Source organism: Haliotis rufescens, unplaced genomic scaffold, assembly GCF_023055435.1.
Source record: "Haliotis rufescens isolate VD_foot unplaced genomic scaffold, xgHalRufe1.0.p SCAF_9, whole genome shotgun sequence".
Lineage (NCBI taxonomy): Eukaryota > Metazoa > Mollusca > Gastropoda > Lepetellida > Haliotidae > Haliotis > Haliotis rufescens.
Window position 1 is genome coordinate 21,559,256 of NW_025964383.1, and position 120,010 is coordinate 21,679,265.

At 40.5% G+C, this 120,010-nt stretch overlaps 3 protein-coding genes, 1 long non-coding RNA gene and 1 pseudogene across 4 annotated transcripts; 3 read left to right on the forward strand and 2 right to left on the reverse strand.

The window, feature by feature from the left end:
- The first annotated feature begins 3,211 nt into the window (after positions 1–3,211).
- Positions 3,212–20,640, forward strand: LOC124144755 (annotated as a pseudogene).
- A 933-nt stretch (positions 20,641–21,573) lies between these two features.
- LOC124144713 lies at positions 21,574–24,706 on the forward strand. Its single transcript, XR_007219758.1, has 2 exons — positions 21,574–21,669; positions 24,641–24,706. It is a non-coding gene; the product is annotated as an uncharacterized LOC124144713 (long non-coding RNA).
- An 8,768-nt stretch (positions 24,707–33,474) lies between these two features.
- LOC124144714 (protein O-mannosyl-transferase TMTC4-like) lies at positions 33,475–53,370 on the forward strand. The gene is made up of 17 exons (XM_048391540.1): positions 33,475–33,602; positions 33,942–34,285; positions 35,702–35,921; positions 36,420–36,507; positions 38,475–38,587; positions 39,929–40,045; positions 41,036–41,200; positions 41,789–41,991; positions 42,235–42,421; positions 43,788–43,844; positions 45,315–45,386; positions 47,709–47,785; positions 49,264–49,371; positions 49,838–49,979; positions 50,379–50,493; positions 51,552–51,734; positions 52,461–53,370. Exons 2-17 carry the CDS (start codon positions 33,957–33,959, stop codon positions 52,544–52,546), a joined length of 2,262 nt encoding a protein of 753 aa, XP_048247497.1. The 5' UTR covers positions 33,475–33,602; positions 33,942–33,956; the 3' UTR covers positions 52,547–53,370.
- A 1,767-nt stretch (positions 53,371–55,137) lies between these two features.
- On the reverse strand, positions 55,138–103,827 carry LOC125377580 (protein O-mannosyl-transferase TMTC4-like). Its single transcript, XM_048391539.1, has 17 exons — positions 103,767–103,827; positions 101,475–101,821; positions 100,367–100,586; positions 68,500–68,587; positions 67,370–67,482; positions 66,644–66,733; positions 65,953–66,117; positions 65,232–65,434; positions 64,398–64,578; positions 63,157–63,213; positions 62,809–62,880; positions 62,377–62,456; positions 61,052–61,159; positions 59,844–59,985; positions 58,443–58,557; positions 57,800–57,982; positions 55,138–56,014 (listed from the first exon to the last, which is right to left on the reverse strand). Exons 1-17 carry the CDS (start codon positions 103,770–103,772, stop codon positions 55,878–55,880), a joined length of 2,307 nt encoding a protein of 768 aa, XP_048247496.1. The 5' UTR covers positions 103,773–103,827; the 3' UTR covers positions 55,138–55,877.
- Positions 75,558–78,937, reverse strand: LOC125377581 (protein O-mannosyl-transferase TMTC4-like). The gene is made up of 5 exons (XM_048391541.1): positions 78,654–78,937; positions 77,736–77,877; positions 76,862–76,976; positions 76,419–76,598; positions 75,558–76,226 (listed from the first exon to the last, which is right to left on the reverse strand). Exons 1-5 carry the CDS (start codon positions 78,734–78,736, stop codon positions 76,090–76,092), a joined length of 657 nt encoding a protein of 218 aa, XP_048247498.1. The 5' UTR covers positions 78,737–78,937; the 3' UTR covers positions 75,558–76,089.
- Positions 103,828–120,010: the final 16,183 nt, after the last annotated feature.

Here is a 120,010-nt window from a genome sequence, read left to right on the forward strand (position 1 = left end):
TTTTGGAAACGAATCCTCACCGATGTTCTCATTTGGACACCCCAGATATTTCCTAGAGGCAGATGATATATCAAGTTAGTCTTCTACTTTCACGAAAGCTTTAACAACAATATTACGAGGCTTCTTCGCGTCCTTTTATCGGGTGAAAGTACAAGGAGCCTTGTGTAGAAATAACTGTACATTGTAATACAGCTGTAGTTTGAAAACAACATGTAGTATTCGCCATACAACTTTCTAGAAATGTAATACATTGTTATACAGCTGTAGTTTGAAATAGTATTATAGTTTAATATAGTATGGCATGTAGTTTGAAATATACATTCAATATTCGCCGTACAAATTTCTCGTAATGTACATTGTAATACAGCTGTAGTTTGGAATATACATGCAATATTCGCCATAAAACATTCTCCCAATTAACATTGTAATACAGCTGTAATTTGATATATACATGCAATATTCGCCATACAACATTCTCGCAATGTACATTGTAATACAGCTGTAGTTTGGAATATACATGCAATATTCGCCATACAACATTCTCCCAATTTACATTATAATACAGCTGTAGTTTGAAATATACATGCAATATTCGGAATACAACATTCTCGCAATGTACATTGTAATACAGCTGTAGTTTGGAATATACATGCAATATTCGCCATACAACATTCTCGCAATGTACATTGTAATACAGCTGTAGTTTGAAATATGCATTCAACATTCGCCATACAACATTCTCGCAATGTACATTGTAATACAGCTGTAGTTTGAAATATACATTAATATTCGCCAAACAAAATTCTCCCAATGTACATTGTAATGCAGCTTTAGTTTGATATATACATGCAATATTCGCCATACAACATTCTCGCAATGTACATTGTAATACAGCTGTAGTTTGAAATATGCATTCAACATTCGCCTTACAACATTCTCGCAATGTACATTGTAATACAGCTGTAGTTTGAAATTTACATTAATATTCGCCAAACAAAATTCTCGCAATGTACATTGTAATACAGCTTTAGTTTGATATATACATGCAATATTCGCCATACAACATTCTCGCAATGTACATTGTAATACAGCTGTAGTTTGAAATATGCATTCAACATTCGCCATACAACATTCTCGCAATGTACATTGTAATGCAGCTGTAGTTTGAAATATACATTCAATATTCGCCATACAACATTCTCGCAATGTACATTGTAATACAGCTGTAGTTTGAAATATACATTCAATATTCGCCATACAACATTCTCGCAATGTACATTGTAATACAGCTTTAGTTTGAAATATACATGCAATATTCGCCATAAAACATTCCGGCAATGTACATTGTGATACAGCTGTAGTTTGAAATATACATGCAATATTCGCCATACACCATCCTAGCAATAGTCATTTTAATACAGCGGTAGTTTGAAATAGTATGCAATATTCGGCATGAAAAATTCTCGCAGTACATTGACGTACTTGTGTCTTCGTCTTGGAGTATACAAAAAATACATAACATAGTAAACAAGAAAATATGCTCGAAAGTGTCAATAATGACTTCCTACCTGGACCTTAAAAGTTTAATAAACTCTGGCTCCAACTTCCAACCTGCCACAAAGCAGGTGATGCCCCGCTTGTAGAACGAAACCTGCATGTGCCATTCGTAGGGTTTGTGATCGTGACCTGTAATAAGACACACGACTTTACACGATAATCCCCGTGTACGCCCCCAGAGTGTTTGTTGTTCACAGGGTGTGTTAGGGTGACGGTGCATGTATTTGTCTTGTGTTTTCAGGCTGAGCACGTGTACAGTGCGACCTCGTTAATTCGTACTCCTACGGACCGCTCAACACGTGGTGAGTTATCCGTGGTTCGGGACACCCGGAGTGTCGATTTTAAACCATTGTGTGAACTATGTAATTAAGTTATTTCGTCTTAAACGTATCGAGTTCACCCGTACGTTTGTGAGTCTGGATCCGCGCCTAAATTAATGATTCATTGAGAGTTGGTTATCGACTACATGTTCAATTGAATCATATGTTTATATTTTATGTATTTTTAGGTCATATATTTTCCTTTACCTATTTGAAGAAGACAGAGACTGGGAATATGAACGTTTTTATGACATAGTGTCTTTAAATATTCACGTGATATCCTCAATGTCCAAACTGTGACTTGGATGTTATGGAAACCAAACTTTGCAATTCACCTAAATCCATAAAACACAAAACCAACATTTCGTAACAAGTCTAGTGTGTGTAAAATTGTAAGGTACCCATAGTCTTACTTTTAGCTATAAGTTTGTGTTGATTACTTATCTGATTCTTCTGGGGCGATTTGTATGTTTTGTGTATTACCTTATATTATGCAGATATAATCATGATTCCAGGTTTGTCAGCACAATCGCGCAATTGGGATACGATGAGATGCATCAACCAAGTCAGCGAGCCTGACCACCCGATCCCGTTAGTCGCCTCTTACGACAAGCAAAGTCGCCTTTTACGGCAAGCTTGTTCGCTGAAGACCTAGTCAGACGACTCTAGAGCCGAGGCTCAGATGACTCCCCTTAGGCCGAAACAAACCCCCCGGCGTAGGCTCAGATAACCCCCCAGGCTCAAATGACTACCCCATTTGTTTCGAAGAATACAAAGGTTTTGACACTAATTTGCAACAGTCTGTGAAAGTCGTTCACAAATAATATATATTTTCGATGATACAACACAGTATTTTCGATGATTGCACCCCATTGTTTTTACATATTGTGAAATTACCAGATTTTTTCGAAACAAGGGGGAGTCATTTTGGGTCCAGTAGGGGGTTAGCTGAGCCTAGAGGGGGTGTTTTGAGCCAGGCTAGAGGAGTGGTTTGAGCCTACTACACTGGGTCAGCTCTTTTAGGTCTGCTTCACGACGAGTATGGCAAACTGGGGACGTGTATTTCCCGGGAGTCCCCATAGGGTTGGTGTAATCATTACCAAGCCTGTAATTAGCCGAGTCATGAAGAGACACGTTTCATTACAACTCGGCGTAACAAACTCAGCGTTCTCATTTTGTTTTGACTATAGTGTAATTTATCAACACAGAATCGATTTGGACAGTCAATCATATGTTCACACAGCAATACTCGTACATCTGTGACCATGCTAATAATTTATCGATAAACCCGACAAGCAAGCGGTTCATAGAGTCATGGATACGTTCAGAGAACATGTAACATGTAACACATGGCACGGAAACCATTTGGATCGCAAGTAATTTGAACTTGAAGGTGTTTACGTGGATACAGTGACAACGTAGTTGTATAGACCTACATGTACGTACTTCTGAAGCCTTACATTGGGTAGCAAGGTAAGTTTATTTAAGGCAAGGGTGCTAGTATCATCCATGCAAGTATACACATAAGGCTTTTATCACAATCTGAGAGATTTAAAGGGCTGCGACCTTTGTGCCACCTTTGAGCGATCAAAAACTGACCAGGACGCTCAATGGTCGCCTGAACCCAGAAAATCATGTTTCTATGTACCTGCTCCAGCAGTTCTTCAGCAGTAACTGCTCGAGTTGTTCAGCGTCTACAACCACACTGAAACACTGCAGGTACAAGCCCTCTATTTACAGGCAGGCTGAGGAGGCACTACAGGTAGCTCAAAGGAAGCAGAAAAAGAAGCAGAAGCATTGCCATGGTGTCTCAAGGGTTGCCGCTGTCGCTGATGGAGGCACGGCGGTCGCCACAGTCATCGTTCATCGCACAAAGGTCGCCATCCTGTGTAAAGGCCCCATTATTGAGAATATTTAAGATGCCATGGTGTAGCGGGCAAACTTACATAGCACGGCAACAAACAAAACAAACTGGAAACTGTGTTATTGAGGCTTAAAGTGTTCAATCGAGTGGAATTTAATCTAATATTTTCAGATATTCCGTTGTTACATATATGATGAATAAAGATGTATGTTGTTCACAGAACATATCAACGATGAAGAGGGCGACAGGGTCTATATCGATATTCTCCAAGGCCAATGTTAATACCATCCACTCCCAATGGGATGACGTGCTGCCTGTACCCAAACTCAGCTTCTCTGTTGCATCTGTCTTCGTGTTCTGTCTGGCGGTACTGTCTTTCGCGAACAGTCGTGATGGGGAGTTTGTGTTTGACGATTACTTTGCCATCACAACCAACAAAGACGTGCTCCCCGAGGCCCCGCTGTCAAGCATTTTCGCTCATGACTTTTGGGGACATAAGTTGGACAACAGAAGTCACAAGCCCTACAGACCCCTCACAGTAATGACGTACAGGTGAGTGAGTGAGTGAGTATGGTTTTACGCCGCTTTTAGCAATATTCCAGCAATATCACGGCGGGGGACACCAGAAATGGGCTTTACACATTTTACCCATGTCGGGAATCGAACCGGGGTCTTCGGCGTGACGGGCGAACGCTTTAACCACTAGGCTACCCGACCGCCCCTACGTACAGGTGAGCTGAGGGCAGTGTCAATGTCGATTATTGATATAAATAGCGGGAACTTATCCTAGTCATGTGATGTGGGTGGAATGGGGCGTAACGTGACGTTAAAGAATACTGAACTTATATGTAGCGACGTCAAATGTGTGTCTGTTGTTGTTGTTTTGTTTTTGTTTTGTTTTAAAAACAAATTTTTATTTTTTATTTTTATATTTATTTATATTTATATTTTTATTATATATATATATCTATTTATTTTTGGAGGGGGGGGGGGGGGGGGGTGCATGGGGGAGGCTGCTTGTAGTATTCCGGGCTTATGCCGTTTTTATTATGCTAGTCCTCTGAGATACCATGCCACAGTTTAACATGGATACCTTTCTCCGAGCCACACACGTGTGCATTTACGTCGTTATATAAATTATTTGAAAGGCGTAACTTAGAAGTTGACGGATGACAAGGTAGACACAATTTATGGATAACAACTTCTTTAATACTGTCAAAATCGACGTTTCGGTATAGATCCTTATACCGTTGCCAAGCAAGACTGAATGAGGGACATAGTACAGAATACATATGTAGTATAAGGATCTTTACCAAAACGTCGATTTTTACAGTATTAAAGAAGTTGTTTTCCAGACAATTGTGTCTACCTTGTCGCTATGTATGTGCAGTAGTCTTGAACGTGACGTTAAACCTCACTTCACCATATCTGTTCATATGAGTGAGTGAGTGAGTGAGTGAGTGAGTGAGTGAGGTTTTACGCCGCTTTTAGCAATATTCCAGCAATATCACGGCGGGGGACACAAGAAATGGGCTTCACACATTGTACCAATGTCGGGAATCGAACCCGGGTCTTCGGCGTGACGAGCTAACGCTTTAACCACTAGGCTACCCGACCGCCCCCTGTTCATATGATGACTGACATACATATTTAGTTCTTTATCCCCAAATCCCAGGTCACCTCAATTTATTTTCTTTCTTCAGAATCTCGCTGTCTATTTTATCTATGCCATGTTTCATTATGGATTTTATCTTTCCTTTGGTAGGTAGAACTACGCATGGGCAGGGGGCCTTCATCCTCGGGGCTTCCACGTTGTCAACATCGTCCTGCACGGCTTGGTGTCGGTCATCTTCCTGGCAGTATTCTCTGTCCTCATGTCTGGTTACCAGGTGGACCAGGAATCTGCCAGGCCGGTGTTTGCCTCGCCCCGAGCTGCTCTCCTGTGTGCTGTGTTGTTTGCTGTGCATCCCATTCACACTGAGAGTGTAAGTTAATCATTCTAATGCATGTAAAGTTTACAATGTTCGACCGAATATTTCAAAATAGAATAAAATGACAACACGGCTCTTATATGTTGTTGGTTTGTTGTTTTACGCCGCACTGAGCAATATTCTAGCTATATGACGGCGGTCTGTAAATAATCGAGTCTGGACCAGACATTCCATTGATTGATATCATGAGCATCGCCTTTTACGGCAAGCATGGGTTGCTGAAGATCTATTCTACCCCGGATCTTCACGGGTCGGCTCTTGTATGACCTTGTTTGAATAATATACTTTATATGGTAAGATTTTGAAAGAAAATTGCTTCAGGAATGCCTATTTTAAAGTTTCCACAGTCATGCAATGGTTGAGAGCCAATACCTTGACCATTCCATCAAAACGTGTATTGGTGCTATTTTATTGAAACATATATTTATCTAATGTTATTGTTTGAGGTAATCAGACTCGACTAATGCCTTTGTCTATATCCATCCTATTCACACTGAAAGTGTGGGTTCAAACTGCTTCTAATGTCCAAGTTAATTAGTGCGGTACAAACGCTTCAAATCTGGTTCATTCACATTGTTTATTTGTTAGGTATGGTGTGCTAGCGACAGTTTGGGTTTGCCTACCAATATATTATGTAACCGAAAAGGTGCGGTTCGCTAAAAAACCGTTGATCTACGATTATATTATTTCAAACCTCTTCATTAAAAACTCTTCATGTAAAAAAATATAAAAATTAATTTGATGTTATTTTAATATATGCATAAACTACTTCAACAAGTGTCTTGATTGAGACCTGGTTATCATTGTGTTAATTTGATGTTATTTTAATATATGCATAAACTACTTCAACAAGTGTCTTGATTGAGACCTGGTTATCATTGTGTTAATTTGATGTTATTTTAATATATGCATAAACTACTTCAACAGGTGTCTTGTTTGAGACCTGGTTATCATTGTGTTATCACGATAGCTACAGGAACACTAAAGATGATAACACATGACTGTCTTTGTTTCAATTCTGAAGAAAAACTGAGTTTTTTCACCTTTTGCTTTATATTGCCTGGGTGAGAAATGACAAATACTTTGTCTCGAACAAAAGCATTAATACAATTGAAGAGATACAGATATTATAAATAAAACTGTAATCACATACAGTGTTAATATATTGTTTACTCCCTCTATACCGACTTGTTCCAGGTAGCAGGGGTCGTGGGTCGGGCTGATCTGCTGTGTGCCTTGACCTTCCTCCTTTCATTCCTGCTGTATGCCAAGGCCTGTCTCTCACGTAAGTTCTTGTAGCTACAGGATCTTATTCTGCTTACCTAAGAAACTCCTAGAGGTCTAGAATAAAACCATCTTCCCGAGGCAAGAGAGTTAACTGACTATAAAAGTCCAGTTTCCACGCTTGCCGAACTAGGCTCGTATTATTGAGTTACATTTTGGCTGGACTAACGAGTCTATGCATAGTCCAATCAAAATCGCGCACCGAAATCGAAATCCGGTTCGTAAACTGTCGTGCAGATTTCGGTCGATTGCAGGATTTGCAAAGCATGTGCACCGCTAACTCGTTGTCAACAGTTATTTTCCAAATCTTTTCATGTTTTCAATCAAGATGCTCACATGATTTGATGCATTTCGCGATGTAAGACCCGCTTTATCACAATATAGATCTTGATTATCGATCAGATCGTCCTGACTGGGCGCCACCATTTTGGGCGAAGCAAACGCAAATGCTACGAGGGCTGGAATCTCATTGGTCCACAGGAGAGGCTTAGAGGGGACATTAATGGTAATAGCCACTGGTGGCGCTACGATCGAGCCCAGTAATTCCAGCCTAGTTCGGCAAGGGTGGACACTGGACTTTTGAAGTCAGTGAACTCTCTTGCCTCGGGAAGATGGAATAAAACAGTCGTCTTGTTTTTTGTTTTACAGCTTTATGTCTTGTTAGCTACCGTCCCGAGTCCTTCTCCCTGGTGTCTCTACTGGCCAGTATGTGTCTGTGTGTGGCGTCCACCTTTTGTAAGGAGCAGGGCATCACTGTCATAGTAGGTGTAGTTAGTATTTCATCCCTGGTCAGTTACCGTCCTAAGTCCTTCTCCCTGGTGTCTGTACTGGCCAGTATGTGTCTGTGTGTCGTGTCCACCTTCTGTAAGGAACAGGGTATCACTGTCAGTAAGTGTAGTCAGTGTTTCATCCCTGGTCCATTACCTTCCCGAGTCCTTCTCCCTGGTGTCTGTACTGGCCAGTATGTGTCTGTGTGTCGTGTCCACCTTCTGTAAGGAGCAGGGCATCACTGTGATAGTAAGTGTATGTTCTGTTTGTTTTACGCAGTAGCCCAGCTATATGACAGTATGTAAATAATCACGACTGGACCAGACAATATAGTGATTGACATAAGCATCGATTTACGCAATTTAGAAACCATGACATGCACCAAGCTGGTCAGCGAGCCGTGATACAACTGGACACACTCATATGATCTTCAACCGAAAATCTCATGCTACAAGATTATAAGTGCAATACAGTATGTGTGCAGTCCGTGTTGTGTATTTACAGGGTGTCTGCAGCGTGTTTGACATCATCGTTGTGTGTAGGGTGGATCCTTTCAGATGGCTTGGGTTCAAGAAACAGGATTGTGAAGACAGGATTAGTAACGTGAACAAACAGGTACATTGAGGCTAACCTGAGCTTTGAGGAATTTTGGATTATCTGCCCCAAGTGAATTGGTGCAGTAAGTTCCAGCCCCGTGGAGCAACCTTCAACATTAAATTTATTTAATGGACGGATAATCCACAATTTCGATTTGTAAGTCGTTTTCTTTTTCCATTTTACTCTCAGTTGTACTATATTTGAGACAATACGTTGAAGTGACGTCACGTTGCTATGGTAAACAATGAACACAATGGAACAATTGGTGAACTAGCCAATCAGCAGGAAGCAAAATATAAATGCTCAGTGAGAGTTATTGAAAATGTTTTCATCTGGACTGTGCCCAAATGGGTGATAATGGTCAGTGATCATTATTGAAAACGTTTTCACATGTACTGTGCCCCAAAAGGTAATAATGGGCAGTGATCATTATTGAAAATGGTTTCACCTGTACTGTGCCCCAGTGGATAATAATTGGCAGTGATCATTATTGAAAATATTTTCACCTTTACCGTGTCCCAATTGGTAATTATAGGCAGTGATCATTATTGAAAATGTCTTCACTTGTACTGTGCTACAATAGGTAATAATGTGTAGATTATTATTGAAAATGTTTTCACCTGTACTGTGCCCCAATAGGTAATAAAGGGCAGTGATTATTATTGAAAATGTCGTCACTTGTACTGTGCCCCAATAGGCAATAATGGGCAGTCTCAACTATCATGGCTTGTTTCTCAAAGTCTGAATAAACCCCACGAAATATAGCCATCGTTACGTGAACCTCAACTATTTGTTTTGTCTTTGATGTCTAATATGAAATAGTGCTAGGCTAAAGTAGCAAGGTATGTACAATACTAATATATGTAAATAATATTTTGCAGTAAACTCACGTGGTGTTGCTCGAGATTGAATGACTGTATACTTCTGTATATGTTGTTTATCAATCGAGTAAAATATTTTATTCTAAATTGCGGAGAGCACTAGCTGACCAGGCGTTGCATAGTTACATCCCTTAGTTTACCAGGATCCGCTTAATTTGAGTTTTGATATCAGATTCGCCATGATTATGATCACAAGTTTGACAACCCCTGCATCTCTTTCGTCTTCCCTCCGACATCAATCAGGCTCTCCATATAACTCACTCACTCACTCTGACATGTTCCAGCATAACCCCTGGGTCAAAGGACTCATCATGCGTCAACTCATCTTGTTCCTGACTGGCATCTCTCTCCTCGTGTCACGACTGTGGATAACGGGATCATCCGCACCCATATTCTCAGTGCCGGAAAATCCCCATTCCTTTGTCAAGGGCACATTCTACAGAGTGAGTAGAGTATATTTGCCTTACAATTCTAACTGTTAGTTAGTTCAATAGATTTTTGTGGAATATCTGGATCGAGGGTATTCTGATTATTTATTAACTCACCAAACAATAACGCACAAGTCAAACAGTATGTTTTAAATATGGGTACGTAAGGGTTCCTAGTATCAACATAACAAGTTTCTTCATTTTACCACAAGAACACCAGACTCACAAAACCAACAGTCAAACATTCTGATAGCTGAAAATAACGTTCTTATTTTTGTAATTCTACCCCAAGAACACCAGACTCACCAAACAGTTACTTACAAGTCAGACATGGTACTATAAATACAGGACTATAACGGTTTCTTTATTACAGAGCTCCAGATAAGCTGCGTATCTGCGTAAAATACTCATCAGAAATGCAGAAATACGCAGTAAAATAAAATCCAAGCGTATCAAATACGCAACGAACATTACAGATACGCTACAAAAACAAAACTTGTGCGTATCATCAAAATATTGTGAAGTAACCCTGCGTATTCGATTAGCGAATCTGCAACTTATTTTGAAATTATAAACAGGCATTCCGTCAACCTTGCCAAACTCATGATCATGATCATTTGCCATCACACTTTCTTGTGGAGGTATCGTGGTATTTTTGAGTCCTATAAAGCTCTCGAACCCACACGACACCAGTTTTCAGGGGCTAGATGAATAGTATTTTTAAATATTTAACTTAAATACCCACATGTTTAAAAACTAGTGGGTAATGGAAATTTGAATACCCAGATAGAAATACTGATACCCAATGATTTTAAAATGCATGGGTAAAATACCACAGCACCAAAAGCTTATCTGGAGCTCTGTTATTACAAATCAATCTCACTAAACAATGGCAATTTATAACTATCGCGGGGGGACGGGTGGCCCAGTCGATTTAGGCGCCGCGAATCCCGGTTCGCCCCGATTATTGTTTCTAGGTTTGTCAGCACCATACCCGTGCTCGTGGGTTTCACCGAAGTGGTAAACGTCTGAGACCTGCATCACTTCGGGCTTTCCTCCCGTATTAAGCTGACACGCCGTGATATAACTGGAATACTGTTAAAAGCGGCGTTAAACCCAACTCACTCACTCACTATAATTATCGCATTAAATTAAAAGGGTAGGGGTTTGTTTCTTCATATTAACTAAAACATTCTAATCTATGTAAGGATTTAAAATGTTTTTAAGGCGTTTTTTTGTGAATCATGAAATACATTTTCAGATTTTGAACTACAACTACCTTTATGCAATGAACACTTGGCTGCTGTTGAATCCATGGTGGCTGTGCTGTGATTGGTCGATGGGCTGTATACCTGTCATCACCTCATTGGCTGATCCCAGGATACTGGCAGTCATAGCTCTCTGGGCTGGGTTTGGACTTTTAGCCTTCCGTTGTTACCATGGTCAACTTACAAATGATCGCAGGTGGGTTTATGACCGGATAGAAAGTGTTAATTAATGCAATTCAAAGCCATGTCGTCATTATAACGTTCAATGCTGTTTAGCTTCCTGCTACTCATAAACAGCATAAAACCTCACACGCAATGTACGCTCGAAGTGCCCAAGAAAGGTTTAACATCAGTCAATAGAGGCGAGCTTGAAAAGTGTCTTCAGTCGGCGCTGAAAGATCTGGAAAGTTGTAGAAAGTTCGAGTGGGAGACTGTTTCACAGTTGCAGTCGCAACCACAAAGGAGCAATGGAAACAGCTGAATCACGTAATTCATTTGTACAGTAGACAGCACTAGGTGGTTCGGTTTGAGGCAAAAGAATTAGTGCAAAGGACATGGTATCGTAAACGGCTCGATTTGAATTTCTGGGTGAGTGAGTTTGCTTTTACGTCGATTTTAGCAATATTCCCACAATATCACGGCGGGGGACACCAGGTTGTACCCATGTCGGGAATCGAACCCGGGGTTTCGACGTGACGAGCGATCACTTTAACCACTAGGCTACCCGACCGCCCCCGTGACCTACTGTATTTGACATACTGTATCTTCATGATTTAGGAAATGAGCAAAACAATTTATATCGTTATGAAATACACTTGCGTGTTTTCGGGAAAGTTATTTCTAATATTCAATCATGAGCAAGTCTATAACCCAATCTGTTTTCTTTGGAGACATCGATAAAGACGAAAACGTGTTTAAAACCTTCTGGGGACATCACTTGTTCATCACAGACCGTTTGCTCTGGAAATCTAAAAAATGCACTTTCACTTTCCTAGACATACGTACGTCTAGATCATGTCAGTGTTCAGTATGCAAATTTACAATAAGGCCACTGTGAGCAATTTGAACATGTTCCAAATTATTTCCGATTTTCATAATTTTACTCTTCCTGTGGGCCAACATCTGCCTGTATCATACCCCGCCCATCAGGTTCAGATCAGAGATTATTTTTAAAATGCTATTGTAACATTATGACCATGTTGTCTCTCTCCATGTTTATCTTTTTTGTTTAGAATTCTGATATCTTCCCTGGCAGTGTTGGGTATTCCCTTCCTGCCCGCCAGCAACCTGTTTTTCCGTGTGGGCTTCGTGATCGCCGAGAGGATCCTGTACCTGTCCTGTGCTGGCTTCTGTATGGTTGTGGTGCTCGGGGCAAGGCAGATCTGCCATCAACTTCATCCCACAACCAAAAAGGTAAGGTCCCAAAGTGCCCTGTCTTCAACTCCACAGTACTGCCAAACAGGTAACATCACATATATTGGCAGGGGAGGCTATAGGGCCCGTAAGTCTCGCGAAGCGCTACTTCCGGTAACAGCATTTCCGGTGACATACCAATACTCATGAACTAGTTCTGCTTTCGTAATGCGCGACCGCCAAAGCCAACTCTGTAGACGGGACCAAGCATACTACCACGCTTGGTTGTCACCGCTGTTGACGGTCGTTAAAGTTTACTTATTTCGGAATAATATGATCGATTATTTGTCATTTCTGCAAGGTTTATTGGTTCCTCACTGACAACTGACAACCATGGGACCGTTCGTAAAGGTATGTGTTCTTTTCTTTACCTTTAAAATAATTGACAACCAGTCAAAACTATCGTTCAGACGTGTATTTTAGTCTTAGTGGACAGTGTTTTATGATAACGGAGGATGTGTTACATGTTTCTGTAATGTTAGATTATTTTTGAAGATGTAACTACTAATAGGTAGGCCACATTACCCAACTTACCATGGTATTCTGGTATCTGCCAGCAAAAGCAGTGTCATGGAAGCCGTGCCTTTGACAGTTTGAATCGGCATTAAATTATTAGGCAAGATTTGGGGGATGAAATTTGGAAAATCTATGCTATGAACATATTCTTAAACGTGAAATTTTAGGATATTCTATTAATTTAAATGTTAAGTATTTATAGTACTTAATAAACCAGTCATATGTTTGAAACTTAAATTTAAAAATGCATTATATTTGGTCCTATTTACTCTGTCACACACCCTTAATAAAGTAAATTATTTTCCATTATGACATTTGTTAGTTTTGATGAGTGAGAACATTATTTGTTAAATATGTTTTTTATGAAGGAGGGTTTTATGCAATGTAAAAAAGCATGTGCATAAACTGTTGTGTAATTATCAAAATTAGTTTGTATATTAAATGTGAATAGATATAATAACATGCATAGTTATTATTACTTGCACTTTGGTAGGCTTGCACTAAAGTTTTACACTCATCAACATGTACAGAATGAAAGAAATTAAGGAAGACCCCCCCCCCACGCACACACACTCAAAAATGGTTTATTGAAATAATTAAAAGTTTAATTACTCAATTTTGGATGAATGACAGTCTCATTACTGCATGCCAAAAGGATTTTCCAAGCCCTGCCAGTAAATATATTAATCCCAAAAATAATTACCCTAATTAAATAAATGTCCTCTTAACATGCACCAAAACAGAATATATGTGAAACTTCTACCATAAACCTAAACAAAATTATAGTATCACTCAATAGTTAATCTAATAACCATAAAACCAAATCAATACATTATATCGATGACTATGATTTAGTATTTGAAATAAATATATCAAACATGTAAAACACACATATCCCTTGATTTCGAATTCCATTCGAATATACATTATTAAGGGCATAATGAAAGTATGTCAGTCAAAAGTATTTTTTTTTATTTTACTGGCATAATTCAGTTAAAGACCTCTTAGCCTTAGGTGGTTTCAGGTTTGTGCAACAACTAACTGATGTTAGTATTCTATGTGCAGAACATGAATGGGTTTTTTCTTTGTTATGCAGGAGTGTATTTCTGCTGTACAGCAACCAAAAGATGAAGCAGCATCCAGCATACAGCAACTTCAAGTTAGCAAATGCAAGACAATTGCACTGAATTATGCAGGCCATCACCATGACATGTCCTACATTAAGAAAGATACTTCCCAATAAATGAAGTGTAATATTATTCTGAAGGAGTGAGTGAGTATGGTTTTACGCCGCTTTTAGCAATATTCCAGCAATATCAAGGCGGGGGACACCAGAAATGGGCTTCACACATTGTACCCATGTGGGGAATCGAACCTGGGTCTTCGGCGTGACGTGCACACGCTTTAACCACTAGGCTACCCGACCGCCTCTGTTCTGAAGGAAGAAATAAAAAGTGTTACACTTCGTCAGCAATAAAATTGTTATAACATTGCAGACTGTGATTAATAGCATGGGAAAGATTAACTGTGATGAACAGTTGTGTTTTTTTAATAATATTTCTGGTTGTGAGGCTCAAACGATCCAAGTGAAAAAAATTGCCAGAAGTCCAAAACATTACAACATTCAACTTATCACTCAGTGAACACAGTTGAACACAATTTGGTACAACAACATTGACTTAAAAGATAGAAACAATTGTACCTATTTTTCAGATAGTTTTGTGTTTCAAATATTCTGCCAATAAAGCTAAATTAAACAAATAGGGTGACTGACATTTCACATTGTCCAGTATCTATATGGACCAATCTGTTTCACGTTTACTGGTCAAGAATAATGTGTATTGGCTATTGTCCAATGAATCAGTGTATTTGCATGCTGAACCCTGATACAGTCGATGCAAAATCAAGACATGTTGATATTTCAACAAAGAATTAATTTCCTAAAGCAACAACTGCTAATCCATTGGTTATGTGTAATTTTCATTGGTGAGCATCTGTTGTATTTTCTAGGAAGATTTTGACCCATAAGCTGAAAAACTATTACCATACATTGCTTTGTTATGATATTATATTCAATATCAATTCAGTATCATGGCTGATACCATAAATATTTAAAAAACTCTCTTTTGTATGGCACTTTCCACACAAAAAAACAATAAATAAGCTTTAGATTTATTCAGTAATTTTATTTCAAGGTCATGATTACTCACAAAATATTAAACACTCTTGGCAAATATTCCCAAAGGCCAAGCCTAAACAAATAACTGTGCCATTGTGAATTGGAATATTTTCAACAGCATGCACTGTCACTAGTGTCAGTATCTAGAATCACACTGGAGTCCCAAGATGTTCTGCAACACCATGTTGATGACAAGTAGGTCCTATTCCAGCAAGTGTCCAGTGTACATTGTGTATTCTGATGGTCACAGAAATCATTTACAGAACAAGTACATCAGATAGGACTTTAATATGTTTACAACTGTATACACAACAAGAGTTGTTCTTTCACAGGCTATGTATTGCTTGACCACAAAATATTCAAAGAAATCGGAAGATCTGTTACAGTCCGAGTTGCTTTCTCCCCTCAAACATGGAAAGCTGGTCTAACTGCAAAAGATAGATAACTCTTATGAGAACATATAACATATACTTCTAAAATACCAACAATTTCTTACAATGCCTACATCAAGATATAATAAATACATTAAGCATGTACATTGTATCTTCAACTGAATAAACAAATGCTAAATGGGGTTGTAATGATCAAGTCTATTCGCATCATACAGAATGCATTTAAGTGAGGTCACCTTTCAGATATCTTAAAAACAAACACTGCAAGGATTTAATCATCATTATTTACGAAATAGATTAATAGTTTGTTTGTGAAAAAAACGCAGATTTTTCAGTGAACATAACATTATCATCATGATATTGGTACATATCTTTTTTAATTAACACCAGAGACCATATCTATTTTATGGTCTCTGTTTACACAGGCACCCCTATAAGTCGGTTTGAAAAAAACATTATTACTCAGATATAGTTCAAGTATTGACAAAAAATCATAACAATTTATATTGCCAACATGCACATAATAGGCCTTCTTATGCCTATAGTTTGTGTCATCTTCCCAGGACCCATAAATATAATTCTGTGACGTTCCTTGTCAAATTTAATATTGGCAAAAGGCTCAGGATAGATATAATGGAAATTTTCAATAACATTGTATGGTGCATAAATTGGGAGCATATTGCAATTGAAAATATCGTCTTTCTTTTTTTACAATAAATAACAACAAATTCAATCAAACGAGACACAGCACGACTGTTTATGCTCATATTTCAACGCCATCATCACTGTTCGCGTGATGATTAACCGATCAGTATTGACTTATCAACACTGACAGTAACACCAGCCTATGAGAAGTGTGAGAAGAGTGAAACTTACCTCAATATTTATGAATGGGTAGCGGCTAGTTTGACATCGACCATAGGACGTCTAGACAACACTGCAACTGCTTTGACAAGCCAACACTTGCTATTCATGCCACCTAACTCAAATGTTTTAATGCCCGTGACAATATCATGTTTTTCGAAGCTACACCAGTGTGTTCCGAATATGATTAGCCGGGCCCTGTCCGACGTAACACTGCTGTCGCCATTGCCGCGAAACGTTGTTTGTCACCGGAAGTACTAAACAACGTAATGTCTCGCACAGTCCCGTGACCTACTTACACCCCCTATTGTTGAACAGGAGAATCTTACATGTTCATAAAGTGTTCAAGTCATGCATACATATAACGTTATCATACCTCAATGTGAGAATGATGAGATCTGATTCGTCCACATGATCTTGACAAAATACTATGTATCCCGCCTCGTACGGGAATAAATTTCTCAGCGGGCGAATAATCCCTTATACCCCTCCACGAGCAAATCAGGCTGCACGTGGATTTCTGCGAGGTAAAATAAGTCCCTTTTTTCAGGTGACATAGCTCAAGTTAACCTCAGCTGTTTTCTATCAATTTTGAATTTGTTTGAATTCTTTTACAGTGTCATATTAGAACATGTCGGTAAGATATATTCGTTGTAGCAGGATCACTCAGGGTACATTGGGTTTTATGCGTGCCGCGTTAGGTTTCACACCGCGGTTTAGAAGTGGCGAAGATAAGAGTTAGACACTGGAGCTCTTGCATTTGGAAGTTGTTAACATAAACGTTAGACACTGGAGATCTTTCATTTAGTAGTGGAGTACATAAGAATTAGACACTGGAGATCTTGCATTTAGTAGTGGTGTACATTTGGGTTAGACACTGCTCTTGCATTAAGAAGTGGTGTACATAAGAGTAAGACACTGGAGCTCTTGCATTAAGAAGTGGAGTGCATAAGAGTTAGACAGTGGAGCTCTTGCATTTAGTAGGGGTGTACATGTGAGTTAGACAGTGGAGCTCTTGCATTTAGTAGTGGTGTACGAAGAGTTAGACACTGGCCCTCTTGCATTTAGTAGTGGTGTACATGAGAGTTAGACACTGGAGCTCTTGCATTAAGAAGTGGAGTACATAAAAATTAAACACTGGAGCTCTTGCATTAAGAAGTGGAGTACATAAGAGTTAAACACTGGAACTCTTGCAATTAAGAAATGGAGTACATAAGGGTTAGACACTGGAGCTCTTGAATTAAGACATGTGGTACATAAGAGTTAGACACTGGAGCTCTTGCATTAAGAAGTGGAGTACATAAGAGTTAGACACTGGAGTTCTTGCATTATGAAGTGGAGTACATAAGAGTTAGAAACTGGAGCTCTTGCATTAAGAAGTGGTGTGAATAAGAGTTAGACACTGGAGCTCTTGCATGTAGTAGTAGTGTACATGCGAGTTAACGTCCAATCAGACAGGTGCACGGCAATATTATTGACCAATGCATACTTTATGTTTCAGCTTGTTGGCTATGGCTTCGCGATGTAAGTAACCGTATTTCTTCTTCGATCCATTAAGGTAAGCTTAACTAAGGTGAATTGATACACTTACATCAATTGCTGTCAGCTCGATGTTCATCAACTAGTAAATATACACGTCGGTTCCCTCCATTAACTGTCTACCGATAACCAGGGCGGTGGTATAGCCTAGTGGTTAAAGCGTTCGCTCGTCACGCCGAAGGCCATTAACCAACAACATTAACCAACACATCAATCTACTCGTACACATGCCTCCCTCATAAACTCCCCACGCCAACATTTGTTTCTCGGTCCACCAGTAACCGACTTATACCATACGAATGCATGTACACACATCTCCTAGTTTTTCTCCATTCATCACTGTGCAGAGTTGCGTCCCTTGGGCACGCCAGAAACCTATGATTGTGAGTTCGAATCCCGGTTCGCCCCGATTATGTTTCTAGGTTTGTCAGCACCATACCCATGCTCGTGGGTTTCACCGAAGTGGTAAACGTCTAAGACCTGCGTCACTTCGGGCTTTCCTCCAACATTAAGCTGACACGCCGTGATATAACTGGAATACTGTTAAAAGCGGCGTTAAACCCAACTCACTCACTCACTCACTCTCTCCATTCACATCTTACCCCTCAACAACTGAAATCAATGTAGTTCGACTCTTTCTTTCACAGACAAGTGAGCATTTTGAAGCAGTTACGGAAAAATATCCCGTTCTCTTACAAAACGTTCAAGGCCCACCCATGATATGAAATGATGTATCCTTTATACCAACCATGAACATCTACCCGTCTTACTGCCTGTGCGGCCCGCGAAGATCCGGGATGGAACAGGTCTTCAGCAACCCATGCTTGCCGTAAAAGGCGACTAACGGGATCGGGTGGTCAGGCTCGCTGACTTGGTTGATGCATGTCATCGATCCCAATTGTGTGGATCGATGCTCATGATATTAATCACTGGATTGTCTGGTCCAGACTCGATTATTTACAGACCGCCGTCATATAGCTGGAATATTGCTGAGTGCGGCGTAAAACAACAAACTAACCAACCAACCAACTTGTATCAAACCTGTGAATAAGATATGTATAACCCAACCATCCACACATCCGCCCCCAGAGTCACACTGTCCACTATCGATCCTCATCTACCACTCACTACAGGCTCATCTACCATCTGTACGATCCATACCGCCTACAACCCCCTACATCCCCTATCCACCCACCTACCGATTCACAGCATATAACTTTTTATACGTTACGATCTAACACTTGTATTTCAGAGAAGTAGTGAATGGAAGACTGACCTGGTATTGTTCACATCAGGTGTCGAGGTCTGTCCATTGAATGCCAAGGTAGGCACATGTCAGAAAGCATACGTTTCTTAAATTAAATAATGATATGGACGTGGCTTGATTTTCTTAATGAGACAGGAACGTAAACGTTGGTCACAAAGAATCTCACTGGTGTGTTTTTCTCTATGAAATATATCAACACGGGTCGATAAAAGTTTAAACCTCGAGGCTTGCCGACGAGTGTTGATATAGCGGACTCAAAAGAAACGAGAGTGCCACCTAAAATCACTCTACCAACTTTTTCATTTTGTAAACAGCTATGACCATAGTCTTGAGTACAACGTACAGCTTCAGGGACAGAGAGATTGGTGATGACTGTGACGTTATGGTAACCAATAACAGTTTATAAAGCATTGTGTTGCAAATTCATTGTAGTGCGACATCTAGGAGATATCACACAAGCGATATGAAATGAATAGTGTTTTCCTTTTCTATACTTGAGTTTTGTTTGGGGGCATCTTTCAAACTGTAATCCCCGTTTGATGTTAAGGTGCGTGATTATGATATCGTTATCGTAAATAGTTTTGTATGCAATGTGACTGCAGGGCTAAACCGGTGCCATGACTAGATGCACTGGTCCAGCACTAGCAGGATCAGTGACTGTGAGCTCCAACTAAAGATCCACCTTGATAATGATCATTGGTGTTTCAACGTCATGTTCGCCCGCAATCGGTTAATATGGATATGCATAGGGCATTCTTTTTCACTAAAATAAACTCTGTTTGAAATACAAGGAGATGTTGAGGACAAACAACTCACTCACTCTCTGTATGTCTTATGATGTTTTAGCTTCAAATCAGAATCTGGTCCAGCACTGACATGATCAGTGACTGTGAGCTCCAACTAAAGATCCACCTAGATAATGATCATTGGTGTTTCAACGTCATGTTCGCCCGCAATCGGTTAATATAGATATGTATGGGGCATTCATTTTTACTAAAATAAACTCTGTTTGAACTACAAGAAGATGTTGAAGACAAACAACTCACTCACTCTCTGTATGCCTTATGATGTTTTAGCTTCAAATCAGAATCGGCGAGCTACATCATGCCCTCAACAATAAAGACTATGCGGTCGAGAAATACAGACTGACAATGAAGTAGGTCCAAAGCTCCTTGGCGTTTTGAAAATGGTTATAAAGATTCTTTGGGGGTGTTATTTGTGTTATAGATGGCACCTACTACATGCATAAACTACATGGTGTTGCAAAAAGAGTTGAACTGAGAGATTGTGAGTAACGTGAATGTATTTGGAACAGATATGTGACAGTCCTGTATATTGCCGAGGAAGTTGAATTTCAGTTTCAATGCACACTGATGCACATTATGTTTGAACTTGCGAAGTGAAGTGTAAATTTGATAAGTCCCAGTTATAGGATCTTATTTTTGCCCACAGATTGAATCCCACACAGCAAATAGCAATGATCAATCTGGCCGCTATAATGAAAGATAGAGGAAACGTGAATGAAGCGGAACAGCTGCTGGAGAGGGCTGTCAATGTCAGGTATCGGCATCATCGTCATCATCATCATGAAAGATGACAAATCATCATTATTGTGAACTCCGTTGGAATTCCGCGTTAGAATAGGTCCCCAGCAATTTGTGATGGACATCGACGCGACCAAGTAGCTAGTTGATTGCTTGTCATCGTAACCCGATAATAATAATAATAATAATAATAATAGTAATAATAGTAATAAGTCCATTAACTCCATACCAGCTCGTGTGCACATGGCGCTTACATTATTACCCCAGTCAATGGATCAGTGAGCACTCGATTTTCATTCTCAGCTCCCTGGGGAGTATAACCCGATGGCGTGGGTCGATGCTGTTAATATCAATCTCTGGTCCAGGCAGCTGGAATATCGCTGCGTGTGGCGTTACACAAATCATAATTATTATCATTATTGCCCTCCTGGAGATCAAGTTAAAATAGGCCCCAAGCACCTCATCCTTGACCTTAGACCCCTTAAGACCCGTTTTGAACAGTATTTCAGTTGTATAACAGCGAGTTAGCTTCATTGTTGGAAGATGGGATGCAGGTCTTAGACGTTTACGGCTTTGGTGAATCCCACGGTGCCTACAAACATAATCAGGCCAAATCTTGGTATTGAACCCACGATCTATCGTTTCTGCATATCGCCCTGCAGCGCCTCAGACGAATAGGTCACCCGCTTCCCCAAATTGTCTGAGAAAATGGAGATGTTATTTGAAACGTCCTCATGTCATTGAAGTTCAAGATGACAGATCAGCGGGTCCAGATATATAGTGCCATCAGAGGCTAAAAAGAACAACGACTAACTTGTTATCTCACTAGCTACTATTGTATATTACAATGAATGTTATCTCATGTCTTTTCTTATAGCTCAATTGTGGAAGGAAGATCGTTGACAGACAAGGCCATGACTAACCTGGCCCTCGTGCGCCTAGACAAGGGAGACAATCTGGAGGCGGAAAGGTTGCTGGAAGGAGCTGTCAGTCTCAGGTATCGTTCCAGCTTACAATCAAGAAAATAGTCCGTCATAACATGACCATCACCATGGAGTATCCAATCAAGGACCTTGAATTCCACCCCACACATGTGTTTGATATCAAGATTGTGTAAGAAATTGAGATTCACACTGTAAGATATCGACTACCGAGTTTGCCGAGCAGTGCCGGAAATAAAGCCAATAAACAGAAAGTCCGTGACATGGGCAAAATGCATCCACGGTGACAAGTATCTAAAACTTAACCAAAGAACTAAGCACTCAGAGGCTATGTTAATGTGACTAAAATATAGTTCAAAGATGGCCTTTTTTATATATGTTGAACATTTTTCCAGGTGTCTATGTACACGGTATGTTTGTTGTTTAACGCTGCACTCGGCAATATTCCAGCGGTCTGTAAATAGTCGAGTCTGAGCCAGACAACAAGGGATTGATATCACGAGCAGCGATACACGCAATTGGGATACATATGACATGCATCAACCAATTCAGCGAGTCTGACCACCCGATCCCGTTAGTCACCTCTTACGACAAGCATGGTCGCCTTTTACGGCAAGCGTAGGTTGCTGAAGACCTATTCTACCCCGGATCTTCACGGGTCTACACGGTTTGTAAAAGAGCAAATCGTTTTCCTTTTAGGTCTATGGAATATATATCAAACGTCAACGCCAAAGAGTAACAAGTTCCGAAACCGATTCTATTAAGCATAAGATACAAAATAGCGGTGACAATCATATGAATGTACCATTGAAAATCCATCTTCCAAACGGAAGAGTGTTAACTGACTTTAAAAGACCAGTTTCAACCCTTGCCGAACTAGGCTGGAATTCCTGGGCTCGAATGTAGTGCCACCTGTGGCTACTAGGAGTTAAGTCCCTTCTAAGCCTCTCCTATGGACCAATCAGATTCCACCTCTCGTCTCACTTGCATTTGCTTCAAACCAAATGGCGGCGTCCAGTTAAGACGATCTAATCGATAACCAAGATCTATATTGTGATAAAACGGGTCTTACATCGCGAAGTGCATCAAATCACGATTTCGATTTCTTTGCGCGATTTTGATTGGACTATTTATAGACTCGTTAGTCCAGCCAAAATGTAACTCCATAAATCCAGCCTAGTTCGGCCAGGGGGGAAACTGAAGATCATACAATAGCAGTACTACATATGGGTAGAAAAGTGGCCATATACAATCGATTACTGATATATATATATATATATATATATATATATATATATATATATATATATATATATATATATATATATATATATATGGTGTATGTATGTATGTTTGTATGTGTATAAATATATATATATATTTATATATATTTATATATATATATATATATATATGACGACAATCTATTTACCCTATGGTTCCAAAAAACATTATTATAAATGAGCAATTTTACAAGATCCCTTTGCATAACTTTCCGTTTATTTGCAGATCGGACAACACAGAGGCGTGGATGAACCTCGGCGTCGTTCGAGCAGAGATGAAGAAGACTGAACTGGCTGAAGCAAGCTTTCTCCAATCCATCCAACATAACAAGACATGCTCAGACTGCTACTTTAACCTGGGTAATCTGGTAAGCATTCAACAAGTGATAGCGGTAAACATTATATGGAGTTCAGCAGATAAGTATTCACGTTTCATTTTTGTTATTATAGAAAAGGGGACGGTCGGGTAGCCTAGTGGTTAAAGCGTTCGCTCGTTACGCCGAAGACCCGGGTACGATTCCCGAAATGGGTACAATGTGTGAAGCCCATTTCCGGTGTCCCTCGCCGTAATATTGCTGGAATAAATTGACTTTACCTGATTGACGTTTTTGCTTATCTATCTATAATGAACCTGTGACTTAACATGCATGACAGATGGCATGTCGCGTGGGGGTCAATCAGCAATTCTTAATTACAAATGATTGACACCGTCAAAAAAGACGGACATACCAAGATATGAAACTTCTTTATCTAACAGTACTTTTAGTGTGTGACGTCAGTTCTATAAGGTTTTAATTTAATGATCTAATTTCTGATTTTATATTTCTTTTATGCTTATACATATGTAAATTATGTACATTTTGTAAACGTTTACATGTAAGAGTAGCTGTGTGACAGTATCATAAGCATTATTGTGTTTACGAATCAAATGATGATGCTACCAGGTGTTCGCAAAAAGTTGGGCGTAGCCTGCATCTGTGGGAAACACATGCAAAGCCTAGTAAATGATTTAAAACAATCTGTGATAAATTGTGTTCCACCGTGGGAATTAGGGTGTAGCATGGCTCCCCAGTAACATGCAATGCTTATAAGAGGCTGTGTTACAATGGATCAGATGGTCAGAATGGTGGTTATGTTTCGTCAGTCCTGATGGAGTCGGTGGAGTAGCCTTCGGTCGTCACGCCGAAGAACAAGGTTCCTTTTCCCACATGGGTACAATGTGTGATGCCCATTTCTGGTGTCCCCCGCCGTGATATTACTAAAATATTGCTATGCGAGGATTGCTGGTGATCCAGATTAAATTTATTAACGCCCCGTGACATTGCCAATTGCTGACTGTGGATTTAAGCAACATCCACTCAAACTGATAATATTCATATTTTCTAAAATGATCTGATGTTTTCATTTTAGTTGATAGGTCTTAACACCTGCTTGCCGTAAAAGGTGACTATGCTTGTCGTAAGAGGCAACTAACGGGATAGGGTGGTCAAGCTCCCTGACTTGGTCGATGCATGTCATCGTATCTAAATTGCGTAGATCGACCCTCATGACGTCAATCATAGGATTGTCTGGTCCAGACTGGATTATTTACAGACCGAAGTTATATAGCTGAGTGCGGCGTTAAACACCAAAAAACAAATACACATTTTAGTTGTCTTTTCTTTCACAAAATAAGTTAACGATTTGACGTGTGTGTCACGTATGTAAAATATTTCGTTTCGTTTATTTAACTATCTGTCAACAGTACCGAGACACAGGCCGCCATGAAGAGGCGATGAGGGCGTGGCAGAATGCAACCACATCCAACCCCCAAAACACCGGAGCCTGGAAAAACCATCTCTTGTTTCTTGGTGGACTCGGTAAGGGGGCGGTTGAGGAAAAACGCGATTAAATTGTCGTAGCTTACTATTAAATAACATACTCAAGGTTACACACAACCAAATGTTTTCCCATAGACTTCTATAGTAACGTTATATCTTTTTTTTAAATAACTAGGCATTCAACAGCCATTACATTTACATATATGCACATTCTGGCCTTAAAGCTGCAATAAAAACACACATTTTGGCTAGGTTAGCCAGCTTCTTTTCCGAGTACAGGAAGCTGAACACACCAACCCCAGTTCCGCACCAAATGTCACCTACTTGAAAATATCTGTGCTCACATACAGCACAAGTCATCTTGTTAAAAAAGTCAGCACCAAATATTGAAAAATATGGGCAGTTTTAATTGCTGGATGGATGTACATTTAAAAGACATAAAAATCGTACACAATATCATCCAATCACAGCCTGCAGATGTCTCTTGATCTGCACTGAAGGCTCCAGTTCTGATTTGGTGTAGTAGAACCTCAAAGCACACCAACCGTGGTTTATCTTCGTAAGAACATATTGTTATATTTAAAGGGAAAATATACCCGGTATAGTGCCTATGTACAGCTGAGGCCATGGCGGTGTGATGAGAGACTGACGCATTGCTTATTGTTTAACATCTGGATCGTGGTGGTGAACGACTTGAATCCTACTTGCTATAACTGCCAATATGACCGGGCATTGCCCCATTGTCTTATTACATGTCTTGTTGTTAGGTTTCAAAGCAATTGGCCCTATTTCGACGCAGATGGTCGAAATAACATGTTAACGTTCATCTTCCATGTTAACTCTGTATGTGTGTGTGTGATTCTGTGTGTGTGTGTGTGATTCTGTGTGTGTGTGTGTGTGTGTGTGTGTGTGTGTGTGTGTGTGTGTGTGTGTGTGTGTGTGTGTGTGTGTTTGTGTGTGTGTGTGTGTGTGTGTGTGTGTGTGTGTCTGTGTGTGTGTGTGTGTGTTTGTATGAAAATTATTTTTTTCCGAGTTTCAGTTTTGTTATGTTGGTTGATCTTGAAAACTATCGAACAATGAAAGGTTTTTCACTATAGTGTTGTTTTGCTACAATTGTGTATGACCTCTGTTTCATCTCCACTGCAGGAAGGTACGACCTTGCAATAGCAGTAGGTAAGGACGCGCTGAAGGCACTTCCTAGGAATACAGATCTGATGTTTCAGCTGGCCAATATTTACATCAAGGCAGATAAGTACAAGGAGAGTGAGCAACTCTTCCTGGCTTGTATACAGATAGACGAACACAGCGCCCGACTGCATCACAATCTAGGCAAGTAGTGCAATACTCGTAAAAGGGCAATGCCAATGCATATTTCACAGCTCTGTGGAGCTACGTTAGTCAGGGCCCTGTTAGACCGGACCCCCCCTGGTATTCCAGACTCGTTAATCAGGGTCCAGTTACACACCTGTCAGTCATGCATCCGTTACTCCTACAGGTGTCGAGCTGGTAGCACTACCTGCATCTGTTAATCCTACAGGTGTCGACCTGACAGCACTACCTGCATCTGTTAATCCTACAGGTGTCGACCTGGCAGCACTACCTGCATCTGTTAATCCTACAGGTGTCGACCTGGCAGCACTGCCTGCATCTGATAATCCTACAGGGGTCGACCTGGCAGCACTACATGCATCTGTTAATCCTACAGGTGTCGAGCTGGTAGCACTACCTGCATCTGTTAATCCTACAGGTGTCGACCTGGAAGCACTATCTACATCTGTTAATCCTACAGGTGTCGACCTGGCAGCACTACATGCATCTGTTAATCCTACAGGTGTCAACCTGGCAGCTCTAGCTGCATCTGTTAATCCTACAGGTGTCGACCTGGCAGCGCTACCTGCATCTGTTAATCCTACAGGTATCGAGCTGGCAGCAATACCTGCATCTGTTAAACCTACAGTTGTCGACCTAGCATTATTACATGCATCTGTTAATCCTACAGGTGTCGACCTGGCAGCATTACATGCATATGTAAAACCTACGGGTATCGAGCTGGCAGCACTGCCTGCATCTGCTAAACCTACGGGTGTCGACTCGCTCTAGCACTATCATTACCCTCAAATGGACATCTTGATTGTTTTGTTCTTATATGATTTACCCATGTCAGGCTTACCCAGTATGCGCCTCATGAGGGGACAAGAAATGGAAAACAATAAAGACAATGTTATCCCAAAATTTGAATTTCTTCTTCTTCCACATTGTAAATGCCTATGAAAGACTGAAAGATTGCTTAATCCGGAAATTTGTCAATTCGGATAATTCTCTGGGAATGGTTGTACCATCATTATTGAGCTAAGTGATTGTCTTAAAGCCTGAGTTATAGTGTTAGATAGATTCCCCACTTTAATGTTCTGACAATGTTAAATATATTTCTAGAGTGAGTGAGTATTGTTTTAGGCCGCTTTTAGCAATATTCCAGCAATATCACGGCGGGGGAAACCAGAAATGTGCTTCACACATTGTACCCATGTCGGGAATCGAACCCGGGGCTTCGGCGTGACGAGCGAACCCTTTGACCACAAGGCCGCCACTCAACACCAGAGAATAATACAGACATTGTAGATATTCTATAATTTCAATTTCCAGAAGTATATGATGTATCATGGAAAAAATTAACCTCTCCGGCCCGTTGCAAGCTGAAAGTGTCACTCGGCATGACTTTGTAAAACATATTGGGACAGTATGGTCATGTCGGTATATGCATTCATTCTTTGTATGTCAAGATGAAGCTTAATATTATTTAATGCTTTTTTTCTCAATTCCCAGGTGTATTATATCATCGATGGGGAAAAAATGAAAAAGCCGAGGCAGCCTTCACGAGGGCAGTAGAATTAAACCCCAATGATGCGACGTATGTTAAAAATCTTCAACTGCTGCAGAAACAAATGAGGAGAATTAGCTAAAGCGTACATTGCCGTATGCATATCTGGAAATAACAGGTCCAGTGAAATACAAACCACACTCAGTCAACCACCGACCGCCTCTTTCCCGCGTCCAGGGCAATGAGTCCCGATTTACAAAGATGATGAGAGGGCAAACGTGGACAGACATCATCAGCTTTTCAATCAATCCTATTAAAATCAGACCTTAGTTCTCTCTACCGCTAAACAAAGATCTGGAGACATCCCATTAGGGGTCACGTCAGACCGACCTTTCATCCGACCAATCAGTGCGTCGCTTACCAGATTATGAAAGTGACAGTGGGAATGTGGTTTCTAATCATACAACCTCGAAAACTTTAACATGGGGTATACCGAACGATTGTTACGGGTTTAACGACTGATTCCTTACAATCTAGACCATCTATTAGCCATTCCAGAATGTTTTTTGTTCAGGTTTCAAATTTTTAATCGGAATTTGTCAAAATATGTTTCGAAGCGAAGTCGCCAATTTGAAATTAGTGCCGTAAAGCACGAGAAAACTGTCTTCTGATTGGTCATTCCATTGGTCGGTCAAAGTTCGCGCAAGGTCGGTCTGACGTGACCCGTAATGAGATGTCCTCAGATCTTTGTTCAGCGGCAACGAGAACTAAGATCTGATTTTAATGAGATTGCTTGTCAGTCACCTTTACAAATGTCAATCTCAGTAATGTCTTTATTGAGAGAGATGCTGCGTGAGTGACTTTATAACACTGTATGCATGATCAGTAAAATGCAAGCTATATCAAGACGCTGCCAGTGATCAAGATCCGGGCGAATATGGCATTCGAAGCCACGATCAGTGATCGGATCATCGCACTGCCATTGTATTCGACTAAACAACTGTTGTATATATATTGTGTCGGACTCGTATTAAAAAGTATGCATTTTGCCTGTTGACGAATCTTGTTTTCTTTTTTGAAAATACTCTATATTGTTTAAGCCACGCAACATTTTTTATCATTATTTTTTTGCAGATTAATAGACACTATCGACATGTTAGCCACGCAACTATCTATCCACTCGCCCCAACTGTACAGTGGAAACTGCATTTTCCTGTCGCTATCTTCCAATATATACTTTGGATGAAACATATTTAAATAGTTAAAACAATGAATTTCTATTGAAGTGTTGAAGGAACGTTTGAACAGAAAGAACATCCGAATGATGACCCTTCAGCTGCTGATCATTTCGATGTACATATTTTTATGTGTTTTTTCAACCTTAGTTACTTTGAGTGATACACCCTACTCTACCTGAATACTTCTTCAAAGCGGCGTCAAACACAGTTCATCCACTTTCACCACTAGATTCTCCAGTGTAACACTAATAAAACACTCGCCCAAATGACATGTGCACTGACACGATTATTGCTATAGATTTCATTGTTATTGCGACAAGAGGGATGACTTCAACTTTCCAAGTGTCTACTTTCCCTTCATGTCGACCAATATTCCAGCAGCTCCAGCTTTTGGTGTTTACATTTCGACACTTTTGAGATACAATCGAGCATGCTCTCTCTTCCAAGATTTCAAAAAACGTCATACGATTCTCGCTCAGAAGTTGTTTGATCATGGTCACAACATTCAAGGCCTCGGTAAAGCTTTCAAAACGTTTTATGGTAGACATGTGGAGGACATTTCCAAATTTGACGCATCAGTGACAAAAATTATGTCCGATGCAATTCCCTATTTTGACTTTACCATATGTTCCTATGTTTTCAGATGAACAATTGACTTGCCTTTGCATGTGTTTGTGACGAATGCGACCGGTGGGCGGGATACGCTCACCTTTTCGCGAACACCTGGTATCATTACTATTTGATAGTGATTTAGTGACCTGCTCGTGATATAGTGGGAATTGTACAATCGACTCCCTTTTTGCAGGGCTTTCTATTGGACATGGAAAGAGTTTGTCGCTTTATTATCACTATTACAAAAATGATTGAATGTCATTGAATTGGCGAATGTTGCTTTAGCTCCACGGCATAAATGAACCCAATTTTCTTGGGCTGCCGAGTTGGCCTTGCATAGTCCTCCTTTAAGCATGTTGCTATCATATATGCACATGTCTTAGTTTCTTTCAGTCGGGGCATGAGTTGCAAATTTTTCTAAGACATCGGCCTTGCAGGGTTGAAACATCAGCTATATCTGGATCCAATCTAATATTAGTTGTTTTAATCATTGTTCTGTCATCACCATTACCGTTGTCTTGGGTTTCACGTTGCATTGTATACACTCATGACCTCCGACATTAAGGAAAGTGAGTTAAAATTTAACGTCGCATCGGCATTATTTCAGCCACATAGCGACCCACATTAAGGTGACGCCAGGATGTAACAGGAACACTGTTCAAAGAGGAGTTAAACCCAACTCACTCACCCCCCCCCCCCCCCCCCCACCCCCCCCATCATCCATCTGAAACACTGTTGTATAAATGAAATACAATTGAAAATGAAAAAACAGCGTATGTAGTCTACAAAATCCAAATACAGGTTAATGGCTCATAACCGACTTCGTTAATATAGAAAGGGAAATACGATTCAGTCGAGGAGAACCAGAGATTCCTCCTTCCATCACTTAATGTATGCACAACACACACGATGCCAACTAACACAAGACAAACAGTTCTACACTTCTAGTTGATCAGTTACCCGTGAAGATCCGGGGTAGAATAGGTCTTCAGCAACCCATGCTTGCTGTAAAAATCGACTATGCTTGTCGTAAGAGGCGACTAACGGGATCGGGTGGTCAGGCTCGCTGACTTGGTTGAAGCATGTCATCGTATCGCAATTGCGTGGATAGATGCTCATGATGTCAATCACTGGATTGTCTGGTCCAGACTCGACTATTTACAGACCGCCGTCATATAGCTGGAATATTGCTGAGTGCAGCGTTAAACAACAAATAAACAAACATTGATAGGCTTAAAAAACGTATGAAAAAGTGATCATTTATCAAATACACCTCGGACTGGGCGGAGACACTACACTGAAAAGGCTAAACCAGCAACAGTTCAGAACAGTAAAGTGTAAGGGCATGTGAGTGAATGAGTGAGTTGATTTGTTCGCTTTGAACATTACTTCAGTTAATATACCAAGGCTTGTCAGCTAAATGTATGAGTAAAGCTTGCAGTAACGCAGGTCAATCGTTCTCAATTCTGGGATAAGAACCAACAATTAGAGAATTCCCGCTCGTATGGGCTAACAACTAAGGACAGGGAACTGAACGCCATACCCCCGAGGGTTTGTGTGCCTCACATACACTGTATACCACGTAAACACACACAAACACCATTACATCCTCTCTGCGTAATAAATGTATAGGGGGCACGGGTGGCCCAGTCGTCTAAGGTGCCGCGATTCGCTGTGTAGAGTTGCGTCCCTTGGGCACGCCAGAAACCTATGATTGTGGGTTTGAATCCCGGTTCGCCCCGATCATGTTTCTTTTTTTGTTAGCACCATACGTGGGTTTCACCGAAGTGGTAAACGTCTGAGACCTGCATCACTTCGGGCTTTCCTCCAACATTAAGCTTACACGCCGCGATATAACTGTAATACTGTTAAAAGCAGCGTTAAACCGAACTCACTCACTCACACTATAAATTTATATATACGTGTACATCGGTAATTTTCGCACTGGACAATTTTTTAAACCATATCTTTATACCATTCATTTTATCCTTCTCTCTCTCTCTCTCTCTCTCTCTCTCTCTCTCTCTCTCTCTATATATATATATATATATAATTTATATATAAATGTATATATATATACACGTGTACATCGGTATTGGTCTCGCCTACCAGAATTTTCAGGACCACCTTTTATACCATACTTATTTTATCCTCTCTTGTGTTATAAATTTATGTGTACATGTACATCGATATTTGTCTCGCCTACCAGAATGTTCCAGATAATTTTTTATACCCTATTTATTTGTGCAAATCATAAACTATCGGCATGTATTATAGCCCTAACACTTACTCCATCTGTCGCCGGCAAGGACTGAGAGGACTGTTCTGTGTAACGTGAACGTTCACCGGCAAAGGAATCAATAGAGTCACTGTGACACTGAAGCGTGATTCCAGCTTGCTGTTGTGCTCTGCTGCAGTTGTCACTGTATCCACACGAAGATCACAAGCTTGTAGATCATAAATCAACATAGGGGGCGGTCTGGTAGCCTGGTGGTTAAAGCGTTCGCTCGTCACGCCGAAAACCCGGGTTCGATTCCCGACATGGGTACTATGTGTGAAGCCCATTTCTCGCTCTCTCTCTCTCTCTCTCTCTCTCTCTAAGTAGTAAGTAAGCATGCCATGCCTTTACAATCTTAGGAATGACTCTGTCATTGCATTTACACATTATATCTGTATTTTCATTGATTGAGAAAGGGCCACATACCTTTCTAAAATATACGGTAATGCCCTGAGACCCACCCTGTCGTACAGAGATCAAAAGAGGTAGTGCCCTGTGTGAAGAAGCCAATGGCCTCATAGGAGAAAAATATCTTCAGCCAATCAGCGAGAGCGTAACGCAAAGCTTGTTGTGAGCCAGCATTAGTTCTTAAAAACTCAAACTGAAATATTTTGTTTTTTCTATATTACATGTATGTAAAAAAACAATTATGGACCACAATTCGGGCAATTTATGTTTTATGGACCAAAGAAACTGATATTGACCTCAGTTATTAATTATTAAGTAGTTCTTAGTCACAACATACCAATCGTCTAAGGCGCCGCGATTCGCTGTGCAGAGTTCCGTCCCTTGGGCATGCCAGAAACCTATGATTGTGGGTTCGAATCCCGGTTCGCCCAAATTATGATTCTAGGTTTGTCAGCACCATACCCGTGCTCGTGGGTTTCACCGAAGTGATAAACGTCTGAGACCTGCATCACTTCGAGCTTTCCTCCAACATTAAGCTGACACGCCGCGATATAACTGGAATACTGTAAAAATCGGCGTTAAACCAAACTCACTCACTCACTCAAATTTTAGAGAACTGAACTTTATTACTCTCAGGCTGCAAACTGCAGCAGAAGAGTTACAGTATATATACAATATTAAAAGTGTACATGGTATATACAGTATAAGCTGTGATGTTGAAATTTGGTTTGTAACACACATTAAATAAAGAAAGAAGGAGAGAAAAGATGAGGAACAAGTTAAACAGTGAGGATTGTAAGCTACTAACATGAAATAAACATACTTGCTTTCTTAAGGCAGACATAATAATCTTACAGAAAATAGAGAGTATCCTTAATGTTCCTACTTTATGATCAATAAATAGAATATCCATTTTATATATGTTTGGTTTTATGTAAAAATGTTTACGAATAAGCTTTTTCTTATCAGTTTAAAAGTAGGGACAAACAAAGAGATAATGAAATTCATCACCGACATCTCTTTACATAAATTACACTTTCTTTCAATTAATGGGATTTATTTCCATCTACCTGTCTCAGTTGGAAGATAATGATTTGAGGCTCTAAATTTAAGCAAAATTCTCCAGTTATTCTCTTGCAGAATACTTGGGAACGATTCGAAATGAATATTTAGTTTTTTAACAATGTTCTAAGTAATTCCTTTGGAAGAGTTTTCTATTGTAGATACACATGTTTGCTGATACATATCATTCAATTTAGTTAGAATGATAATATTTAGCCGCTAAATAGTCACCAGAGCCACAACATGTAGCGATGGCGTTGAGTACAGATTTCACAACCAAATCGAATTTCGAGTCGATTTGACGCATGTGTTACCTCGTAAATCCATAGACAATTCATGCAGCGGCTACTGGTTGGATGGTCAATTGGCGTTGCAATCTGCTGTCCGAATCAAACATGTACTTCTGAGGAGTAACGGCAAAACGGGCTGTATGCATATGATCTGTGCAAGAATCGGACAGTATTGACACGGTAATCAGGACAAGTTCATCTGTATATTTCATCTACCTAATATAGATAGAAACATATACGCGTGTGTAAGTTCATGTATAAAGACTTACAAAATCAATTTCTCACGTGACAGTGATTGGCTGAATTCGAGAAACCCGATATGTCTATAGATCCCCGTAGCTGCTGGATAAGGTTACGCACTCGCATAACCCAGAATGAAAGCAATAGAACAATTCACAGACATATATTTATATGAATATATAGGCCCTTGTTATTTGTACTTTTAATATTTAGCCTTTACGTGTCATTTGATGGTTATGTGTGCTTAATTACATACAGATGATATGATTTTATCTGTAGAATAACAAACTTGTGATGGGGACCGACAGTAGATCGACCTTCGGATCCTCCAAGACCAACGGCCATGTAAGCAGCTACCAGCAGTCACAATGGGATGATGTGCTGCCTGTACCCAAACTCAGCTTCTCTGTGGCATCTGTCATCGTCTTCTGTCTGGCGGTACTGTGTTTCGCGAACAGCCTCGAAGGAGATTTTGTTTACGATGATATTTCGGCAATTACCTCCAACAAAGACTTGCGTCCAGAAAACCCACTCGCCACCCTCTTTGCTCATGACTTTTGGGGAAAGACGATGAACAACAAAAGCCACAAATCTTTCAGGCCCCTAACCGTGATGACGTACAGGTGAGAAAGTTGATCATTATTAATATTCTCGATTCCGATTGTAAGTAGTTTGAGTGCCAGGACCCGACACTCAATTCATCTGGGGCACAGGTGGCCCAGTCGTCTAGGGCGCCGCTGTGCAGAGTTGCGTCCCTTGGGCACGCCAGAAACCTATGATTGTGGGTTCGAATCCCGGTTAGCCCCGATTATGTTTCTAGGTTTGTCAGCACCATACCCGTGCTCGTGGGTTTCACCGAGTGATAAACGTCTGAGACCTGCATCACTTCGGGCTTACCTCTCACATTAAGCTGACACGCCGTGATATAACTGGAATACTGTTAAAAGCGGCGTTAAACCCAACTCACTCACTCAATGAATCTAAGCCATGTGCCCTAGCAATGAGTAATAATGGGTTCACGTTCATCAGTCCCTGTGCTGTTTTATATCATTGGACAGACTGTTCATGTTGTGACTTTGATTATTCAGTGACACTATTTAAGCTGCGGTGTCATAAAGTTTCATATTGTCATTTTGATCTTTGTAATACGTTCCATGATGTTGTTTTGATCACACAGCAATACGTTCCACGTCGTTGTTTTGATCAGACATTAATACGTTCCATGTCGTTGTTTTGATCGCCCAGCAACACATTCCATGATGTTATTTTGATCAGACATTAATACGTTCCATGTCGTTGTTTTGATCACCCAGCAACACGTTCCATGATGTTATTTTGATCACACAGTAATACGTTCCATGATGTTATTTTGATCACACTGTAATACGTCCCATGTTTTGCTTTGATCACACAGCAATGCGTTCCTATCGTTCTTTTGATCACACAGCAATACGTTCCATGATGTTGTTTTGATCAAACAGTACTACGTTCCATGTATTTGTTTTCATCACACAGCAATACGTCCCACGTTTTGCTTTGATCAGACAGCGATACGTCCCATGATTTTGCTTTGATCACACAGCAATACGTCCCATGATTTTGCTTTGATCAGACAGCGATACGTCCCATGATTTTGCTTTGATCACACAGCACTACGTCCCCTGATTTTGCTTTGATCACACAGCAATACGTCCCATGATATTGCTTTGATCAGACAGCAATACGTCCCATGATTTTGCTTTGATCAGACATCACTATGTTCCACTATGGATGTTATGAGAGTATATTTGTCCCTCTGACATCAATTTGTGAAGGGTGGTGAAGGGGGGGACCTTTTTCTGTTTGGATGGTGGTGGTGATACATTGTGCGTCTGAGTGAATTTGTTAACCGCACTTGGAGCAGTAATTCAGTCACATCTCAAGTGTAAGTTACTCTGGGAGGGACGCCCGAAGTATTGCAGATCTTAGACCATCTGTCGGACCCAAAGTGCAAGGGTTTGGTGCGGCATGGTAAGTTAACATCCATACTTACATTCCAGGTGGAACTATGCATGGGCAGGTGGCCTTCATCCTCAGGGCTTCCACGTTGTGAACATCGTCCTGCACGGCTTGGTGTCGGTCATCTTCATGGCAGTCTTCTCTGTCCTCATGTCTGGTTACCAGGTGGACCAGGAATCTGCCAGGCCGGTGTTTGCCTCGCCCCGAGCTGCTCTCCTGTGTGCTGTGTTGTTTGCTGTGCATCCCATTCACACTGAGAGTGTGAGTTCAAACTGTTTTTGTTTCTTTTATTTTTAGATTTCACAAGCATAATTACATCGATGTCTTCACTATAATATTATATATACCAGTTTATTTAAGAGGTGTGACTGAATTCTTGATACTTATTTGATGGAGCGTCACAACCTATTTGAAAAAACCATCCTGTCAACATTTCGATGGAATACTGGGTTTTGACTCATATTCAGACTTTTAACATTTGTGATTCTTTATGAGTAAGTTGTATAAAGCATGTTTGTTTATTAGTTCAAAACATTATATGAACCTCACAATGATTGCATGGTTATGCTTTATAGGACCCTTCATTCAGTGTTATAGAATTTCGAAATGTAAGTTATGTATTTGCGTTTTTAAGTTAAATATTTCCATAACGAGATTGCGTGTACATGAGTAACATAACATCAGTTTATCTCTGTATGCTTTATACCACGGGTGTGTTCCATGCATACGGTGTATGTGTGTTGTGATGTTGTGTTACAGGTAGCAGGTCTCGCGGGTCGAGCTGATCTGCTGTGTGCCTTGACCTTCCTCCTTTCGTTCTTGTTGTATGCCAGGGCCTGCCTCTCACGTAAGTCTTGTGTCGGAATGTGATTTCACGGTGAACCTTGACACCAACTTCAGTGTGTTGTATACGACATGGGTGCCTTGTAATATTAGTTTAACAGTGAGAGAGTGGGTTTTGGTTTTACGCCGCTTTTGGCAATATTTCAGGAATATCACGGCGGGGGACACTAGAAATGGGCTTCACACATTGTACCCATGTCGGGAATCGAACCCGGGTCTTCGGCGTGACGAGCTAACGCTTTACCTACTAGGCTACCCGTCCGCTCCATTAGTTAAACAGATAACTATAAGCGGGTAGGTGCGGTTATATAGACACCCACAGAATCTATGTGAACAGAGAACATCTACAAACCAGCCATACTTACAGTTTTAATATTTAGGGTGACACATACTTATCGTGATGTCTGATATCTACATTTACCTTGACCTTTTAACAGACATGACTTTGGATCTGGGCTGTTGCACATTAGCCTTCAATCTGCAAGGGCCATTTGTATACTAAAGACAAAATTGAACAGGATAAGATGTTCCAGTTGATTCTATTTACTAAGAAGCACGATGGGAGGTAAAGGATTTAGACGTTGTTCCAGACAGAAATTTATTTTCCCGATAATGAATAATAACAATAATTATTAATGGCAATCGTGATTGTTTGAATTCGGTGAGGTGAGGTGAAATTGGGTTTAACGTCGCGTCCAAGATTATTGCGCTTATATAGCGACGTGCATGCACGTATGTGTGTGTGTGTGTGTGTGTGTGTCTGTGTCTGTGTCTGTTAGTGTGTTAGTGTGTTAGTGTGTTAGTGTGTGTGTGTGTCTGTGTGTGTTAGTGTGTTAGTGTGTGTGTGTGTTTGTTAGTGTTAGTGTGTGTGTTAGTGTGTGTGTTAGTGTGTGTGTGTGTGTGTGTGTGTTAGTGTGTGTGTGTGTGCGTGTATGTGTGTGGCTGCTTGTACTAGTACGGACTGCTAGCACACTGAGCTATTATGCCGCAGTTTAACATGGATACCCCAATCAGACACAGTATACTGACTCCGAGCCGAGCGGTCCTTGTTTTTAGCCCTTTAATGCCGAGCGCCAGACAGGATAACAACAAGTACCATTTTTTAACGTCTTTTGGTATGACGCGGCCGGGGATTGAGCCCCGGACCTTCCGCACTCCGACCGGACGCTCTACCACAAGACCACGGTGGCGGTCTTGAATTCGGAATAGGTATGAGGTGGTATGAATTCTACAAACTATGTCCTGGGCATTTAGAATTCGTTCTTTTAGAAACACTATCACACACAAATGAGAAATAAATTGATGTGGCGTTTTACACGCGTGAAAGTTCTTTTACATAATGTCAACAATTGAATCAGTTTTAAACTCCATCATCCGATCCTTGGTTGTTAGGCTAGTAGTACACGGACAATGTAATTGTCTTAAATGACAACCAACAAAAATCCAGCGCCAGTGCCATATGGGCTGGAAAAGGAAAACAAACGATTCTTCTTTGGGGCAAAGGTCATTTAATAATGACAAATGTTTAGTCGAAACATAAAACCTCCAGGTAGGAGGGTGGGTACACAAACAGACTGAGAACATTCACCAAATTCCTGAAAAACATGTAGTTTACACGTTACGTTTGGTGCCTCTGACGTGTCCCTTGCAACAATAAAAAACAAATACCGCTTACAGCATAATCAACAATTGACAGTCTGGGTTATCTCCCCTTGACTGTTAAATTAATGGACACTAAAACAGATGCCATGGCATTGCCGTTTAAATTGAAATAAACTAGGATATATTTCTTACATAATTTCACTATTAATTTGTTATAATTTGTTAAACTGTTTAGTTGACGTGTTCTAGGGAATAGTTGCTATTAGTATGACATTAGCTGCTACGGAAGTTTATTTTGCTTTTAAGTTTTAATTAAATAATTTTATTGTATTTTACAATAATCACCATATATATATATGATGATTGCAGCCCAGTGCCTGGTCAGTTACCGGCCCGAGTCATTCTCCCTGGTGTCTCTGCTCGCCAGTATGTGTCTGTGTGTCGTGTCCACCTTCTGTAAGGAGCAGGGCATCACTGTCATAGTAAGTAGATTCAGAGTTTCATCCCTGGTCAGTTACCGTCCCGAGTCCTTCTCCCTAGTGTCTCTACTGGCCAGTATGTGTCTGTGTGTCGTGTCCACCTTCTGTAAGGAACAGGGCATCACTGTCATAGTAAGTGTAGTCAGTGTTTCATCCCTGGTCAGTTACCGTCCCGAGTCCTTCTCCCTGGTGTCTCTACTGGCCAGTATGTGTCTGTGTGTCGTGTCCACCTTCTGTAAGGAACAGGGCATCACTGTCATAGTAGGTGTATTCAGTGTTTCATCCCTGGTCAGTTACCGTCCCGAGTCCTTCTCCCTGGTGTCTCTACTGGCCAGTATGTGTCTGTGTGTCGTGTCCACCTTCTGTAAGGAGCAGGGCATCACTGTCATAGTAAGTGTATTCAGTGTTTCATCCCTGGTCAGTTACCGTCCCGAGTCCTTCTCCCTGGTGTCTCTACTGGCCAGTATGTGTCTGTGTGTGGTGTCCACCTTCTGTAAGGAACAGGGCATCACTGTCATAGTAAGTGTATTCAGTGTTTCATCCCTGGTCAGTTACCGTCCCGAGTCCTTCTCCCTGGTGTCTCTACTGGCCAGTATGTGTCTGTGTGTGGTGTCCACCTTCTGTAAGGAGCAGGGCATCACTGTCATAGTAAGTGTATTCAGTGTTTCATCCCTGGTCAGTTACCGCCCCGAGTCCTTCTCCCTGGTGTCTGTACTGGCCAGTATGTGTCTGTGTGTGGTGTCCACCTTCTGTAAGGAGCAGGGCATCACTGTCATAGTAAGTGTATTCAGTGTTTCATCCCTGGTCAGTTACCGTCCCGAGTCCTTCTCCCTGGTGTCTCTACTGGCCAGTATGTGTCTGTGTGTGGTGTCCACCTTCTGTAAGGAGCAGGGCATCACTGTCATAGTGTTTTGTTTGTTTGGTGTTTAACGCCACACTCAGCGATATTCCAGGTATGAGACGACGTTGTGTAAATAATCGAGTCTGGAACGGGACATCGTAAGTCAGTAGTGTTTGAATCATGATGGCTAAGTACAGACACTGCAATAGCTAAATGATTCATAAACACATGCTCACGATACACTTAGAACCGTAAATCTACTCTGCATTTAAAATCAAAATATATTTGCTAACCTTTTTCCTAAAGTAAACTCATCATACATTTGATAGATCTGATACAAGATTTTGTAAAAATAAAACAAATTTGAATTGGACGTGTCAGATACATTATTGATTTGGATGGGTTTTTTCTAAGTTTTGATTTCGATCTTAAAGAAATCGAGCTCCGTTTATTTAAAACTTATGGAAATGTCACACCAATAAATTATCTTCATTATTTTGTAGGGTATTTGCAGCGTCTTTGACATCGTCATTGTGTGTAGGCTTCATCCTCTACGGTGGCGTGGGTTCAAGAAACTAAAGAACAGTACAGAAAATGGTCATTGTAGATTAATCGATAAGGTAAGACACTTCATATATGTTCAAAAGAGTTGATAGATGCCCTCTTCAACAGGAAACAGAGAATGTCCGCATAAGTATGTTAGGTAATTCCAAGGTTTGATTACGTGTTATTTTTCCACGTTTAATATCGATAATAATAGACACTGCTGTATCTCCTGCAAGTCTTACAAGAAATAGAATGGAGGAGACGTGTTGGCCGATGTTGTGTCGACGATACATAATTTATGTTAATTCCGAATATGAAGTATCATCTATGTTTTAAGTTCTACATCTAAGTTCTCAAAATGTTAATCACAGCCCTAATTAATAAATAAACGACGACTGGGAGTTTCTTATTTACTTATATATAAGATATCAACATTTTGTACGGCCTCTTCAAGGAAGTTCAAGCTTTAAAAATGTTTACCCGTATTCTAATAATGATGACTCCTTCAATAGAATCCGATCTCGGCAATGTCGGACAAGTCCATTTTATGCACAGGTGGTATTCCCCGCATATTCTGGCAATCCTCATGTCGATTACCTGTACCTTTTCTCCCAATACCGATTGTCATATCTCTCCCGCTTTTGGATGCGATCGATCGGCCATCGCGTTTATCTGCCTTGCCCTGGTACATCTATGGGGGACACCTCACTAGACACCCCCCTCTCAAAAATATCATCGTCAAACATATGACGTCATCAAGTTACGAGCGCATGTTCGAATCTCAAATAACGACGTCATGATAGAAAAAATGTTTTCTCGTGATATAAACCACGCTTCGTTCTGGATTGTTCTTTGTGAGTTATCGCGTAGCTATCTCATATTTACACATAGAACATGTCTCATTTATAATTGTGTTACCAATTATAACATCTTGACCTCGTCTGGTAGTGAGCATCAGGTCCTGTAACTTAATCCCTCTAAGATGAGGTGTCAGTGTCAGTGGTAACTCCATCAAAGACAGAGGCATGCATATTGCCATCACTCCTTGTTGTTGTTTGTTGCAGCAAGAGATACCTCACTGGGCAAAAGGCCTCATCACCCGCCATCTCATCTTGTTTGTAACTGGTGCGTCTCTCCTCATCACACGCCTTTGGATAATGGGGTCCACACCCCCTTCATTTCGTCAACATGAAAATCCACATTCGTTTGTTAACAGTAGTTTTTATAGGGTGAGTTTCGTTTGTTAACAGTAGTTTTTATAGGGTGAGTTTCGTTTGTTACCAGTAGTTTTTATAGGGTGAGTTTCGTTTGTTAACAGTAGTTTTTATAGGGTGAGTTTCGTTTGTTAACAGTAGATTTTATAGGGCGAGTTTTGTTTGCAAACAGTAGTTTATTTAGGGGGGTTAGTGGTTTATTAAGGTTAAGTTGTGAGACACTGCCATGGCATAGATCTCGTCTAAAGATAATACATACACCCACAGAACAAAGCTTCCTCTTTGATTTGTTTGTTTGTTTGTTGTTCAACGCCGCACTCACCAATATTCCAATAATCGAGTCTGGACCAGACAATTCAGTGATTGACATCATGAGCATCGATCAACGCAATTGGGATACAATGACATGCATCAACCAAGGCAGCGAGTCTGACCACCCGATCCCGTTAGTCGCCTCTTACGACAAGCATAGTCGCCTTTTACGGCAAGCATGGGTAGCTGAAGACCTATCCTTCCTCACTGAAATATCCCAATAGATCTCTTGGAATGGAAATACAGCTTCTGAATACCGCTGCTATAATATCCCCACGCAACTTCTTTCAGATGTTGAACTACAACTACCTCTATGCAATGAACACTTGGCTGCTGTTGAATCCATGGTGGCTGTGTTTTGATTGGTCGATGGGCTGTATACCTGTCATCACCTCATTGGCTGATCCCAGAATACTGGCAGCCATAGCTCTCTGGACTGGGCTTGGTGGTTTAGGCTTCCACTCCTGTCGTGGAGACCTTACCAGGAATCACAGGTACAGATATAAGTTACATTGCCATCGCATAGAAATCTAGGGTAATGTAAATAGTCCTTTTTCTTATTATCAATTAAAAGTCCAGAGTTTGATTTAACGTGTATATATAAACTACACTCTTTATTATGGGTTTTATGTTGCCAAGGCAGCAAATACCAAAACATGCGTAAGCCTGAAACAAGTATTGGCATCTAAACAAAAGGTTACCTAGGTAACACTATCTAACTTTGGTCAACCTTGCAGGATCCTGATAACTTCTCTGGCAGTGTTGGGTATTCCATTCCTGCCCGCCAGCAACCTGTTTTTCCGTGTGGGCTTCGTGATCGCAGAGAGGATCCTGTACCTGTCCTGTGCTGGCTTCTGTATGTTGGTGGTGCTCGGGGCAAGGCAGATTTGTCTTCAATTCCATCTACATTCCACTGCAAAAAAGGTAACAATGTCATAGCATATAGAAGATGTTTTGTTTGTTTGTTGTTTAACGCCAATAATATCCCAGCTATATGACGGCGATCGGAAAATCATCTGGACCAGACAATCAAGGATTGACATTATGAGGATTGATCCACCAAATTGGGATACCATGACATGCATCAACCAAGTCAGCGAGTCTCACCACCCGATCCCGTTAGTCGCCTCTTACGACAAGCATAGTCGCCTTTTACGGCAAGCATGGGTTGCTGGAGGCCTATTATAACCCGGATCTACACGGGTCTTTAGAGCATGTAAACTTGAAGCAAGTGAAGTGAGCGAAATGGCATGTGTGGAATGGGACGTTTTGCGGGTTGGGGAAGTTAATATTGGCGCTGAGCTGAAACAACTCAAGGTTAAATTTTAGTGCGTATCGTGCGCGATTGCAACCAAAACGGTGTTATATCGTGAGGCCTGACCGGCCCGGTAAACCAGTAATTTACACTTTGAGGAACGCTCCACGCAGTCAGGTCAGGATGGAACATAATGAACCAGGTCCTGAATTGTAATAACCACATCCTCATTAGTCCGTGTTTACTTCCTGGTACATGACCCACGCACATATCTGGGTGGTGCGTAACAAAATAGATATCATCTGCGGGTAGATTATGTCAGTCTCACACATGGAGGTTTGTGTGTTGAAAACTGGGTAGAAAGTTACATCCAGTTGAAGAAGGAATTTGCATTTGTTCTGTGTTAGTATTGCTTGAGGGGGCAGTCGTCTAAGGCGCTGCGATTCGCTGTGCAGAGTTGCGTCCCCTGGACACGCCAAACACCTATGATTGTGGGTTCGAATCCCGGTTCACCCCGATTATGTTTCTAGGTTTGTCAGCACCATACCCGTGCTCATGGGTTTCACCAAAGTGGTAAATATCTGAGACCTGCATCACTTCGGGCTTTCCTCCCACATTAAGCTGACACGCCGTGATATAACTGGAATACTGATAAAAGCGGCGTTAAACCAACTCACTCACTCACTATTATTGCTTGATGCTCATGGACCACCTCCGTGGCCTAGTGGATAGAGCTTCCGCCTGGAGCGGAAGGTAGGTGGTTCGATCCCCGGCCGCGTCATCCCACAAGATGTTAAACGATGCCTTGCGCTCGGCAATAAAGGTGATGAAGCAAGGGCTGGTCCGTATATTGTGTGGGATATGCATGGTATCTCTGAGGGCTAGTATCCTAAAACCGGCATTAGTCCGGACTAGTACAAGCAGCCACACACACACATATACATATAAGTGTAATAATCTTGAACGCGACGTTAAACCCCATTTCACCCGATATCACCTTCATGCTTATGAATATGTGGTATTTCCATTTTACAGATGGTTTCTGCTGGATTCACAGTTGTCATAGTAGCGTTTGTTCTACGATCAATTCAGGTATTCCAATCTTCATTTGCCAATAGCCGCTGTAAACAGTAAACTACGGCTATAACGAACTCAAAGGGACCATTTATTTTAGTTCGTTATAACCGTAGTTCGTTATAAGCATATATACAGCATATATACAACAAATGTCCGGGACAAAAAAGTAAGTTCGTTATATCAGTCAGTTCGTTATAAGCGTGTTCGGTATAAACGTAGTTTACTGTACACAGTTATGAATGATGTACGTATACATGTACCGGAGATAGCAATTTTGGATACAGCAAATATTTGGCCATAATGAACATTATGTAATCCCCACTCTACTCAGTCCAACGGGATCTGCTCAACACTGGAGGAATTTATGGAATACTGTAAGGGACATTCTCGCGATCTCGCATTCTCGCGATCTCGACCTTTGGAAACGAGGTAAATATGCCCAAAACACGAGAATGCGAGATCGCGAGAACGCGAGATTTGGCCAGAAATAAGATATACACTTTTTTTTGAAGACATGAGCAAGTACAATTTAGTTCACGTTAGGTTCACATCTGTGGCCATCTTGAAATTGTGTGATACGTTTGTCATTGTGCAGTGCTAAAATGGAATTCCTATCGAATACTGTAAGGGACATTCTCGCGTTCTCGCGATCTCGCATTCTCGTGTTTTGGGTATATTTACCTGGTTTCCAAAGGTCGAGATCGCGAGAATGCGAGATTTCTGTTGAGCACTGAATACTCAAATAAGATAGCTACGCGATAAATCACAAAGAACAATGAAGAACGAAGTGTGCTTTATTTCACGATAAAACATTGTTCTGTCATGACGTCATTTCTGGAAATCGCAACTTGATGATGACGTAAATTGGACGACATCATTTTTCAGAGGGAAGTGTCTAGTGGGTTGTTCGCCATAGATGTAGCTAGGCAAGGCAGATAAAGGCAATGAACAAACAATCACATCCAAAACTGAGCGAGATATGGCAATCGGTATTGGGAGAAAGCGTACAGATAATCGACGTGGGAATTAAAAGAATATGCGTGAGAATATGCGGGAAAGGCGAAATGTTACCCCACTGTTCATAAAATAGATTTGTCCGACATTGCCGAGGTCGTATCCTATGTTTTATTGTACAATTAGCAACTCCCACTCGTTGGTTGTTTTTTAATCCAAAAACGGCCAAAGATTTTGGTTATACATTTGTGCTGATGCAATGCTGTTGGAATCATCCCGCCAATGGAAATATTCTTCAGTAGGAAGTTGTTCGACTATTTGAAAGTTTGAATTGGCGTTCATGTGCTTGAAGACGTGACACATTTATGGATAACGACCTCTTTATTGTTTGTTACGGCCTGTATGACTACTGGAAGCCTGTACCCTGAAACGTCGTTACACACAATAAAGAAGCTGCTTTCTATCGTTTTTCACGTCATCGTGTTCCTCCATATTCTCGACGCCAGTCAAAGACCTCCTTGTTTGTTGCAGAGAAGCAGCGACTGGAGGGTACCAATGGAACTGTACATATCGGGGGCCAGTGTTTGTCCACTCAATGCTAAAGTAAGTATATTCATACAATATTTGTATCGTTTGTCTTGGCACTTGTTGAGCAGCATCTAGTTGGAAACAAGGCGCTATACAAATCCATTATTATTATTATTATCATCATCATCATCATCATCATTATTATTACTGCGTTTTCCTGTGATCTGTCAGGGGCGGTCGGGTAGCCTAGTGGTTAAAGCGTTCGCTCGTCACGCCGAAGACCCGGGTTCGATTCCCTACATGGGTACAATGTGTGAAGCCCATTTCTGGTGTCCCCCGCCGTGATATTGCTGGAATATTGCTAAAAGCGGCGTAAAACTATACTCACTCTCTCCTGTGATCTGTCCGACACTTCAAAATGTTGTTGATAAGTGTGCCAGAGATCGGTTCCGTATAATCAGGTCGATTCAGCATAATGAGTGTTTGTCTGTTCTCCTGTTACCACAGTCCAGGGCTCGTCCCACAAAGCGATCTCCCATTATTTACATTCAGAGTGGCAAAACACTCTCCACAAGACGGATGACATAAACTTTCCCTTCATGTCGAGCAATATTCCAGCAGCTCCAGCTTTTGGTGTTTACATTTCACAACATTTGAGCTATAATCGAGCATGCTCTTTCTACCAAGATTTCATAGAGCGTCATATAACTCTTGCTCAGAAGTTGTTTGATCAAGGCTCCAACATTCAAGGACTCAGTTAATCTTTCAAAATGTTCTATGGTAGACATGTGGAGGACATTTCCAAATTTGACGCATCGGTGTCAAAAATGATGTCCGATGCAATTCCCTATTTTGACTTTGCCATATGTTCCCATGTTTTTTCAGGTAAAAAATTGACTTGACTTCGCATGTGTTTGTGACGGGTGCGACCGGTGGGGCAGGATACGCTCACCTTTCACGAACACATAGTATCATTACTATTTGATAGTGATTCATATAAAACACATGACCATGATATACTCGGAATCGCACAATTGACTCTGCTTTTTGCAGATATTTCTATTGGATACCGAAACGGTTTGGTCGCTTTAATTACCTTAGACTTACATTAGTCGCATCTTAAATCGCTGCATGGAAAAAGACTTGATTACAGCCACTGACGACAAGATCAGACCAACCCTCATCTTGCTGAATCTACCTGCTTACACTCAACATTCCGGGTGTATGGGATTTTACCATCCGAATCAACCTGTACATCCGAGTCCGAATGTCAAGGAACGATTTACTTGATGGATGATACTCCTGGTCTATTGCATTCAGCGACGTTTCGAAGTAGATTCCTACACCGTTATCGGGGGCACGGGTGGCCCAGTCGTCTAAGGCGCCGCGATTCGCTGTGCAGAGTTGGGTCCCTTGGGCACGCCAGAAACCTATGATTGTGGGTTCGAATCCCGGTTCGCCCCGATTATGTTTCTAGGTTTGTCAGCACCATACCCGTGCTCGTGGGTTTCACCGAAGTCGTAAACGTCTGAGACCTACATCACTTCGGGCTTTCCTCCCACATTAAGCTGACACGCCGCGATATGACTGGAATACTGTAAAAAGCGGCGTTAAACCCAACTCACTCACTCACTACACCGTTATCAAGCTGGAGTGAGTTGAGCTGTCGTTGTAGTAGAGCATTTGTGATTATTGAAAACAGTCCGTAAATAGCACTGAAAGACTCCCATTAGCATGGATTCTTCTGATTTCAGTAGACCGCCTCCGTGGTCTAGTAGTAGAGCGTCCGCTCGGATAGCGAAAGGTCCAGGGTTCGATCCCTGGCCGCGTAATCCAAAAGACCTTTTACAATGGCACTTGTTGTAACCCTGTTTGATTCGGTATTAAGGGACTAAAACAAGAACTGGTCTGCTCGGAGTCATTATACTGTGTCTGAGTGGGGTATTCATGTTAAACTGCGGCATGGTATCTCAGTGAGCTAGCACTATAAATCGGCATTACTTCGGACTATTTCACACACACACACGTCGTTAAACCTAATTTCACCTCACCTCACCTGATATCAGTAAAGGAGACCTTGTGTCCAAACAAGCTACATGATGGGTCAAGTGATATAAAGGTAGCTCGTAGCAGTGGTTTAATTCCAAGTCATCACTGTACGATAAAATAAATACAGAATTTTATTAGATGAGAAGGTTGTACGGATCATGTCGTGAATAGTGTTCGAAGTTTCATACGCACGTCTGTCACATGATTTGCCTTTGCATGTGTTTGTGACTGGCGCCACCGGTTGTTCGGGATACGCTCACCTTTCCGCGAGCACCTGGTAATACGACTGCTCATTTTCTTACTTGTGCTACTTTTAATAAATAAATGCATATGTTATTATATTTTCAGATTCATTTCAACATAGCCAAGCTTGAGGAACAAGACAACCCAGACTATGCTATTGAGAAATACAGACATGCTCTCAAGTATGTATATATTTAACCGTTACGAATTTACAAGAATAATGATATGCGATATACAGTAAACTACGGTTATAACGAACACGCTTATAACGAACTGACCGATATAACGAACTTATTTTTTAGTCCCGGCCATTTGTTGTATATATGCTGTTTATATGCTTATAACGAACTACGGTTATAACGAACCAAAATTAGTGGTCCCTTTGAGTTCGTTGTAACCGTAGTTTACTGTATGTGAGTCGAGGAGTCGTACAGTGAACTTTGCTTTTAGTAAAGATTTCTTATGATTATGGAAATTTAATTGTTTGAAAGTCATTACTTAGAAGTTGACGGGTGACAAAGTGGCCACAATTTATGGATAACAACATTATTAATACTGTAAAGGCGACGTCTTGCTTGACAACGGTATAATGATCTATACCAAAACGTCGCCTTTACAGAAGTAAAGGTGGTGAGTTGAAATGGGGTTTAACGTCGCGTCCAAGATTATTGCACTTATATAGCGACGTGCATGCACGTGTGTGTGTGTGTGTGTGTGGCTGCTTGTACTAACTAGTCCGGACTGATGCCGATTTATAGTGTTAGCACACTGAGATACCATCCTGCAGTTTAACATGAATACCCCACTCAGACACAGTATACTGACTCCGAGCAGACCAGTCCTTGTTTTAGCCCCTTAATGCCGAGCGCCAGACAGGGTAACAACAAGTACCATCTTTTAACGTCTTTTTAGAACCCCGGACCTTCCGCTCTCCGGGCGGACGCTCTACCACTAGACCACGGAGGCGGCCTCAGTAAAGAAGTTGTTGTCCATAATTTGTGTCTACTTTGTCATTATGGAAATTGTTTTCGTTACTTTTAATGTTATCAAGAAGTCTTTGAGATCATCGCCACAAATTAAAAAAACCGGACAGTTTGTGTACAGTTGAGGTCAAATTACTGTCTCTTCTGATGCTTTGTAGTCAGTAAAATGCATCGTCATATCCGATATATCGACATGCTCGACATCGAGTTAAGCGGGGTAAGATACTGGTATGGAAGGATCCTCCTAGAACAATAAAGTGTCAACAGTACATCAGGGTAGAGTGTTCAAGGTGACGAGTTTTTCACTTTCAAGTCAACTGCCCGGGTATCTCAAAGTGGCCGACGCTCACTTAGCATCGAGACAGACGGGTATGCTTGTATCACAAACATCGATAATGTATTCCGCCCAGTGGCGCATGGGTGGCCCAGTCGTCTGAGGCGCCGCGATTCGCTGTGCACGCTTTGGGCACGCCAGAAACCTATGATCGTGGGTTCGAATCCTGGTTCGCCCCGATTATGTTTCTAGGTTTGTCAGCACCATACCCGTGCTCGTGGGTTTCACCGAAATAGTAAACGTCTGAGACCTGCATCACTTCGGGCTTTCCTCCCACATTAACTGATACGCCGTGATATAAAGCGGCGTGAAACCTAACTCACTCACTCACTTTTCCGCCCAGACTGCACCCTGGCTATGCATTTGCGATGAACAACCTGGCAATCATCCTTAAGGAGAGAGGGGATCTGTCGGATGCAGAGAAGCTGCTGGAGGAAGCTGTCAATGTCAGGTACTGGACTGTTTCATGCCTCAAGAGTGAGTTCAATGCCGCTAAAAATATTCACAAAATCGTGTTGTCTCAGTTTGTACACACGAAATAACTTTCGCTGTACCTGTCCTGAAGACAATGAATTTTGAAAAGCAATGGCAATGGCAAAAGCAATGAATAAAGAGATAGTGATTTGAAATGCTCACTAACAATACCTCCCCCGTTTAGTCGTCGTATTATGGATATCACTTTGGTGAAGCAAGGCGACTATGCTTGTCGTAAGAGGCGACTAACGGGATCGGGTGGTCAGGCTCGCTGACTTGGTTGATGCATGTCATCGATCCCGATTGTGTGCATCGATGCTCATGTTGTCAATCACTAGATTACTTACAGACCGACGTCATATAACTGGAATATTGACAATAAAATAAAACAAACAATAAAATGACAAGAATCATATAACTATTATGCATGTCCCTGTTGTCAGGTCAGACTTCTCGCCAGCTTGGACCAACCTTGGTATTGTGCAGGCGGCACTGAAGAAGAATGAGTCGGCTGAAGCCAGCTACCTCGAAGCCGTTCGACTCGAAAATGAGCATTCTAACGCACACCTTAACCTTGGAAACTTGGTAATTACTGTACACTTTATGTTACTTGCTGGAATTGTGCAGTCCAAATATATGTATGCAGGATGTTGTTTTTGTTGCATGTTTTACATAATGTCCAAATGGTGGGTTCTAAAGACGGTTATTTAAAAAAAAATAGTGTGTGACTGAGGATAGTTTTACGCCGCTTTTAGCACTATTCCAGCAATATGACGGCGGGGGATATCAGAAATGGGCTTCACACATTGTACCCATGTCTTGGGCGTGACGAGCGAAGGCGTTAACCACTAGCTTACCCGACCAGCCTAAAATAAATAAATTAAAAAAAAAAAAAAAAAAAAATTAACAGTCAAGTAAAAATTCCAACAGCAGTTTTGTTGACGTTCAAATGTTTTCTACTGTTGCACATCATTCTTTGTGTAGTACCGGGACACAGGCCGACACGAGGAGGCCCTCGGTGCGTGGAGGACAGTTGTAGGGTATACACCAACGTTCGCCAACGCCTGGAGGAACACAGTACTTCTTTTATATCAACTTGGTAAGTCATGTCGAGATACAGAAGTTTTGTCCTTCATTAGATAGTAAAAACGTGAATATTGTATAAGACATTTGTTCGATACACGATACACGGACGAGAGACATGTCAAATGACCCTGGAACATGCGCCATTAAGGGCATGAATAAGAGAGTTTGGCGTCAATAGTTGTAATGATGTAATGATGTAAACACTGCCGTCGGCTCCTTAGAGTGAACAGGACAACTACAGTGTCATTGATTATGATCAACCCTGACACTGTGCTATTGACGTCAGTTTTAGTGCATGCTTTGGAAAATTCTTATCTTTAACCTCATATCCGTGATATCAGACACAATCAGACACAATCCAGCACAATCAGATACAATCCAGCACAATCAGACACAATCCAGCACAAGCAGACACATTCAGACACAATCCAGCACAATCAGACACAATCCAGCACAATCAGATAAAATCAGACACAATCCAGCAAAATCCAGCACAGACACAATCCAGTACAATCAGACACAATCAGACACAATCCAGCACAATCAGATACAATCCAGCACAATCAGACACAATCCAGCACAATCAGACACATTCAGACACAATCCAGCACAATCAGACACAATCCAGCACAATCAGACACAATCCAGCACAATCAGATAAAATCAGACACAATCAGACGCAATCCAGCACAATCCAGCACAGACACAATCCAGTACAATCAGACACAATCCAGCACAATCAGACACAATCCAGCACAATCAGATACAATCAGACACAATCCAGCACAATCAAAGCACACATGAAACGTCAACGCCACAGAACAAGCTGTCTCGTTTATCTGCCGAAACAGATTCCACAGGGCTCAATGCTGAACATTATATGACAGAAATGTAAACTTAGCACTTAAATTAACCGACGCTTCTATATAATCCCATTATATATGATGGTCTTAAGACAATCGCCACACATTCGTCTATAACGTTTTGGAACACTTTTTGAAACACGATTTGAACGTTTGTGATGGATTAAAACCATCTTCGTATTAAAGTTGTGCGTTTGTGTAATCTCAGGGAGGCAGAACGAAGCTATCACAGCTGGCCAACAGGCTCTCGAGGTGGTGAAGAATGACTCGACACTGATGCTGATTCTAGCCAACATCTACATACAGATGCATCAATACTCTCAAAGTGAAATACTCTTGCTAGATGCCATCAAAATAGACCAGCAAAACGCCATGCTCTACAATAACTTAGGTACGGTAAAAACTTCTTCCGAAGTTATTTTCTATCAAAAGTGAACATGTTTTTCTGTGTGCCACGTAAGGGCTATTAATACTTGATACATCATATACAAATGTTATCATATACAAATGTTATATACAAATATACATTCAAATGTATTATGGAATATATTTCCATACGTCAACAGGTCACTCGCATCAATATCTTGGCAATGTGTTTTATTCTTGTACTTAAATCTAATAACCAAAGTCAAATTGAAAACAACCCCAAAACATCAAGTGCAACACAAATAACTTCTGCAAATATCCAGGACAACGACGTCAGTGGAGGCAAGTTTTTGGAATTTGAGTTGACTTAATAAGTAGGAGTTTGGAATTCGAATGCCTTCCATGTTCTTTCTGATATTGGATAGAGCACGTTTAACCTAATATTTCCTTCGTTGGACTGACTGACTGAGTATGGTTTTACGCCGCTTTTAGCAATATTCCAGCAATATCACGGCGGGGGACACCAGAAATGGGCTTCACACATTGTACCCATGTCGGGAATCGAACCCGGGTCTTCGGCGTGACGAGCGAACGCTTTAACCACTAGGCTACCCGACCGCCCCTCCTTCGTTGGAGAATTGCAACTGACTCTTCCTAAACATAGTGATATGTATCTTATCTTCATCTCTTGAATTGTTTTATACCATCCAGTGTCATTTACCTTCATTTCGAGGTGTCTTGTTATTCCTAGGTGTGCTTTATCAGCAGTGGGGCAAGACTGATCAAGCCAACGCAGTATACATGAAAGCCAAACTACTAGCACCAAGGAGGCGGTAGTACAAGGATGCAAGGATATGGTATAGACTATTTACAAGGCTGTGCTTCCAGGACCAAATGTGCAAAAAGAGAAGTTGTTCTAAGCAACAGAGAATGACATGTTTACAAGAACCAGTCAATGCAGATAAACGCTGTTATATTTCTGTTGCATATATCCTGATTCTAGGATTGTCAAAGCAAGAGAATAACCTGTCGAGATTTTCTGTCGAAACAGATTCCGCTTGGCGTAAATGGCAAATAGCGATTGAAATTATATGAATGGACCACTGAAGCTCAGTGATGACACCAGGTGTGCGCGAAAACGGTAAGCATGTCCTGCCCGACCGGTAGAACCCACCATTTGCATATAAAAATAAGTATTTATTGCCAGACGCAGCACAGCAGTACTCATACAATGCGACATCAGCCTGTAAAAAACCTGGCAATCAAGTGATCGATGAACCACAAAATCCAGTGACACGAGAGTACCATTACTGATTTTGTTGAAACTAATAAAAACGGTATGTTTATTTTGAATTACGTCTGCTGTGTACAAATGCAGATATTTTGCTGCTTATAAGTAAACAAAGACATTGAGAAATATATTCGTTTTGCAACACAGGGGGACGCAGTTTTAAAGTCTCGACCTAAACATAAATACAGGTAAATAACAGTAAACAAGGCATGGTCTGCTGAGGCCATGCATTATTTCATCTAAATACAAACGTCAACGTCAGTCTAGATTATCTGCCGAAACAGATTCCATTGGGTGTAAAATGGTGATGAAAATTATGTGAATGGATCAGTGAAACTCTTTGATGACACCAGGTCCCTCTTGCACAAAGCGATCTTAGCGCTAAGACTATCGTAAGCCTATGTTAAAGTATGGGAGTTACGATCATCTTAGCGCTAAGATCGCTTTGTGCAAGTGGGCCCAGGTGTTCTTGAGACGGGTAAGCATTTCCGGCTCCCGCAGCCGTGTATCCAGTTCAACTATCTGTGGGGGTCTGTTTCCATATGTTTATATCTATCGTTTACTTGAGTTTTCCGCTGCACTCCCAATATGGTCTCTATAGTCATGACCTATTGGTCTTATTACCCAACAAGAAACTACTTTATTACTACCAAATGTGTTTAGATTTTAATAAAGACACCGTACGGACAAAGTCCAAAGGCATTGACATCAATGCAATCGAACGAAATTCACATGTGGAAATCATGTTGATTGTTTGTTTGTTGTTTAACGCCGCACTCAGCAATATTCCAGCTATATGACGGCGGTCTGTAAATAATCGAGTCTGGACCAGACAATCCAGTGATTGACATCATGAGCATCGACCCACGCAATTGGGAAACGATGACATGTATCAACAAAGTCAGAGAGCCTTGCAATTGGGATCGATGACATGCATCAGCCAAGTCAGCGAGCCTGACCACCCGATCCCGATAGTCGCCTCTTACGACAAACATAGTCGCCTTTTATGGCAAGCATGGGTTGCTGAAGAACTATTCTACCCCGGATCTTCAAGGGTCGGAAATCATGTTGGAAAGGGATGCTTCTATCCATGGCAGGATTTTCAGATTAAGATGAGGTGATGTGAAATGGGATTTAACGTCGCGTCCAAGATTATTACACTTATATAGTGACATGCATGCATGTGTGTGGCTGCTTGTACTAGTCCAGACTAATGCCGATTTAATAGTGCAAGCACACTGAGATACGTACCATGCCGCAGTTTAACATGAATACCCCACTCAGACACAGTATACTGTCCTTGTTTTAGTCCCTTAATACCGAATGCTAGACAGGGTAACAACAAGTACCATCTTTTAGCGTCTTTTGGTATGACACGGATTGAACCCCGGGCCTTCCGCTCTCCTGGCGGACGCTCTACCACTAGACCATGGAGGATGTCCAGGCTAAGATGAGATCAGTTTAGTTCAGAGAACATTACCAATTGGAGGTATATAGTATTACACTACGGCCACAAAAGGTTCTTCACGTCATATTCCTTTTATTACGAAGGACAACGTACCAGTGCCATTGACGACTTAGAACTTAATTTCGCGATAGAGGACCCCACGACGCACATTTGGGTCTTAACTTGTGGCGCGTCCTTGTATATTATTATTCGACTTCATCACCGAATGCCACAATCAGCAATAAATAAATAAGAAACTAGGAATTATAATAATAGGAATCATATTTTAATTTTAATTTCATGAAAATTAAAATAAAATGCGAAGCCGTTATGACGCTATAACATGATCACCATGAGACCTCATTGTTTTAGGGCATTGTTTCAGTCTAGTGTTTGGCATGCATTGTATATCTTAAATATATATACGCTTCTCATACCTTCTTCGCAAAAGTGATACAAAATATTAATAGTATCTATTCATTTACGCTTCATCCCCCACAGCAACCACAGTGATCAGTAATATAGTCACTTCACAATCTCTGGATATAACAGGGGGCACGGGTGGCCCAGTCGTCTAAGGCGCAGCGATTCGCTGTGCAGAGTTGCAGAAACCTATGATTGTGGATTCGAATCCCAGTTCGCCCCGATTATGTTTTTAGGTTTGTCAGCACTATACCCGTGCTCGTGGGTTTCACTGAAGTTGTAAACGTCTGAGACCTGCATCACCTCAGGCTTTCCACCCATATTAAGCTGACACGCCGTGATACAACTGGAATACTGTTAAAAGCGGCGTTAAACACAACTCACTCACTAATTCCCTCCTGGATATAACTAGAAGCCCCTTGATCCGTCATACATCATTGAATCACTGCATACAAGACTGACCCACAACTACAATCAGTATTCACGTTATTGGCTGTACTGTATGCCCGGGAGCCTGTACTATTCTTTTCATGAAGTGTCACGTTATGTTTTGTGTTTTGTGATATATCTTCTGATCCCTCACATATATGTCAGCTGTGCGACTCGCTGACTTGGTTGATGCGTGTCATCGTATCCCATTTGCGTAGATCGATGTTCATGATGTCAATCACTGGATTGTCTGGTCCAGGGTCGATTATTTACAGACCGCCGTCATATAGCTGGAAAAATGCTGAGTGCGGCGTTAAACAACAAACAAGCACACAAACAAAACATTAGCCAATAGCATTCAAGAATCACTTTGTGTTCAAGAACGTATGATTACTCGCGCAGATCACGTAGACGCCTGCTCGTTTTTTTCATAGAAGTATAAATTGGACAATGTCTTAAATATACATTGACATATGGATCACATATGTTACATTCCCATTCATACAGGGTTCCTGTACTCTGCACAGTTCGTTCTCAGATGATACTGAACTACAGCCCATCCTACAGTCATGTTCAGTTTACTTGACTTTCCCCATATTGCTATGAAGTTGTTGCAGGCTGTTACGGATAAGCGGATCGTTTGGGTTTAGCTTCTGTGCCAGTAGAAGGGATGCCTCGGCTTTGTCATGCTGCCCCCACTGAGTATATAGCACACCTGAAACAGACAGACAATCATATTAGTGTGTTTCAAGTGTGAGTCAGTTGGCTGAACGCCGCCTTGAAAACATTAATTTTATATCAGTGGGTAAAAAGTGAAGTGATGCAGGTCTTAGACGCTGACACCTAAGATCCACAAGCATGTGTATTGTGCCGACACTCCTACAAACATCGGATCTAAGATTCGAAATCTAGAGCAACTGTACACAGACAATTGAGGCGCATTATACCCCAAAACTTACTTAAATGTAGCAGTCAACGAATAAGATATTGAAGCTATCAAACACGTAAATGTTATTTCATATAAGAGTAACGTTTTTTACAGGGCATTATCATTTGCAGAAGCCGGAGGTCTTCCATTATAAACCTATTCATTGGGATCGCTATTAAGTAAGAGACTTCTTTCTGTAGGCATTAAAACCTATTGTGAGGTGTTACTTTCCAGTCGGGTTAAATCTCATAAACAGGGACGTTGTAATGTCCCTGGGATTTTATATAATATCCCAGGGATTTTATAGGATATTCAAGTCATATTTGCTATAATATCCCAGGGATTATATATAATGTCCTGGGTATTTTATTAATGTAACTTCCGTTCAGATTGTACCATGTAATGAAATGTAAAATCAAATGACAAATGTTTTCTTTATATTCCCGAGGATCGAATTCGCAACCTTCATATCTGTAGCCCAGTGAGTGTACCACGAGGCTACAGAGGTGTTGATAAGCCTCACTGTTTTTTAGAATGTCCTTTTCAAGATCCGTACGCCAGCAACAGATATTTTACGCGCGTTTCCTAAGGTCCATGGAAAGTATGTTCGAAACATAAAATGTTGATAAATGTTGTTTTAAGTTTCTTTTATCGATTTATAAGTATGGAAAAACACTCTCCCTCGGTTTTGGTAGACAGAGCATGCCCTGCGGAGAGGGAAAAACCAAGGGGCGAACCTCGTAAGCGTGTTTTCTCCAATACTTGAAAAGACCGAGGGCTTCTGCAAATTATAATGCCCTGAAAAATTACGTTACCGTTATTATAGCTAAACTGGAAAGATTTTGTTATCAAATAAAAATACAAAAAAAATATCGGTTTTGAACATTTACTGCAATCAACACACAACGGGCATTATCAAGTTTTAGTGGCCTGCATATTTCTGATAATTCTATTCATTTTAGCTATAATATGTTGCATCACACGAACCTGGGGATGTGAGGGACAAAAAGGCCACAGTTACTCATTCTTAAGAACATGAGTCAACAAATGAGGATTGGGTGGTTAAACTGTGTGATCTTGCTGAGTTTTTTGTCACCATGCCGAATGCGTGGATCTCATGCTGCCATCCCCGTGCCTGGTCCAGGCTCGATCACAGATATCAGTTATATATCTGGCCTGACCCGTGAAGTTCCGGGGTAGAATAGGTCTTCAGCAACCCATGCTTGCCGTAAAAGGCGACGAGGCAACTCGGATGGGATCGGGTGGTCAGGCTCGCTGACTTGGTTGATCCATGTCATTGATCCCAATTGGGTGGATCGATGTTCATGATGTCAATCACTGGATTGTCTGGTCCAGACTCGATTATTTAGACCGCCGTCATATAGCTGGAATATTGCTGAGTGCGGCGTTAAACAACAAACCAACCAACCATAAGCATGAGAATGGTTTATAAATACCAAGGATCACAAATAAGACACTAATTATGGATAACAGCTTCTTTAACTTCTGTAAAGGCGACGTCATACACCTGGAATATTGCTGAGTGCGGCGTAAAACAAAAACAAAACATACCTAGGTTATGATGTATGTAATACTTGGATTTGTCTCTTCGTAGGGCCTTCAGAAAGAGTTTTTCCCCTTCCTGATACATCTTTACCTTGATGAAGACACTGGCCACACGAGCCATCAGGCCCGTCTCTTCGGGAAGCAGAACCACAGCCTTCCTACCCACCACAATAGCCTGGTCGTACTTCCCTGTATTTGACAAAAACAGATGTCGTCTGGATGTATCTATGTCTTGTAGTACGAAGACATTCTGTACAGGAGATGTATCATGGAGTGCCATATGAATACAATATTTCAATATCTGGATGGCACGTGTAATATCATTAATGTGCAAATGTTTACTGGATATATGCAGAACGTTTATATGCGGATAACTGATTTTGAGTGGATTTGGGCCTAGCCTAGTGGTTAAATCATTTTTCGATTTCCCACGTGGGTAGAATGTGTGAAGCCCATTTCTGAAGTCCCCTGCCGGTGTAAAACTATGCTCACTCACTCACTCACTCACGCACGCACGCACGCAAGCAAGCACACACGCACGCACGCACGCACGCACGCACTCACAATCTACTTAGACTGGTTGTCTCATCTATTGTGCTTCCCGCAACATTGAAGCGACACTGTGGATAGCGAGTATCCCATCTCTTACCCAGCTGATCAAGGATGAGGAAAGAGTTTTTCCAGGCTCCAGCGTGGGTCGGACTGATCTGAGTAGCGTTCCGGTACGCAGTGATAGCGTCTTCATGACGTCCAAGGAACTTGTACTGTAGGAATATACAATGTAAAACATCTCAAAGCTTGTAAAACTCAAACATTTTTATTATATTTCTGACAGAAACCAAACATCTCAAAGCTGGTAAAATATCAAATATTCAAGCAGTAAAATATTTAATTTGACTTAATATTCTGCTGGATTTGAACAATTGTGGAAAATGAGCCTCGATCATATCATGTTTACTCTCGCTGTTATGGATTTCGTCTCATACGGTACTGTTCACGACTATCGTCACATTATCATTTCTCACGAGATATATGCCCGTACAAAATGCATTATTATTTCGGTCATAATGCATTGATAAACGTGTACGTAACGGGTTCAGAACGTATATATCGATTTTAAAATAGAAAATAAATGTTTTTAAATACATTTATGGGGATGCTACTACGTACTAAGGTGTACACGGTGTCAGGTGGCGCTTGTTCCCGTTTTCAGAGAGATGCAGTTCACTTGAGGCAGGGGGCGGTCGGGTAGCCTATTGGTTAAAGCGTTCGCTCGTCATGCCGAAGACACGGGTTCGATTCCCGACATGGGTACAATGTGTGAAGCCCATTTCTGGTGTCTCCCGCCGTGATATTGCTGGAATATTGCTAAAAGCGGCGTAAAACCATACTCACTCACTCACTCACTTGAGGAAGAGGTGATTGAACATTTCATTTGAAAGTCAGAACGAGACCCAAGACAATAATTCAGGGTATATTCATGTCAGAGGTTTAATTTGATTTAACAGAATTATTAGATTTATTGAAGCTTTAAAATTATAGACGAAACACTGTGAATGTGCATGTCTTCGGTTTCGGTTGAATATTACAATTACGTTTTCTTTGGACATGTCAGCTCAAAACAAACGATTGAAGAAACACTAAATCGCGGAAAACATTGCAGGCCTTGTATTAGACTCACCCGTGAAGATCTAGGGTATTCAGCAACACATGCTTGTCGTAAGAGGGATCGGGTGGTCAGGCTCGCTGACGTGGTTGATGCATGTCATCGTATCCCAATTACGTGGATCGATGCTCATGATGCCGATCTCTGGACTTTCTGTTGCAGAGTCGATTATTTACAAACCGCCGTCATATAGCTGGAATATTGCTGATTGCGGTGTTAATTATACTACTCAAAAGAAGTTAAGGATCACCCGATTCTTTCATAATGGTAAAGTTAATCTGTCATGACATGAGAGATTAACTGTAGTAATATGAAAGAATCAGGTGATCCTTAACTTCTTTTGAGTAGTATATATAAACAACATCATCAACAACAAAGACTCACCAGGTTACCCAGGTTGTAGTGACAGTCTGTGCACGCGCTGTTGAGATGAAGGGCCCGGAGGAAGCTTGCTTCTGAAGACTCTGGTTCATTCAGCTGAGCCTGCACAATGCCCAGGTTCATCCATGCCTCTTCTGAGTCTGGTCTTGGAATAAGAATGAGGACATCAGTTGAATGTTCCTCAGGTTGAATGTTACAAACGTTTACCAAAGACTCATATGTAATGGAGGTGGAATCTATGTGGTAAGAGTATTTCCCAAACGATGTGTTTGAAAATGGGGGAATCGGACACAATATGGTGAAACCCATAAGCACGAGAATGGTTTTGAAATACCAAGGATCACAAATGAGACACAATTTATGGGTAACAGATTCTTTTTTTCTGTAAAGGCGTCGTTTCTGAATAGGTCCTCATACCGTTGTCAAGCAAGACATGCTGGTAAATCGAGACTTTAAACTCAGGATACGCTTTTACTTGGTTCCAAACTTTGATTCACCCAATTATGATCCTCGGTCAGACCTCAAATCAGCGTATCCTTGATCGGTTTGAGGACGTAATGTTTCACAGCTGTGTCATTCGTCTTAGATCACGGAATTAATCTTATACTCAGAACCTTCAACCAGCAGAGATTTCTTATCATTATGAAAAGGCTTTTGTTGCTTCTATTTTTGTTTGTTTGTTTGTTGTTTAACGCCGCGCTCAGCAATATTCCAACAATATGACGGCGGTCTGTAAATAATCGAGACTGGACCAGACAATCCAGTGATTGACATCATGAACATCGATCCACGCAATTTGGAAACGATGACATGCATCAACCAAGTCAGCGAGCCTGACCACCCGTTAGTCGCCTCTTACGACAAGCATAGTCGCCTTTTACGGCAAGCATTGGTTGCTGAAGACCTGTTGTTCGCCGGATCTTCACGGGTCTCTATTTCTGTACATCAACAATAGTTGTATAAGTAGACGTAGCCCTTACGTAGTAAACATACCAACATTGTGCTTCTATTTGATTAAGGGGCGGTCTGGTAGCCTAGTTGTTAAAGCGTTCGCTCGTCACGCCGAATACCCGGGTTCGATTCCCGACATGGGTTCAATGTGTGAAACCCATTTCTGGTGTCACCAGCCTTGATTTTGCTGGAATATTGCTAAAAGCGGCGTAAAACCATACTCACTCTATTTGTTAAAGAAAGTCAACGAGTGATGGTACCTGTTACCGATGGCTCTCTCCAGAAGCTCCTTTGCCTCCAATCCATTGCCTCTCTTCCGCAGGATGACTCCCAGGTTTATCAAAGCAGCGTGGTACTGTGGATGCAGCCTTAGGAAACACGACGTTGCCAAATGTTCAATAGATCTCTTTCAGCATATTAAGCAAATATAACACGTGTAAAATAGTATATGCATGTTGTTTTAAGCCGCAGTAAGTAACATTGAAGCTACATCATGGTGTCAAGCATCCAATCACCCAGTAGGAATTTCGGGTTAGAATAGGTCCCCAGGTATATATGCGACCAAATTGCGTGGTCAGACAGGGTGACTTGCTTGATAGTGTGTCATCGTACCCTAATGACGTGGATAGTTGTTCACAATATCAGTCACTGGATTGTCTGGTCCAGACTAAATTGTGTAACATTGATCAATCTTGTCCAGACTAAATTGTGTACAGGCCACCGTTATATAGCTGGGATATTGTATAGTGTGGCGTTGAACAACACACAAATAAGCATCCAAGCAGCAGAGCCAGGCAAACCAATGGCTGATGATATGAGCAACGATCCAATAACATGTACGATGACGTAAAGTGAGCCCGTTCACACACTGTTACCACCTGCTCCTCTATTATGAAACATCTATCAAAAGAACCTGCGACAGACAATCATTAGTTGCTAAATCTAGCTCCTCAAAGTAATTTGGGCATTTAATTAAAAGATGAATGCGAAATATCAAAGAAGTAGGAATATGTGACAGTCAATTTATCAACTCGTGTTGATATATTTGATATCAAAAGACACTCGGGTGAGATTCTCTATTTATCATACCGACCGCCCCTATTACTTCTTGAAACCCTGGACCAAATTACTGTTAAACAGAGAGGCAGAAATAGAATTTAGAAAAAAATTTGGTGCAGAATTTGTGCCATGATACTTCTTATGTCGTTATAAAGACATACTGTATTCGACGTTATAAGCGCCCCGCTCTAATAAGCGCCCACGGCGATATTTGCTAATATATTGGCTAGTGAACAATCTCAATTAGCACCCCTTCCGATTGATCAATGTACACAAGACTTATTTATTCGTGTATAATACGCACTCGTGTGTTATATGTACCTTAATTATGGGCATTTAAGTCCTGAAAAAATATATCTGTCGTATATAAACATTTCAGGCTGTCAGCATTAACCACGAAATCTACGATCTTTTAACTCTGATTTTTTTCACCAAAATAATATTCTAATAAGAGCCCCCTATTTCTAATTTTGAGAGCGCCCTTGGCGCTTATTACGTCGAACACGGTACACGTCTACATACTTACTTCAAAGCTAGCCTGTATTCACCAATGGCAATATCTGTATTGTTGTTCTGATCTTGGACGTTTCCAATGTTGTAGTGAATCTTCAAAACGTTAACACAGTGTTAGGGGCTAGCTATTTCGTTTATTTGAAGACCTCATATCGTTCAAGTTTACTATAAGTCGAAATTTCTACACGAGCAGGAGAAGTGAGAGCTTAACTGTTACTGATGCCAACTTTTATAGATCAGTGTACTATATTATGCACAAACGGGCCATGCATGATATAAAAAAACTTGCTGCTGTTGGAGTGATTCACGTTACAAAATAAAATGTGAACGACTTCAAAACAAAGTATATGGAAGACCAAAAAATTACTTATTATTTTCCTGAAGTTTACTGATACCTCAGGAAATAGCAACTTGTTTTATAACAGGCTGTTGGTATAGTATCTACCTTAGCATTCAGGGGGCAAACGTTGGCTCCAGATGTGAATAACGCCACTTCTCCCCTGAAATCCCTGCTCCTCTGAAAGAATACGTTCATTTATCCCACCTTCAGTTTCATTTATTCACCATTGGTCAATCAATACGGTGTTCACATATGGAGCTAGCAGGATCAATGATGTGCAGATGTTTGATATTGAACCGCCTCCGTGGTCTAGTGGATAGACTTTCCGGAGAGCGTAAGGTCGGGGGTTCTATCCCCGGTGACGTTAAAAGATTGTACTTTTTTACATTGAACTGATATTTAAGGCATACAACTGTACTTAATTATCTATGAACTATGTGTTAAAAGACTCACCTCCATCGATCGTAGAATATACAGCAGTATGATGACTATAAACCCGACTGTCACACACTGTAACACAGAAATACATTAGGATAACTTGTTATACACAAATTGAATCTAAACTATTTTGTTTCAAGTCGATAGCTTCAAACTACTGAAACAGAGTGAACTGAATTGTGTTTATCCTTAGTACTATTCAATATCATTTAATGAGTAAAAGCATTTCTAACTACAATGCTGTGTTGATAATAGACCTTTACCATATGCATGGGGAGTACAGCCCAAACAGAAAGTATACCACCTCAGAATCGAACCATAGTTTATTTGTATAAGATAACGGTCAATGAAACCGATTGCACCATGTTACAATACAAGGACTAGCGTGAAATGTGTATAACAATCGATATGTACATGGCTACATGGCTACATGGCTACATGGCTGCACAACTCCCTTTTTCCAGACACCTTACATATTAACTGCACACCAAGTTACCACCCTTTTCAAAATACTGGATCCGCCTCTGACTACCCCCATCATATGGTTATCGACGTTGGACTTGGACAGTAGGCAAATCAATGCCTGGCTGAAGAATTCCTTGTGTTATGTCATTAACATTCCTGCGTCATTTTGATTTACTATTAATAGCAGCATTAGGGAGTAGTATTTTGAAACAGACTATTATCCGCCAAAGCGTAACCTTCATTGATTGGGAAATTACGTGTCATGCAGCACGATGAAGGGGAACAAAAAGTACATCCCGGCTTATTCGAAAAGTCAACATCATCCCAAAAAATGTTATCTCAAATGTGACCATTTTTCCTGTGTCTGGCCTCAGGTAAACATATACCAATTCTGACGAAGGGACATGTATCTTATTGGCTTACTGTAAAACACCGTTCTCTTTTCTCTACTTTAGGAATATGTCTCTCGAAGTTTTTGTTGATTAACGCCGCACTCATCATAATTCCAGGTATATGGCATTGGTCTGTAAATAATCATGTGTAGACCAGACAATCCAGTGATTTACACCTTTAACATCCATCTAAGCAACTGGGATACGATGACATGTATTAACCAGGTCACTTAATCTGACTACCCGATCCCGTTAGTCGCCTCTTACAACAAGCATGGGTTGCTGACGACCAATTCTACCTTGGAGTCGTGGTCATCGACTCTTGTGTTGGATGGTCAGTGCAGGTGACGTTACCATTATCTTTTTAGTTCGACTTATCAAGGCTCTTTGGGACCTTACCTTCTTGATTGTGGGATAAAGTTGATGGTAGATCTGCCTTGCCCCGAGCACCACCAACATACAGAAGCCAGCACAGGACAGGTACAGGTTCCTCTCTGCGATCACGAAGCCCACACGGAAAAACAGGTTGCTGGCGGGCAGGAAGGGAATACCCAACACTGCCAGAGAAGTTATCAGGATCCTGCAGATAGAAATCACATCTAAATGTAGGGGACTTCCTGGGGTATTTGTTACAGTATACAGGTAATTCGGCTCTCGTCCCACAACGCAATCGTAACTCTGACTATTGTCGTATACATTAACATAGACTTAATTTGTAACGCTTCGACTGTAACCCCTATGCGGCGTAGCACTGAGATCGGTTTGTGGTGAAACATTATATAAATGCTGTCATGGTTTATTTAAGGACCTTACATCCATTTTTAGATCTCTAAAACAATCCAGTTCGTCCTGCTGTGTTTGATGTTATGATGTTATTGTGTATTGATATTCGGAATTGTACACTTCAAGAATTGCAAGTGTCATAAAAGCCCTTTAAGCCAATCTGTGACACACTAAGAGGCCACTTTCAGCGCCTTTTCACATCACTTAAGAAACATTTGGCAAAGGTCTTGCTCTTATTAGAAATCTTACAAATGTCTTGAAGATGCTTCTTCGTCATTGTCCATTATACCACTGGACTTAAAAAGTCGTTATAAGACCTGAACTTTGTGTTTACCAGCTTACTTAGACAAAATACTACCTGTCAATTGTATAGACTATGTAAATGACAGTGTTTCAATTTGGAAGAACTTTTTGTATGTTGAAATCATCTATATCAAATCATATATATACCTTCGATCTCTACTGAGTTCACCATGGAAACAATGACAGAACAAAACACCCAACCCAACCCAGAGAGCTATGTCTGCCAGTATTCTGAGATCAGCCAATGAGGTGATGACAGGTATACAGCCCATCGACCAATCACAACATAGCCACCATGGATTCAACAGCAGCCAAACGTTGATGGTATAGATGTAATTGTAGTTCAAAATCTGCAACATAAATATATATCAGGCAAAGAAATAACACATGGTATTCAACTTTGAATCCTTTTTTCCACAAGGGACAGTTTCAAGGTGATTTATCCAGATCAGTCCTTCATTTATGTGTAATATAGTTTCGAATATTTTGAACTTAGTGATCCATTTTAGTGTCTCGGCAAATAACATAAGGTTAGAAATGTGAAGAAACGAGGCACCATATAGATATGATCTATCTATCATTAAACATGAACATGGTAACCGTTTGGATCAGATCAATATTAGTTGAAAATATTATTCACTATTTGAACATCTACACCAATGCCCCTATTGGAGAGACTCAGAGTTGTGTTTATTGGTTTCAGTGATATATTGAAAGTCATGGTGAATGACAGTTATCGCATGTCCCTAGACTATGTTGATAATTTACTTTATCGATGTTTATTGCATTTAAAAGAGTATATGTGTGCACTTTTAAAAAAAAATCGGATTTTCTTCTTCAATCTGCTGGTTTGTAGTACAGTACTTACTTTCGATATAGTGCCATTTACAAACGAATGTGGATTGTCTTCCAAAGTGAATTTTGGTGTTGCAAATCCATTGACTCTAAGTCGAGTGAAGAGGAGTGACACGCCAGTCAGGAACAGGATGAGGTGACGCACGAGGAGACCCTTGATCCAGAGATTCATTTCCTGCTGTAGCAAACATCGTAACAACCGTATTCAAAGCAGATTTGATAATGTATAAAGTGCCACTAAACTGAATGAATTCTTAACATTAATTTGAACAATATATCAACTGTAAAATATTGCGTCAAAATAAAATAAAATAAAATACAGTAAAATACCAATTAACGTATGGTGCGCTGCTGATAACTAATGATTGTAATGTGAGCAAATCTGGGATTCGAAGCCAAGACCTACAGATCACAATACCAGAACACATTAGGAAGGGAATGTTGCTGTATGAAACAAGCAGATCACCCTGCCAGTACAGAGTAGATCATTCTTTTCAACACATTAGTTATATTTCCTTTCATCACTGAATAAATTCTGGAAAATGTTTCATATTGAAATTAGACAATCACACTGCTGTCAAAACAAATAACTAAACTATCATGGGCATCTGCATGTCCTGTATGTCCTTGCGAAAAGATTTCAGCATAGAAGTACGAAGTAATCCTTTGTTGGACCTTTATCGCACTCCTTCTTCATTCCTTACCTTATCTTTGACACGGTGTTTCCTATTTGACAGCCATTGCACGGGATGGACTCGACACACCATGATGATGTCATAAACACTACATATACCCTGTGAACACAAGACAAAATGATAACCAATTGGTGTAACTGAGTTAAACGTTGACGGATCTCCTCTCTGAATTAAACTGTTCTATTTAATTTACTATTCATTACGAAATGAATTTCAGAATTTCAGTTTGGCAGGATTTTATTATTTTAAGGTAGACACGACGCACAGACACATACTGGCCAGGATAGACACCAGGGGGAAGGACTCGGGACGGTAACTGACCGGGGATGAAACACTGAATACACTTACTATGACAGTGATGCCCTGCTCCTTACAGAAGGTGGACACCACACACAGACACATACTGGCCAGTAGAGACACCAGGGAGAAGGACTCGGGACGGTAACTGACCAGGGATGAAACACTGAATCTACTTACTATGACAGTGATGCCCTGTTCCTTACAGAAGGTGGACACGACACACAGACACATACTGACCAGTACAGGCACCAGGGAGAAGGACTCGGGACGGTAACTGACCAGGGATGAAACACTGAATACACTTAATATGACAGTGATGCCCTGCTCCTTACAGAAGGTGGACACGACACACAGACACATACTGGCCAGTAGAGACACTAGAGAGAAGGACTCGGGACGGTAACTGACCAGGGATGAAACACTGAATACACTTACAATGACAGTGATGCCCTGTTCCTTACAGAAGGTGGACACCACACACAGACACATACTGGCCAGTAGAGACACCAGGGAGAAGGACTCGGGACGGTAACTGACCATGGATGTAGCTGAATTCAGAGAATGACATTTCGTTCAATAAAGTATGTTGAGGTTCTGCTGAAGACATCCTGTTATTATAAGCCAGTAGAATTATGGTAGAATTGACGGTAAAATCGAAACCATATGACACAACATGAGAGTTATACTTTCTTAACACATCAGCTATACATGTACATTCCCAACACATCAGCAGTTCATTCCTAACACATCAGCTTTACAATCACAACACATCAGCTTTACAATCACAACACATCAGCTTTACAATCACAACACATCAGCTTTACAATCACAACACATCAGCTTTACAATCACAACACATCAGCTTTACAATCACAACACATCAGCTTTACAATCACAACACATCAGCTTTACAATCACAACACATCAGCAGTTCATTCCTAACACATCAGCTTTACAATCACAACACATCAGCTGCACAATCACAACACATCAGCTTTACAATCACAACACATCAGCTTTACAATCACAACACATCAGCTGCACAATCACAACACATCAGCTGCACAATCACAACACATCAGCAGTTCATTCCTAACACATCAGCTTTACAATCACAACACATCAGCTTTACAATCACAACACATCAGCTTTACAATCACAACACATCAGCTGCACAATCACAACACATCAGCTTTACAATCACAACACATCAGCTTTACAATCACAACACATCAGCTTTACAATCACAACACATCAGCTTTACAATCACAACACATCAGCTTTACAATCACAACACATCAGCTGCACAATCACAACACATCAGCAGTTCATTCCTAACACATCAGCTGCACAATCACAACACATCAGCTGCCCAATCACAATACATTGGTTGCACAATCACAACACATCAGCTGCACAATCACATTACATCAGCTGCCCAATCACAATACATTGGTTGCACAATCACAACACATCAGCTGCACAATCACAACACATTAGTTGCACAATCACAACACATCGGCTGCACAATCACAGCACATCAGCTGCATAATCACAAGACTTACGTGAGAGGCAGGCCCTGGCGTACAGCAGGAATGAAAGGAGGAAGGTCAAGGCACACAGCAGATCAGCCCGACCCACGACCCCTGCTACCTGGAACAAGTGGGTATTAAGGGAGCAAATAATATATTGACACTGTATATGATTACAGCTTTATTTGTAATATCTGTATGTCTTCAATTGTAAGACTGCTTTTGTTCGAGGCAAAGTATTTGCCATTTCTCACCCTGGCAATATAAAGCAAAAGGTGAAAAAACTCCAGTTTTTTTCAGAATTGAAACAAAGACAGTCATGTGTTATCATCTTCGGTGTTCCTGTAGCTATCGTGATAACACAATGATAACCAGGTCTCAAACAAGACACCTGTTGAAGTGGTTTATGCATATATTAAAATAACATCAAATCATTTGTTTTACATGTTAGTTCTGAATGAAGCTGCACAATCACAATATTAGTTCTTAATGAAGAGTTTTGAAATAATATAATCGTAAATGAACGTTTTTTTGCGAACCGCAGCTTGGAAGCTTTTTCAGTTACTTAATAAATAAACTGACGCTCATACATATGTGAACTATGTGAATGAACTATGCTTGGCCCAGCTTTGAAGCGTTTCTACCGCTAACTAGAACATTAGAAGCAGTTTGAACCCACACTTTCAGTGTGAATGGGATGCACAGCAAACAACACAGCACACAGGAGAGAAGCTCGGGGCGAGGCAAACACCGGCCTGGCAGATTCCTGGTCCACCTGGTAACCAGACATGAGGACAGAGAATACTGCCAGGAAGATGACCGACACCAAGCCGTGCAGGATGATGTTGACAACGTGGAAGCCCCGAGGATGAAGGCCACCTGCCCAGGCGTAGTTCCACCTGGAATTAAGAATAATTATAAAGGTGGGAATGTTCGCTGTATATTTTGATGTATGTATGTATATATATATAATACAAAAGTCCACAGATGAGCTGTATAATTTACTCTATTCAATGTTAAGTCCTTACTCTATCCAATGTTAAGTCCATTTCATTCCCCATAAAGCAACACTAAATTTTTATATATTGTAGTATATGTCACTGACACTATGATAACCAAAAGAGTGAATGTTTGTGTATGTGAGTGAAGGAGGGAGGGAGGAGGGAGGGAGGGGGAGGATAGAAGGAGGAAGCGAGGGAGCGAGTAATGGTCAAACCGGTTTTATATAGCTACCCCACTGAGATACCATGGATACCACACTCAGACCAAGTATACCGACTCCGAACGTCAAGAACGGTAACAAGTACCATCTTTTTGGCATGACGGGGCCAGGGGATCTTACCACCGATCTTCCGCTCTATTTACTAGACTAGAGTTAGTGTTTCCAGATACAGGGATAAATAAACAGTTTTAGTTATAGGTGCGCTGATCTTTATATCAATGTGACGGTACTCGAAGGAAGGATATTTTACGCCCCAGTGAGAAATATTCCAACTGTCTCATAGCGCCCATGGCTCACCTGTATGTCATTACTGTGAGGGGTCTGTAGGACTTGTGACTTCTGTTGTCCAACTTATGTCCCCAAAAGTCATGAGCGAAAATGTTGGAGAGCGGGGCCTCGGGAAGCAAGTCTTTGTTTGTAGTAATGGCCGACAGATCATCAAAAATAAACGCTCCGTCATGGCTGTTCGCGAAGCACAGTACCGCCAGACAGAAGACGAGGACAGATGCAACAGAGAAGCTGAGTTTGGGTACAGGCAGCGCATCATCCCATTCTGGTTGCTGGTACCTGCTTACATGGCCATCGGTCTTGGGGAATCTGGAAGTCGATGTACTTGTGGCCATCATCACACGTTTATTATTCTGTTGATCAAATTACAAAGTTTGTGTAAGTAAATCTATATAATCATCATATAGCAATTAAAAGATACAAAGTACGATAACTTGGTAGAACTATATGCATTGAGAAACCTGTGTTGCAGCTCCAATGTTAAGCCCATTTCATTCCCCATAAAGCAACAATAAATTTATTATTAATCTTTCATTACACAATTTTAATCCTGAGACAAGAGTTCTTTTTTATATTTTATTTTTTCTTAGAAATTAACTAATTATCTGTTTACATTGTCTGTCGCCTGATGCGAAACACACGAATCGTGAATGTTTTGTAGGACTACGTATATGGTGTAGTCCAACATACAGAGAAAGAAAGGATCAGGTGTACATACAGCGATTTTCTTTAGCCCCCCGCTACCTCTGGACCATACAAGTATACAAAGCGTGGTTTTTAGTTCTCGGGAGGATGGGGCTGAAAATTTAATAATTAATGAATGGCCTAATGTGAGTACACAGCATAGATTCATTCAACAGATATTGGACGCCATGGCGATAGACCACGTCTGTAGCTAGCTTATCACCCAACTGTACCTACTCGTCCACTGATCTGAGATCACCTCCACAGATTACCTTGCACTGTTTCGAGCTATTCATATGTTGATGGTTAATGGTGTATACGAGGCCTCAAGTCTTATTATCTGATGTATTTTGAATTTAGAACTTTCAAATGAACATTCGATATCTATGAATCTCATTTGGAAAAGCGCTTTGAAATTATCCCATTTCGAGATTCATTAAAAGAACACACTTGATTTATCTGCATTCTACATGGCAATATAAATGTGAACCATTTTGGTGACAGGGGAAGTATTGTGTGATCTGAGATTGGTTGAGCCGAATATGTTTGAGAAGAGTTTAGGACAAGACGAACAGCGACTCGTGCCCCTGTCATGGCCATTTTTGCGACCGGGTTCCGTTTTAGCGCAAACGGGCATACCTAAGACAATTGTCAATTCTCTGCGAAATGGTTCACATTTATTTCCCCATGTTTTACATATATTTCAGATGCAATTTAAACCACATCGGGACGTGTGGAATTATACAGTATGATTGAACACATTTAACTGTATCTTGGGCATCTTTTTAGATGCAAGACATACGTAAAATCAAAACATATTTCTGAGGGATTCTTTGACGAAGAATTTGAAATCATACGCGCAGTCTGATTGGTTTGTCGTATTTTCGCACATAACATTCATCGATAGGGGGACGAGTCTTCTTTCAGGTTACGGAAAGAGGCGAGTGGTGACGAATGCCGCGTGTATATGTCATATTGCACATATTCAAAACACAAGCTCCTCCTCCGCAGCAGCAATTCAGCCCTTTGTGGAGATTTTAATATTAATTAAACGGACCAACTTAGAGAAAAAGAAACGGTCATTGAGACGTTGTATACTAACGGTAGTATATTACGCATCACTATTGTGACGTCATAATGTTCAAGTGATGAATGTCCATGTGGTGATTATATAGTGACAGTATGAAAGAGACTAGCGTCAAATGACAACCACCATCTATGTAACAATGTTTTACAATATACTCTTACAGTGATTATTCTTCGGATTTTCTTTCTCAATATACAAGCAAATTAGACTATATAAAAACATAATGAGGCCGATCCGTGATTTGCCCCTATGATTACAGATTATTGGCACATACACGTCCGGTAGAATATCGAATTGCTAGCAAAATACATAGATGTGGGGGCACGGATGGCCCAGTCGTCTAAGGCGCCGCGATTCGCTGTGCAGAGTTGCGTCCCTTGGGCACGCCAGAAACCTATGATTGTGGGTTCGAATCCCGGTTCTCCCCAATTATGTTCCTAGGTTTGTCAGCACCATACCCGTGCTCGTGGGTTTCACCAAAGTGGTAAACGTCTGAGACCTGCATCACTTCGGGGTTTCCTCCCACATTAAGCTGACACGCCGTGATATAACTGGAATACAGTTAAAAGCGGCGTTAAACCCAACTCACTCACATATTGATTTAATATCAAGTGTTTGAGAGTTTCACATAAATGTTGCATTTTTACCATAATGATTTTAGACACTGTGACATTTACTTACCTAGTCATGTGCCATGCCTCGACGTAAACACACGATACACGGGGAAATAACAGCTTGTTGACAACAACGTCGCTTGTCTTTGTACAGAAGGCTGTATTTCCAACTCACATGTGTTGAGGAAATACTGGCTGACTCCAAAAGACCATGTCGATATAGGACTAAACAAATTCCCTTCCCAATGACATCCTTGCTGCTGACTTGATACTCACTGATCCTCAAACAGGTCACATCCGTGTAAACACGGATGTAGATGTAACGTCACGTATTAAACAATGGCCATTCACAGAGCAGTTTGTGTCGCAGGAGGTATCAATTGAGTCAAATATAGATTGTTGTGTGAACATATGTGCCGTATCGACTGCAGAAATCGACTTTTCCTCTGGCACGGGTTTGAACGATACACGCCAGGATACATTAAATGCACGACTTACGTGTGTATCATTTTTGTAACTATTCCGGAACGCATTCCATGTAATTTGTAATAAAAAAGACACACGTACACTCTTCGGTTAAAAGGCATGTCGTCCGAAGAGGAGGCCCAAAGTGACGCAGGTCGTCGATTTTATCGCTTCAGTGAAAACAACGAAGACAGATATGGTACTGACAGACCAAGTGACACAGGCAGAGCGAAGCAGGGATTCGAACCCACCACGTGTGGTTCCTGGCACGGCTTGGGATGTAATTCTACAAAGTGAATTGTGGCGTCCTAGACATTGGGCCACTCGTGTCAGTGTTGCCAGAGTAAAATGGATCCGAATTATCCCACAAGGGGCTTAAAAAGATAAATCACTCCGTTAAACATAGCTGACATTTACTGTTAACTGATTGAAATATGCATGAGAAACTGTCCCTAATGTGATCGACGTATAGAGGATGAATATTATTTTTTTAATCTACCTCTGATGCTACTGGAATTAAATATCTTTTAAAACATGTGACACTTATGTAATATGCATACATTTAAAGAAATAATATCCACAAACGACACTGCACTAATAAAGTCACTATGTCTGTTTATTTATCATGCGTATGAAAGAAGAAAGTATTTATTAAACAATGTTTAAATTATGAATATTGAACTAGAACACTTGTAAATTGTTTATATGATACTTCCATGTTTACCCTACACATATAAAGTCTCTGCTACCAATCATGTGCTGATATTCCATCAACAGGAAAGTGGTTTTCGGTTGTTCGACAAGTCCGTTGTATGCAAACAAAATGTGCCATACGAAACCAAATGCTAAATATCATGGAGAGTAGTATAGGATAATTTTATCAATAAAACATGTGACACGCCGACAGATAGTATCTGCCACCTGACGCACAGGCGCATACATTAAACATACGGAATAAGACGGGAAGCGGTCATGAATTCCAAATCATGTAATATTCAATAATGCAATAGACTGACCACAGTGAAGCCACATGACGTTTTAAACTGCTTTCCTGCAACACCGTGCCTACTCCATCCAATGTTTCCGTCAGTGTCATGTTATGTACCTTGTGGATTTTGTTGAACTTTTGGACGGTCTGATAGATGCTGTCCTGGTGAGGCGTTCGTCTTATCTTCCATCTGCCGCCAAAAGGAGCAATGCTAGCCTTGTATTGTGATGCAGAAGACCCATATGTTTAGCCAATTACACTCGTTCATTAAAAAATTGACGATGAGTGTTAAGTTTCATCAATCACCACATACATGATCGAGACTCGGGGAAATACAGGTTTTTCTCCCAAGTGACAACGCTACAGATCACAACTCAACTTGGAGGCATGGATGTACTTGGGAGTTGTACAGGCAAGTTGAACAAGACCGAGTCGGCCGACACCAGCTTCTGCAATGCTCTCTTGTGTGTGTAGTCTCGTAAGTCTACATGTTTTATAGCCAGAGTTGAACAAGACCGAGTCGGCCGACACCAGCTTCGGCAATGCTCTCCTGTGTGTGTAGTCTCGTAAGTCTACATAATATACAGGCGAGTTGAACAAGACCGAGTCGGCCGACACCAGCTTCCGCAATGCTCTCTTGTGTGTGTAGTCTCGTAAGTCTACATGTTTTATAGCCAGAGTTGAACAAGACCGAGTCGGCCGACACCAGCTTCGGCAATGCTCTCCTGTGTGTGTAGTCTCGTAAGTCTACATGTTTTACAGCCACAGTTGAACAAGACCGAGTCGGCCGACAACAGCTTCCGCAATGCTCTCTTGTGTACAGTCTCGTAAGTCTACATGTTTTACAGCCAGCGTTGAACTAGACCGAGTCAGCCGACACCAGCTTCCGCAATGCTCTCTTGTGTACAGTCTCGTAAGTCTACATGTTTTACAGCCAGCGTTGAACAAGACCGAGTCAGCCGACACCAGCTTCCGCAATGCTCTCTTGTGTGTAGTCTCGTAAGTCTACATGTTATACAGGCAGAGTTGAACTAGACCGAGTCGGCCGACACCAGCTTCCGCAATGCTCTCTTGTGTACAGTCTCGTAAGTCTTTCATAATGTCACACAAGGTGCACCAACACATACTGGCGGCCTGTAAATAGTCTAGTCTGGGTGGGACAATCCAGGGGATTGACATCATGAACATCGATCGATGCAATAGGGATACGACGACATGCATCAGCAAAGTCAACGAGCCTGACCTCCCGATCCCTTTAGTCGTGTCTTTAGCTGCTGAAGACCAATACTAACCCAGATCTTCAGGGGGTCCATTGCCTGCTTGATGTGTCTGGATGTGCTATTTTGCCCACGTCCTGTATTGACGTGACTTCGAGCTTTTGTGCCCGAATGAAGACTTCACATGACTCTGAAACGTAGTCATAGCAAGAAACCCATTTTCTCTTCTACAGTCTTTACCATCAAGTGGCCGAGCGATGCAGTTTGCTGTGTTGCTTTGCGTCTGTCAGTAATGCCAGGTTCCACTCTTCGTGGACGTCTGGACCACATCTGACCCAGTTGGCTTCAAAAATTGGTAAACGTCAGCGAAAACTTTAGACCCTCTATATACATGAAACTGTCAATCTGTGATACAAGTGGAAAACCAGCGCTCCACAGGCTCACATGTACTATCTATCTTGTGTCTCCTGCTGTGAAATAGCACCAATAGCACTTCAGACACATATAAAACACAAATACAATACAATTAAATGAGAATCATGTCTTTAATGCATTAACTTACCTCTAAAAATATAATAAATATATCTATACAATATCATCTGACAAAACATAAACTACATGTTTGCATTGGTTTCACATATATGTCGAGCATATTCTAAAATACCCTGAAGCTAATCTATAGTTAAATTGACATGATTTTTTAGTGAAAAACACAAAAGAAGTATGAGAACAATGATATGTTTTTGAGCTTACATTATAATGTATTAATATCACCCTGAAGAAATTGGACATATAGTACAACCTGGTTATAATGCCACCTTTTGTACATTGAAACATTTGGCATTATAATTAGGTTGTACTGTACATTTTGGACCAAAGCGATTTGTCCTAAATACCATTTCTGAAGTAAAACTGCAAAATTAATATATTATGCGCTTTTCCATTCTTCCTTTCATGACAAGGCACAATCTTCACATCAGGTCAGCATACCTCTTCTGTTTAGCCGCTCCCACAACATGTACAAATGTGATAAATGTATAACGTCTCAGAAATCAATTTTACTTGATTTTGCCCATTTTTCTATGAAGCATCTGCAGGTCATTGAGGATTAGAGGATCACTTGGCGACAGCTGCTTTGCCCTCAACATGGCTTTCTCAGCTTCCTCGTACTTTTCCCAACGATAATATAACATGCCTGAAACAAAAGCATTTTTGGAGAAATTATGTCAGGTTATGTTTGAAGTGTAGGTTCTCGAATATTTTTGGACCTTCTTCTGCTTCTTTGGTCTTATATGAGATATACAAATATGGAACTGCCTGACGTCTAGACGTTTAAGTCAAATGATTGTTTACATATGGTACAGAATCTCTGATTGAAATGCAATACCTAGACTATGATGTAAAAGTGGATTCTTGTTTCCCTTGATGGCTGCCTGCAACAGGCGTTCGCCTTCCTTGAACTTCTCTACCTTCGTGTACACATTTGCAAGATTAATCACCAGGTCTGCTTCGTCAGGAAGTACCTTTAGTGCTTCTTTACCAACCTCGATAGCACGGCCATATTTACCTGTATGGGGGAAACGATTTGGTCGATGTACAACATTTTTATAGACTATATAACTCGCTTTATACTGATGGAAGAAGATTCAGCATAAAGTTACCTTTTAAACAGGTTCATAGTTCTTTCAATGATATTTTCAGTTAGGAATAATCATATTCTGAAAAAGATTACTGAGATAGTTCTTTACTAGCAAGTATTGTTTAATTAATTCTGATATCATGACTTACAAGCCAAACCTGAAAAGACACGCTAACTATTTTATTTCTTACCCAGATCATGCAAAAGCATTAGAGTGTGTTTCCAGGCTCCGGTGTATGTAGGACTCATCTGTGTAGCATTTTGCCATGCATTGATGGCCTCTGTGTGGCGTCCTTGGTATTTGTACTGGAAAAGTCAATGTTGTATTACAAACTTGAAGCTTATCTTTCCCTATTTCCACTGCCGTAAACTCGGACATAAGTTCAAGGAATAGCTTGACATGATCAGTGATTCCATGTTTGGTTGACGCCCACTGATGTATTACATGGAAAGGTGTGACTGGAGGCAACACACGCTTACTTTATCATGTAAATAGTTCGAGGGGCGGGTGCTGCCTGTAGGGCAGGACTTGCTTACAATGTTACGCGAACACATTGTGACATCACTGATCAGTGCCCCATTCATATTATTTTAATTCTTATTTTGTCTTTGCCGACCAGTGGAATACGTGAGACCGGTTATCACAAACCCCTCTAAGCTATTACTGGTAAACTATTAAACTATACTTTTAACGACACAAATGTGTCCTTCTGAACTTAATGTCAGTCACGTTTCTCTCACTTATGTCATAATCCAAATAGTGTAATAACAATTAAAGCATAGTGTTAAATACACATTATGTAAATCATGATTGATTACAGTTTCTGATGTTCAGAGTCACATTGAAGAACACGATGAAACAATTTATTTATCAGACAAGAAACCATATCTACTCACAGTGTGTGTGTGTATGTCTCTCTCTCTGTGTGTGTGTGTGTGTGTGTGTGTGTGTGTGTGTGTGTGTGTGTGTGTGTGTGTGTGTGTGTGTGTGTGTGTGTGTGTGTGTGTGTGTGTGTGTGTGTGTGTGTGTGTGTTAGTCCTCACACACAAAAATAGAACATTTACCAGATTGCCCAAGTTAAAAAGGCAGCCTGGATACTTCCTACGGTGTCGAAGAGCTTCCAGAAAACTGTCTTCTGCTGGTCCCATCTTGTGTAGGCCTATTCGTACGACCCCAAGGTTCAGCCAGGATACCGCGTCGCTTGGGCTGCAAATTGCATTCGTTCAGGAATACATATTTGCCTTCTAATTTCGGTACATAAACGGGGGGAAGGGCGAGGGAACATAAACCAAGATTTACATCAACCTATGTCCCCCGGATGACCGGTGGACAACAAATGTATCTTACCCCGCACATAATTACAACAGAGGTATTTTCCAGATCATTGTCTTCTGCATGCATGCTTTGGTCCGAGTCGGTACGAATACCACAGTTAGGCATGTATCCACTTCGCCCATGCAGACGACAGAAAACAAACTCAGTTATTCCTCCGGGACCTATTTCATGAAGCATTATAGATATTCGGAGAATGGCGTCTTACATCATTATTCGGGATACAAATTTGCGGTTGGTGTATATGTTGCAAATTTACTGCCAACTATTTAGCATTTCGAGCTGGTAATATAAGAATAGTACCTTACATGTAAGCGGGATACAGTGAACATAATGGAATGTGTCTCAGCTAATCAGATTCCGACATTCTGTTTTATATTTCCTTGTACACAAATGTTATTTACATAGGCATGTGGTAGGCATGCTCTATCCTTGCTCATGGCTAGGTCAGATGGTGATTTGGTCAAGTTGTATGAATATTCCCCGGATAAGTCGGATTATTTCTCTCGTTCTCAGGTTTTCGAGACAACAGGTTTCGACTTATAGCAGTATAACAAGAATTAATGTCCTCGGATGTTATTGATTGTTCACAATGGTTCCTATCGGTAGGAGTGTACCACCACCAAAAGCATGACTTGAGGGAGTGGTACCTAATTCTGACGGCGCTCTCCAGCAACTCCTCTGCTTCCTGGAACTGGCGTTTGTCTCTTAAGATCATGGCCAGGTTGTTCATGGCATCCACATAATGAGGGGACAACCTACAGCATCACAACATAAAGTACTGATATGAGCACATGGCCAATAGTTCAATGTTGATCAAAGTTTAACAGGACAACCTACCAATAGTTCAATGTAGATCAAGGTTTAAAAGGACAACCTACCAATAGATCAATGTTGATCAAGGTTTAACAGGACAACCTACCAATAGATCAATGTTCATCAAGGTTTAACAGGACAACCTACCAATAGTTCAATGTTGATCAAGGTTTAACAGGACATCCTACCAATAGTTCAATGTTGATCAAGGTTTAACAGGACATCATACCAATAGTTCAATGTTAAACAAGGTTTAACAGGACAACCTAAAAATAGTTCAATGTTGATCAAGGTTTAACAGGACAACCTACAAATAGTTCAACGTTAATCAAGGTTTAACAGGACATCCTACCAATAGTTCAATGTAGATCAAGGTTTAACAGGACAACCTACCAATAGATCAATGTTGATCAAGGTTTAACAGGACAACCTACCAATAGATCAATGTAGATCAAGGTTTAACAGGACAACCTACCAATAGTTCAACGTTAATCAAGGTTTAACAGGACATCCTACCAATAGTTCAATGTAGATCAAGGTTTAACAGGACAACCTACCAATAGATCAATGTTGATCAAGGTTTAACAGGACATCCTACCAATAGTTCATTGTTGATCAAGGTTTAACAGGACATCCTACCAATAGTTCAATGTTGATCAAGGTTTAACAGGACAACCTACCAATAGTTCAATGTAGATCAAGGTTTAACAGGACAACCTACCAATAGATCAATGTTGATCAAGGTTTAACAGGACAACCTACCAATAGTTCAATGTTGATCAAGTTTTAACAGGACATCCTACCAAAAGTTCAATGTTGATCAAGGTTTAACAGGACAACCTACCAAAAGTTCAACTTTGATCTAGGTTTAATAGGGCAACCTACCAATAGTTCAACGTTGATCAAGGTTTAACAGGACATCCTACCAATAGTTCAATGTTGATCAAGGTTTAACAGGACATCCTACCAATAGTTCAATGTAGATCAAGGTTTAACAGGACAACCTACCAATAGATCAATGTTGATCAAGGTTTAACAGGACAACCTACCAATAGATCAATGTAGATCAAGGTTTAACAGGACATCCTACCAATAGTTCAATGTTGATCAAGGTTTAACAGGACATCATACCAATAGTTCAATGTTAAACAAGGTTTAACAGGACAACCTACAAATAGTTCAATGTTGATCAAGGTTTAACAGGACAACCTACAAATAGTTCAACGTTAATCAAGGTTTAACAGGACATCCTACCAATAGTTCAATGTAGATCAAGGTTTAACAGGACAACCTACCAATAGATCAATGTTGATCAAGGTTTAACAGGACAACCTACCAATAGATCAATGTAGATCAAGGTTTAACAGGACAACCTACCAATAGTTCAACGTTAATCAAGGTTTAACAGGACATCCTACCAATAGTTCAATGTAGATCAAGGTTTAACAGGACAACCTACCAATAGATCAATGTTGATCAAGGTTTAACAGGACATCCTACCAATAGTTCATTGTTGATCAAGGTTTAACAGGACATCCTACCAATAGTTCAATGTTGATCAAGGTTTAACAGGACAACCTACAAATAGTTCAATGTTGATCAATGTTTAACAGGACAACCTACAAATAGTTCAACGTTAATCAAGGTTTAACAGGACATCCTACCAATAGTTCAATGTAGATCAAGGTTTAACAGGACAACCTACCAATAGATCAATGTTGATCAAGGTTTAATAGGACAACCTACAAATAGATCAATGTAGATCAAGGTTTAACAGGACAACCTACCAATAGTTCAACGTTAATCAAGGTTTAACAGGACAACCTACCAATAGTTCAATGTAGATCAAGGTTTAACAGGACAACCTACCAATAGATCAATGTTGATCAAGGTTTAACAGGACAACCTACCAATAGTTCAATGTTGATCAAGTTTTAACAGGACATCCTACCAAAAGTTCAATGTTGATCAAGGTTTAACAGGACAACCTACCAAAAGTTCAACTTTGATCTAGGTTTAATAGGGCAACCTACCAATAGTTCAACGTTGATCAAGGTTTAACAGGACATCCTACCAATAGTTCAATGTTGATCAAGGTTTAACAGGACATCCTACCAATAGTTCAATGTAGATCAAGGTTTAACAGGACAACCTACCAATAGATCAATGTTGATCAAGGTTTAACAGGACAACCTACCAATAGATCAATGTAGATCAAGGTTTAACAGGACAACCTACCAATAGTTCAACGTTAATCAAGGTTTAACAGGACATCCTACCAATAGTTCAATGTAGATCAAGGTTTAACAGGACAACCTACCAATAGATCAATGTTGATCAAGGTTTAACAGGACATCCTACCAATAGTTCATTGTTGATCAAGGTTTAACAGGACATCCTACCAATAGTTCAATGTTGATCAAGGTTTAACAGGACAACCTACAAATAGTTCAATGTTGATCAAGGTTTAACAGGACAACCTACAAATAGTTCAACGTTAATCAAGGTTTAACAGGACATCCTACCAATAGTTCAATGTAGATCAAGGTTTAACAGGACAACCTACCAATAGATCAATGTTGATCAAGGTTTAATAGGACAACCTACAAATAGATCAATGTAGATCAAGGTTTAACAGGACAACCTACCAATAGTTCAACGTTAATCAAGGTTTAACAGTACATCCTACCAATAGTTCAACGTTGATCAAGGTTTAACAGGACATCCTACCAATAGTTCAATGTTGATCAATGTTTTACAGGACAACCTACCAAAAGTTCAACGTTTGTAAAGGTTTAACAGGACAACCTACCAAAAGTTCAACGTTGATCTAGGTTTAATAGGGCAACCTACCAATAGTTCAACGTTGATCAAGGTTTAACAGGACATCCTACCAATAGTTCAATGTTGATCAAGGTTTAACAGGACACCCTACCAATAGTTCAACGTTGATCAAGGTTTAACAGGACAACCTACCAAAAGTTCAACGTTCATCTAGGTTTAATAGGGCAACCTACCAATAGTTCAACGTTGATCAAGGTTTAACAGGACAACCTTCAAATAGTTCAACGTTGATCAAGGTTTAATAGGAAAACCTACCAATAGTTCAATGTTGATCAAGGTTTAACAGGACAACCTACCAAAAGTTCAACGTTGGTCAATGTTTAACAGGACAACCTACCAATAGTTCAATGTTGATCAAGGTTTAACAGGACATCCTACCAAAAGTTCAATGTTGATCAAGGTTTAAAAGGACAACCTACCAAAAGTTCAACGTTGATCTAGGTTTAATAGGGCAACCTACCAATAGTTCAACGTTGATCAAGGTTTAACAGGACATCCTACCAATAGTTCAATGTTGATCAAGGTTTAACAGGACAACCTACCAAAAGTTCAACGTTGATCTAGGTTTAATAGGGCAACCTACCAATAGTTCAACGTTGATCAAGGTTTAACAGGACAACCTACAAATAGTTCAACGTTGATCAAGGTTTCATAGGAAAACCTACCAATAGTTCAATGTTGATCAATGTTTCATAGGACAACCTACCAATAGTTCAATGTTGATCAATGTTTATTGGAAAACCTACCAAAAGTTCAACGTTGGTCAAGGTTTAACAGGACAACCTACCAATAGTTCAACGTTAATCAAGGTTTAACAGTACATCCTACCAATAGTTCAACGTTGATCAAGGTTTAACAGGACATCCTACCAATAGTTCAATGTTGATCAATGTTTTACAGGACAACCTACCAAAAGTTCAACGTTTGTAAAGGTTTAACAGGACAACCTACCAAAAGTTCAACGTTGATCTAGGTTTAATAGGGCAACCTACCAATAGTTCAACGTTGATCAAGGTTTAACAGGACATCCTACCAATAGTTCAATGTTGATCAAGGTTTAACAGGACACCCTACCAATAGTTCAACGTTGATCAAGGTTTAACAGGACAACCTACCAAAAGTTCAACGTTCATCTAGGTTTAATAGGGCAACCTACCAATAGTTCAACGTTGATCAAGGTTTAACAGGACAACCTTCAAATAGTTCAACGTTGATCAAGGTTTAATAGGAAAACCTACCAATAGTTCAATGTTGATCAAGGTTTAACAGGACAACCTACCAAAAGTTCAACGTTGGTCAATGTTTAACAGGACAACCTACCAATAGTTCAATGTTGATCAAGGTTTAACAGGACATCCTACCAAAAGTTCAATGTTGATCAAGGTTTAAAAGGACAACCTACCAAAAGTTCAACGTTGATCTAGGTTTAATAGGGCAACCTACCAATAGTTCAACGTTGATCAAGGTTTAACAGGACATCCTACCAATAGTTCAATGTTGATCAAGGTTTAACAGGACAACCTACCAAAAGTTCAACGTTGATCTAGGTTTAATAGGGCAACCTACCAATAGTTCAACGTTGATCAAGGTTTAACAGGACAACCTACAAATAGTTCAACGTTGATCAAGGTTTCATAGGAAAACCTACCAATAGTTCAATGTTGATCAATGTTTCATAGGACAACCTACCAATAGTTCAATGTTGATCAATGTTTATTGGAAAACCTACCAAAAGTTCAACGTTGGTCAAGGTTTAACAGGACAACCTACAAATAGTTCAACGTTGATCAAGGTTTAATAGGAAAACCTACCAATAGTTCAATGTTGATCAATGTTTAACAGGACAACCTACCAATAGATCAATGTAGATCAAGGTTTAACAGGACAACCTACCAATAGTTCAACGTTAATCAAGGTTTAACAGGACATCCTACCAATAGTTCAATGTAGATCAAGGTTTAACAGGACAACCTACCAATAGATCAATGTTGATCAAGGTTTAACAGGACATCCTACCAATAGTTCATTGTTGATCAAGGTTTAACAGGACATCCTACCAATAGTTCAATGTTGATCAAGGTTTAACAGGACAACCTACCAATAGTTCAATGTAGATCAAGGTTTAACAGGACAACCTACCAATAGATCAATGTTGATCAAGGTTTAACAGGACAACCTACCAATAGTTCAATGTTGATCAAGTTTTAACAGGACATCCTACCAAAAGTTCAATGTTGATCAAGGTTTAACAGGACAACCTACCAAAAGTTCAACTTTGATCTAGGTTTAATAGGGCAACCTACCAATAGTTCAACGTTGATCAAGGTTTAACAGGACATCCTACCAATAGTTCAATGTTGATCAAGGTTTAACAGGACATCCTACCAATAGTTCAATGTAGATCAAGGTTTAACAGGACAACCTACCAATAGATCAATGTTGATCAAGGTTTAACAGGACAACCTACCAATAGATCAATGTAGATCAAGGTTTAACAGGACATCCTACCAATAGTTCAATGTTGATCAAGGTTTAACAGGACATCATACCAATAGTTCAATGTTAAACAAGGTTTAACAGGACAACCTACAAATAGTTCAATGTTGATCAAGGTTTAACAGGACAACCTACAAATAGTTCAACGTTAATCAAGGTTTAACAGGACATCCTACCAATAGTTCAATGTAGATCAAGGTTTAACAGGACAACCTACCAATAGATCAATGTTGATCAAGGTTTAACAGGACAACCTACCAATAGATCAATGTAGATCAAGGTTTAACAGGACAACCTACCAATAGTTCAACGTTAATCAAGGTTTAACAGGACATCCTACCAATAGTTCAATGTAGATCAAGGTTTAACAGGACAACCTACCAATAGATCAATGTTGATCAAGGTTTAACAGGACATCCTACCAATAGTTCATTGTTGATCAAGGTTTAACAGGACATCCTACCAATAGTTCAATGTTGATCAAGGTTTAACAGGACAACCTACAAATAGTTCAATGTTGATCAATGTTTAACAGGACAACCTACAAATAGTTCAACGTTAATCAAGGTTTAACAGGACATCCTACCAATAGTTCAATGTAGATCAAGGTTTAACAGGACAACCTACCAATAGATCAATGTTGATCAAGGTTTAATAGGACAACCTACAAATAGATCAATGTAGATCAAGGTTTAACAGGACAACCTACCAATAGTTCAACGTTAATCAAGGTTTAACAGGACAACCTACCAATAGTTCAATGTAGATCAAGGTTTAACAGGACAACCTACCAATAGATCAATGTTGATCAAGGTTTAACAGGACAACCTACCAATAGTTCAATGTTGATCAAGTTTTAACAGGACATCCTACCAAAAGTTCAATGTTGATCAAGGTTTAACAGGACAACCTACCAAAAGTTCAACTTTGATCTAGGTTTAATAGGGCAACCTACCAATAGTTCAACGTTGATCAAGGTTTAACAGGACATCCTACCAATAGTTCAATGTTGATCAAGGTTTAACAGGACATCCTACCAATAGTTCAATGTAGATCAAGGTTTAACAGGACAACCTACCAATAGATCAATGTTGATCAAGGTTTAACAGGACAACCTACCAATAGATCAATGTAGATCAAGGTTTAACAGGACAACCTACCAATAGTTCAACGTTAATCAAGGTTTAACAGGACATCCTACCAATAGTTCAATGTAGATCAAGGTTTAACAGGACAACCTACCAATAGATCAATGTTGATCAAGGTTTAACAGGACATCCTACCAATAGTTCATTGTTGATCAAGGTTTAACAGGACATCCTACCAATAGTTCAATGTTGATCAAGGTTTAACAGGACAACCTACAAATAGTTCAATGTTGATCAAGGTTTAACAGGACAACCTACAAATAGTTCAACGTTAATCAAGGTTTAACAGGACATCCTACCAATAGTTCAATGTAGATCAAGGTTTAACAGGACAACCTACCAATAGATCAATGTTGATCAAGGTTTAATAGGACAACCTACAAATAGATCAATGTAGATCAAGGTTTAACAGGACAACCTACCAATAGTTCAACGTTAATCAAGGTTTAACAGTACATCCTACCAATAGTTCAACGTTGATCAAGGTTTAACAGGACATCCTACCAATAGTTCAATGTTGATCAATGTTTTACAGGACAACCTACCAAAAGTTCAACGTTTGTAAAGGTTTAACAGGACAACCTACCAAAAGTTCAACGTTGATCTAGGTTTAATAGGGCAACCTACCAATAGTTCAACGTTGATCAAGGTTTAACAGGACATCCTACCAATAGTTCAATGTTGATCAAGGTTTAACAGGACACCCTACCAATAGTTCAACGTTGATCAAGGTTTAACAGGACAACCTACCAAAAGTTCAACGTTCATCTAGGTTTAATAGGGCAACCTACCAATAGTTCAACGTTGATCAAGGTTTAACAGGACAACCTTCAAATAGTTCAACGTTGATCAAGGTTTAATAGGAAAACCTACCAATAGTTCAATGTTGATCAAGGTTTAACAGGACAACCTACCAAAAGTTCAACGTTGGTCAATGTTTAACAGGACAACCTACCAATAGTTCAATGTTGATCAAGGTTTAACAGGACATCCTACCAAAAGTTCAATGTTGATCAAGGTTTAAAAGGACAACCTACCAAAAGTTCAACGTTGATCTAGGTTTAATAGGGCAACCTACCAATAGTTCAACGTTGATCAAGGTTTAACAGGACATCCTACCAATAGTTCAATGTTGATCAAGGTTTAACAGGACACCCTACCAATAGTTCAATGTTGATCAAGGTTTAACAGGACAACCTACCAAAAGTTCAACGTTGATCTAGGTTTAATAGGGCAACCTACCAATAGTTCAACGTTGATCAAGGTTTAACAGGACAACCTACAAATAGTTCAACGTTGATCAAGGTTTCATAGGAAAACCTACCAATAGTTCAATGTTGATCAATGTTTCATAGGACAACCTACCAATAGTTCAATGTTGATCAATGTTTATTGGAAAACCTACCAAAAGTTCAACGTTGGTCAAGGTTTAACAGGACAACCTACAAATAGTTCAACGTTGATCAAGGTTTAATAGGAAAACCTACCAATAGTTCAATGTAGATCAAGGTTTAACAGGACAACCTACCAATAGATCAATGTTGATCAAGGTTTAACAGGACAACCTACCAATAGTTCAATGTTGATCAAGGTTTAACAGGACATCCTACCAATAGTTCAATGTTGATCAAGGTTTAACAGGACAACCTACAAATAGTTCAATGTTGATCAAGGTTTAACAGGACAACCTACAAATAGTTCAACGTTAATCAAGGTTTAACAGTACATCCTACCAATAGTTCAACGTTGATCAAGGTTTAACAGGACATCCTACCAATAGTTCAATGTTGATCAATGTTTTACAGGACAACCTACCAAAAGTTCAACGTTTGTAAAGGTTTAACAGGACAACCTACCAAAAGTTCAACGTTGATCTAGGTTTAATAGGGCAACCTACCAATAGTTCAACGTTGATCAAGGTTTAACAGGACATCCTACCAATAGTTCAATGTTGATCAAGGTTTAACAGGACACCCTACCAATAGTTCAACGTTGATCAAGGTTTAACAGGACAACCTACCAAAAGTTCAACGTTCATCTAGGTTTAATAGGGCAACCTACCAATAGTTCAACGTTGATCAAGGTTTAACAGGACAACCTTCAAATAGTTCAACGTTGATCAAGGTTTAATAGGAAAACCTACCAATAGTTCAATGTTGATCAATGTTTAATAGGACAACCTACCAATAGTTCAATGTTGATCAATGTTTATTGGAAAACCTACCAAAAGTTCAACGTTGGTCAAGGTTTAACAGGACATCCTACCAATAGTTCAATGTTGATTAAGGTTTAACAGGACACCCTACCAATAGTTCAATGTTTATCAAGGTTTAACAGGACAACCTACCAATAGTTCAATGTTGATCAAGGTTTAACAGGACAACCTACCAATAGTTCAACGTTAATCAAGGTTTAACAGGACATCCTACCAATAGTTCAATGTTGATCAAGGTTTAACAGGACATCCTACCAATAGTTCAATGTTGATCAAGGTTTAAAAGGACAACCTACCAAAAGTTCAACGTTGATCAAGGTTTAACAGGACATCCTACCAATAGTTCAATGTCTATTAAGGTTTAACAGGACACCCTACCAATAGTTCAATGTTTATCAAGGTTTAACAGGACAACCTACCAAAAGTTCAACGTTCATCTAGGTTTAATAGGGCAACCTACCAATAGTTCAACGTTGATCAAGGCTTAATAGGAAAACCTACCAATAGTTCAATGTTGATCAATGTTTAATAGGACAACCTACCAATAGTTCAATGTTGATCAATGTTTTTTGGAAAACCTACCAAAAGTGCAACGTTGGTCAAGGTTTAACAGGACAACCTACAAATAGTTCAACGTTGATCAAGGTTTAATAGTAAAACCTACCAATAGTTCAATGTTGATCAATGTTTAACAGGACAACCTACCAATAGTTCAATGTTGATCAAGGTTTAATAGGAAAACCTACCAATAGTTCAATGTTGATCAATGTTTAACAGGACAACCTACAAATAGTTCAACGTTGATCAAGGTTTAACAGGACAACCAACAGCAGAACCACATCAAGTACTGACATGAGCACAGTGGTTGATCAGGATTTAACAGCAAGAAGTAGCTCTGAAACGTCGTACAGAGAACAAAAGAAGTTACTAACCTTAAAATAGTGTCTTGTATTCATGTTAGCCCAACTTCAAAATGCCTATCAAAGTGATTGAGTGGGTTTTACGCCGCTTGGAGCAATATTCCAGCAATATCACGGCGGGGGAAACCAGAAATGGGCTTCACACATTGTACCCAGCCTATCAAAGACTTGATGCATAAGTGATGCACCAATAAAATGCAAAAATCATGTTTGGATCAATATTTTTCCCACGTGTGTATACGTACTCTAAAGCCAGCCTGTACTCCTCGATAGCACTGTCAGTATCGTGGTCATCATTCAGGACGCCTGCAATGTTGTAGTGAACCTGCATACATAATGAATTGCATTAGGAGCAGTCTTTCTGCTGGTTGGCTCACTTCCAAGAGTTGCACCACAAGCTTAGTAGCATTTATCCACAATGCTGAGTCAACTACAAAAGACAACCCCACTGGGTTGCAAAAGGAACACATTCTCAAACGTTTTTTTCTTTGCTTATAAGCAGCAGAATCTCTGCACTTGTACACATCAGTCGTATTTCAAAATTAATTATCGTTTATAGGTTTCAACGAATTCAGCAAATGCGCTATCATGTCAGGATTTACAGGTCCATGACTCATGATCACTGGAGTGTCTGGTTCAGACTCGATTATTTACAGACCGCCGTTATACAGATGGAATAATGCTGAGTGTGGTCCATCACGTGGTTATCTGGTCTGTTTGCAACCGCCATTGGAAAGCAGAATTAATACTGTGCGGCGTCAGGTATTGTGTGAGTGTCGGATGCTGTGGGTAGGGCAGGACATGCTTACCCTTTTCGTAAACACCTGTTGTTATCACTGTTTTTCAGGGAGCCTTTGATCTCATTTTCACCTCTATTCCCCAATGGAATCAGTTCCGGTGGATGATAGCTTTTGGCTGTCGTTGGCGTTTTACATTAAAAACCGTTTGCTTATATGGCAATATAGTTCTTATACACAGCTACTTTTTGAAACTTGATTTACCATTATATTAGCATGCGACAGAAACAGGATTACATATACTTCCTGTTTAGTTCTACGTGTATATTGTATTTCAGTAACACATTGTAAATGTTGATAAATATGCATGGAAGAAGGTGGCACTTCTATTCCCAGCAAAATCAATGTAATGAATCTTGCGTTATACTTCGTCCGACCATAGTGCTTCCATTGTAACATGATTTCAGATACATACCGGCGTGTTTACATTGGCGGGATATCATCGCTTACACCCAAAGTTCATCTCATCTCATCCCCACCCCCGACCCCGAACCCCACCCCCACACCCCCAGCCCCCGCCTCCTCCCTAATCTCCCGTCCGTCCTTCGCCGCCCCTATCTCCACCACTCCAGCCCTGGAGCTAAGATCTCTGAAGAATGTGCTACTAACCTTAGCATTCAGGGGACAGACTTTGAGTGCAGAGGTGTACAGCGTGGTCCTCCCTCTATAGTCCTGGCACCTCTAGAAATATATACTGAAATGTCGTTTCGCCCCCAGCAGAGGTTTAACGTCAACAAATAATTACTATTAGATATGATATTCTTATCCATCACGATGAGTTTGTATGAAGCTAAATAATCACTGACATTTGATCCAACATCAGGCATGGTGCATCATGGTTTGACAGAATTCTTTGACACAGTTTTCTTCAATATGGATGTATTTAATGAACTCATAGTGAAGTCAAACATACCTGATTTGATCGTAGCGCATATACCAATATGAGGAATGTGAATCCAGTCTTCACCAGCTGTGGTAAAAAAACAAGTGGTATAAAAGCCTCGAAATATTAGATTTCTTCTACATAGTTGACATAGCCATCATGCTTTGCCATGATTTCAGTCTAAATTCCACCGGAATGTCAAACATGCGGGCAAAGACACCAGAGTATATATGCTGATTGAAACAGGTACATTACAAACTGACAGACAGTTCCTGTTAATTAGGTTGCTTGCATCTTCTGTGAAGATATCAGACACACCATGTGTGCTTCTTACGACAATGCTTGCCGTACAAGTCGACTTTGCTTGTCATAAGAGGCGACTAACGGGATCGGATGGTCAGGCTCGCTGACTTGGTTGATGCATGTCATCTCTGCGATCACGAAGCCCACACGGAAAAACAGGTTGCTGGCTGGCAGGAAGGGAATACCCAACACTGCCAGAGAAATTATTAAGATCCTGCAAAGGTTAAATGTTAAATTGTTAAATTATATTTTTACACTAGATATTTCAAATGTCATGGGATTATTAATGAAGATCAGTAAAGTTTATATTATCTTTGCAATGGCTTGTTAATAATAATAGGTCGTACCTGCGATTTCTAGAGAGTTCTCCGTGGCAAGATAGGTAGAACAGGGCACCAAAACCAACCCAGAGAGCTATGTCTGCAAGTATCCTGGAATCAGCCAATGAGGTGAGGACAGGTATACAACCCATCGACCAATCACAGCACAGCCACCATGGGTTTAACAGCAGCCAAACATTCATTGCATAGAGGTAGTTGTAATTCAATACCTGAAATGAACATTGATTCCAATTACTAAGAAATGAGACCGCCTCCGTGGTCTAGTGGTAGAGCGTCCGCCCGGAGAACGGAAGGTCCGGGGTTCGATCCCCGGCCGCGTCATACCAAAAGACGTTTAAAGATGGTATTTGTTGTTACCCTGTCTGGCGCTCGGCATTAAGGGGTCAGTATACTGTGTGTGAGTGAGTATATAAGTGCGATAATCTTGGACGCGACGTTAAACCCAATTTCACCTCACCTCACCTCACTAAGAAATGAACTGATCGTGACAAAATAACATTACCTGGTGAGCTAAAAAAATTCAACATTAATTCATATTCGTTAATTCAAATACAGTCTGTTTAATTGAAATTAAATTAACCAAATTCGGAAATACAATGAGAAAAAAAGCTGGAACGCTGATGAGAACCTGTATTATTTATTGTAACTATACCCATCGTAGAATGAAACATTCATGAAATTCAATGCTCAAGTGAGAACCTTGTTTAAATGCTCGTCCATTAACATCTTTGAAAAACTAACGAATTGAAAGGACGTATTATTGTTATTAACAAGCCGTCATCCTCAATGTAACAGTGTCAAACAATACTGAACCCACTCTCAATACAGTGCCATCTACAAAGGAATGTGGATTATTATCCTCTGTGAATATGGGCGTTGTTGATCCCATGATCCGTATTCGAGTGATGAGGAGAGACACGCCGGTCAGAAACAGGATGAGATGGCGCTTTATGAGACTCTTCACCCATCGAGCCAATCCCTGCTGCAAGAAACATAAATACAAGTGACTTTGAATCCAATGATTGCAGCCACTGAACGTGCTGTAGTTTCGACATGGTTACATTCGGTTCAAATAGACTATTGCAAGGAATTATAATACGAACATGAATCATAAAATTTTTTTTTCATAATATAGCAGTCAGGTGATTCTATACCTATAGCAGGGTAAGCAACAACATGTTTTATATTTCTATTTGGTGAAATGTTGAATACATTTGGGGTGTAGTTCTACTAAACATGAATAGAACACATTCAGTTTACATTGATTCAACTCATATGGAACTTTTTATGGTAGCTGAAGAAGTGGTGTGTTCAACTCGGGGATGTCGGTCCACCAAAGAAACATCCGCCCAGTTCTGAGTATCATATTCCAAAAGCATATTAATCCATATCCATGTAGAGAATAAAAATGTATAAATCCTTTTTCAGGTTCTTGAAATTGTGTTTGTTTGTTTGTTGTTTAACGCCACACGCTATATGGTCTGTAAATAATCGCGTCTAGACCAGACAATCCAGAGATTGACATCGTGAGCATCGATCCACGCAATTGGGATACAATGACATGCATGAACCAAGTCAGCGAGCCTGACCACCCGATCCCGTTAGTCGCCTTTGACAACAAGCGAAGTCGCCTGGTTCTGGAAACAAATCCGAATAAACATCGCTTTTCATCGACATAAGGTAGGTGGATTAAATCTGCAAACTGTGTATTCTAATGTTTGTGATGCATATGGTTTTACCTTGTTATTGACCAAATCTTTGATTGTCGCACGTTTCATGTAAGTCAGCAGGTGGAGGGGGTCGACTCCACACACAACGATGACGTCATACACGCTACAAATGCCCTGCAGATAAAACCTAAATGTGAATACCCACTGCACATTCCCTGAAGATGAAACCTAGATGTGAATACACACTGCAAATTCCCTGAAGACGAAACCTAGACGTGAATACACACTGCACATTCCCTGAAGATGAAACCTAGATGTGAATACACACTGCACATTCCCTGCAGATGAAACCTAGATGTGAATACACACTGCACATTCCCTGAAGATGAAACCTAGATGTGAATACACACTGCACATTCCCTGAAGATGAAACCTAGATGTGAATACATACTGCACATTCCCTGAAGATGAAACCTAGATGTGAATACACACTGCACATTCCCTGAAGATGAAACCTAGATGTGAATACACACTGCACATTCCCTGCAGATGAAACCTAGATGTGAATACATACTGCACATTCCCTGCAGATGAAACCTAGATGTGAATACATACTGCACATTCCCTGCAGATGAAGTCTAGATGTGAATACACACTGCACATTCCCTGCAGATGAAACCTAAATTTGAATACCCACTACACATTCCCTGAAGATGAAACCTAGATGTGAATACACACTGCACATTCCCTGAAGATGAAACCTAGATGTGAATACACACTGCACATTCCCTGCAGACGAAAATTAAAACATTTGATAGATCCAATAAGTTTTGTTGTTTCTTGTTTAACATTCCAGCTATGTGGCGGCGGTCTGTAAATAATCGAGTTTAGACCAGACAATCCAGTGCTTGACATCATGAGCATTTATATACTTATTTGTGTGACATGCATCAACAGATCCTACACGCTTGCCGCATAGGGCGACTATGCTTGTCGTAAAAGGCGACGAAAGGGATCGGGTGGTCAGGCTCGCTGACTGACTTGGTTGATGCATGTCATTGCATGTCAGTTGCGTGGATCGATGCTCATGATGTCAATCACTGGATTGTCTGGTCCAGACTCGATTATTTACAGACCGCCGTCATATAGCTGGAATATTGCTGAGTGCGGCGTTAAACAACAAACAAACAAACATTGGTCTACTCCAAACGTTCGTCTACAGACAGTGATTAGTACATATCCCTCCGCATATAAGCATGCATTTGTTGGATAACTAAAGATATTTGCATGTGGGACTCACACAGTGATGATGTCCGAACTACTACAGACACAATGCTGATAACATATACTTTTGTTGAATTACAAGTTTGATAGGTGACATAGGTAACACAAGCGACAAAATGATTTTCATAATCCGCTGTTCAATTCCGACTACATCATAAGCATGCGTTATCGCATAGTCATGATACAAGGTTTTCGCGAAAAGGTGAACGAACCCTGCCCCCATGGTGGCACAGGTCACAAACACATGCAAAGGCAAGTCACACTTTCACCTAAACAATTACGGGAACATATGGCAAAAGTGAAAAAAGGGAAATCGGACATAATCTTTGTGAACATATGGATAGGTCTACAAGCAGATATATTCAGACCAGTAGATAAAATGTGATTGAGTTAGTCTCGACATCGCTTTAAGCACCATTTAAAGTCTTAATACTGGGATAGACACCACATACAGTATGTGGCTACCCAACCGGCCTTCTTTATCAACAGATATAGCACCAGTGATCACAAATACCCTGACAAGGTGTAACGATGCTTTAATTATCTGATGGAAGACCACATGCCTCTTCTTTTTCTGAAGAAGTAATTTATAGACACGGCTGTTCCTAAATTCCAAATCAGCTGCTTCTATATGTATGTAGAAAGTCTTCGTCAGGACAAGACTATTGTCTGAAGCCAGCTCCAGTCTTTGTCAAGACGTGGTATTAAGTGTCCTATGTAAGCGAATTGGAATTCACGCCTCTTTTAGCAATATTCCAGCAATATCGCGGCGGGGGACACAAGAAATCGCTTCACGCATTGTATCCTTGTCGGGAATTGAACCCGGGCCTACGGCGTGCGGAGCGAACCCCTTGAACCACCAGACTGTATCGCCCCCAGTGTCCTGTGGGAAATTGAAACAATGTATCCATGTTATGTGGGGTATCATCTTCTACTGGGCCTGACAGAATTTACATTTCAAACTTTGAGTCCGACTGTTCTTAAAATCTGTTAATAAAAATGGGAAATAAACTTGCTAGGACTGCCGGTTGGCTATTTACGGAAGACTTTTAGGATCATTTGTTTTTTATTTCAAGATATTAACGTGAAATTTCAACTTATTATCTTGAAATTGCAGGATCATTATCTTGAAATTTCAACTTAGTTTGTATCTTGACATTTCAACATAGCATCTTGAAATTTAAAGAAAAAATGGCCCTCAAAGGTTTCCGTAGCTAGGGCTCAGCTCCACGTACAGTTGGGTAGATAATGTTAATGTTGACTGTTCCCAATGCAACACACGGTGTTTGTTGGTATAAGCAAGTCGTTAAACAGAGAGAGTACTTACTATGACAGTGATGCTGGCCAGTAGAGACACCAGGGAGAAGGACTCAGGACGGAACTGACCATGGATGAAACACTGAATCTACTTACGATGACAGTGATGCCCTGCTCCTTACAGAAGGTGGACACGACACACAGACACATACTGGTCAGTAGAGACACCAGGGAGAAGGACTTAGGGCGGTAGCTGACCTGGCATATAGCTGCAATGACAGACATAATATCTCTTTCATCCAAAGTAGAATCTATGTATTCCAAGTATCGTCATAATATTATTGAAATATAAACGTGAAAGTCCTTTCATACAGATTGAAGAAATAGAAATAATCATAATTATGCGTTTACAATTATCAAAAAATATATGTCCACTTAGATGTATATAAATCAATAGAGTCCTTAAGCGTGGGTACACCCCACAACATCAGAAACGTACGCCATCCAATAAATCTACATATTTATACACGACCCGTGAACATCCGGGGTAGAATAAGTCTTCAGCAACCCATGCTTGCCGTAAAAGGCGACTATGCTTGTGGTAAGAGGCGACTAACGGGATCGGGTGGTCAGGCTCACTGACTTGGTTCATGCATGTCATCGTATCCCAATTGCGTGAAACAACAAACAAACAAAACATACAAACATTTATACACAAACAACAAATTCCAGAACACACAATCACACATGGACTTTTGAAATAGTAAAGGGGGTGATTTGAACCCGGGAGTCATTTAGGCCGTCGAGGGTGGCTCAAAACACTCTGCAGTGATTTCAATTGGGGCTCCTACACCAGCAGCACGGGTGGCCCAGTCGTCTGAAGCGTCGCAATTTGTTGTGTACAGCTGCGTCCCTCAGAAGAGCCAGAAACCGTCGATGGTGGGTTTCTTCCCGTACCAAGCTGGCAAGCCGTGGTATAATTGAAATACTGTACAATCTCACTCACTTAGTCAGTGCCATTCACGTACCTCAGGCCGTGACTTTGGGTACACTTCCAGTACAAGCGTGTGTAACATGTAGATTTTGAGGCCGCAATAAATTAGGGTTTCATTCAATTTAAAAAAAGAATGGGATGTGGGAGGTATTTAAGGTATCTGAGTACAATTACTGTCGAAGGATCCGATTCACATGCAGCATGCGAGTTTAGCAGGGCTACGTATGCTATGTGGAGCACTTAATCAGGTAAAGAAAGTAGGAACACGCACATAAGCAACATTAATTATCTGTAGGAACATGAGAGGCAATATAAAATAATGTGAGGCGGGCGGGGATGAAAATGCATAAATATCTTTTATGGTCTAAAGTAGAGAATATGTTGTTGAGTGAAACATCGGACAAGCTATACTAATTGTATCTCAACGCTCAATCTTGGACTGTCAGTTTCGTTACATTGAATAAGTGTATCATATTATCCCATGGAGCAACTCACTGGCCTGTGATTGACCAATAACGTCTGCATTTGATTTTGTATTTGAGAAATAAGTTTGCTCTACCCCCAGGTTTAGTGTAAAGTATAGGTTTGCCCCGAACTATCATAGTTAAAGCACGAGGACATGGTGGTTGCGCAAACTTTATTACCTTTCTAAGATGACCTAACCCTAACCCTAACCCTAACCCTAACCCTAACTCTAACCCTAACCCTAACCCTTACCCTAAAGTTGTGTTGAAAAAGAAATCTGTAATGAGTGGTGCCTAAAATTTAAAGGCCACAGGTCAGGTCAGACACATGTCTAAGCAATATGTCAACTAAAACTACTATTCATGATCATTTACAGATGACAAAGATATCTGCACATTGGGTGCCACCGTTTCTAAATTCTGATCTTAAGGAAAAAAGAACTGGCATTGCCAGAGAACATTTAGAGCTAATTGAGGAGGATTTCGTTAAATTCAAAAACTATTATCCCGAGTCAAAAAGTCAATCCATGGAATGGCACCATTCCACTTCCCCACACCAAAGAAATTCAAGTCTTCAAGACCAGTGAAGAACGTTATGGCTACTGTATACTGGAATGGAAAGGGTGTGATCCTTGTTGATTACTTAGAAAGTCAAAATACGGTTACCGGTGCCTACTATGCTGACTTACTTCATCGCTTGAAAGATTCTATCAAAGGAAAGCGGCAAGTAATGCTGACTGCTGGAGTTTTACTACTTCATGACATGCCTCTTCTCACACCTTTCGACTTGCAAAGGCTGCTGTCCTACAATGTGGGTTAGAATAATTTCCTCACCCTCCATACACGCCAAACCTGGCACCAAGTGATTTCCACCTGTTTCCTAAACTGAAATAACACTTTCGTTGAAAGCGCTATTACGACAACGATGACCTAAAAAGCTGCCGTAAATGTGTTTTTTCAGGGTGGCTTCAGAAAATCTCTTCCTGACTGGAATTGAAAAGCTTCGCTATCGATATGAGAAGTGTATTGAAAAGCAGGGAAATTATGTTGCAAATTAATATTAAAAACACTTTCACAATTGTTCGCTTTGTTTGTTAGGCTTAGACCATTTTGACCAGCCCTCGTAGTGTGCTTACCGAGCTGGTTGCTCTACATGATATCGTAACCGACTAAAATTGACGGCCTCGGGCATATTATGGCGTCGCTGTAGGAGGAAGAGCAACAGCTGCCGTTTTGTTTGACTGCTGTTAAATGGCTACGCTGAGCAACAGGCGTACATGTAGTTATGAATCTTTTCAAGAATTGCTTATTCCTTTGTCTAGAGAGACATACATAATTCCTAGAGCACCAACGCCCGCCTCGGGCAGTTTTGTGACTGATGTGGGACGGACACATTGGTTTGAACATGTTTGGGTTTATCACCTGCGGCATGAGGGATGGTTGACATCATCTTGCCATATTTCCTCCCAGGTAATAACATTCGAATATTCGACAAGTTTAAAGAAACTGCTTCACCGAGAATTGATGTGGATACGCCATCTTGCATGACAGTAATGAAAGAACGATGTTTCCAGGATGGTACCTCCAGGATACGTTAGATCACGGGGGGGGGGGGGGGGGGGGGTTATTTCAACGTCAGTCCATTATGACGTAACTCTTAAAGTGTACGTTATCGAAGGATACTTTATTCTCACCGCTTAGAGTACGATGTATAAAAACAAACGAGAATGTGAGACCGCGAGAACGCAAACTTTTGGCAAATATCGCGTTCTCTCACTTTTGGCATAATATAGTCTAAGCTTAATATTAATAGCTTAATATTTCATATACCTTTCATAACTTTCGGCCATGAGAATATTTATGAACAAAGTTGAAGTCTAGGGCATATTTCCATGAGCCAGTCTAAATCAGCCACAAACCCTCAATTATGAAAAATTAATTTACTATGTTTGGTAGAAATTAAGAAGATGCAACAAATTCCTATTTATGAATTTTTAAATGAGTGACTAAATGTGGCTTACCATTACTTTAGTACCCCACTGGCTCCTAGCATGACTTCCTCATGCATGTTGCTTAAAACACATAGTGATATGACCACACCAATCTGTGGTTACCTCCCTTCTTATTAAGGTTGACAGAAAATTGTCACATGATCAAAAATGAAACATAACATTCAAAACCAGGATATTAAAATACACATCCTATTTAATGTTGTATACTACTGTTGTTATATGCAATACATAATTTGTGGAAATTCTAGAAACCAGATTTCATACCTCCTTAACCAATTAAGCTATCATAATTGATAGAAAATAGAAATAAACATTTGACCATTAAAGCTAGTTTGTTTTCAAAGTTCGAGATCGCGAAAATGACCCTCGCAGTATTCCATAGATGACACCACTCGCCACTCAGACAATTTGCATAAAAAGTAAGTGTTTGTTGTCTGACGCCGTGCAGCGGTACTCCTGTCATGCAATGGCGTCCTTCAATCACACCGGCCAATATAAACATGATTCGATTTCGGACATACCATATATTTTTGGGAGAGGTTAACATTCTCCTAACATCTTGCAGGTCACATGCTAATACTAGGTCTGGCCATTGTAGTCAATAATACGGCTTTAATCACATTAACACACCAACACAACTCAGGGACTTGCTCCGGAGACCACAATCTAGAACTCGACATACGTAAGTAGACAAACCTGTGTTTCATCTTGAAGTGCATGATTAAACATTGTTAAGAAGAAATATGTAAATACAAACTTGTTTATGAAAATATAATATCTCAATTGAGTGAAGAGCGGAGTGCCATTTTCTGTTGTACTGTAGCTTCATAATATAAACTGCCGGGCAAACACACTCAGGCTTGATGGTGGTTAATAATGAAACAAACAAGAAGCGGTTATTCGATGGCGATATATTTGATACGGGCATATCTATTGCTTTAATCATATTAAGTCACCAACACAACTCACTTGGGCTGCAACACCTGGCATACAGGAGGAATGACAGGAGACAGGTCAGCGCACAAAGTAGATCTGCCCGACCAACGACCCCTGCGACCTGAAACATGGCGTAAGTGAGTAACTAAGTGCACTGGTTTAAGCATTTTGAACATTATTTCAGCAATATCACAGCGCGTCAAGGTCATGATGCGATAAAGATTGAAGAGATGCACGTCTTAGATGTTTACCACCAACACAAGTGAGTGCTTGAGTGAGTTGTGTTTAACGCCGCTTTTAACATTATTCCTGTCATATCACGGCGTGTCAGCTTAATGTGGGAGGAAAGCCTGAAGTGATGCAGGTCATAGACGTTTACCACTTCGGTGAAACCCACGAGCACGGTGTGGTGCTGACAAACCAAGAAACATAATTGGGGCGAACCGGGATTTGAACCTACAATCATAGGTTTCTGGCGCGCCCAAGGGAAGCAACTCTGCACAGCGAATCGCGGCGCCTTAGACGACTGGGCCACCCGTGCCCCCTGATGCGATAAAGCCCGAAGAGATGCAGGTTTCAGATGTTTACCACTTTGGAGAAAAACCCACCAGCACAGGTATGCTGCTGACAAACCTAGAAACATTATCAGGGCGTATCCAAGATTCGAACTCACGATCATAAGTTTCTGGCACACTTAGGGGGCGTGATGAATGGCGGCGTCTTAGAGACGTGTCACCTAGATGGCCTACAACAGGCTAATGGCGCAAGGAACCATCCAAGAGGTTGAATACAAAAAGTTAGTTTGATTCAAACTGCCCCTGTTCTATGACGAGCCATTCATCATAGAATCGATGTGCAATATTTCTCTTTATATATCTGTCATGTATCAAAATGAAATAGTTCAACATTATGTCACATACACTGATGTTAATAAGTCTCCCGACTTGAAAAATAACCTTAATGGGAAAAACTAATGTACTCACACTCTCAGTGTGAATGGGATGCACAGCAAATAACAGAGCACACAGGAGAGCAGCTCGGGGCGAGGCAAACACCGGCCTGGCAGATTCCTGGTCCACCTGGTAACCAGACATGAGGACAGAGAATACTGCCAGGAAGATGACCGACACCATGCCGTGCAGGGCGATGTTGACAACGTGGAAGCCCCGAGGATGGAAACCACCTGCCCATGCGTAGTTCCACCTGGAGAGCGACAGATCAGAAAAGCTCAAACAGCAAGAAGGAGCAAGAATTGTAACTGGTTTACCAACCTATACTTCAAAAAAATATATTTCAAAGCTTCCTGGGAACCCTTATCAGAGCGCAGGAGAAAACGTAAATTGTGTTTATTTTATAAAATATATAACAATGTGACACCTTCATACCGTCAAGATCTGGTACCTCACTCTGTCGGGACGATCGTAACATACAACCTTAGAATATAACTATGTCTTTATTACGCACTCAGTTATCTGAATCCTCGTTTGTACCATCCCCTATTAAATTCTGGAATACATTACTTATTCAGCAAAGGAATATTGAAACCTTCTCTCGATTTAAATCCAGTTTAAGAACAGATAAATCTACAGTTCCATCATATTTCTCATATGGTCTGACGTAAATTAACACAATACATACAAAATTAAGATATAATGACAGTGAATTAAAAAATGACTTATTTAGAAATGGTTTAAACGAGGATCCAAAACGCCGATGTGGCAGTCCAAGAAAATCAGTCATAAGAGATACATGTCCAAATGATGTGTTAAGATTATTGATATCGACAACGTGGAAGCCCACCGGTGAAGCCCACCCGCCCATGCGTAGTTCCATCGTAATGGATAGCCTCGTTGTTAAAGCGTTCGCTCGTCACGCCGAATACCCGGGTTCGATTCCGATACAATGTATGAAGCCCATTTCTGGTGTCTTGCGCAGTGATATTGCTGGAACATTGCTACAAGCGGTGTAAACCCATATCCACCCACTCACTCACTCACTTTACCGGAATGTAACACTAAGAGAATCAATCTTAAGACAGGTTTCAGGGCAAATCTTTTTTATTTTACTTGGAGATTACTTAAAATATCTTACCTGTAGGTCATCACAGTGAGAGGTCTGTATGACTTATGGCTCATGTTATCCAACATCTGACCCCAGAAATCATGAACAAATATCTCAGATAGCGGAGTCTCGGGTAACACATCCCTGTTTTTTATGATGGCCCGCTCATCGTCAAACACTAAACCTGCATCGTGGCTGTTCGCGAAACACAGTACCGCCAGACAGAAGACGATGACAGATGCCACAGAGAAGCTGAGTTTGGGTACAGGCAGCACATCATCCCACTGGTCGACGTCGCTGTTTACAAGGGCGTTAATCTTGGGGGATCTACCTGGCCACCTACCTCTGCTTGCCATCATCACCACAAGGATATTATTCTGTAGATCACATTAAAAAGTTTGTTACCATAAAAATCATATCGTCATAATGATGATTCCAGTAAATCCTAATGGTGTGTAAAATTGTCCAAATCCAAAGCATAAATCCTTTGGCGAATTATATGACGTTCAACGTTATAACGTAAATACAAAAAAAATATATCAAAACGCTATGACAAGATGAATAGATATCTGATCTTGGATTTTAAACAGCGATATGTGACATGGTTAATGAAAATGTATATGATCTGCAGATATGTAAGATACGTGCCTATTCTCGTAGGATCTTCCCAACTTTGTAGATAGGAGATTCTTGAAAAGGGCCACATCCTACGCAGGACCTATACATGCTCATATTACTGTGTCATCCTCAGAGTGTAGTATCGAACATACTCTTACTTCATGGATGACCTGTACGACGTACTATATGCTCTTACTTCATGGATGACCTGTACGACGTACTATATGCTCTTACTTCATGGATAACCTGTACGACGTACTATATGCTCTTACTTCATGGATAACCTGTACGACGTACTACATACTCTTACTTCATGTGACAAGTTGTACGACATAATACACGCTTTTAATTCATGTAACAAGTTGTACGACATGACACACGCTCTTATTTAATGTTATACAACGTAGCACATCTAGGTGAAATGGGGTTTAACGTCGCTTACAAGGTTATTGCACTTAAACTGCGACGTGCATACACCCGTGCGTGCGAGTGTGCGTGCGTGTGTGTGTGTGTGTGTGTGTGTGTGTGTGTGTGTGCGCGCGTAGGTGTGTGGCTGCTTCTACTAGTCCGCACCAATGCCTATTTTATGATGCTAGCCCACTGACATACCATGCCGTAGTGTCAACATGAATACGACACTCTGACACAGTATACTGACTCCGAGCCGACCAGTCCATGTTTAAGTCCCATTATGCCGAGCGTCATGCAGGGTAACATCTTTTAACGTCTTTTATTATAACTCGGCAAGGGATCGAGTCCCCGACCTTCCGCTCTCCGGGCAGACGCTAGACCACGGAGGCGGTCGTGGCACATTTTGAAGAAAAACTGCGAAATTATGAGTGATTGATATGTAAATTTGTAAACGAATCTTCGTAGGTAATTTAAAGATTTCAGTATCCAGTGTGTCTACATTTAATGAAAGACCTTTGAAAACGGTATAGAGTACTACACATAAACATTTCTAACATTACAACAGATGTCACCTCTGCGTTACTGAGTCGAGTCGGCTCTTGCAACAAGCACTATATTTGATCACAGCGACAGCAAAAATCAAATTCCAAAACATTTGAAAATGTCCAAGACATGTTTTGGACTTTGATTATTATATTCTAAACTGCCGGGAAAAACAATTGTACACTTGAAACTGGATTTGACCAAAATAATACAAATGTCATGAAAACGGTACTCGATTGAAAACATTCGCCAAAACACTGCAAACATAAATACAATGATCCAAATTCATTGCGATAGAGGCCGAGACACCCACAGATAGATGACACTGACCATGCTCCAAGAATGTTATACAATGTTCCAGATAGCTGCGACCTTCACATGTGAGACTGACCTAATACAGCTCTTTACGTGTACCTAAATTAAACGCAATAAAGACTATTAACACTGTTAACTTTTACAAAAATATTGTAGAAAAAATTACCAATTTTACCACTTTAAAAATGCAATAATGATCAAATAGATCGTCATCGAATAACCGCTTCTTGTTTGTATCATTATTAACCACCATGAAGCCTGAGTGTGTTTGCCCGGCAGTTATATTATGAAGCTAGAGTACAACAGAAAATGGCACTCCGCTTTTCACTCATTTGAGACATAATGTTTTCATAAACAAGTCTTTGTATTTACATATGTTTTCTTAACAATGGTTAATCATGCACTTCAAGATGAAACACAGGTTTGTCTACTTACGTACATGTATGTCGAGTTCTTGATTGCGTTCTCCGGAGCAAGTCCCTGAGTCTCATCATAACGCCAACATGTTACACCCGGAAATCGATTGATTATTGACATGTATGGCTATTTACTTCAACTATACAACTTTTTCATTTAATTGTGTGCCTGTAAGAAGTGCATAACATATGTTGCTGTGTACTTCATGCTGTGGAATGTTCTTATTTCAACGTAAGAGGTAGCTGTGTATTTCATGCCGAAGCATGTTCTTATTTCAACGTACGAGGCACTGTGTATTTCATGCTGTGGAATGTTCTTATTTCAACGTAGTAGGTGGCTGTGTATTTCATGCCGTGGAATGTTCTTATTTCAACGTGGGAGATAGTTGTGTATTTCATGCTGTGGAATGTTCTTATTCAACGTAGGAGGTAGCTGTGTATTTCATGCTGTTGAATGTAATTATTTCAACGTAGGAGATTGCTGTGTGTTTCACGCTGTGGAATGTACTTATTTCAACGTAAGAGGTAGCTGTGTATTACATGCTGTGGAATGTTCTTATTTCAACGTAGTAGGTGGCTGTGTATTTCATGCCGTGGAATGTTCTTATTTCAACGTGGGAGATAGGTGTGTATTTCATGCTGTGGAATGTTCTTATTCAACGTAGGAGGTAGCTGTGTATTTCATGCTGTTGAATGTAATTATTTCAACGTAGGAGATTGCTGTGTATTTCACGCTGTGGAATGTACTTATTTCAACGTAAGAGGTAGCTGTGTATTACATGCTGTGGAATGTTCTTATTTCAACGTACGAGGTACTGTGTATTTCATGCCATGGAATGTTCTTATATCAACGTAAGAGGAAGCTGTGTATTACATGCCGTGGAATGTTCTTTTTTCAACGTAAGAGGTAGCTGTGTATTTCATACTGTGGAATTTCATATTTCAACGTATAAGGTAGTTGTGTATTTCATGCTGTGGAATTTCATATTTCAACGTATAAGGTAGTTGTGTATTTCATGCTGTGGAATGTTCTTATTTCAACGTATAAGGTAGTTGTGTATTTCATGCTGTGGAATTTCATATTTCAACGTAGGAGGTGGTTGTGTATTACATGCCGTGGAATGTTCTTTTTTCAACGTAAGAGGTAGCTGTGTATTTCATACTGTGGAATTTCATATTTCAACGTATAAGGTAGTTGTGTATTTCATGCTGTGGAATTTCATATTTCAACGTAAGAGGTAGCTGTGTATTTCATACTGTGGAATTTCATATTTCAACGTATAAGGTAGTTGTGTATTTCATGCTGTGGAATTTCATATTTCAACGTATAAGGTAGTTGTGTATTTCATGCTGTGGAATGTTCTTATTTCAACGTATAAGGTAGTTGTGTATTTCATGCTGTGACATTTCATATTTCAACGTAGGAGGTGGTTGTGTATTACATGCCGTGGAATGTTCTTTTTTCAACGTAAGAGGTAGCTGTGTATTTCATACTGTGGAATTTCATATTTCAACGTATAAGGTAGTTGTGTATTTCATGCTGTGGAATTTCATATTTCAACGTAAGAGGTAGCTGTGTATTTCATACTGTGGAATTTCATATTTCAACGTATAAGGTAGTTGTGTATTTCATGCTGTGGAATTTCATATTTCAACGTATAAGGTAGTTGTGTATTTCATGCTGTGGAATGTTCTTATTTCAACGTAGTAGGTGGCTGTGTATTTCATGCCGTGGAATGTTCTTATTTCAACGTGGGAGATAGTTGTGTATTTCATGCTGTGGAATGTTCTTATTCAACGTAGGAGGTAGCTGTATATTTCATGCTGTTGAATGTAATTATTTCAACGTAGGAGATTGCTGTGTGTTTCACGCTGTGGAATGTACTTATTTCAACGTAAGAGGTAGCTGTGTATTACATGCTGTGGAATGTTCTTATTTCAACGTAGTAGGTGGCTGTGTATTTCATGCCGTGGAATGTTCTTATTTCAACGTGGGAGATAGTTGTGTATTTCATGCTGTGGAATGTTCTTATTCAACGTAGGAGGTAGCTGTGTATTTCATGCTGTTGAATGTAATTATTTCAACGTAGGAGATTGCTGTGTATTTCACGCTGTGGAATGTACTTATTTCAACGTAAGAGGTAGCTGTGTATTACATGCTGTGGAATGTTCTTATTTCAACGTATAAGGTAGTTGTGTATTTCATGCTGTGGAATTTCATATTTCAACGTAGGAGGTTGTTGTGTATTTCATGCCGTGGAATGTTCTTATTTCAACGTATAAGGTAGTTGTGTATTTCATGCTGTGACATTTCATATTTCAACGTAGGAGGTGGTTGTGTATTACATGCCGTGGAATGTTCTTTTTTCAACGTAAGAGGTAGCTGTGTATTTCATACTGTGGAATTTCATATTTCAACGTATAAGGTAGTTGTGTATTTCATGCTGTGGAATTTCATATTTCAACGTATAAGGTAGTTGTGTATTTCATGCTGTGGAATGTTCTTTTTTCAACGTAAGAGGTAGTTGTGTATTTCATGCTGTGGAATGTTCTTATTTCAACGTAAGAGGTAGTTGTGTATTTCATGCTGTGGAATGTTCTTATTTCAACGTATAAGGTAGTTGTGTATTTCATGCTGTTGAATTTCATATTTCAACGTGGGAGATAGTTGTGTATTTCATGCTGTGGAATTTCATATTTCAACGTAGGAGGTTGTTGTGTATTTCATGCCATGGAATGTTCTTATTTCAACGTATGAGGTTGTTGTGTATTTCATGCTGTGGAATGTTCTTATTTCAACGTAGGAGGTTGTTGTGTATTTCATGCTGTGGAATGTTCTTATTTCAATGTAGGAGGCTGCTATGTATTTCATGCTGTGGAATGTACTTATTTCATCGTTGTCGATCTCAAATGATGCCTTCAATTATATTAAAGAGCACTTGTCAAGCTTTACTGGAAAAGTAACATATATACTTAGCATAGTATTATTGTTAATATTAGAGACCACGCAATCAAACAATTTATTATATGCTTCAGTGTGTTAGGACAGAGTTTGAGAAGTGATATTTTCATTGCACTGAACATAACATTTGATATTTCACTGGAGTGAACGAAACACTTGATATTTCACTGCATAAAACATAACACTTTGACGGAACTATTGTCATACAAGAGTAATATCCCCTTAATTTGTCTCCCTTTGTCGTAAGTGTCAAGCCCGTACAAAAACTGTTGACGTCCGTTTTACGTTAGATCCACATTGACAATGGCAGATGATCATTTATGGAGTTAATATCACTTCTTATGTTCTAGAAAATGTTTTGTTATAAACTGTTAATTTCTCATTTAACTCGTCAATCGAGATTGTTCGTTTCGCAAAGTGCCATTTTTGTTACTTGACCAGCGTGTATTCTTTCGCTTCCAACAGCGGTCTCCTAGTTTTCTAGAATATTCTTTGCTAAAGTTCATTTTGTATGTAATTATATCGAAATGTATGACAAAGAATTTTCGTGACCCTAAATTTTGTTTGATACTTTTTGTTTACAGTTTTTGATATTTTGCAAACACGAAAGAACTTTTTAGTCGCAAATATCACGAGAATAACGTCTATTGTTACTTTAAGTGAGATTGTGGTTTAGCGGAATTATTGAACTCCCAGTATCCGTAATAATACTGTGTTTAATGATAGGGTCTGTCATTGGTTCTGATATTTAGCCTCTGGATTTTATTCACATGAAAAGCCATTTATTTGGCATTTGTTCTCTTATTACAATGAAATTAATGGTAAATAGATCTAATAATTTTGGAAAAATAATCGATTAATTCCAATCTAATGTTTTTCTAGCGTTTTTCTATAGTAAATACATGTCGTGTCCGCCATGTGTGTTCGTCTGTGGAGGTGGCCATTGTGCAGTCATTGCCTGGGTCAGTGTAGCGCCAGCGCAACATACCCAGGAAACCAGGCTGACAAGTATTTTATGCAATACATGTGAGTACTTTGTGCAATTCATCCGATAACATTGAGCAATACATACGAGTACTTCCGTAACTTCAGGCGTGTAATAAAATCCCCTATTGTTGTATGCTTGTAACTTCTCCTGCGGTGTCATGAAATAAAATATATAAGGTCAGGCCTATACGTAATAAGGGATGCAGATTAGGGACAAACTCCAGAATGCCCATATCAAGAGAAAACGTCGGACAGAGTACAAATGTAGACTTAAGAAAATCTGGAGATCAGAGCTGAGCGCTCGCAATAACGTTAAAGCAACAAATACTTATGCTGCATGTATATGCTTTCATATTCTTTTGGTGTTGTTGATTGGAGAAAACAAGAAATTCAGGGTATTGACACCCTCACACGAAGAATTATGTCAGACAATAGATCCCAACACCCCCGCCCTTCCCTAAATAGCTTATATTTACCAATCATTATGTGAGGGCGTGGTTTGATTAACGTTGGGGCTCTTCACGATAGAATTGTTTTGTGCACTTTTGCACACATTTATTTGTCTGATGATCCTCTTGTGAAGCATGTCAAGACTCGTGATGAAAACAAGGCATTCCACAGTTTACTTAAACGGGCCAAGGGTGTGGGACATAATCTCAATGTGGGTGTTGATTTTGTTGATGGTTCTGTACTGCTGGACGGTACAGAAATGAGTGTCAACCAAGAATATGTGACAAAGCATATGTGCTGGAACACGAACATTCCACACGCTTGTTCTGTAGATTTGTATTGTGAGTCATTTCTTCTCGTGGTACCGTTGTACGTATAGGCCGGTCGTTAGGATCGGACACGTATATAACTGTGTTGTTGATTCTGTTGCGTTCGTGTATTTGATGAGTAAGTTGCTGTGGCGGATCTTTGGATTTCTCCTGCCTCCTCAGCCTGTGTGAAGAGTGGAGACCGTGCACGTCGATCATCCCGAACTTGTCTTGTGAGGACCTCGGTTACCAAAACTGGCTTTGCGAAGTATCTCGTTCCTGGCTCTTGTTATGACAATGTTCGCTATTATCGGTGGGTTCTTCTTTGACGAATAGATCATGTGCGCCCTCGTTATAAGGACTTCTTGAGCATAGGATATATTGAGTTACTTTTTCTTGAATTCACGGAATTTTGTCTCTGTCGTTTCCCAGTTTTCTCCACGTTCACCTTCAATTCCACGAAAAACATGGTTGTTACTTCTAGATATGGGTTGAATATCGTCCAGTTGATCTTCTAAAACATCTAAATGTAGAGTCGTCTTTTCGTATATCGGCCATATCATTGTTGACATCAGTCGCCATTTTGGTGACTTAGATCTAACCTTGTAAAATTGCCATTTGTCACTGTCTATATTTGGTAATACAGTAATTCCCCTTGTAAGTTTCTTCTTGGCTTAATTGGTTGGGAGACTGTTCCTATCTGTACTCTATAGAGTTCAGTTCCGATGCTCTTATTGAGAGGCGTGATTGACACGCCTACACGTCTACCCAGCATATATGTTACCTAGCATTCATCACATAAAGCCAAATGATTTGGCAGTCAATGCAAGGGCTATGGTCCTTTACCGTGGGATTTGGTTTGGTTTGGTTTGTAGTTTAACGCCGCACTCAGCAATATTCCAGCTATATGACGACGGTCTGTAAATTATCGAGTCTGGACAATCCAGTGATTAATATCATGAGCATCGATACACGCAATTGGGATTGATGACATGAATCAGCAAAGTCAGCGAGCCTGACAACCCGATCCCGTTAGTCGCCTTTTACGACAAGCATGGTCGCCTTTTACGGCAAGCACGGGTTGCTGAAGTCCTATTCTACCCCGGAATCTTCACGGGTCCAATATCAGCAGACACCTATACACATCCAATATCAGCATATTCGTCTACACGGCCCCGTTCAGTACCACTGCAATGTTAGCACTATTTACCATCAACTACTTTAAGTAAGGTGTTACATAAAAAGGGTCTTTTCTTAACCATTCTACCCCGGAATCTTAACGGGTCTTTACAGTGGGAGGACCTTTGCACTTTAACCATGCCTTTAAATAGCTTACGGTGAGTAAGTCTCTTCTGATATTGACAGAACTGATATTTGGCATGGTGGTTCCTTCGCATGAGTGAGTGAGTGAGTATGGTTTTACGCCGCTTTTTGCAATTTTCCAGCAATATCACGGCGGGGGACACCAGAAATGGGCTTCACACATTGTACCCATGTCGGGAATCGAACCCGGGTCTTCGGTGTGACGAGCGAACGCTTTAACCACTAGGCTACCCGACCGCCCCACCTTCGCATGAAGACATACTATCTTATTCAAGTCATTAGTGTAGTCATCGACCCCAGTGGCGTGGATCGATGCTCATGATATTAATCACTGGATTGTCTGGTCCAGACTCGATTATTTACAGACCGCCGTCATTTAGCTGGAATATGTGTGCGGCGTTAAACAACCAACCAACCAACCATTAGTGTAGTGGTGTCATTATTAGTTTTTTTCGGTTGAAATTATTTGACTTTATAAAACAGATCAAATTTTACAAAACAGGTTGAAAATGTAAATTCTTAAGAACCACAGTGCGCATTAAGGTGAAACTTAACAAATAAGTTCTTCTATTTTACCGGTAGGACATGCTTACGCTTTTTGAGAACATCTAGTGTCATCACTGATTTTCAGTGATTCATTCTTATTATTTTTACCACTATTTTGCCTTTCAACTTTTATCAGTTTATCAATACTTTATCAAAGTGATGCACATATACACATTTACGATTGAGAAATCACTGAGACTGAGCCTAACATTCAGTTAGCATGCAGATTCCTTATGATGAGACCCGTGAAGATCCGGGTTAGAAAAGGTCTTCAGCAACCCATACTTGCCGTAAAAGGCGACTATGCTTGTCGTAAAAGGCGACTAACGGGATCGGGTGGTCAGGCTCGCTGACTTGGTTAATGCAGATCATCGATCCCATTTGCTTGGATCGATGCCCATGATGTCAATCACTGGATTGCCTGGTCCAGACTCGATTATTTACAGATCGCCGTCATATAGCTGGAATATTGCTGAGTGCGGCGTAAAACAACAAACAAACAAACCAACCAACGAACCTTCGGATGAAGGCATCTTAACTTGGTCAAGTCAGTGTGATTTTATTATTAGTTTTGTTTCAGGAAAAAAGATATTTGACTCTATGTAAGAGATAATATTTTAGAAAACATGGAAACAATAATGAAAACCATTGGATCCAGAAAACCTTTAAACGTTATCACAATTTTCAATCTGAAACTTTTTTGTAAACGATGTTGCACCAATTTTGCCACCGATTTTGTCACCAAAATAAGGTTGAAGTCTAGCAAAATTATTGCGAACTTTGTAACTATATTTTCAAAATTAACTTTACGTACATGTACATGATGAATTTATGGAGAGGGAGTCCTAAGTTGGATAACTTGTTCCCAATCCATTTCAATCTGAATAAAATATGTTTAAATAAAAAAATCACATATGAATTATAGGTATATACACTCCTTCAGATTATCCTAATCATTTTCTTAAAGGGGAAGTGTACACGCAAAAATCACTTTCTTTCTTTTTCTAAACAAAACGCAATTTTAGAATTAATTAGTATCTGGGCTTGAAAATATACACTCATTTTTTTCACAGTGAAAGTAGGAAGCTCACAATAGTGTGAAAATGATATGCCGTTATGAGGCCTTCGTTTTTCGAGCTAAACAGGCCTGAGTTATCCCCCTTAGATTATGACGTAATTGGTGCCAATTCAACTGGGTCCCTGTCTATTCTCAACGCAAAAAATATCAAGTACCAGTTTGCGGTAAAACAACATGGCCTACGACACACTCCGGCGCAGTGGTGACTCAGCATAACACTATGCTGGCTGGCATCTGAGACGCTAGAATCACACACCTAGACCTACACCACGTGAAGCGGCTCTAACAAAGCATGATGACGTCATAATGTTTATCAATTGGCACCAATGACGTCATATTGCAAGGGGCATAAGCCATGGTGTTTTTGTTGTGGAAATAGAACACTTGGTAAATGTGAAAAATATAAATCGTTTTAATGCGAAAAATATGTTAATTAATTGTGATATCTTTATATTTTTGGCTATGACACTTCTAGGTTAACACTTTTAATGTGGAAAAAGTACAAGAAAAATAGGTTAATTTCCGTGTGAACTTGCCCTTTAATTATAAATACACAGTTCGCAAGAACAGCTATAGATATGTTAACGAAACGAGTGAGTGAGTGAGTTCACATTTAACATTGCATTGGCAATATCTAAACTATACAGCAACTTTAGGATTAATTACTTATTACAAATTCTATAAAGATTTTAACCAACTATTTTCTTTTGTAAAGGTCAATTCCGGAATCCCCAATGGAGGAAAACGCCACAATCAATTCATCAATGTTTATTTATTTTGGGCTTATGCATGTGTTTATGAATCACTATCAAATAGTGTTGACATCAGGTGTTCATGAAAAGGTGAGCGGATCCTATGAAATCAAATTAGGGAAATAGTTTTTGTCACTGGTGCGTCTAATTCGAAAATGTCCTCAACATGTCTACCGCAAAACATTTTGAAAGCTTTATTAATGCCTATGATGTAACAGCTTTTGTGCAAGAGTCGTATGACGCTCTTTGTCAAACACAAAACGATTTTAGTTGTACATATTTGACGCTGAACTCCAGCAGGTGACCATTAATCTGTAATTTGATTATCAATCATCTATTTTAATCAATATATATTAATGACTAGTATTGAAAACTATGCAATACATAAATAGGAAATGCATTAAGATAATGTAAAGAACATATTATCTTATACATTTACACATATTCATAAACATCAACACAAAGTTATTTCCTAATGAAAAGTCAAAAGCATCAATGCAGCGATTTTGAACCAAACACCAATCGAAACGTGTATTTACATTTCCTTAATTACGTATACATGTATAAGTAAGTATAAGTGTTGTAGCATTGTAGCCCACCTGTTTAAATAGTGTCCCGAAAATTCTTGAAAAATATTGTTATGCTTGAGAGTGTTGAAAGAAAAAAGGAATTGCCTGCCACCAAAATTACATTGTTTCAACGAGTTTTGCTTTACAAAAAAATCACTCTCAAAGTTTAAATAAAACAAAAAAACATATCTAGTTTTGTAGCTGAAGTTGAAAACATAACGAATCTCGATACCAAACCCCAGCCCCCAGGATAGTTGACTCTATGACGAACCTGAAGTTTGACGTGAACTCCAGCATTAACCTGTAATTCGCTGATCAGTATATATTATGTTCGTGAACGTTTGAAGAAGAGAATATATTTTTGCTTCTAGAATTATTAATAAGACGTACATGTATATCTTAAAGTCACTGTATGGATCAGATACTGTAGGAGCGATGTTCACGTATTTCTCTTATATATCTATGACTTTTCCTGGAAACTATTCATTATAATTATAGGAAATACATTGAGATAATGCAAAGCGCACATTATCTGATACATTTATACATATTCATAAATATCAACACAAAAATATCTTCCAATGAAAAGTCAAAAGAATCAAAACAGCGATTTTGAACCAAAAACCAATCAAAATAGTGTATCCCTTATTAATTATACATCTACAAGACATAGTGCTACATCATTATAGCGTACCTGGAAATGTAGTCAACAGTAAAAAAAGTGTCAACAAAGAGAGTCACAACACAAACGCTGGCGTCACCATTGATATTCAAATATGTTCTTCATTCTTCTACTGAGGCAAATCTAACATAATTTGAATAAATATGTCAAACTTGCATACATATCAAAGTTCCGGGTAGGGTAAAACTGAAGAATATTTTTTATTCACCGTATATAGTTATATACTTTATTATCTCTCTACAACATACGACCGCCTCCGTGGTCTAGTGGTAGAGCGTTCGCCCGAAGAGCGGAAGGTCCGGGGTTCGATGCCCGGTCGCGTCATACCAAAAGACGTTAAAAGATGGTACTTGTCGTTACCCTGTCTAGCGCTCAGGGCTAAAACAAGGCGTGGTCGGCTCGGAGTCAGTTTACTGGTTAGCTGGAGTATTGCTGAGTGCAGCGTTAAACAACAAACAAACACATATTGTTTCGGTTGTATATGTCGACTGTGGCATTTCACCACCTTTACTTTTCCCCTTTACTTAAAGCAGATGTCTATCTGCTGTATTTATGTTTTCCTCTTTTCTTTGTTATTGTCTTTCATTTCCGTTTATGTTTCTAATCATGTCTGTTGTTCAAGAAAAGAAAACCAGTTTATTCCATCCTTATGTTCCTAGTACCAAGGACCGCCTCCGTGGTCTAGTGGTAGAGCGTCCGCCCGGAGAGCGGAAGGTCCGGGGTTCGATACCCGGCCGCGTCATACCAAAAGACGTTAAAAGATGGTACTTGTTGTTACCCTGTCTGGCGCATTAAGTCAGTATACTGTGTCTGAGTGGGGTATTCATGTTAAACTGCGGCACTGTGCTCAGTGAGCTAGCACTATAAATCGGCATCAGTCCGGACTAGTACAAGCAAACACACACACGTACATGCACGTCGCTATATAAGTGCAATAATCTTGGACGCGATGTTAAACCCCATTTCACCTCACCTCACCTTGTACCAAGCTCGAGTTAGTATGTGTATGAATTATTGTTCTGTATTCTCAGGGCCCACTGTCTCTTTGATTCATAGATTCTTTTTCGATGTCTGTTGACAATGCGCCATATAGACAAGCAGTGGGTACATTTGCAGTTAGAATTCACTCAAAATACATGTATGTATCCAAGTGTTGATATATTTGATATCGAAAGACACTCGGGTGAGAATCTCTATATCTACTATATTCCTACTAATAACTCAATGCATCTATGCATCAATATCAACATATCATTACCTCTAAGTATCAATTCATTAGTACTTCAGCACATCAATATATTTATACATTAATACAGCAAATCATCAATACTTAAAATGCATAGTATGATGCATGCTAACAATCTGTCAGGCACACAATATTGAACACGATATATACAAAATCCTCACTGTCTCCTTCCAAACAATACTGTACACTGTACATTGTTCATGTGAGCCTCATGCAGGTCTTATGATCACAAATCAAGGTGTCACCACTTCCTGCACCGTCTCCTTCCCATCGTCACTGTACACTATAAATTGTTCACGTGAGCCTCATAGGCCATATGATCTCAACTCAAGGTGTCACCACTTCCTGCACCGTCGCCTTCCCACCAATACTGTACACTGTACATTGTTCACGTGAGCCTCATAGGTCTTATGATCTCAACTCAAGGTGTCACCACTTCCTGCACCGTCGCCTTCCCACCAATACTGTACACTGTACATTGTTCACGTGAGCCTCATAGGTCTTATGATCTCAACTCAAGGTGTCACCACTTCAAGCACCGTCGCCTTCCCACCAATACTGTACACTATAAATTGTTCACGTGAGCCTCATAGGCCTTATGATCTCAACTCAAGGTGTCACCACTTCCTGCACCGTCTCCTTCCCATCGTCACTGTACACTATAAATTGTTCACGTGAGCCTCATAGGCCTTATGATCACAACTCAAGGTGTCACCACTTCCTGCACCGTCGCCTTCCCATCGTCACTGTACACTGTACATTGTTCACGTGAGCCTTATACAGGTCTTATGATCTCAACTCGAGGTGTCACCACTTCCTGCACCGTCGCCTTCCCATCGTCACTGTACACTGTACATTGTTCACGTGAGCCTCATAGGCCTTATGATCACAACTCAAGGTGTCACCACTTCCTGCACCGTCGCCTTCCCATCGTCACTGTACACTGTACATTGTTCACGTGAGCCTTATACAGGTCTTATGATCTCAACTCGAGGTGTCACCACTTCCTGCACCGTCGCCTTCCCATCGTCACTGTACACTGTACATTGTTCACGTGAGCCTCATAGGCCTTATGATCTCAACTCAAGGTGTCACCACTTCCTGCACCGTCGCCTTCCCACCATCGCTGTACTCCGTACATTGTTCACGTGAGCCTCATTGATCTTATGATTTCAACTCAAGGTGTCACCACTTCCTTTCACCGTCGCCTTCCCACCCTCGCTGTACTCCGTACATTGTTCACGTGGGCCTCATACAGGTATTATGATCACAAATCAAGGTGTCACCACTTCCTGGATCGTCTCTTTCCCACCATCGCTGTACTCCGTACATTGTTCACGTGAGCCTCATAGGCCTTATGATCTCAACTCAAGGTGTCACAACTTCCTCACCCTCCCCTTCCCATCATCGCTGTACTCCGTACATTGTTCACGTGAGCCTCATTGATCTTATGATCTCAACTCAAGGTGTCACCACTTCAAGCACCGTCGCCTTCCCACCAATACTGTACACTGTACATTGTTCACGTGAGCCTCATAGGCCTTATGATCTCAACTCAAGGTGTCACCACTTCCTGCACCGTCGCCTTCCCACCATCGCTGTACTCCGTACATTGTTTACGTGAGCCTCATTGATCTTATGATCTCAACTCAAGGTGTCACCACTTCCTGCACCGTCGCCTTCCCACCATCGCTGTACTCCGTACATTGTTTACGTGAGCCTCATAGGCCTTATGATCTCAACTCAAGGTGTCACCACTTCCTGCACCGTCGCCTTCCCACCATCGCTGTACTCCGTACATTGTTCACGTGGGCCTCATACAGGTATTATGATCACAAATCAAGGTGTCACCACTTCCTGGATCGTCTCTTTCCCACCATCGCTGTACTCCGTACATTGTTCACGTGAGCCTCATTGATCTTATGATCTCAACTCAAGGTGTCACCACTTCCTGCACCGTCGCCTTCCCACCATCGCTGTACTCCGTACATTGTTCACGTGGGCCTCATACAGGTATTATGATCACAAATCAAGGTGTCACCACTTCCTGGATCGTCTCTTTCCCACCATCGCTGTACTCCGTACATTGTTCACGTGAGCCTCATAGGCCATATGATCTCAACTCAAGGTGTCACCACTTCCTGCACCGTCGCCTTCCCACCATCGCTGTACTCCGTACATTGTTCACGTGAGCCTCATAGGCCATATGATCTCAACTCAAGGTGTCACCACTTCCTGCACCGTCGCCTTCCCATCGTCACTGTACACTGTACATTGTTCACGTGAGCCTCATAGGCCTTATGATCTCAACTCAAGGTGTCACCACTTCCTGCACCGTCGCCTTCCCATCGTCACTGTACACTGTACATTGTTCACGTGAGCCTCATAGGCCTTATGATCTCAACTCAAGGTGTCACCACTTCCTGCACCGTCTCCTTCCCATCGTCAGTGTACACTATAAATTGTTCACGTGAGCCTCATAGGCCTTATGATCTCAACTCAAGGTGTCACCACTTCCTGCACCGTCGCCTTCCCACCAATACTGTACACTGTACATTGTTCACGTGAGCCTCATAGGCCTTATGATCTCAACTCAAGGTGTCACCACTTCCTGCACCGTCTCCTTCCCATCGTCAGTGTACACTATAAATTGTTCACGTGAGCCTCATAGGCCTTATGATCTCAACTCAAGGTGTCACCACTTCCTGCACCGTCGCCTTCCCACCAATACTGTACACTGTACATTGTTCACGTGAGCCTCATAGGCCTTATGATCTCAACTCAAGGTGTCACCACTTCCTCACCCTCCCCTTCCCATCATCGCTGTACTCCGTACATTGTTCACGTGGGCCTCATACAGGTATTATGATCACAAATCAAGGTGTCATCACTTCCTGCACCGTCTCTTTCCCACCATCGCTGTACTCCGTACATTGTTCACGTGAGCCTCATGCAGGCCATATGATCTCAACTCAAGGTGTCACCACTTCCTGCACCGTCGCCTTCCCATCATCACTGTACACTATAAATTGTTCACGTGAGCCTCATAGGCCATATGATCTCAACTCAAGGTGTCACCACTTCCTGCACCGTCGCCTTCCCATCGTCACTGTACACTGTACATTGTTCACGTGAGCCTCATTGGTCTTATGATCTCAACTCAAGGTATCACCACTTCCTCACCCTCCCCTTCCCATCGTCACTGTACACTGTACATTGTTCACTTGAGCCTCATGCAGGTCTTATGATCTCAACTCAAGGTGTCACCACTTCCTGCACCGTCCCCTTCCCATCGTCACTGTAAACTATAAATTGTTCACGTGAGCCTCATTGATCTTATGATCTCAACTCAAGGTGTCACCACTTCCTGCACCGTCTCTTTCCCACCATCGCTGTACTCCGTACATTGTTCACGTGGGCCTCATACAGGTATTATGATCACAAATCAAGGTGTCACCACTTCCTGCACTTGGTCGTCTGTCGCCCTGAAGTCGGGCATCACACGACCAAGATCAAGATCCTTGCCTCGGACTCCATACAGCTGGCCCCTCTGGGTCCCCGGACACGATGTAACAATCGTATATACGTCACTACATGCTCGTATAACTATTCAACTGACATCGAGCATTATACACTCAGAATGGTACACTTCTAGTCATTCAACATATAAATGACCATGGGAGCTACCTCAGAATAACTACACACGGTTATTTAACATACATCAAGCATGTACTATACTCAGAATAACTACATATATAAAGTTTTTCAACATACATTGAGCAACTACTACTTAGAATAACCAATATCAATAGTAAATGCAAATAATGATATATTGGTGGTCGTTTTAAATACAACGGCGACTGCCAAAATACGGCCAAATAAAGACTTTGTTGGTGTGAGACATTTTTTTGCAACAGCTTCATTCACGATGAATATACACTAAAAACATATATCCCTACATCCATATATATTCAGTTACTGCGCATATATACATGTAACTATACAAATAAAACATACATGGTCGAATGTTCAGTTTACAAATATATAAGCATAAACAATATTCAAATAAAATGTAACCTACGCCACGAGATTGATAAACACACCAAACCCCAAACTGTCTAACCAAGGTTAGTATTTCTCAGTGACTGCCTGAATTTTAGGTGACAGTCATGTAAGTAAACACTTACTCACGCAGCTTATACTACAAAAGACGTTCACTCCTGACCAAAGCAATTTTACATTGCATCGTTAGAGCTCACAGCCTACATACAGATCAACCACACTCATATACAGTCAAACCCACTTATCAGAAATATATACAGTGTGATCTTGACAACAACCAGGATATTCATCCAGGCGATTCAACGGCACGCCAGCTCTTATACCTGGATAACTTCATCGCTGGGGCCTTAGTTGTGGGAAAAGAAATAGGAGCCGTGTTTTGTGGTATAAGTCAAGCCTCTGATAGGGTATGGCATATGGGCATTATCCAAAAACTCAAAGCCTACCGCTTTGTAACGTAAACAAGCGCATAATATGGCTCGGAAAGTGGTTATTAATAGTTATACCTCAGACGTAATGTCTGTCCAAGCTGGTGTACCTCAGGGATGTGTGCTGGGACCACTGTTGTTTGTCCTTTATATTAACGATATTGACGATACATCAATATATCTCATCATAGCTCATCCAGTTGCGGAAGCCAGATGTATTTAATACGTAATGATTCGGTTTAAATCTAAAACTGGGCCAACAAATAGAAAGTAGTATTCAATTCCGATATGAAAGCATACCATTCCCCCGTAAGGCCGAGGTGGGGTAGCAAAACCATGCTTTCAACGTAATTGACAAAGGGCATACGCATCTATAGTCCCTCAATTTCAATGACACGTCACATTTATAGTATGTAGGCAAACCCCTGCACATCACGCAGACACTGTCCGGCGCACAGAAAAAGTCAGTCGTCTGATGAGGTAACGTGGGATACGCCGCCATTGTTCTTGTTGGTTCTGGAGAAGTTCTTGTCGGATGGCTGGAGGATGTGGTCGCTGTCGAACACGAGGATCCATAACATCCCAGAAGTGTATATGGGGGTCATGTCTGGGGACGCAGAGCACAACATGGCCTGGTACAGTACCTAGCACTGACTGCTGTTAATGCCTGCTGACCTCATTTCTTGTCGGATGGCTGTGGTCGCTGTCGAACTCGACGATCCATGACATCCCAGAGGTGTTATATGTGGGACATGTCTGGGGAGCGTGCAGGCCACGGCAAAACGGTGACGTTGTTGGCTGGATATAAGTTCTGCGTTGTCATGATGACAAAGGACACCATGTGGCAGCTGTTGTAGAAGGATGATGACA

What these genes read in the sequence shown, in the direction of transcription:
- LOC124144714 (XM_048391540.1), top strand. Translation starts at nt 33,957, where the DNA reads ATGGGGACCGACAGTAGATCGACCTTCGGATCCTCCAAGACCAACGGC. An exon ending in TGCCAGGGCCTGCCTCTCAC is followed by an intron (nt 36,508 to 38,474) that starts GTAAGTCTTGTG and finishes TGATGATTGCAG; the next exon opens with CCCAGTGCCTGGTCAGTTAC. An exon ending in ACTTCTTTTATATCAACTTG is followed by an intron (nt 50,494 to 51,551) that starts GTAAGTCATGTC and finishes GTGTAATCTCAG; the next exon opens with GGAGGCAGAACGAAGCTATC.
- LOC125377581 (XM_048391541.1), bottom strand. Translation starts at nt 78,736, where the DNA reads ATGAACAACCTGGCCATGATCTTAAGAGACAAACGCCAGTTCCAGGAA. An exon ending in TTTTTAACTTGGGCAATCTG is followed by an intron (nt 76,977 to 77,735) that starts GTAAATGTTCTA and finishes TGACTTTTCCAG; the next exon opens with TACAAATACCAAGGACGCCA. An exon ending in AATGCTTTTGCATGATCTGG is followed by an intron (nt 76,599 to 76,861) that starts GTAAGAAATAAA and finishes TCCCCCATACAG; the next exon opens with GTAAATATGGCCGTGCTATC.
- LOC125377580 (XM_048391539.1), bottom strand. An exon ending in TTTGCCCCCTGAATGCTAAG is followed by an intron (nt 62,457 to 62,808) that starts GTAGATACTATA and finishes AACGTTTTGAAG; the next exon opens with ATTCACTACAACATTGGAAA. An exon ending in GAATACAGGCTAGCTTTGAA is followed by an intron (nt 61,160 to 62,376) that starts GTAAGTATGTAG and finishes GTGTTTCCTAAG; the next exon opens with GCTGCATCCACAGTACCACG.